General features: G+C 41.4%; 5 protein-coding genes across 8 annotated transcripts; 3 read left to right on the plus strand and 2 right to left on the minus strand.

Annotated features, from left to right (window-relative positions):
- Positions 1-1987: 1987 nt before the first annotated feature.
- Positions 1988-20256, minus strand: RRH (retinal pigment epithelium-derived rhodopsin homolog). The gene is made up of 7 exons (XM_004426582.3): positions 17008-20256; positions 11528-11718; positions 9506-9605; positions 8797-8950; positions 7714-7882; positions 4359-4537; positions 1988-3110 (listed from the first exon to the last, which is right to left on the minus strand). The coding sequence occupies exons 1-7, from the start codon at positions 17111-17113 to the stop codon at positions 2996-2998; spliced, it is 1014 nt and encodes a 337-aa protein (XP_004426639.1). The 5' UTR covers positions 17114-20256; the 3' UTR covers positions 1988-2995.
- Positions 20257-20405: 149 nt separating this feature from the next.
- GAR1 (GAR1 ribonucleoprotein) lies at positions 20406-30594 on the minus strand. Of its 2 annotated transcripts, none has more exons than XM_087437742.1 (7): positions 30333-30594; positions 29761-29977; positions 28136-28290; positions 27606-27665; positions 23310-23448; positions 21372-21437; positions 20406-20721 (listed from the first exon to the last, which is right to left on the minus strand). In XM_087437742.1, exons 2-7 carry the CDS (start codon positions 29963-29965, stop codon positions 20708-20710), a joined length of 639 nt encoding a protein of 212 aa, XP_087293868.1. In that variant the 5' UTR covers positions 29966-29977; positions 30333-30594; the 3' UTR covers positions 20406-20707. The 2 variants fall into 2 exon arrangements, with proteins under 2 accessions (XP_087293868.1, XP_004426640.1); XM_004426583.3 differs by having other exon boundaries at positions 29761-29981; positions 30333-30593.
- Positions 30595-46502: 15908 nt separating this feature from the next.
- Positions 46503-95453, plus strand: CFI (complement factor I). The gene is made up of 13 exons (XM_087437211.1): positions 46503-46562; positions 64321-64600; positions 66150-66303; positions 69175-69356; positions 70215-70325; positions 70467-70577; positions 81098-81121; positions 84442-84471; positions 86335-86438; positions 86630-86739; positions 89659-89936; positions 93737-93841; positions 95236-95453. Exons 1-13 carry the CDS (start codon positions 46506-46508, stop codon positions 95451-95453), a joined length of 1764 nt encoding a protein of 587 aa, XP_087293337.1. The 5' UTR covers positions 46503-46505.
- Positions 95454-104092: 8639 nt separating this feature from the next.
- PLA2G12A (phospholipase A2 group XIIA) lies at positions 104093-115979 on the plus strand. The gene is made up of 4 exons (XM_004426585.3): positions 104093-104411; positions 112240-112316; positions 113332-113497; positions 115444-115979. The coding sequence occupies exons 1-4, from the start codon at positions 104225-104227 to the stop codon at positions 115560-115562; spliced, it is 549 nt and encodes a 182-aa protein (XP_004426642.1). The 5' UTR covers positions 104093-104224; the 3' UTR covers positions 115563-115979.
- A 5592-nt stretch (positions 115980-121571) lies between these two features.
- Positions 121572-133410, plus strand: CASP6 (caspase 6). 3 transcript variants are annotated; one of them, XM_087437747.1, is made up of 7 exons: positions 121572-121590; positions 126822-126864; positions 127368-127514; positions 128215-128291; positions 129379-129554; positions 131986-132145; positions 132786-133410. In XM_087437747.1, the coding sequence occupies exons 2-7, from the start codon at positions 126836-126838 to the stop codon at positions 133022-133024; spliced, it is 828 nt and encodes a 275-aa protein (XP_087293873.1). In that variant the 5' UTR covers positions 121572-121590; positions 126822-126835; the 3' UTR covers positions 133025-133410. The 3 variants fall into 3 exon arrangements, with proteins under 3 accessions (XP_087293873.1, XP_087293872.1, XP_087293874.1); XM_087437746.1 differs by lacking the exon at positions 121572-121590 and adding an exon at positions 121933-122000; XM_087437748.1 differs by lacking the exon at positions 121572-121590 and adding an exon at positions 122196-122328.
- Positions 133411-136046: the final 2636 nt, after the last annotated feature.

Below are 136046 nucleotides of genomic sequence, written 5' to 3' on the forward strand. Positions count from 1 at the left end.
CCCAGAGTACTCTTGTGAAGAAGCACACGAGAAGAACATCTACCCTGCCCTGCTGGTCACTTCCTAGGGTGGGTGGTACCTGAGCTGCTCTATAGGATGCATGTCCCCGTAAGAGGGGGAAAATCAGGAAAGCGGCATTGCCAGCAGAGGGAAAAGCAGGAATAAAGGAATGGAATAAAGGAATGGAAGCAAGAAATAGCATGTTGTCCTCAGAGAACTATGAGCACTTCAGCACTGCTCAGGCAAAGGATCTGAGGCAGGAAGTTAAAAAAGAAGGGGAGGAGAAAAAGCTGGAGAAGTGGGCGAAGACGAGGTCACGACGGAAGGGCCGCAGATGCCCTGTTAAGGAGTTTGCACTCAGCCTCTCGGCGAGGAGAGCAATAAAGGTCGAGCCAGGGAGGGGCACATCAGATCACCATTTTCAATAGACTCCTCTGGCACCTGTGTGCAGGAAAGGGTTAGAAAGAGCAAGCAAGGAGGGAGGAGGCTGTGGTTAGAGTCCAGGTGAGCAGCCACAGGGCTGCAACTTGACTGCCACGCTGGGAAGAGTTCAGATAATGCGCCCTCAGGAAACATCTAGGTGGGGAAAATGCTAGCTTAGATGTAGGGGTGAAGAAGGGATTTAAGAACAACCCCAAGGTGATGGGTGGTGTCCCCAGGTGAGTTTGCAAGCACAGGAGGAGGAAGGAATGGGGGAGAGGTAGGTAGAGCTCTGACCACCAATTGACCAAAATAGTTTCTGAATTATTAATTTCATGGATGTTATGACCTACACAGAAGCAAGACATGCCAAATTGAGTATAGAAAAACTATTTAAAGATAAAACATCAGAAATTAGTACCTAAGAGGTTAGAGGGAGCTATGTAACCAAAGTCAGGTCTTCCTAGTCTTATCATATAAGCAAATTACTGTAATTAATTAATGTGATATTAAAATACAATTGCAATTTTAAAGTCCTTTACGCTTGAAGTAAAGTTGCCCCTTGCTTATTGCTGCAAATAAGTTCAAGGCTTTGCAAATTGGAACTCTGAATCAATTTTTGAGACAATGTTACACAGATCATCCCTGCCATTTCCTGGCTCTGCAACTTCGGGTGCACTCTCCCTGTGCTTTCTCTGTAAGTGGCTCAGCTACGAGGGACAGGATGAGCAAAGAGCCAGTGGCACAGGAGCATTCAGACCTCTCTGGAACACTAAACATTTTAATTTGGCCATGGAGAAAGACAAAAAGCTGAAAAGTCCCTTTGGGACCATGCTGAGGAGGGTCATGGAGTTCCAGCTGATGGATTTATCACTTGGCAAGTGATTGAAGGTTTTTGAGCTGAAGATTTTGGGGACCGGAACTTTTTTAAAAAAGATTATTCTAGCTACATATATAATTGATGTATTGATTGCAGTGGAGAAAGGCAGAGGATGAGGAGATAAATTAGGGGATTATTAGAGTAGTTTACCATTCCAAATACACAGAGAATTGAACGTATATAAGACTAATGCCCTGATTTTTCTTAATATGCAGCCAAAGGTGCTAAAGAGACAGTTTACAAAAAGAAAAAATAAAGATAAGAAAGTACAATACGCAAAGATACACAGCCTCACTAGCAGTTAAAGAAATGTGAAATAAAATGAATTTGTTACAGTAAATAGTTTATAGCTTTAAAAAATTAACTATACAGCACTATTAGCAGGAATATGATGGTAAAAGTGTAAGTGCCAATGACAGGGTAAATTAATTCAGTCTTTCCAGAGAGCAAGCTAGCAACAATAATACTGTTTTAATATTTTTATCCAGGAATTCTAGTCTGAAGAAACATTCAAATAGAATAGCCTGTCCCAAAGAAAAAAGGTATTTGTACTAAAATGTTCCCAGTGGTACATCTACGAAACTAAAAATTGTGAAGCAATTTAAATGTCTACTATTTAAACAATGGCATATTATCATGCTCTGCTTAATGGTCATTAAAAATGACAAATGTGAGTATACAAATTCATTCAACATTCAACAAATATTTATTTATTGAGTGCCTACTATGTGCCAGGCAACATGGGTCTACAAGCTAAGGATACATCAATGAAGAAACGTACAGCTAATCAACGGGCGTCAAGTTTCAGTTAAGCAAGATGAGTAAGTTCTAGGGATCTGCTGCACACATTGTACCTATAGGTACCAATACTGTACTGTACACTTAAAACTTTGTTAAGATGGTAGATCTCATGTTAAGTGTTCTTACCATAGTAAAATAAAATTCAGCCAAACAAAAAAGCTAGGGGAAAAAAAGAACAAACATACAAGAACCCCCACTTCAATTAAAGTTAATTGTAGTGACAAATATATGGAAATACATATACAAAAAAATAGTAATTAAAAATGCAAAATACATAGTAATATGAAGAGAGATTATATTGCTATATAAAATATATATGTGCACTGACTGACGTGATTTAGATGCAATAGTGTTTAATGTTCATTTGATTATTTTTGTTAAATAGTACAAGTTAATAGTTGCATTAAAATTTTAAAATTGTGAAATACTAAAAATGTCTTCCATTCTACCTGGGAATATACAACAACTCATTTCAGTAATTATTTGTTGAAGATTATTAACTATTATTATTATCATTAATTTATTCTATCATTAAAATGGCAGTACCTCCACTCTAACAGAGGACCCAGGCTAGTTACCAGGTCATGGATACCTCGTTACCGTGGATACAGTGTAACACATGCCATCAGAGGAAGAAGAGAAGGGGCCTTAGTGTCATGGGCCTGGATTCATCAAAGGAGATGAGCAGTAAGTTTACACATAAGGAAATAGACATTCACTACAGTGGGCCATGTACAAACCCAACTCTAAGCTGCATTTGAAGAATTTACAATCTAATAGGACAATAATCTATGTCTGTATTTGATCTAAATGGGCTCATATTTAAAACCAAATTAAACCATTGCAAAAAAAAAGGAAATAAAATGTTTTGATAATGTATGCTTTCCTCTTATTTCAGATTCTTCCAGAAGCCAATGGGTTTTGAGGTGCATCCATTGGTAAAGCACTCGTCACAGACATTGCTTGGTAAGCCTGACATTTGAACATGGCAAACATTGCCCTCCGAAACCTGTAATAAAAAAGGGAAAACCCAGCATTATCCTATAATGACTGGAACTTTTAAAGCACTTTCAAATATAGCTAAGATGCCACTACTGTCAACTGAATCTCCAAATAAATTTCTGCCTCCAACTTTAACATCTGTTGAGAACCTTTATAAATGTATAAAGTGTATGTTACAGTTAAAGACCAGTTTTGCACCCTTGATTATAAACACTGAAGACATTTAATAAAAATTGACAATTGTACGTTTAAAGTAACACTTCTAATGGCAATTGCAATGATTTATTTATTTGAACTAAGGATGTGTATTTCATGCATCTGTTCTTCTGAGCAAAGGCCAGTTGAGATTAAGAGGAACTTGAGAATGACTGACCTTTCCAAAAGAACTACCAATAGACTCTGAATTAAAAATATGTTCTTTATTCTTCTTATGTCGCCTGTTTGGTCTTGAAAGTTTTTATGCTTCCTCACATACCTGTAGCTAAAGCTGCTCTCCCAAACATGTACAGAAATACATAAGTTTAATAAAAGCAGCACTGGCATTCCAGGATCAGATTGCCTGACCTCCACTGAGATTTTTCTGGTCAAATATGTAAGCACAGCGGATCAGTTCATCCCATCTTTCAGCAGTTAACAGAAAATGAAATAATCTAAGCTTCACTGAGGAGGCAGAAGAAACATCCTTGCTGAGAGTTCCCACAAAGGGAGAGGGGGGTTTCTCTCTATTATCCTGAATGACTACCCACTCCTGAAGCCCTTTATACTTAGCACTGGATTTTTCTCTTGCATTTGAATAATACGTCTTCTTTCTAGTAAATATACAACTATGCTACCTACTTAGGGAGCCCAACATTGCCTTATCTTGTCTGTTTTCTGGTAACAGAACCACACTTTTCTTTGGAAAACCAATTCCATATGTTTTAGTTGGGGTAACCATGTGAACCAAGGTTTTCTTTTCTGCCAGAGAGCCATGGGAGATGAAACTTGCATTTGGGGGTGCTTAGCTAGTAGAACTTGGGTCTTGGGTTGCCTGTGATCATTTCACCACCATGTGGGAAGAGCCTGTCATAGAAATCGAGCCCTAGACATTTAAGATCCTAGATGCTTCTCCAGTTGCATGAGCCAAATAACTTTTACACTAATTTGAAGTGAGTTCCTGTCACTTCCCAAAAAGTCTTAGAACATTAGCCATTGTCTTTTTAACATTCTTTCTGTATCCACTTTTTAATTCAGAAGCATTTCAGACATTACTTACTTTTTATTTGCAACTACATAAATACAGGGATTGTAGAACGTAGAAGATTTTGCAAACAGTGGAGCTATGATGGCCATTGAGGGAGGAATCTTCTTTGGGTCACCGAAAGAGGCCCATAAGCACACAATAGAATAAGGGGACCACGCCACCAGAAACATAAATATCATTATCACAGACATCTGTAACAGAAATCAACATTCACCAAACCCGATATCTAAAATATTTAAATAGCTAATACATCTAAAATTGCATGAAAAATTATCTAGTTTGGAACTTGAATCAGTTTATGTGGTTGATGACATATGGAAAAACTGAACTTTCCCTTCATTGTACTTTGCTTATATGCCTGAAGTCATTCATGGTAACGAGAGCTCATGAGACGGATAGAATGTCACGCACATGTAAAGAATGCCTCCTTCCTTGCCGTGCGCAAGGGGAGAAGACAAAGCTGGCTTTGCTGAGAGGCAGACGAACCCGCTCCTAACCCGTTTCTAGTAATTGTGCTATGGACTGCTGGCACACGCTTTTTTTTCCCACTGTCATTATCTGCCAATCTAAAAAATAACTTTCTAAGTTTCTAAACTCAATCTGGAAAAAAATAAAATCCTATATGGAGCTCAATGAATTATAATACAGACAATCTGAGCTCAATATATAATGTGCACAGGGCAGGTGGTTTGGTAAAGAAGCTCTCCTCGCCTCTCGTTTAAATGACAAATTATAATTTTTACGTTGCTCCCTCCTGATTGTCCACTCAAATTATGGAAAAGAGGTTTAAGAAGACATAAACCCATAAGGACTGAGAATCACAGATTAGACAATAGCTCTGTAAAAATTAAAACTGAGTAACCGTTGGACAAGTGGCAAATTACTCATCAGACATGAGAATGATTTTAAAATAAATATAAATTTTTAAAAAGAGTCAGCCGTAAGGGAAAACCAGATACAGACTAATCCATTTCACAGAACTACAGAAAGTCCCTGGAATTGGAGGCAACAGCTAGCTCTGAATGTGGGGCTGCACGTGGAACTTAAAACAAGAGAACTTGTTGACATCAGCAACAGGAAGCAGGTAGACTTCGGAATCCCCTCTCCACTCAGCCAGGCAACTGCCCTTCCTCTCCTGGAAGAATCCCACAGGGTCAGCGTAAGAGAGGGTCAAGCGGAGGACTCAGGACGGGGGGACACTGGGCTCAACCGAGAGCTGGGTCCTGTACTCAAAAGAGGGTGCTGCACGCTATCCCCCTCCCCTGTGCTGAGCTGGGAGAATACAGGTCGACAGACTTGTACATCCACCCAGGAACGTGAAAGAACGTTCTCCTTGGAAACTGACCAGCCCAGAGGAAAATCCCCCCCAAAAGAAACATCCCAGAGAAAGAGCACGTCCTGAGCTTACAATCAGCTTGTTAGTGCATCACTGTGACATAGTCGGGGACAGTCACTGACCACCAGACATGGAGGACACGCTCACTGACAAGCAGGACCAGAATAGTGCAGGAAGTCAGGGGAAACAAAAGATACGTGATGAACAGAAGGAAAATGTAAATATATACATAATACCATCACAGAAATGAGAGAAGATATCCATCCATTAAACAAGAAGAGGCTGTTGAAAGGAGTATAGAGTATACAGCCACACTTTCATCTATAAAAAATGGTTGCTGTCCCCTCTATAAAAGTGAGAGCAGAATTTTTAAAATGCCACAGGCAGGCTGGAAGATCCAGTCAACCAGGACTGGGCGAGGTAAATGAAGTGAGTGGTGCGAGTGCACGGTCAGATCTTGTCCTCATTTAAAATTTTATATTTTGTTCAATATGGAATTTTTACATTAGATTTTTTTAAATACCGCATTAAATACCTCTCTCTTTTTTTTGATTACTAAGTTTTTTAGTGCCTGCTTAAATTGTACAACCAAGGTTTGAGCCTCACTCCCTTCCCCCAATCCCAGACCTGGACATGGTTGAGGAAAGCTCTCAGAAAGCAGAAACAAAGACAAACAAACAAAAAACAGAGACAATGTGGGAGAGAATATTTAAGCAAATTAGAAGATAAATCTAGGAGATTAAATATCCAAATAAAAGGAGTTCCAGGAAAAGAAAACAGAGAAAATAAAGAGAGAGGTGGGACTCACCAGAGAAATAATGCAAGGACTCTCCCAGAAGGGAAGACCTGGGTCTCCACGTGGAACTCACTCACCAAGTACCAGCACACGGGTAAAAAAAGACCCGCACCAAGGTACATCAGCATGACATGTCAGAAGACGGGAGACACAGAGAGGATCTACAAGCTTCCAGAGAGAACACACAGATCACTACAGAGGGTTGTCACCAGAATGCTGTCAGCCTTTGCAGTCGCAACACCAGAAGCCAGGAGACCACAGAGCAATGCCTGCAAAATTCTTTGAAAATCATTTCTCTATTTAGAATTTTATACCAGGCAGTCAAATATGATAGTAGAATTAAGACATTTCCAGGCACGCAAAATCTTTAAAAAATTACCTCCCTGTAACCTTCTCAGGAATCTACTTGAGAATGTGCTCCACCAAATGAGGGAGTAAACCAAGAAAAAGGAAGATGTGCAATCCAGAAAACAGGTGATCTCACCCAGGAGAGAGGCCAAAGGCATTCCCAGCTGGTGAGGAGGGAGGTCTGAGGAGGCCGGCTTTCCGGCCAGTGGTCTCAGAGAGCAGACGGAGCAAGAGGGCAAGGGTGCCGGGAGGATACTTCCAGGAAAAGGACAAAGTCAATCTAGTCTCTGGTGCATCTGAAAATCCCGAGAGGAGACGGATGCTTCTGGTGGAGTTTAGAGATGAGCTAGTGACAGGTACAGAGAACAGCAGGCAAAGGAAACTACAGCGAGTGAGAGAGAGGGAGCAGAGAGGGGGAGAGAGAGGGAAGGAGGAAGAGAAGGAAAGAGAAAATGAATAAATTATGAACTCCAAGGGGGAAAAGTTGTATAAACAAAGAGATACACATCATAGAACCCTACAGAGATCTGCAGTCAATAAAATTTAGATAATCACAACAGAGTAAAATTGACTCTTCATCTACCCAAATATTGTTAGCATTAAACTGACAAGATGAGGAGAGAGGAAGGTGGGTTGAGAGGAGTAGGAAAGGTTGGCAGGATAAGAGAAATAATCTCCATTGTCCGTAATAGGAAATCAAGACGTAATAGCAAACAAAAACATCCAAGCAGCAGATAAGCACATGGTTTAGAAATAATGGAAGCAAACACCAGAAGGAGGAGCCAGAGAGCAAGAACCGGGGTCAAGGAGAGGCAACTGCGGGGCCAAGGGACCAGGCATGCGTGAAAGCCCCATTACCCAAGCTTCTGAGGATTTCGATGTCGTACCTTTGTTACATCCACCTGATCTGACCAATCTCTGCTGAGGGACTGAGTGCAGTTACCAGCAGTGTGACGCTTCATGGACCGAGTGACGTGGGAATAGCAGTAAAACATCACCGTCAAGGGCACGATGAAGTTTATCACAACAACTGCCATCGTGTAAGAAACAAAAGATCTGAAAATAAGAAAGAGAATCTTGGCCACCCGTTTCATTCCTAAACAGAGGAAGGGAAACGGGATAATTGTTAGAAATAATACTGCACTGTCCAGCAGTCATTACATTATTAAATGGCTTGGGAAGTGTATTTGACTGTTAGTTCATTTAGAGTAGGGACTGGCAAACCATGGCCTCTGGACCAAATCCAGCCTGACGCCTATCTTTGTAAATAAAATTTTATTGGAACCACATTCACTTACTGCATGTTCATTTACATACCGTCATCTGTGGCTGCTTTCACAGGCAGAGTTGAATAGTTTCGACCAAGACAGTCTGGCCTGTAAAGCCTAAAATACTTACTTTTTGACCCTTTACAGAAAAAGTCTGAGATTTAGACATTTTTGTTTTTCTGAGTAATCCTTAATTTCCATTAACAAACTAAAGGATCCTCTTTTCCCTGGTAAATACAGAGGAGCATCACCACCTAGCCAGCAAATCCTTACAGGGACCATGCTCTTGCAGCGTATTCTCAGAAGACGCTTCATCACCACATCACCTTGCAGACATAGAGGGAGTCAGCCTGGGCTTTCTCAGGAACTGCGTGCTGTCTGGCAATGCTAACATTTCCTTTCCCCTCAGGTCCTACCTCTGAGGGGCAAACATCAGAAGGATGCTCTGTAGCCACCCTACTGCCAGAGGAGAGAAAGGAAGGGACAGGGGATGGGGGACTAGGGGAGTGGGTGGCCTTTACTTGCAGACCAGCCTAATTCACTTTTTTCAACTTCATCTCTGCTGGAATCATAGCATCACCACCAAGGGAGCCCTTTGCCACACTCTGTGTGAGAAACTTTCCATCTGAGCTTAAATTGGAAGCGGTGAGAGAATGCTGACATTAGAAGAGTTTGATTACAAAGTGTAGACGTGTCTCTTACGCATCATTTTTCCTCCAGTTTATGGTGCAGGTGGCCCCAGTGGGATCCGGGGCGTAACCAGCCCACCCTGTGATTGGCATTAAAGCCCAGAAGAGGCCATTGACCCAGGCCCCCAGGATCATGCTGGTGTAAGTGCTGGTGGTCATTCTCCTTCCTATTAACAAACATAGGAAATATTAGCTTCATTTGCCAATGATGGAATTCATATCTTCACTTTGTTTTAACTGATTATTCAAAGTTGTTATCAAGCAGATTCTCTACAGAGCACTCTGGTTGACTCAAAGCCTGTCTACATGAATTTACAGTCTGAAAACAAAAAAAAAAGGCATGTAAGCAAAGACCTGAATGATAAAAAGGATCAGCCAGAGGATAAGCAGGGAGAAGTACTTTCCAGGGCCAAGGAACCAGCATTTACAAAGACCCCACAGCGGGAAACGGCTTGGCCAGTACCCCAAATGAGAGGGCCCTCGCCAGAGCTGGAAAGGTAGCCAGGGGCCCAATCACACAGGGCCTTGGAGGCTGTGTTATGAAATTTGGATTTTATTCTAAGTATTACAGGAAATCATTGAAACTTTTGAGCAAGAATTGTCTGAGAAATAAGACTGACCATGACTGCAACCCATTGCATTCATATTTTAAAGTGAACCTGTGTTGAGTGGTCCTTAGGCAAGAAGCGGATCCACTGAGAAGGCAGAGAAGAGTGCCGTACCTGCGTCCGGATGGCAGATGGTCAAGTATCGATCCACGGCCACGACTGTGAGCAATCCAATGCTTGCCATCCCAAAAAAGATATTCAATCCAGCATAAATCTGAAATCAAAAGTGGGAAGAATCCCCCATTCTAAACATCCTCCCAAGAGACATTTACATTTTTATCCCATTGCTAGAATATATTTTTAGATACTTTGAATATTTTTTATTTTACTAATTTTAAAATACATCTTCCATTGTAAAATTGTAACTGGTTTAATAAAGGCATTTATGGAAAGTGTTTTGGGACTTCATTAATTAAAATAAACTTTAAAAAAATTTTTAACACTTAAAGTAAAACTTCTATACAACATACTCTATAATAAGCCATAAATTAGGTGCAATGCATACATATAACCAATAAAAGATTAGTATTCAGAAGACAGACAATTCAATAAGGGGAAAAGACAAACAGAAAATGGGCTATTCATATGAGAGGAAACCTGAATGCTTATGACATAAGAAAAGATGTAAACCATATTACGTATTCAAAAAAAGGCAAATTATAAGATACCATTTTACATCCATCAAAATGATAAACATTTAAAAGTATGACAATCCCAAGCACTGGGGACAATGTGGAGTAACAGAAGTTCTCATAATTGGCATAACCATTTTGGAGAGCAATTTGGCCACACGTGATAAAGTTGAAGACGAACACTCTCTACAACCCAACCATTCCTCTCCTTTGTAGGAGACACGTATAAGAACATTTACGGAAACCCTGTTTGTTACAGAACAACACTGGGAACAAATGCTCAATAACAGGAAAATGGGTAAGTATGCTGTGGTCTGTTCATAAAATGGAATATCACGTAGCAGTTAAAATGAACGACTTACAGCTACATCCATCAACATGGATAAATCTCAAAACCATAGTATCGAGTAATGAAAGGAAACTGCATAATGCAAGCAAAATGATCTTACTTATACAAAGTTTTGAACATTCAGGCAGTATCTAGTTTATGTACATATAAATATGTAGTAAGATAGAAAAACATTCAGGGGACAGAAGGGAATAAGACTGGGGATAGTATGCAATGGCCTTCAATAGTATCTGTAAAGTTTTATATCTTTAAAAACAACTTTAAGCACACATCGCAAAACATTAAGATTTGACAAAACTGGTTGGTGGATACATGGATATTCATTATTCTCTGCTACTATTTTATTTTCTATAATTTTATAGCTTAAAATAGTAAATTATTTAAAAATTAGGCTAAAATACATATTTGCCTACTATTCTAATGCAAATTAATACTAATTTATTTCCTTGTCAGTAAAAATAGATATATTTAATAGCAATTCTCATGGAGGACTTTCCATAGAAAAAAACCAACAACTTGGTAGCTTAACCATATTCCTTAGATATTATGATACAGTCATTAAATATTTCATTGTTTCAAACGCAAACAGTATATTTCTTTTTGAATTTGCAATATTCAATTTTTCACTTTTCTTCTCTAGTTGAATGCTAATTGTTTTGTTTGTTTTTTCCTTTGGGTTGAGGAAATTTTAAAAATATAAAGATGGCTAGTGATTTCATTTCTCTTATTAAAGAATTTATTTCCGGGGCCGGCCTGGTGGTGCAAGAGGTTAAGTGTGCGCGCTCTGCTGCGGCGGCCCGGGATTCGCCGGTTTGGATCCCAGGCGCGCACCGACGCACTGCTTGTAGAGCCATGCTGTGGCGGTATCCCATATAAAGAAGAGGAAGTATGGGCACGTATGTTAGCTCAAGGCCAATATTCCTCAGCAAAAAGAGGAGGATTGGTATCAGATGTTAGCTCAATGTTGATCTTCCTCACAAAAAAAAAAAAAAGAACCAATTTCCCAGTCACTCCTGGAGCGGTTTTCAATAAGTGCACTATATTTAGTATCTAAATTATCTTATTTGATTGAAACTCTTGGGATTTTTTTAGACATTTAAATTTACATCTCTTTAATCTGCTTTATTTTGCTTTCATTCCAAAGATCTGCAATACCTGACATCCTGCATATCCAAATTTCCAGCGTCCATACAGATCTGAAGCAGCAGACATAGGATAGCCAATGCTACTGACCCCTATGTCAGTAACAGCCAGGTTAATGATAATCGCATTTGTGGGTGTCCGAAGTTCCTTGTACTTAATGAAGATGCCCAGAACTATTATGTTGCTGAGAATACTTATTATACCTGAGAACATATACAAAAAAAGTCATATTTGGTTTCATTTGAATTTTTAAAAGTAGAATCAAAATTAAATATTTAAGCCCCTTCAAAAACATAGCAAATCCGTTTTAATTCATTTATTTGAAGAGCTCCAGTGTCCTTAAAACTAGTTTTAACATCTTGACAGCCCTTCTGTGGAAGAAATTAAAACACAACGAATCTGCCAGTTGCATAAACTAGCACTGAAGGCTGGTTTTAATGCCATCACTATTAATCACTTTGTCCCTGAAATTCCTCTCTTCCCTTTCATGATACCACCCCTGCTGATTTCTAGGATATAAGTATGCCCATACCATCTCTTTCGGCAGCTGAACTTCCTTCGCCTCCTTCCTGAGGTCTGAGGCTCTTCTTTAGTTTCCTTTCTCAAGCCCCAACTGTTATTCTGTCCTAACAGCACTTCTGTCACTATTTCCACCCCTGACCCATGCTCATGTCACATCCCTTTTCTCTCAACACATTGCTATTAAACATTTATTAAGCATCTATCAAGCATCTATCATGTGTAAGATCATATGACTGTTTCAATATGTCCAAATCTGAGTTCTTCATCCAACACACACACACCCCTATAGAAGAATGCACACTGCAAGGTCTAGCTACCCAGAGAGGAAGCCGAGCTGGCTTTCAGGTCCACTGAGAAGGCTTACAAGTGATATCACCCTAGTCAAGTTTCCGCAGTCTGGGATCTGACTCTCAGCCTTGCAGGTCCAGAAGCTCAATGTTGTTGGTGCCCCAGAATTGGCGGGACTCAGGTAGATTAAGGACTGAAATTCTTACTCAGAATACCAATAAATTAATTTGCAACGAGAAATATTACTGAGTGAACCAGATGTGCATATTCGCCTGATTAACACTCTCTACATGCTACAAAGGATGCACAAGTTTCCCATCAGCCAGATGAAGGCTATACTAAGTCCTCACGGGGTGGCGGGGGTGGGGTGGGGTGGTGGCGGCGTGTAGCAGTTGTTGGAGAGAGGGAAGGTTTCCAAGTACCAACACACAGAAGTATCAGCAAAGGAGGAAATTCTGTTATATCTTGGCACCTCGGTCAGAACTTCCGTTTAGCATCCTGTTACACTAATCTTCCAGATTCCTGTTCTTCCCCGCTCCATGCTGCTGGCAGAATAAGCTTATAACAACATAGAATTAACCACGGCTCTTCTCCTCCTCAAACCTTCCAATACTCCCCACTGTCTCTGGGATAAAAGTCCACGTGTCCCAACCCAATATTCCAGACTCTCTGCCTCAATCTGTTTTCACCCTCTCTCAGCAAATTTCCACACTTGTCAAACAAGCCCTCCATTCTAGTTATTTATCAAATACACCAGGCTTGTTGTAAATTTTGACTCATATTTCTCCCACTTAGAACACTTTACTCCTTTCATCTACCTATCCAAATACTACCCACCCTTCAAAGTTCTGTCCAAGTTCAATTCTGTCCCAAAGCCTTCCTCACACGATACTCTCTCCTCCAAATTCCCAAAGTACTTGCTTATATTATATTTAATCTTATGTGATGTATGTTATTTAACTCTCATGCATTCCTAGTCTTCCCATGCAGATTTCAGGCTCCTAATGATTTCTATGTTCGAGTATGTGACATATAGATTTATTTACTAAATGGACCACAAAACTCAAATTACTTAATTTCTATTATTCCTGCAAGCATAATTAAGGCACAATGATGGCAAATTTGATGGTTCTTAGGCTCTATTTTTAGCTTCTAGTATTGTAGCATGTGTACAAGAAATACTCCAAAAAACTTAATGAATTAAAGAATCTTTCTGGGCTAACTTAAAATTTGATGATTTAAAAAGTCAGATAAAAACACAGTGCAGGGGCAGGCCCAGTGGCGTGGTGGTCGGGTTCGCGTGCTCCGCTTCAGCAGTCCAGGGTTTGTGGGTTCGGTCCCGGGCGTGGACCAACACACCACTTATCAAGCCATGCTGTGGCAGCATCCCACACACAAAATAGAGGAAGATGGGCACAGATGTTAGCTCAGGGACACTCTTCCTCAGCAAAAAGAGGAGGACTGGCAATGGATCTCAGCTCAGAGCCAGTCTTCCTCAGAAAAAAAAAAATCACAGTGCGGTAAACTGCTGCCTACCAAGCGCGCAACCAGAATAAAGTAACTGTATGTTTGGGGAGGTCTTGGATATAACTGGGGGAATGAAGTAAACAACTCAGCCCTCCTCTTGGTCGGCAGCTGCCTCACGCATGCTGCTTTATTTCCCCAGCTGTAGGCGTTTTCTCGTGAGTACACAACAGATCATTTAATAGTTATATATAAGTTACTTCCCCCTTGGCTTCTGCGGCTTTCCTCCAATCTGTTGGGCAGATCCTTCTTAATCTACTTCCCAGTCTTTCTTTCTTCATCTACCTTATCAAATATGCGCATTGCCCAAGTTTCTGTCCTAGACCTCCTTTCTTTTCACATTCAACACGTACTCTAAGTGATTCCATACATATCCAAGGCTGTATGCTGGTACTTTCCAGGTCAGTCTCATAAAATTCAAACCCATGTGCCCAGCTTTTTACTGGACATCTCTCAAACTGAACCCAGAGACTTCTCCTCCTGCCCCAAACTATTTCTTCCCCTACCTTGGTGAACAGCTTCACCATCTATCCAGGAGCCAAAAAAAGAAACCTGCTTGTCATCTTTGGTGCTCCCTCTCCTTCTCCTCCAATCTCCATATCCAACCATCAATTCTAACTTCCAGCTCTTAAATGCTTCTGCTTTTCCTTTCCCACCCCCTCCTCAGGATCCTTCTTAATCCTTTTTGTGTGTGTGAGGAAGATCTGCCCTGAGCTAACAGCTGCCAATCCTCCTCTTTTTGCTGAGGAAGACTGGCCCTGGGCTAACACCCACGCCCATCTTCCTCCACTTTATACGGGACGCACCACAGCCTGGCTTGACAAGTGGTGCGTCGGTGCGTGCCCCGGATCTGAACCGCCGAACCCCAGGCCGCCGCAGCAGAGCGTGCGCACCTAACCGCGGCGCCACCGGGCCGGCCCCCTGGATCCTTCTTAATCTTGATCACACAGGGGCCTCCTACGTGGTCTCTTAGCTACCACTACAGCACATTTCCAAAATGCAAACTGGATCATGTCATTCAGTGACTCCCTATCACCTTGACAACTTATGTGGTTCTTCATTACCTGGTACGCAGTCATCCTCCTCAGCCTAGTATCTCTCACCCTTCGTTTTACAATTCACCCATAGTCAATTTATTTCAGATCTTTAATTCACCAAGCCCTCTGCCCTCCCAGCCTTAACTGGAGAAAGGGAGAGTGCTCAAATTGGTAAAAGTTTGTTAAGAGCTAAAATCTAAGAGAACTATGAATTTTAAAATGAAAAATCTAAATAGGCTAGTGGTAAAAGTAACAAATGTAGTAAACGCTTTGACTGAATTCTTTTCCTCACAGTTTTGGTTTTGATTTGGAAGTTTAAGTGGGTTTTGTTAAAGGGGGAATCTTAGGGCACCTAAAGAACAATAGACGTTTGAACAAAAGCATAAAGAGCTTAGCCATGCTGCCTTCAGGTATTCCTTGATAAAACCGACCCTGTGGTTTTATGTGAGGGCTCCAAAACCAAAATGCCTGAGTTCAGATCCCGCTGTAGCTACTAAGTAGATGTGTGTGTTCGACAAGTTACGTAAACTCCTCACCTGTATAAATGAGGAAAATAAAATTAATTCACTTAATTAACTTAAGGATGAATTCTTCTGTGTGTGTATTTAGAACATTGCCTGGTATACACCAAGTGTTCAAATAATAACATTAGCAGCTGCAGTAGCAATAATAAGATTACTATAATTATTACTGTTACAGGGATAAGAACCAGAGAGAACATTTTCTCAACAGGAAATTTTCTTCGCATGCTGTTTTTGTAACCAGATCAAAAAAAGATAGCTTTTCTTGGTCATCTGCAAAAAACTAACTAAACCAAAAGTTTGTGAATAAAGTATTTCCATGTAATTGTAATAAGGAGATTTTCTCTTTAAGTAGCATATTGTTTTCTCATTTGGTTGCAACAAAAAAACAATCAAAAAGATAACAGAACTTATCCAGTACTTATCATACAGAAAAGTTAGCAGGTCACTAAAATTTACAAAAATTAACTGAGGAATCACAATTTCTAGCGCAAAATACTATAACTGTGAATTATGGGGAAACTAAGCAACCATAAAGAATAAACTGGGTACAGGAGGATTTGTTATACTTTTCACTCTACTTTTGAATGTACTTGAAAATTTTCATAAGTCAATCCAAAAAATAATAAACCCAACATAATAAAGAGTTACTTCTAAAACTCATTACTGAGCATAAAGTTGGAAATGAAGTGACTGCTCAGTATAAAATTTACACCACAATTCAACCTACACATAGAAAAGATAATCAGAGAACTTCTATTGTCATTTCCCCCATCCCTTTTTTTGGGCCAACAACCCTTCATCTTGATCCAATATATGCATCAATGTGTGTGTATGTGGGGAAAAAGAAACAGACATTTGTCAAACACCTACTGTATGTGTCACTTAGGTGCATTTATGTGTCATTTAATTTTACTCTACACAACAATCGTGACAGGTAGCTTATTCTTACTCCAATCTTGCTCCCTTAAAGATATTAAAAGATGAAATGCAAAGCTCAACAGTTTCCCAACCAGCATTCCAGAATAAGCTGAATGTTCAAACTCTGTCTTCAATGACAATAAACTCTGCTCTCTCTTTTCAAGACTTTAATGTTCTTTCCAGGACCTTCCATCTTAACTAGATTCCACCATCAAAGACAAAACTACGAAAACTATGTATGAGAATAGTAAATGACATAAAAATACATTTTTGCCATGGTACACATTCTTCCCCAATTAAAACTTAATTTGACAATGTAATAACCATTGTATAGAAAACTGTTCTCAGCCCCACTTCACTGCTCTCATACTGTTTATCAAGATTCAAAAAAACTTGTGACATGAACTACCATTAACAATGCTTTCATTTATCCTTCCACCTACATTCTTATTTGATCTTTACAGCCAGGCAATAGAGCAAATATTATCATCCTTATTTACCACACGGGCACCCCAACTCAGAAAGGATAAGCGACTTGCCGAGGATGGCCAACAACAAGGAACTTGAAACATTATCTCTGAACCCATGCTTTTCCTACTGCCTTATGCTGAAAACCTCTGCCATTCCTCACCCATTCGAAAGCAAAATAACTGTTAATGGAGTAATTAAACATCCATACCTGCCATAATCAAGTAAGTTGCAACAATATTGTGTTCAGTCTGTGAAAACACCGAGCCATCTTCATTTTTAGAGTCTGAACTGTTGCCTAAATTATTCCTTAGCATTTTGGAGGGAAGATACTGAGGCAGCCTTCATAATGAGCCTTCAATAATTATGAAATGTTGTCAGAGGCACTTGAGGGAAAAATTTTCAGAACCAATCATTTCCACTTAAAGACCTCAAAGAAGGTCCTTTTCATAGAGGCCCTCCCTTAACAAATTTAATTGGGCTAAAGAGGAAAGGATTTTATTTCCCAGAACATGGGAAAAGCTTATTAGCAAAATAAAGAGAAATACCAAGCATCACAGAGTTTAGCCAATTTGGGCATCAGTCTTATATCTAAGGAGATTATCAAGTATACACACCCCATTTAAACAATAAACCAACTCAGAAAATCAGTGGAGGAGCTGACTTAACTGATTTTTGCTGGAAAACCATTCTGAAATTAAGAGCCAGCCTTAGTCCTCTAAACCATTCAGATTAAGGTCTCTGTTTTCTGTTGACCCTTTCAAGTTTTTCCATTTCAGTCCCTGTTTTCTATAACAATTTTAAAAGAGAGAAAGACGTAATCTCCCTCTGTCATTCCAAATCTCACTCCCCTAAAGGTAGTGTTTGGTGTATACCATTTCTGCTTTTCTTTGCTTATACAAACATATATCCATATAAGGGTTTGAGATTTCCCCCACTTTTTTTTCTTTTAAACAAAAACGGGGAGATATGTATACATAAAATCATTCTGTAACTTGTTTTCCCCTAAAGTCATATCATAAATTCCAGGTCAATAAACCTAAGCCAAACCTATTAATAGCTATAATTTATATTGCATAGCATGAATAAAGCTTGATCTACTTCACAACCCACCTCAGGTAATTTATCCTACACTTTGCTATGCACAAATAATTATCTGATAATAATAATCACAGCATATACCAGCAAAGTATCTGGATTCATGCATTCATCTTGTCAAGTACATGGCAATTCTAATATTCTGGACTATCTTGGTATAATTCCAAGTGGGTTACAATCTACCATGAACATTTATTGTTAGAATAAGATATCCCTACCACCTTTTCCCCATATTCTTTATGTCATGTAATATTATTGAAGTCTGATTCTTCTCCACAGTGAATTTCTTAAAATCAGTAACTTTAAAGAAATGCTAGCTGCACCAAAGTTAAGTGTAAGGATATAACAGAACCACTAGAGGGCTATATTTACCCACTTAATTTAATTCTATAAATCTTACCAGGGCACAGCAAGAAAAGACTCAAGATAATCCTTTACCTCAACTCTCTCAGCTACATATAAACAGAGGTTGAACCAGGTGGCTGCTGTGTCCCAGACCCTACAGCTACCAGTACTGAAATATTTTTAAACGTAAAGTCATACTCCAAAGAGTATCTATACTAAGAAAGTCAACCTCATCAGTATCCCAGCATCAAAATATTTTCCAATGACCCTAAAGCAACAAACATAATACCTAAGTGGAACTCTCCCTTTGAAAAATCTATGGGTCATTGGGTTTGAAATCTTTCTTTTTCTTTTTTTCTTTTGCATTCAGTATGCAGAATAAAACAAAAATTTTTTGTTTGCTTTAGTTCACAGTCCCTTGCTTTTCTGTAATGAATTTTACCTAGTTGTAGCATCCATTTAAATTTTCCAGAAATAATTATTTCTAAGAACTGAAGAAAAATAATCCCCAAGATGGCCTGCTATCTGCTGCAGATAACAGTTTTACAGATATGTGTGTGGTAGGTGCATTCAAAGTACTTTTTCATGCTTCCTCAATGAGTGATACAGAAAAGCTAATTGGGATGAGGCTTAGAATACCAAGAAATACAAGCATATCATATTTACATAGCTCACGATTCTCTAATTTCCTAAACTTCAAGTGGCCTAAAGTCAATTCTCGTTTCATAACTCTTCCTAAATTTTAGGAGTACCAGGAAATATTGCTTGTATTCCATTAAACTGTTTAATTGCTATGGTAACAAGCGCATTCTAACATGATGTAAGCAATCACGTTACTCAGTTAACAACTCAAAAGATTTAATATATGAATAATCATCAAAGTATCTTTTATAACGGAACTCAATGGTACTTACCACAGTACCAAATTCATTAATGCTAGGCTCCCTAACACGTGAACTTGATTCAAAACTAAATGCCCCAAATGAAACCCAGAAAGAACTACTACAAGGAAGAAAAGGGAAAAATAAGATATGGAAATAAAAGTTTAAAGATGGCCAATGACCAAAGATATAGCTAAGGTAGAAGGTGAAATCTCCAAGTGGTCTGTCTACCGTCCTACACACTACTTCCATCGTAGCCATTTTAGACTTTTTTTTTAAATGTTAAAAAATGTGTAGGAACGCTGCACTATTATTTGTCCTGGGGACAACGCCCTCAACCCTCTAGTACTCACTGTCTTTTACAAACCAAGAGTAAAAACCAAATAGCCTCCTTTCCCAAGTTGTAAAAGCACAACCGCTTCTTCTTGTGAAAAAGTAATTTTCAACATTATTTGTTCATCATACATATTTATGACCTAAGTATGTATTAATCCTGCTGCAATTCTATTAATCAAAAAAGTAAAACCCTAAATACTGACATAGGCAATACTATACACTACTCAAACAAGCATTCAAGAGTTAACCCAAGATTAGGTATAGCACGCTAGAAAATTTAAGAGAAGATACAGCAACATCACTCCTGAGCATAAACACACGTGAGGGTAAATGGTCCCATATTTCGGTATTCTATCTTGCTGTCATGTGGCTGCTGATACTATACTAGCAGTGGGGACCAACATCAATTTCATCTGTAACATCCTACCCAGGAATCTGAACATGTGGCAGGCAATCAAATATTTATTTATGGTGAATAACATCTTAAACCTTTAGAGTCCCTTAAAAAAAGTAAAATAACACTCAGTAAAACTTTCAATATTCCGTCTACACTAAATGAAAAACACAAAACATCCTTCAGAAACTTCTTGAACTTTAGTTACCACTAGAACAGAGCTGTTCCAACTTCAACAGATTCATAATCAATACTAAAATTTTCTAATCAAATATTAACTGCAATTAGAGAAACTGCTCTGATTTATGTACTAAGACAAAGGGAAATAAAGCAAATGGTACTGATGTTCTCCTATACAAAAGGCAAACATTTTGAAAGGGAGTGTAAATTTATAAATAATGTGAAAGTACTGCTCCGCCAGCCTATTTTTTTAAAGATCAGTTATATACGTAAACAAATCATTTTTTCTATCTAAAGTCCACTGGGTTTAAGCTTTCGTTGTTCCTTTTAGTTTCAAAAATAGCTCTGGTTTAATAAACACAGGTCTAAATAACCTAAAGGAATAAAACACTTTATTTTAAAAATTCAAATATGCTTCAAATAAAAACTGTCCATTTATTAAGCAACCAGAGTTCCAAGCATTGTACAAAACACTAAAACACCTGTTCATACTTTTAGAGCAAATCTGCCTACTCTGTTGCACTTATTTTTGCATGACGTTGACATTTCAGTTCCACGGTCATAAAATGACCTGTTCTTCACGAAGTGCTCCAGAAACAAGTTTCTGATCCACAGAAGAAGATCGTGCAGGTTAATGCAGAAGTCAGCTGCTGAAGTTTCTCTGTCAACTGTTACACTTAATGTCCTCTCCCTGATTAAGAGAAAATGAAAGTATTAAAGCTACAGAAAAATGCATTTTTTTTTTTTTTTTTTGTGTGTGTGAGGAGGACTAACCCTGAGCTAACATCTGATGCCAATCCTCCCCTTTTTTCTTGAGGAAGATGGGTCCTGAGCTAACAACCGTGGCCATCTTCCTCCACTTTATATGGGACGCCGCCACAGCATGGCTTAACAAGCAATACGTCGGTGCACGCCGGGGATCCGAACCTGCGAACCCCAGGCCACCGCAGCAGAGCACGCACACTTAACAGCTTGTGCCACCAGGTCGGCCCCGAAAAATGCATTTTTAATAGCACTCACTATTACACAAATCTCTGGTTTAGAATCAGCATTAGTTCTTGTAATGTTTAGCAAACCTACTTTACCAAATTAACTGTCATTCATATTATACCTTTTTTCAAATTAATAATACAACAAAATAAATTAGAAGTAGGTGAAAAATTCAAAGAGAAAAGCAAGGAAGAGTGATGTAAAATGAAGCTATAAATTAGGCTAAGCAAAGAACTCCATGGTGTTCTCTATTCTTGCCGGCAAACAGAAATAAACCCAAATAAAAATAAAAAGTGGTAGACAATACCAATTCTAGAACTTCAGTCATTTAAAGACTTTTTCCACACTCACCTCTGAAACCACCACCGCCCCTTCCTCCTCTGAAGCCTCCGCCTCCTCTTCCACCTCTGAAGCCACCTGAGAATAAAGGAAATGTTTACGAAATAACTGGAGCCTGCTGTATTCTGATAAGCCTACAATATCAGTACAATTCCCACAATTAAAGAGAATAATAAATATAGGTTCGCATATGTTATCTTGCAGAATTTTTTAAAAGATAAAAATAAAGAAACTGTAGTAGTTTCCCAATCGAGCAGCAGCCTCAAACTCTAGATTACAACTTTTTAAACAAGTATTCTGTTTTAACGAATTAGAAAAGCTTGTTACTTTAAGGTTCGATTAAGCCCTATTGTTAAATGTATGAGAACCTCAACTCTGCTTATGGTAAATAGTCTTTTGCTTAACCTATGACTTTTCATCCTAAGAACTAAAGGTAGCAGATATGGGTGGTTAAGCCCAGGGGATACTACAATAAATACAATGTTGAAGGTTAACTGAGCTGCACATGGACCATCACGGATGCTCGCATGTTAATGAGCCTTGAAATTTTAAATTTTTAAAGCATTTTTCTATTATCCAACACATATTTGGCTTCCTATTTCAGTCCCCACTTTTACTTATTTTGGGGGCTACCTTTGTAAGGAATGATAAATTATACAAGGAGAAATTAGGGCCGGCCCTGTGGCTTGGTGGTTAAGTGCGCGCGCTGCAATGCTGGCGGCCCGGGTTCGGATCCCGGGTGCGCATCGAGGCGCCACTTCTCCGTCCATCCTGAGGCCGAGTCCCACATGCCGCAACTAGAAGGATGTGCAGCTATGACATACAACTATCTGCTGGGGCTTTGGGGGGAAAAAATTAAAAAAAATAAAATAAATACAAGGAGAAATTATAAAAAGAGGAAACAAAAACATAATTTCAAAGTACTAGTATAATATATACAGGTTTTAACAAAATAAACTATAGAGTTGTGAATTTTTTTAATGTTATATATGAGACTGAATATAGAATGGGAATGAGGGGGTCTCCATTCATCAAATTCTCAAAACAGCACTCCCAAAAATACTAAAGGAAGAAATATGTTCAGATCTCTTAAGAGATTATCTCTTAGCTACCTAGACCCAAAAAAGTACACTTACAGAGTGAAATAATTAACTTGAGAGAGGCAAAGGTGAAAACAGCTCTCTCTCTTCTCTGCTCCAGCACAGAAGCAGTCCAACCCCAGTTTTCAGCTCCTCTTCCTCCCCTCTTCGGCTCTGCCCACCCTCCTGTCACTCATCCACCACCAGTCACAGATCTAAGCACAACCAGTGCTGCACCCCACCCCATCCCCAGCCCTGCTCGTCATCTAGCTGCCCAGAATGATGAATGATGAAAGCTTTGGGGAAACACATATATCAAAATACTGAAATCAAAGCATGAATTTATTGGTAACAGTCTTTGACATGAAAATAGAAAATACGGGTTTTACTTCTGGGCTGGAAATTGTTTTATTAGGGAAAATTAACTTTTGTAAGCCTCTATTTCCTCATCCATAAAATAAAGATACCACCTACCTTGTGAGGCTTTGCTGAATACTTAAGAATATACACGGATATTAAAAGAATCTATGACCAGCTCTCAGCACATAATCAATGACATTAACTAAGTGACATTAACTAAAAAACTAAAATTCAATAAGATAATCTTATCCTTTATAAAATGCCCAACAAAACATGAATAACCCAAAGAGATGAAATTCCTCACAATATACTTTATTAGATTTTTTCTTTTTAAATAAGTTATTGAAACTAAGCCTTATTACTATGGCAATCTGCCAAGATTTGAAAACTGCTTTACTAAAAAAAAAATAAACATAAGGGAGGTTTGGCTATATACAAAATTAAAGTGTACTACATGAATTGGCTGCAACTTCGAAATCTCATTAGAAATTTTCCCCCACAAATAACTTACCGCCTCTGCCACCTCTGCCACCTCCGCCTCTTCCTCCTCCGCGTCCTCCCCTGCCACCGCCTCTTGGCGGTCCCTTCTCACCTGGAGGTCGAGGCAAAAACCTCTGCAGTGGCAGCAGCTTATACGGATCTATATAAAACTGGAAATGTGATAGAAACAATCAGAGTGATGACCTGGGGGGTAGTACAGTATAATCATTAAGAACCTACACAGGGCCGGCCCCGTGGCTTAGGGGTTAAGCAGGAGCACTCCGCTACTGGTGGCCCGGGTTCGGATCCCGGGCATGCACCGACGCACCGCTTGTCCGGCCATGCTGAGGCCGCGTCCCACATACAGCAACTAGAAGGATGTGCAACTATGACACAACTATCTACTGGGGCTTTGGGGGAAAAAAAGGAGGAGGACTGGCAATAGATGTTAGCTCAGAGCCGGTGTTCCTCAACAAAAAGAGGAGGATTAGCACGGATGTTAGCTCAGGGCTGATCTTCCTCACAAAAAAAAAAAAAAAAAAAAAAAAAAAAAGAACCTACACAACTGCCTGGGTTCAAATCCCAATCCTACTACAGTAGTCCCCCCCTTATCCGTGGGGGATATGTTCCAAGACCCCCAGTGGATGCCTGAAACCACAGACAGTACCACCAAACCCTATATATAATATGTTTTTCTATACATACATCCCTATGATAAAGTTTAATTTATAAATTAGACACAGTAAGAGATCAAGAACAATAATATTAAAACAATTATAACAATATACTGTAATAAAAGTTACTGTAGAGCTTAAAAACATCAAAAGAAGCACTTTATGGCTTCTCTGGCGTATCCGAATTGCCAGCATCAATACTCTTGCGCTTTGGGGCCATTATTAAGTAAAATAAGGGTGACTTGAACATAAGCACCGCAACACTGATACCCGACAGTCAGTCTGATAACTCAGACAGCCGGCTACCAAGCGATTAATGGCTGGGTGGTGTCTACAGCATGGATCTGCTGGACAAAGGGAGGAGTCACATCCTAGATGGGACCTCGAGAGATATCACTAAGCTACTCAGAATGGTGTGCAATTTAAAACCATGAATTGTTTATTTCTGGTATTTTCCATTTAATATTTTCAGACACAATTGACCATAGGCAACTGAAACCACAGAAAGCAAAATGGCAGATAAGGGGGGACTACTGTACTTACTGTGTGTGTCACCTTGGGTAAGGACTTAATTTCTTTGTGCCTTAGTTTTCTGGTCTATAAAATTAAGATAATAAAGCACCTACCTCACAAAGTCCTTGTGAGAATCAAAAGAACAACGTACATAAAGCACTTAACCTTTGGCACACAAAAAGCATTACATGCATATAAACAAAACCCAAGACCCATTCAATCTCATTTCTCTTTAGAAATAGATAATGCCTTTCAAAAGTTAACTACATTTTCACTCAACAGAACTGCCATGAGAAAAACGAAACTATTAAAAATTTAGCAATGAAACTCAAAATAAAGCACTGACATACTAGCTATTTGAAGACTTTAATAAAGGATCAAGTCAATAACTATTTATGAACATACAAGGTAATGGGGGATATACAGAAACTAAATCCACTCTATATTTGGGGTTAAAGAGGGTATTTTTCACAATGAAGTATAATGGGGTATATTTCACAATTTTACACAAAACACGCATCAAAACTATGATGTATTGTTTACAAGATGTCTGAATCCCTCTTTAGATATCACCTTATCACTCTTCTTCCTTTTAGAGCCCATGCTCTCAAAAATATTGTCTAGCGCTGCACTGACCAACATGGCAGCCACTAGCCACATGTGGCTATTTAAATTAATTAACCATCAAAAATTCAACTCCTGGGGGCCGGCCCAGTCTTCCTCAGCAAAAAAAAGAGGAGAATTGGCAGATGTTAGCTCAGGGCTGATCTTCCTCACAAAAAAAAAAAAAAAAAAAATTCAACTCCTGGGGCTGGCCCAGTGGCGCGGCAGTTAAGTGTGCGTGCTCCCCTGTGGCGGCCCGGGGTTCACAGGTTCGGATCCTAGGCGCACACCGACACGCTGCTTGTCAGCCCATGCTGTGGTGGTGTCCCATATAAAGTAGAGGAAGATGGTCACAGATGTTAGCCCAGGGCCAGTCTTCCTCAGCAAAAAGAAGAGGATTAGCGACGGATGTTAGCTCAGGGCTAACCCTCCTCACAAAAAAAAATAAAAAAGTAAATTTAAAAATTCACTTCCTGATCACAGCAGCTACATTTCAGGTGCTCCACAGCTACACATGGCTAGTGGCTACTGTACTGGGCAGGAATTTCCATCATCACAGAAAATTCAATTGGACAGCACTGGTCTAGAGACTATTATAATAACCTAGGCTGGCCAAGGAGGGAGCAAGCAGTGGATCCAGAAATGGGGAGAGGTAGAATGAACACTAAACAGTAAACCCTCAAATAAATAATGCAGTGAGAAAAGGCAGGCATCCAGATCAAATTTAAGTAGTTTTACAGGCAAATTCTTTTTTCAGGTCACCAAATGAGAAGCCTGGCTCTCAGGCCCATCTGAAGCAGTGCAGTTTCCCAGTGGGTACTTGCCAGGGTTATAGCCTGCAGCCATATGCTAGCAATGAGGCATTGTCCCCAGCACATATCCTATTCCCATCTGGATTCTGGGCCCACCACCCCATGGGCTCCATGACCTGTGGACTCCATGTTGCTAAATCCAGTGAACGCTTGGCAGCAGCATTTTGCCACAGTTGAGCACTTCCTCTTGTCAACATTCTGTTCTCCTGACTTTTGTGATGCCTCTTTTATGAAATTCTCCTGGTGTGTCTCCTCCTTTACTAGCGGTTCCTACTCAGCCTGCACTAACAAACACATATATTTAGGAGGTGCCCCAAAGCTCTTTTCCTCTCATTCTTTTTTCCTGGACTGTATCATACACTGTGTGTACAATGACAACTTCCCAATTCTCTCTCTAGTCCAGACTCTTCCTTCGAGCTCCTATATGAATATCTCACAAGTGCTTCAAAAAAATTATGTCCAAAACTGAACTCAGTATTTTCCCCCTCATTCCCTTCTCCTCCAGTGTGGCCCATTTCAGTAAACGGTGACACCGTCCACAACCAGGTTGAAATCACACATCTGAAAGATGGTGATATTTTTTACTTCAACTTCAATAGCTAATCGATTACCAAGACCTATCAATTCTGGTTCCTAGCCCTCATAAATCCATCCACTTTTCGCCATTTCCACTGTCACTACCCTAGTCCAAAATATCCTCTCTTCCAGGACTGATGCAACGCCTCCAACCCGGCCCCTTCACATACAGCACTGACTCCCTTCCAGGGGTCTTTTATTTTTCCAGTGCTCTTTTTAAGTATAAATTTAACCCGTATTTGCCCTGATATTTAAAAGCAAAACTAAAACTAAAGTCTAAACTCTTTCCCATGACCTGAAGGCCTTAAGTAATTTAGCCCCAGCCTACTTCTCCAGTCTTAGTTCACAACTTTCTCTACTCATCCTAAATGTTCTATGTCCAAGCTGTACCTCTGCCTTTTTTGGATCCCTAAGGTGCCTGAGTTTCTCAGAGACTTGCACATACTCTTTTCTCTCTTGTAATGCACTTCCTCCTCCTCTCTGACTAGCGTGGTGGTTCCCAAGTGCTAGCCTAACGATATCAAAATCATCCAGCTTTCCTTTTTTAAAACTGAACCCTTGTCCCTACCTATCTAAAACCTACTGGGTCAAATTTCTAGGGGTGGGACCTAGAAATACAACTTCTTAAAAGCTCCCCCAGATAATTCTGATGTGCAACCAGGTTTGGGAATCACTCCTAGTCACCTTTCAGGACTCAGCTTCAAGCTCCCATCCTCAGAAAGCCAATACACTAAATGTGGTCCCAACAGTAACATTCTCATAGCAACCTTTCTTCTTCACAGCATATATCATGTTATTGAAATATCTGTAAAACCACTTAATATCTGACTTCAATGTAAGTTTTATAATTTAATGTTTTACCTAGAATGTTTGGTCACGCAAGCTTTTCAATAAGAGAGTTCTACATAAACTAAAAAACATACTCTAGCCGTCATAGAATTTGCTACTGTGAGCAAGGAATACTTTCTGAAAGCCTGCATTAAAGGACTTCTAAGGATCAGTAAGTTCAGCGTCTACAGCACAGAACATCTCAGTGTAGAGCACGCCTAGTGACACACTGGGGGGTCTCAAGCGCTCTACGTAGGACTGTCCTGAAGGGGCCACTCACTTATAAAACCGAGGATCCTAGGGATCATAAGCTTGACTCACCTTCTGCAGCTTTTTAAAGGAAGATGCCTTCATGTTTTCTGACAATTTAACTGAAAAATACTATTAATTTTATTAAGGAATAAGCAATTAAGATCAAAGAAGGTAACCTTCTGAATTCACACATAATTTTAAAAACAATGAGGTTAGAATACATGGAAATATTTAGGAAAATTAAGAAATGAGTTTCCAGGAGGAAATGAGTTTTGTTTTTGTTTCAAAACTTCCAATTCCACCACACCACTCAGTGGCATCGGCACATCCCAAGCAAAGTATCTCAATCCTGTAGCACTTATCCAAATGGCAATTATTTCTAAAACCTTCTAGAAAGGAAGTCACACTTATAGGGCCTATCTTTTCAATATATTTGACAATACATTCTCCTCTCTTGATTCTCCTTTATGGTCCAATCTTAGCAATACTCTGTCCAATTTAATGAAGCAGCAAGTCTGATTTAACCAATACTCAGCACCAGAAAAAGGAAATAGTAACCTTTCAATGAGATCACGAGGTCTTCCAATTAAAAAGGATACAAAATCTCTAAGTTGTCCAAATATTTCATCCACTTTTCCAATTTGTTCTTTGTTTTCTAAATAAACTGGAGCGTTGAAATAAGGCACCTTATTTTCATCTGTGGTACATTTACAAACTATGTCATCTTCACAGGGATGTAGGAACTCTCCTAATACTGAAACAGGACAAGAAAACGTTAAAATATAAAACGACTTCAAGTGATACTGACCAACCTCTTCTGGAAGCTCTCTTCTTGGCTACCTGGGATTTCACCCTATCTGTTCTCCTCTGAGGCAGAAAAGCCTTCCTGGGTTGGTAAACCAACTCCACAACATACTAGCTACGTGATCTAGGGTAAGGTTCTCATCTTTCTGCTTCAGTGTCTTCATCCTCAATATAGGGCTAATAACAGTACCGACATGTTAACATAGTATTGTGAGGATTAGGTGCTTAGAAAAGTGCCTCACACATTGAGATCACTCAACCTATAACAGTTATTTATTATAATAATATTATTTGATTAAATGCTTCAATCTACTGTCTCTTCTTCCTTCTCCCCAATCCCTAACTGTACATCAGTCTTTGTTGTTCTCCTGTCTTTTTTTCCTCTCCTTTTACGACTTCCCACAACCATCTCTTCACCAATTTTTGGTGAAGTCTGGAATCTCTTTCAGGGAAGTCTGGAATTTCAAAATAACTACTTTTGTTTTTAACTGACTGTCACCACAAACTGAATTACCACATGCCTTCAAAACCAACTCTCCATCCCTATCACCCAAGCTCAAAACCTGGAACCTTTTATTCCCAGTATTAGCCAAGTTCTACTGAGTCTGTTTGCACTGAAGTCTCTCTCCCATCTACCCCCTCCTTCTTCTTCTCACTTACACGATGCTCTCAATGCCACATGCATGGACTATTGTGATGGCTTGTGGGCTAGGACCTTTGACTCTAGCCATTGCCCTCTTCAAACCATCTTCCATCCTGGTCCAGCCTATTCCTTATAACAGACTCTGTTCATCCTTTTTCCCCTTTGATGTAGGCTGCTACTGTCAAATCTCTGTCTCAAGATTCCATCCCACCTCATTGATAACTACCCCCTAACTGCTCTAATTAGGTTTTTTTCTTGACTTCCCCTCTGTAGTTTGCCTTCCAAGCAAATTTTTTTCCCTCACTTCTCTTACTTATGAGTAGTAACTGAAAGCATGGGCTTTGGAGCCAGAAAACTTGGCTTTGTATCTCAAATATATCACTCACTGATCACTCATCACTAACTATAACCCTAGCAAAAAAATTTAATTCTGAACGACAGTTTTCTTACCTGTGAAATGGGGACAACAGGCATAATCACACATTACCTATTTAACATCTTCTTTTCAGCCCAAGCTCAAGTTCCACCTCCATGATGCATTCTAAGTGTCCCTGAGCTTTCCTGCTCCCCTTATATGCTACAGCAGGATTATAAGTCAGTTTACAGCATCTCCACAGACTTGCCTCCCCAACCACGCAGCACCCTGCGGAGGAGAGCTGCGGGATCGCTCTCAGCACCTGACTCCCGCCAAACTCACTAATAACAAACCCAGCGCATCCGCCCCCTACCCCACTCACCCCCCACCCCCGAGCAGGCTAAGCTTTGAAGCTGACGTACAAACCACATGTTCCGGAGGTCCCTGGTCTTGGCCTTTGTTAAAGCCTCCGCGGCCACCCCCTCGTCCGAATCCTCCTCTGCCGCCGCCGCCTCTGAAACTGCCGCCGCCTCCACCTCGGAAGTGGTTGTTGCTGCCGCCCCCGCGACTGAAGCCGCCGCCTCCACCTCGATTAAAGCCCCCACGACCTCCGCCTCGAAAAGACATGCTCGCTCGAGCCTACCTGGAGAGAACAACGGCGCGCCTTTCGGTCACTGTGGCCTCGGGGGACACCACCTACCTCCTTTGAGCCTCAGCCCGAACCCCGTATGAGGGGACAAGCATCATCATATCAGCCCTGCACGTCGCCCACGGCCAGGCCGCCAGTGAGGACCCGCAAGGGAGAGGCGTGTCACCTCCCCACAGCCCTGCGAGCGCCGCGACCACTAGGCAGCCTCGCCGCCCCTGGCTGGTCCCTCCTCCCCCAGCAGGCCGCGCGCTCTTCACGCCCAAGCCGCCGTCCCTCCGTCCCTCCCGCCCGCAGCGGGCTCCGCGCCCAGCATCTCCGGTCCCCCTGCTCCCCACGGCCACTCACCGGGGCCACGTGCGCCTCCGGCCCGGGTGCGCGCACCCACCGCCCGGTACTTCCGCCGCACGCGAGCCTCCTCAGCCACCGTACTGGCACAAGGTGGGCGGGGGGGAAATGACCAGGCACTCGAACAAGCGGTTTACAAATACAAGCCGGTCACCGGCGGAACCGGTGCCGCTGTCACCTTTCCAAAGCAGCCGTCAGCGGCGGAAGAGCAGCAAGAATATCTAACTTCAACCACTAGTTTACGACACTCACGTCGACTTGCCTCCCGACGAACAGAGGAAGTGACGTATAATGGCGGCGTCCTCTGCCTCGCGGCGTTGCAGGAAGTGCCGCGCGCTGTTGCCCTGGTGACGGCCGGCGTCGGGGGTCTACCCCCTCCCGGCGGCCCGGGGGTTTGCGCTGCGGGCTGGCGGGCATGCCTCCTGCTTCCCAGGTTGCGAGGGGGTGCCCGCGCTCCTTGGGTGGTCGCCCGCTCCCGCGGCTGTGCCGCCGTGGGTCTGGCCGCGTGGGAACGCAGTGGAGGGCTCCTCTGGCTCTGCCGAGTCTCTTGTTTCTGCCGGCTCCTTTGAGTACGCGCGGTTGTGGGCTGAACCGGGCCGTGCTTTTGTCCCGCGGTGTCACTAAAGAAAAAATGCGCGCGCGCGTGTGTATATGTATACTTTTAAAGAAACTATGTTATCTGATGGAAAGCCAAACCATATCTTTACCTTTTGTACCAGATAGTTCATGCATTTGTCGAGTAGGTTTCGAGCACCGACGGCGGCGCACCGTCTCCACGACAAGCTCCCTCCCCTTCTCTCTTTAAGCCCTTGCTGTCTGTTTCCAGCTCCCGCTAAAGCTTCTCTCCCAGAGAAAGCCAGCGACCACCTGTTTATTCAGTTCAGTTGGTCTCTTTTACACCCGAATTTCTGAGACCTTACGTTGATATTGGACAGGGTCGACCGCCTCTTCTTTGAAAGAGGGTGGGGAGTGGTACCTATTTCAGAGGGTTATTTTGATTCTGAAAGAACTTTGTAACCTTCTCTATGGAAACATTAGGAGTCACAGTATGTCCTCTACACTAAAGTATAAGCTTCTTGAGAAAGGATCTAACAGTCCTATCTATATATAAGAGGAATGTGATGAATGTATTTTTTGTTCAGATTTGATAAGTGTACATTAAATTCTGTACATCATATAGAGGTAGAATTATTCATAACTACTCTGCTCTATTTCGCTTTGTTCCTAAAAAATTTTCGTGTCGTTTAACATTTACGTTCAGTGTTTCTATCTCCATTTGGTATGCCACTATTATCTCCAACTCAGTGTGATGAAACTATTGAACTTTTATGGAACCTTCCAGATTACCTGGTGCCCCTTTGTTTTATGTATAAGGAACCAACGTTCAGAGAAGTGAAGTAACTTCCCCAGCTAGTTAGAGGGACAAACTAGAACCTTGGATTCTCACAGTCCTCGGTCATTTTCAGCTGCCCCCATCCTCTTCCCGAATTTTTCATCATCCCAATTCCCTGTTTGTCCTCATGGTAGCATCATAATCCTGGTGTCTGAATCTTTGAACTCAGACCTTGAGCACTCTCCCTCTTCTCTGTCATTGTTATCACCAGCCTTGGTTGCAGTCTCTTTTTTCCAAAGCTATCAATTTCTATTAATTCCTTCTAAGGTAGCTTTGCACTTTGCACTGCTGTTACAGGCCTCCTGGTGTCACTACCACACTTCCTTGTGTTATTCCTACCCCAAATCACCCAATATAATCTACAAGAATTCAAAAGTCCAGAAATAATAACAGTGAGCTACAACATCCTGTCACATTCTGAGCATCTTTGTTGCCTCAGAATAAATGCTTCCAGGCTTAACTTCTTCCTCCCATCTGTACTGCTCGTGGTGACCTACTGGCCGTACTAAAACAGTTTCCTCATACCATAGCCATCCTCAGGACTCCAGATAGCTCCCCATTTCCTTTAGCAACAAGTCTAAAGCAAAATCTCTCCATCAGTTAGACCTTCTTATTCCCCTCCTGTGCTGTACACAGTCCCTCTGCTCCATCATTGCCTTGCTTCCCTTGCTCTTGGAAAAGGTGCATTTCCCATCCACTAGACCAGCCTTTTTCTCTCTTTTTACCCTGGAGAAACCCTTGAAGTAATTTTCATGTCTCAGAAACCCCTGCATAAAAATTATATATATCCTGGTAGGTTAACATTATCAACAAGTTGTAGACATAATGATCCAATAGTAACTGTCAATGCTCTTTTTTTACTTGTAAAATATAACATAAACTACCATATTGATCATTTTTAAGTGTATAGTTCAGTGATTCACATTGCTGTGCAATTTAGTGCCCTTTTGAGTAGAGAAGGATATTTTTCTGTGAGTCTGCTTATTTTTTCCCAATTTATTAGCTTACTCCGTAATTTCCATCTCCTCACAAAGGATATGAACTCTGATGCAAATTAAGTGGGAGAGGAAACTTCTGTTTTTTCCTTTAGTAAAAGTTGCAAATTGATTTTAATGATTGTTCGTCTCTCTTATAGTCCTATATACGCATAAAAGTGTTATTTTTGAAACTAAAAAATAACAAAATTTAACTGAGAATGACATCTTTGCTTGTGTTTTGCTATGTATATGCTCAGTTCTGAGTTGATCTTGAGACTGGCATACACAGATTTCATTTTCAACTGAAATGAGATGATTTCTGTCTTTGTTCTTAATGCTTGTTAGGCAAGAAAAAGCTTGCTCACACGAGTAAAAAGTTGAAAAGTACAGCAAAATGTTGATTACTTTCCTGTGAATGGCAGGATGTTCTTTCACAGAAATCCATAACTTGTAAAGGGGAAGTCAGTAAATTTCATCTTATGTTTATAATCATCAACTCACAAAGTGCTTCCTCTTCTCTCCAGGTCAGGTGCTCAGGCTGAGGAGAAGGTTCAGAGAAAGATGCCCTCAGTCCGTCATACACCTGTGTTAAAGGGGAGGGAAACACGGTTCAGTTTTGTTCTGCAGTTCCCCCAATTGTTTGGTCTCAACTTGAGACTCGAGACTCCCTCACTCTCAAATGCAAGCAGCACCGGTGGAAACATTTCAAGATTCCTTTTTGCCATAGGGTTTTTCCAAAGATTCAGTTTCCACTTAAAACCAAGAATCTTGTCGCTTGAAATAAAAATAGTTTCTCCAGGCCCTTGAAGATACTTGTTCAACTAGTTTGTATGATGAAAAATGTCTGCTAAGTAGGCTAGTTTGTGCAGCCATTCTTGATCTTCAATGCATTTGGCAAAATCTAGCCTACTGTTTTCTTGAAGGTATTCCCACAGTTCACTTTTCAGCTCAAACATTCTGTTAAGAACCAAAATCTGTATTAGTTTCTCTTGCTGTGTGACAAATTACCCAACACTTAGTGGCTTAAAACAATAAACATTATCTTGCATACTCTCTGTGGGTCAGAAATTCAGGAGCAGCTTAGGTTGGTGGGTCTGGCTCAGGGTCTCTTGTGAGGCTGCAGTCAAGATGTTGACTGGGGCTGCAGGCATCTGAAGGCATGACTGGGGAGGGAGGATCACTTTCTGAGGTGGCTCACTCGCGTGCCTCGCAAGCCAATGCTCGCTCTCTGTTGCCAAGAAGACTCAGTTCCTTGCCATGTGGGCCTCTTTACAGAGTGCAGCATTCTCATGACATGGCAGCTGGCTTCCCGCAGAGCAAATGATCTCCTAAGCCATCAGATTTTATGCATGTGGCTGGAGATTTATGTGGTCTTTGTCCAGGTTTTTGCACAGTATTTAAAACATTCTTGAGTGAACTGGCCTTTAATAAGTTTGGCTATTTTTATAGCATCATCTAGAATTTTTTTCATTTCAGCTCCAAAAGTGTGTGACACGAGCACCTCTCTGGGAGGAAAGCAGTGTGTTGTCAGTGCATCAGGGTTTTCTTGTTTATGAAAGTGAACCCTCTCAGGGAGAAATGCTTTTAATCACTGATGAGGCACCATCAGTGCCAATGCCAACACGCTTCCTCCAAGTTGCGCCTTTGTTTCCAATGTGAAGGCAAAATAGTGAATGTATCTTGGCCTTTGCTTGTTTGGGGCAGCATTTTATAGCAGAAAAATTTTCTTGAATTTCACCACAACAGACGTATCTTACAAGTGCTGCCATATGACATTTGTTGTTGAAATCTGTTGATCCATCCATGAAGTTATTTTTTGGTTTATTACACAAAAATCTCTTCAGCGTCACGTGACATGTCATTAATTATAGCAATTTATTAAACTTTGACAGTGAAAACTTTTTAGTTTCTTATATTATGTCTTATCCTAGCATTTTAGTCTCTATAAATTTACATACTAGAATTGTGAGGTTCTTACAAACTATGGGTCCTTTTCCTTTTTTAGCAAAAATGTTCTGCTACTTAATAACTTGCCTTATGGACCTTTTTAATAAGGTGATAAACCAATTTTTTACTCTTGGATTCCAAAGACCATTTAAAATTATTTGCTTCTTTACTGTGATTTGTAGTTGTGCCTTATCACTTTTGCTGCAGCCATTGCTGCGTTTTTACGTTGTGATTCGTCATTACTAACTTTTATCAGAATTACCTAGGCCTGAAATTCTCTTCCATCTCCCACTTCATCTTCAAAAATCACCACACTGGACTCTAAGTCATGTTTGTAAAACACTGCTAATAAAGTGTAAAACAAGCAAGCTGAATAAGTAAATCACAAAAGAAAAATGAAATCTTTGTAATACAATTCACTTCTAACCTGTAAGCTCCATGTTTTGCAATATTTACAACATTACAAAGCAGCAGGGAGGCATCTGAGTCATAGTACTTAGAGTCTTTCCTAAGAATTCAAGTTTACCCCTTGGTTTTCTATCATCAGGAAAGCGTGTTTGCTCTCACCTGGCTCTGGGGAAAGGGAGGCTGGGGGAGGATAGGAGATGGGTCAAGAAGGAGAGGCTGATGCCATCAGTCTATCATCCCTCTCTCCTTACAATTCTGCACTCACCAGTTATCAACAGCCTCCCCCATCTTGCATCAGAAACTGAGAATGGACTCAATCAAAGGAGCACAGTCGTTTGGAGCACTGCCATCTAGGTGAACGACCTCCAGCACAATTATTAACAGGGCTGCTTAACTACTGTTCATCACTGCAATCACTGGCATTGCATGGAGAAGGAAATTCAAAACTTAAAATTTTTTTTCCAGTCTCTTCTAGAACCCCTAGCAACTACCTCTCATAGAACCCCTAATGACATCTGCAGAACCCCAACTGAGAAATCTGCACTAGACTGTAAGCTCCTGAAGAGGGGAACTACGTCTTATGTGTTTTGGTGTCCTAAGCACTTAGCACAGTGCCTGTAAAAACAAACTGATGCCCAGTAAGTATTTGTTGAACTGAACTAAGCTATTCTCTATACTTCGAACATCTGCCCGTCCATTAAGATTCTGCTTGTCAACAAATGACTATAGAATGATGGACAAAGATATTACAAAGAGATGTGGGAAAAAGAGAAAGGGTACAAGCACAGCCTAATCTGGGATCCGAGATCTAAGGAGGCATACATCCAGCTGTGTTACTAAAAGGCTAGGAAATCTAGTTAAAATACTTGCTAAGGAGATGTTGTGAATGACAGAGAAGAGCAAGGGCTGAAAAACTTTTTATTGGAACAAAATTTTAAAAGGACTTAGCCAAGTTGCCATTAAATTGGAAACATTAATATAAACTCGTGACTTTCTTTTTAAAAAATTTTTATTATTAAAATTTCAAACATAAACAAAAGTTGAGAGAGCAGTGCAATTAACCTCTATGTGCCAATAATCCAGCTTCAACAATTACCAGCTTTTGCAAATCTTGCTTCATCTGTCCCCTCATTATTTATATATTTATATATATTTGTTTTTTGCTAGAGTATTTTGTACTAAGCCCCAGATAGCATTTCATCCATAAATCTCCAGCAGAGGACTTTTTAAACATAAGCACAAAACCATTATTATACCTAACGAAAGTAATAATTCCTTAGTATCAGTTAATAATCGTCCATGTAGAATATTCCCAAATTATTTCAAAATGTCTTTGGGCTGGCCCTGTGGCTTAGCGGTTAAGTGCGCGTGCTCTGCTGCTGGCGGCCGGGGTTCGGATCCCAGGCGCGCACCAACGCATCACTTCTCCAGCCATGCTGAGGCAGCATCCCACATACAACAACTAGAAGGATGTGCAACTACGACATACAACTATCTACTGGGGCTTTGGGGAAAAAAAAAACGAGGAGGATTGGCAATAGATGTTAGCTCAGAGCAGATCTTCCTCAGCAAAAAGAGGAGGATTAGCATGGATGTTAGCTCAGGGCTGATCTTCCTCACAAAAAAATTAAAAAATGTCTTTTAATAGTTAATTTGATTAAGTGAGGATCCAAACTATGTCCATGAATTACATTTGATGGATGTGTCTCTGAAGTCTCTTTGATTCTTTGTCAGTTTCCTCTCCCTATTTTTTTTCATGGCATGTATTTGTTGAAGAAACTGAGACTTTTATCTAGTAGAATTTGCCATAGTCTTCGTGCTATAAACCATGTTTCTCTATCCTTTGTATTTCCTGTAAACTGCTGGTTAACTGGTAGTGAGATTTGCGGAAATGATTATGTTCAGGTTCTTCTTTTTTTTTTTGCAAAAATACTTCCTGTAGCATCATGTGAGGAAACACGTAACATCTGATTGTCTCTCTCCAGGCAGTGTTCAGATTGATCTGAGGGACCAGTGTATCAGCCTGATCCATCTATTAGAAAGTTCCCCACCAGTTCTTCACCTGACAGCTTTCACAGCTATTGATGATCATCACCTAGGTTCATTGGTTCATAAGGGGTTGGAAGAATGGTGATATGCTAATTTGGTCATTTCTTCAGCAATTATTAGCCAAAATAAAGAACTTTCCCTCATTATTTTTTAATATTTATTTTATTTCACTCCTTTGTTATTACTGTCCTTTTTAATGCTTAAATTGTTTCATCTTTGGCTTGTGAGAGCCCCTTCAAGTTAGGTCCCATGTCTTTTGATACCACTCACTGGCCCCTGATAGCGTCCTTGCTTTCTGGCACAAGATGTCTCTATCTGACTTATCTTACACGTTTCCTGCCCCGGCCCTTTCTCCAAGGAGCCCTTGTTTCCTTTAGTAGGAAATGGTATGTAAGGAACACAATCTGGGCACTAAGGAGTGGTCATTGCCTCTGGATTACCATGACTTCTAGGCTATATCAGTGGACAGAGACAGGAGGTACATATTTTTAGAAAGAAAAAAGAAATCATGGTTCATACTGATATTTCCAATTCAAAGTTAAGACCACAGAGTTTTTGCATCTTTGAATTTAAACTTGTGCCTCTTACCCTGAAATTATGACATTAACATAATTACTTATTTATTTCAGCCTATCTACATATGTGTGGGTGCGTAAAACAGTTGTCAAATAAGTATTAACGTTACTATTAACAGACTGCTGAATCCTACTGAAGATTTTGTTTGCATCAGTGTGCTGATACTTTATTTAGCACTTTTGCACCTATAATCATAATGAGGTTGGTCTTTACTTTTCTGTTTATTGTGCTTCGCCTACTGGTTGTGTGGATTCTGACTATAGAGCTCTGTGTGGCTGACTGTGTAGGAGAGGGGTGGGGTGGGATGTGAGGCCTCCCATAGCTTGTTTTTAAGTGCAGAGCTTCCCTGAACCCCATGAGGTTGTGTGAGCCTGGCATGCTTCCCTGCTTCTCCTGCCCCGGCTGCACTCAAGGGGTGCTAGATTAGAACACGTGCTGCAGAGAGCTTCTGTGGGCTTCATCCTGGAGCAGATGCTGAAGGAAGTGCCCCCGGATGGGGGACTGGCTCACCTGTTCCGCCCTTTAGTTAACTGGTGACCTGGCCCATTACTTCTCTCAGATTCCACAGTCTCTATTTATTTCATGGTCTCCCTTATTCTGGATACCTCGTCACCTGTATGAGTTTAAGGTTTCTTAAACTTCTTTAAGTTTTGCAGTTAATCTCTTCCTCTCTATTGTACATCTTCCAGTAATTCCTCACCAATTATATCCTGCTGATGGAATCCCTCTTCATTTTTCAATGGTGCAATGGAATTATTTCTATTTTTGAATTTATTTTCACTGAGATGGGAGGGAAGAGATATAAACTGTATAGATATAAACTGTATATTGTGAGCCGTCCATTACATTTTCTTTTTGTTAATTGCTGACAAATAGGAAAGTCATTTTCTTATTTTGATTTTGTATCCAGTTGCTTTAATAAACTTTGACATTAGGTCTAATAGTTTTTCAATTAATTTTATCTAAGTAGACAATCATTTCATCTGCAAATAATGGCAATTTTGTCTCTTCCACTCCAATATTTATCATTTTTCTCATGCTTATTACCTCCGATAATAACAACAATATTGAAATATAGCATCTTTGATTTTATTCCAGACTCTAATGGTTTGCCTCTAGTGTTTCACCATTGTATATGGTGTTTACTGTTGGTTTCTACCCTGTATCAGGTTAATGATATTTGTTCTTTTCCTAGATTGCTGACTTTTTAAAAATTAAGAATTGGTGTTCACTCATATCAAACACCTTTTCCATATCTTATGATATAGTTGTACAGATTCTCTTATTTAATCTATTATTTTAATTAAAGATTTTAATATACTGAATTATATCAATAGATATCCTAATGTTGAACATCTTTATATTTCTGGAATGGTCCCCACTTGGTCATGATATGTTATTCTTTTAATATGCAGTGGTTTATGGGTTGCTAGCATTTTATTTAGGATCATTACGTGTATATTAATAATTAAGATTAGTTTATAGATTTCTTTCGGAGGCTCAGCTTATCCAGTTTTGGATTAGTGTATCAGAGTATTGCTAATAAGTTGGAGAGCTTTCCTTTTTTTCTTGTGTTCTGGAAAAATTTAAATAACAGAGGAATGATTGTTTTTAAAAGAGTTGGTAAAACAGTGCCTTTGGGGGGTTAAAATCTTTAACTTTTCTATTTCTTCTTAGCTGTTAATTTATTTGAATTTTCTCTCTCTTCCTGAGTCAATTCTGATAATCTATTTTCCTTGAAATTTTTATCCACATCTTCAGATTATTTGATAAATTGTACATGATTTTATCACTGAACGTTCTAAGTGACAAGCCACCAAACTGACTCTGGCTAACTTTAGTAAAAGAAAATTCACTTGGAAGATAATAGGATGTTCACAGTTTTGACAGGAGGCTAAGACACTAGGCTTAAGAACTGAGGATACTCAAGAAGGCCAAAAGGAATCGCAGGAAGCTTATCTTATGGCCGAAACAGTCTGACCAGTGCGCTGCTGCTGCAATAAATAATTCCCAACTATTTCCTCTGTTCTGTTATCACTTAACTCAAGGCAAACACTAGAGAGAGACTCTTTGATCAGTCCCTGGGCTGTAGAAGGGAATGGAGAGAGGCTGGGTATGGATTTCTCAACTTCCGTTTTGGAAAGCAGGTGCCTGGAATTACTCTCCCACCAAAACAACCCATAATAAAAGAAAGGTAATTCCACAAAGAAAATTGGGAACCTCTTTTTATGAAGGATAATGGATGTTGGCAGCCCCCTAAAAATGTCTATTTCAATAGCTTTCCTCTAAAATTGTTTTACTTTTGGGCCAGCCCGGTGGCATAGCGGTTAAGTGCGCACGCTCTGCATCGGTGGCCTGGGGTTCGCAGGTTCGGATCCCAGGCGCGCACCGATGCACTGCTCATCAAGCCATGCTGTGGTGGCATCCCATATAAAGTAGAGGAAGATGGGCACGGATGTTAGCTCAGGGCCAATCTTCCTCAGCAAAAAGAGGAGGATTGGCATCGGATGTTAGCTCAGGGCTGATCTTCCTCACAAAAAATTAATTAATAAAATAAAATAAAATTGTTTTACTTGCTTTTTATTTCCCAAAATGACTCATTGTTTTATTGTCTACTACTTTTTTACTTTCTAGTTTATTTACTATTGCTTATGTCTTTATTATTTCCTTTTTATCACTTTTAATTCTTTTTGTTTTTTTAATAGTATCCTGAGTTTTACGCTTAGTTCATTATTTTCAGTGCTTTTTTGGTATAAAGTTTTTTATGTAATTTGGATATTTAGATGTCTTTTTTTGTTCTTATTTTCTTCTCTTCTTTTTGAGCTTAGAAATTCCACCCCTTACCTAAGGTTTAATATTTGTTCCAATCGAATATCTTTTAGAGATAAGAACCTTAATGCTAGTTTTAGCAGTGTTATAAAGTGTATCAGTAAGAATTTGGTCAGGAAAACTGAAACCACTATGAGTATTTTAAGCAGAAAAGAAGATCAGAAATAGTTCGCATTCACATCGGGTGAACAACAACATACATTTACAGTTTTTCCGTAGGTCTTATCTCCCATCTTCTGTCATAGTGAAGTCTGAAGAGATCTAGATCATCTGGACTTCCTATAACACATTACATTGTTCCGTTCCATTGATGGCAGTACCTTGATCAGAGCAGGTAAGCAAGAGGCAGCTAGCATGCTGAATGCCTTGATCAGATACATGTGCTGCAGAGGGCAGGACATAAGCCCTGGCATATCAGCAAAATTTTTAGGAAACCAGTGCTCAGGAACCTGCCAGGACATCTTCTCTGAAGTAGAAGACAAATTATTTCATCTTGCACTTACTTTGACAAAGAGGGAAGCGTAAAACCTAGTGAGCCATTTTGTGAATATTCTATTTTGGGAATATTTGCTTTTTGGGCAAATATTCCACACTGAGGAACACTGCTCTGGCTGCCAGAGCAGGAAAGAGTTCTGCAGTGATCCAGCAGACCCTATGGTGTTGGAGGTGTCAGCGGTGGGAAAAAACATTGCATAGTGTTCGAGGAAGGCCCAGTGGGAGAACTACAATACAGGACCCTGGGGGTCTGGAGCAAGGCCATGCCGCCTGCAGCAGAGAATTATACTCTTTTTGAGAAACAACTTGTGCACTACTGGACCCCGGTAAACGTGGAATAACTGAACATGGGATTCTGTGTCACCATGTGGCCAGAAATGCCCGTTATGAGCTGGGTCCCAACAGACCCAGGAAGCATAGGTTGAGCAGACCTAGCAAAAATGCATTGTAAGATGAAAGTGGTGTATCCAGAACAAAATACACATAGGACCTGCATGAGCAGGTAGCCCGGATTTCCCCTCCCCTCCAAATCCAAACTGTTGCGCCCCTCCCATCCCTCAGCTCACACCTGTAGCTCTATGGGAATCTGGTATGACCAGCTGAAGGAAGAGAGAAAAACTTGTGTTTGGTTCACAGATAAGTTGGCTCAGTGTGTAGGCACAAGCTGAAAATAGACAGCAGCTGCATTATAGCCACACTGAGGAGTGGTTTTAAAAGATAGTGGTAGGGAAAGTCTTCCCACTGGGCAGAACTTCAGGTGGTACGCCCTGCCATCCACTTTGTGTGGAAAAATAAGTGGCCCAAGGTTAGACTATATATGGAATCACAGGCAATAGTGATTGCCCGGCCATCTTTTTACCTAGAATGAAAAATGTTCAAAGATTAAGAACAAGAAGGTTTGAAGTAGAAAAATATGGATGTACATATAGAAGTGGGGATGAAGTGTAAAAATCTTTGTTTCACATGTTAACAGCCACCAGAGAAAAGACACACAATAACCATTAAAATGACACAGCCAATTGATATCAGCCAGTCTCAGTCCTCAGCCACCCCAGTGCCAGCACGATGGACACAATAATAAAGTGGCTGTGGCAGCAGAGACGGAGGCTACCCATGAAGCCAATGGCATGGGCCCCCCCCGCAAGGTTTACTTAGCTACTGCCATCGACAAATGTCCAGTCTGACAGCGACAGAGACCAGTGGTGAGCCCCCAAGATGGCACAATTCAAGGCGAACAGCTAGCCACTTGGTGGCAAATTGATACAGTTGGTCCTTTCAATCTAAAGAGGGCCAGTGGTACATTCTTACAGGAATAGACATATATTCCAGGTAAGGATGTGCCTTTCCTGCCTGCAGGACCTCAGCTGGATCCAGAGGATTACAGAGTATTTAATCCTTTAACAGTAGATCCCATATAACATCCTGCCAGACAAGGGGACCCACTTTACAGCAAAGAAGACGTGAAATTGGGCCTCTGACCATGTGATGCACAGGTCATATCATGTACTGCACCACTCAGAAGCTGGCAACCTTATGGAGCATTGGAGCAGTCTGCCGAATGCAGAGCTGAGGTGCTACTTATAGGCAACACTCTGTGAGGAGTGGGTGCTATCCTCCAAGAAGCAGTGTATGCACTGGATCAAAGACCTTCATGTTGCACTGTATCCCCAAGAGAGAGAATACGCAGGTCTTGCAGCCAAGGAATAGAAGCAGGAATGACCACACTTACCATCACTCCCAATGACCAACGAGGGCTTTGTGCTTCCTGTCCCCACAACTGCGGACTCTGCAGGGTTAGAGGTCTGGTTCCCCAGAGAAAGCACACTTTTGCCAGGGGGCACAACGAGAACCCCACAGAATTATAAGCTAAGCCTTCTTCCTAGTATGTGGGGCTCCTTGTGTCTAGGGACCAGCAGGGGAGAAGAGGGGTCATCATTTGACAAGGGTAACTGACCCTGATCATTCAGAGGAAGTAGGGCTGCTATCGTACAGTGAGGGAGGAATGTGAATGGAACCATAGGAGCCGCTTGGTGCCTCTGTGACAGTAAAGGGATAGAAACCAGCTGTGGTCTGAGAAAGGAATAGTAGCCAGGGGCTCAGACCACTCTTGGAGGAGGGTGTGGGTCATGCCATCAGGTAAGCCCCTGAGGCCAGCAGAGGTGGAGGCTCAGGGTGAAGGGGATCTAGAAGGGATAGGAAGGAGGCAGAGGATGAGTATCAACTGCAGCCCCAAGATCAACTGCAAGGGCACTCCCACTACCTCCCTCTTCTAAATGTTTCTCAGGAAGAGAGGTCCACTGCAATTTTGAAGGAGCCACTCTTGAAGCACATATGGAAAGTAGATCTAAAAGGTACAAATGGTAGACTCTGAAAGACAGGGAGATGAGTTTCCCAGATCCTCCTTCAAGGAAGGTCTTGCTGCCTATCTGTGAAGAGTGTGGTCAGCAGGCACTTCCTTCTGACAGCAACTTTGTCAGATCCTCCAGGGTCTGCCTTAGCTCCAGAGAACTACCTCACCCAAGGGCATGTCTTTCCTGGGCAATCCACACCAGGTGACTGAGAAAGGCAAGATTCAACAGTCCAGCCATTTTTTTTTTATTGTGGTAACATTGGTTTATAACATTGTATAAATTTCAGGTGTACATCATTATACTTCTATTTCTCCATAGATTACATCATGTTCACCACCCAAATACTAACTACAATCCATCATGACACACATGTGCCTAATCATCCCTTTCGCCCTCCTCCCTCCCTCCTTCCCCTCTGGTAACCACCAATCCAATCTCTGTCTCTATGTGTTTGTTTGTTATTGTTTTTATCTTCTACTTATGAGTGAGATGATATGGTATTTGACCTTCTCCCTCTGACTTATTTCACTTAGCATAATACCCTCAATATCCATCCATGGTGTCACAAATGGCTGGATTTCATCATTTCTTATGGCTGAGTAGTATTCCATTGTGTATATAGACCACATCTTCTTTATCCATTAGTCCCTTGATGGGCACTTAGGTTGCTTCCAAGTCTTGGCTATTGTGAATAATGCCGCAATGAACACAGGGGTGCATGTATCTTTACGCATTAGTGTTTTCGAGTTCTTAGGATAAATACCCAGCAGTGGAATAGCTGGATCGTATGGTAGTTCTATCCTTAATTTTTTGAGGAATCTCCATACTGTTTTCCATAGTGGCTGCACCAGTTTGCACTCCCACCAGCAGTGTATGAGAGTTCCCTTCTCTCCACATCCTCTCCAACACTTGTTGTTTCCTGTGTTGTTAATTATAGCCATTCTGATGGGCATCAGGTGATATCTCATTATAGTTTTGATTTGCATTTCCCTGATAGTTAATGATTTTGAACATCTTTTCATGTGCTTGTTGGCCATCTTCTTTGGAGAAATGTCTGTTCAGGTCTTTTGCCCATTTTTTTAACTGAGTTGTTAGTTTTTTGCTGTTGTTGAGACGTATGAGTTCTTTATATATTTTGAAGATTAACTCTTTATCACTCCTGGAGCATTTGGAACTGGTGATGAGAGGGAAGCACACTGCTGGGCCTCATAAGGCATCATTTATATAAGGTCACCTCTCCAAGATCAGGAGACATAGCTGACCTACCTAATAGACACAAGCACCTGGAAAGAGACAAAATGAGGAGACAAAGGAATACGTTCCAAGTAAGGGAACAGGACAAAACCACAGATAAGTAACTAAATGAAACAAAAATGAGCATTCTAGCCAACAGAGACTTCAAACAAAGAGTCATAAGGATGCTCACTGATCTTGGGAGAAGAATGGATGAACTCAGTGAGAACATCAACAAAGAAATGAAAGATATAAAAAAGAACCAATCAGAAACGAAGAATACAATGCTGGAAATGAAAAATTCACTAGAGGGATTTAAAAGCAGAGTAGAGGATACAGAAAAATGGATCTGCGAGCTGGATGAAAGACTAGAGGAAATCACCCAAGCTGAACAGATAAAAGAAAAAAGAGCTAAAAAGAGTGAGGACAGTCTAAGGGACCTCTGGGACAACATCAAGTGCACTGACATCCATGTTATAGGCGTCCCAGAAGGAGACGAGAGAGACAAAGGGGCAGAGAATCTATTTGGAGAAATAATAGCTGAAAACTTTCCTAACCTAAGGAAGGAAACAGACATCCAGGTACAGAAAGCACAGAGAGCACCAATCAAGATAAACCCAAAGAGGCCCACACCCAGACACATCATAATTAAAATGTCCAGAACTAAAGATAAAGAGAGAATCGTAAAAGCTGCAAGAGAAAGACAAGTTACATACAAAGGAAACCCCATAAGGCTATCAGCTGACTTCTCAGCAGAAACCTTACAGGCTAGAAGAGAGTTGCACCATATATTTAAAGTGCTAAAAGGAAAAAACCTACAGCCAAGAATATTCTACCTGCCAAGGTTATCATTCAGAATGGAAGGAGAGATAGAGTTTCCCAGACAAGCAAAAATTAAAGGAGTTTGTCACCAAGAAACCAGTCCTAAAAGAAATACTAAAGGGGCTTATTTAAGGGAGAAAGAGAAGACCACAAATAGGAAAAATTATCTATTTCCATGATAAGAGGGTAATGGATACAAACACACAAAAAAGAGGTTAGATATGATATCAAAAACATAAAATGTGGGAGGAGGGGAGTAAAACAGTAGAGCTTTCAGATAGAGGGCAAACTAAAGAGACCAGCCATTTCTGCCTGACCCTGTGACAGGCCACACTCACTCCAGAGCTCCCAAGAGCTGACCAAGACTTGGTCAAACCTGCATTGCAGTCCGATTTCTCTTTCTGCTCACTCTGGTTTCTGCTCCCTTCCTTTCACAGAAGTTGATTCCTAATAAGTATCTTGCACTCCGGAGCCTGTCTTGTGTCTGCTTTAGGAGAACCCAAACTGTGACAGCATTTCTGCAGTCGCAAATACAAATGAATCCCGCACTATAGTTGGTGCTGGGGCAAGAATACTTGTTTAAAAAAATTTTCTGTGCCCAGGGAATGTAATTTGATCCCAGCACAACCTGTGCATCGTGAAGGAACTGTTTGGTTGAGGATTTTTAATGTATTCAGCACAGCCTTCAATGTGATGTACTTTTCTTCTTACCATCTCCTAGTCTTCACCCTTAAGTAAAGTTTTATTTTACCAAAAAACATAAGAAATTTTCTTCCAGCGTAGTTTCTGCCTTCCCTAGAAAAGAATCGAGGCATTGTTCAGTAACAAGGTGGCGAAATCTGTCTCCTCTGCAGGAGACACAGTCCCCATTGGTTGTCTCCCTAAGCTATTTACTGGGGAGGTCTTTTTTTGGTTTCAGTTACGGTAAATCTCTGGATTTTAGCCAAATTCTCTACCAGTTCAAAAGTACAAAGCTCTTTAGGAAAGTTGCACTTTTTAAATATTTTTTCAGAGGTTAAAAATTAAATTTCAAAAGAATATCTGGGGTGGAGAAGAGTCCACAGTAGGGACAGAAGCCCTGAGTATCTCCAATATGAAGCTTGCTCATGTTCTTCTGTTACTTTTGTGCTTCTACTTAAGTTTTTGCAAGGTAAGTAATTCAATATTTATGCAAGCCATTTTAAGTAGATATTTTAAATATTATAAAAATATAGAAAAAATCTTAAAGACATTATTTTGACTTAAAGATCACATAGTCCAGTTACCAACAATGGCAGTATATAATCAGTAACAAAGATTTTATAATATCTTGACGAAAGAGCTTTAATAAACTGATATTTTTGTATATTCTTATCTGTGCATTGAACTTGAACTGATTGATAATTTTACTAATACAGATCTCTAATTTATAGTAATCATATTAAATCAAACATTTACCAAGCTCCTTCTATGTGCAAGGTACAGTGCTGGGCAAATGGCAAAAACGATCTCTCCCTTCAGCAGCCTTCTGCTACAGTTATAGAAAGATGATATAAATATGCCAATGAGGAAATAATAAGCAAGATTTAAATAACACTTGAAAACACAAGAGAAGGAACTGTTACGAGACCATATATATTTAATTGCCAAAAATGGCACAAATATTACGTGCCCAGGGACTTTAAAGAGAGGAATAATCCCTTCCTGCTAGGAGGTCAGAAAGAGTTTATAGTCCAAGTGGGATTTGAGCTAGACCTATAATTCTGGATTCCCTTGGCAAGTGGAGAGAAAAAGGAACTGACTTCCAGCCTTTCCAGCCTGGGAAAGCAGCAAATGCTATGGCAGAAAGATAGCAAAGCACAAGTCTCCTCCCAATGAATAAATCCATCCGAGCAGAGTGGAGACTTTGTAGGCAACTCAGGGAGTTAAAACTGAAACGACAGACTGCAGCCAGGTTGGAAGGTCGTCTCTGAAGGTTGGAAATGTTTAAGACATCTTAGATACTTATTGAGGATTGCCTACTTTGTGATCAAAGCATTTTGAAACGGGATTCCAAAAACTGTGTTGTTTTGATGCCAACTTACAGAAGGAAATATTTAAAGAAAACTACCTGAGGAACCAGAATCACATACTCTAAGTTTCTTGTAACTTCTAACATATATATGCAATGTTTATAACAGAGAACAAATGGAAATAAACTAAGTGCTCATTAATAAGAAACTGATTAAACTATTGCACATCCATAAATGAACCATCATGTAGCTATTAAAATGATGCATTCTATACCTATTGAAATAAAAAAGCCCTTACTAAATCTTATTTTTGTTAAAGAACAAAGATACACATAAATACACTCATATAAATACACACATATATGTGTTTATATAAACTGCAATTTAAAAGTTCTTGGAGGGTATATATCAAATAGATAGCAACTGGTATTTCTGGGTAATGGGATTACTGGTGATTTTTATTTTCTGTTTTATATATTTATGAATTTTCTGAATTTAGGAAGTCTCTGTTTTATTCATTCTTCGTTTTTCTTATTTAAATACCAAATAAATGTGTTAACTTTAAAATAAGAAAAAATAGTTTTTTGAAAAATAAGACATTTCAGCCACATTTTCAATTCCTGGAACAAAAACAGAGTAAAAAACAAAACTGAAAATAGTTTTCACTTACAGAAAGGAAAGAGCCTCTTTCTTTTACTGAACAATAATCCAACAATAAAGTTCCTCATTCCTTGAAGAAACAGTATTTAGAGAGGAGTTAATATCATATTTGTAAAAATTTCAGAACTTCTTAAAATATTGGTTTACAAAAGGAAATGGAATTTTGTGTGTGTGTGTGTGTGTGTGTGAGGAAGATTAGCCCTGAGCTAACACCTGTTGTCAATCCTCCTCTTTTTTGCTGAGGAAGACTGACCCTGGGCTAACATCTGTGCCCATTTTTCTCTACTTTATGTGGGACACCTGCCACAGCATGACTAGATGAGAGGTACATAGGTCCGCGCCTGGGATCCAAACCTGCGGACCCTGGGCTGTCGAAGCACAACGCACCAACTTAACCATGCCACCACTGGGCCGGATCAAGAAAATGGAATATTTTATCCCACCTCCAGAGAAATAAACATTTTTAAATGGAAGTTACCATAAAGGCAATATAAAAATGTTCAAAGAAGTATTAAAATGTATCTACATTTTCAAAATGAAATAAAATATGTACGATTGGGAGAAATTTTTGTTATTTTGAAAGCTGGGAGCAGGTTTCCTTCTGGGAATAAAAAGTCCCACTCCCTTTTTATACCAAAATATTTTGATGGGCTGATGTGCAGGTGGCTTATGTCAATGACAGGGTGGCCTGGCAGTGGGATAGACTTAAGTTGTTCTGATAGAGAAGTGAGAATTCTGGTTTGACAGCCTGCCCAGACAAAGAGGTAGGGGACTTAGAAGGAAGGGAGAGAAACCCAGAGAACAGAGAGAGCGGCTACTGTCTTGATAACCAAGGGATCTCAAAGAACGGGGAAGCCAGATGCTTCAGTTAGTATGTCGTCTACTGTGATAGTACTGCGCTGGGGCATGATCCCTGACTGAAACTTTGCATTTTCATTTTACCCTAAAAAGTTGTTATACACCGAGTTTCATATGGGTCCTATTTCTGAGAAAAAGAACTAGGGTGATGTTCAGCAGAGTGACAAGATGCTGGAAAGAGAATATGCACAGGAGGAACATGCAATGCAGAGAGTGATGTCAGCAAAAATGGCAGAGCAGGCAAACCCAAACTCTTGTCCCCCCACAAAGAAAACCAGAAAAATGAAGCAGACTGTCAGAACCAAATTTGTCAGAACGCTGGTTATCAGTCAAAGGCCTACAGCACTCAAGCGAATGCTGAATGAAGGAAAAGGCAACGTAAAAATGGTAGGAAAACTTTGTGGCATTTCTACCTGCCCTTTCCCCACCCTGTCCCCAGTTTAGTGGCAGCTTGAAAGATGGCAATCCATTTTCCCAGTGTGGAACTCTAGAAGGAGCAGAGCAGACTTTATTAAAAAAGAACTATGCTTGTCTGTTCTAACCTGCCTGGGGACTACTTGAGGGGCTGCCACAATGTGCCTTTCTTTGTTTCTCCTCGCTCAGGACTCAGAGTGGGAAGGCAGTGGGCATGCCTCAAAAACACTGTAAGGTAAACAAACAACCTGCAGCCACCTGGGACGAAAGAGTACAGTTGAGACACACAATAGAGTGCCAAAGCTTGGGACCAAAAGTTAGGGAGAGAGATTCTATGGGAAATCAGGGAATTCAAAAGCCCCTGTGTACACTGGGGAATTTAGAAAGCAACACACACGCCCAGGGCAGGACACATGCTCAGAAAAGACCTAAGAAGATCCTAAGCTTACACCTCTAGGTGATCTCTAGGCTCGGTGCAAACATGAAGTGAAGGCTAAGACAGAATTGTAAATGGCCTGGCTAAGCGCTGAAGGAGTGCCCGGCACAGAGACTATTTGCAAAGACTTGGAGAGGTTTTATGTTATTGTTGATTTGAGGGACTTCTTTTCTTTTCTTTTCCTTTCCTTTTCTTTCTTTCTTTCTTCCTCTTTTCTTTCTCCTCTCCCTCCCTTTCCCTTTCTCTTCCTCTCACTCTCTCTCTGGCTCCTTGTCTAAACACTAGCTGAATACAAGGTAAAGGGACAGAGACTTCAGAGACCACACAGGGCAAAAAACAAACTTTACAAAAACAGTTTAGAAAAGTTACTAAACAAACAAACAGCTACAGTCTACAGCAAGCAAATAAAGCAAGCCCTAAGGAAAATGAAGAATCTAATTTCAAGAGTTGCTACACTATAATATTCAAAATGTCCAGTCTTTGACAAAAAATTATGAAGCATGCAATGAAACAAGAAAATATGGCCCATCCACAGGAGAAATTAACAGAAATGGTCCCTGAGGAAGAATAGAATTTGGACTTAACTAGACAAAGACTTTAAATCAACTATCTTATGTTCAAAATCACTAACTATCAGGGAAATGCAAATCAAAACTACAATGAGATATCACCTCACGCCCGTCAGAATGGCTATAATTAACAAGACAGGAAACAACATGTGTTGGAGAGGATGTGGAGAGAAGGGAACTCTCATACACTGCTGGTGGGAGTGCAAACTGGTGTAGCCACTATGGAAAACAGTATGGAGATTCCTCGAAAAATCAAGGATAGAACTACCATATGATCCAGCTATTCCACTGTTGGGTATTTATCCAAAGAACTTGAAAATACCAATTTGTAAAGGTACATGCACCCCTGTGTTCATTGCAGCATTATTCACAATAGCCAAGACTTGGAAGCAACCTAAGTGCCCACCAAGGGACGAATGGATAAAGAAGATGTGGTCTATATACACAATGGAATACTATTCAGCCATAAGAAACGATGAAATCCAGCCATTTGTGACAACATGGATGGACATTGAGGGTATAATGCAAAGTGAAATAAGTCAGAGGGAGAAGGTCAAATACTGTATGATTTCCTTCATTAAGTAGTAGATAATAACAACAATAAACAAACACATAGGGACTGAGATTGGATTGGTGGTTACCAGAGGGGAAGGGGGGAAGGAGGAGGGTGAAAGGGATAATTCGGTACATGTGTGTGGTGATGGGTTGTAATTAGTATTTTGGTGGTGAACATGTTGTAATCTATGCAGAAATAGAAGTACAATGATGTACACCTGAAATTTTTACAATGTTATAAACCAACGTTACTGCAATAAACAAAAAATTAAAAATAAAATAAAATAAAATAAATCAACTATCTTAAGTATGTTCAAAGAGCTAAAGGAAATCAGGAGGATGATGTGTAAATAAATAGAGAATACAATAAAGCGATAGAAATTATAAAGGAATCAGACAGAAATTTTGGAGCTGAAAAGTGTAATAATGGAAATGAAAAACTCACTAGAGGGTTTTAATAGCAAATTTGAGCAGGCAGAAGAGTACGTGAACTTGAAGATGAGTCAATTAAATTATCCAGCCTGAGAAGCAGAAAGAAAAAAGAATGAAGAAAATTAACAGAGCCTAAGTGAGCTGTGGGAGACCATCAAGCATACCAATAAATATATAATGAAAATCTCAGAAGGAGACAAGAGAAAGCGTCAGAGAGAATATTTGAAGAAATAATAGCATAAACTTCCAAAATTTGATAAAAGATATGAATCTACAGATTCAGGATGCTTACTGGCCCTAAAAAGATAATGCAAAGAAATCCATACCAAGACACACTATAATGAAATTGTTAAAAGCCAAGGAACAGAACAGAAAATCTTGAAAGCAGCAAGAGAAAAACAACTCATCATGGACAAGGGATTCTCAATAAGATTAGCAGCATCTTTCTCATCAGAAACTATGGAAGCCAGAGGAAACATTTTTAAAGCACTGAAAGAAAAGAACTGTCAACCCAGAATTCTATATCTGGCAAAGCTATCCTTTAAAAAAGAAGGAGAAATTAAGACATTCTCAGATAAACAAAAGCTGATAGAGTTAGTTGCTAGTACACCTGTTCTACAAGAAATGCACTACAAGAAAGGGAGTCCTTCAGGCTGAACAAAAGGACACTAGACCGTAACCCAAAGCCATATGAAAAAATAAGGAACTCTAGTAAATGTAACTACATAGGTAAATACAAAAGCCAATGTTATTTTATTTTTGATTTGTAACTCCTCTTTTTATTTCCTACATGATTTAAGAGAGAAATGTATGAAAATAATTATAAATCTGTTAACAACACAGTGTATAAAGACGTAATGTGTGATAATAACATAAAAGAGGGGATGGAACTGTATAAGAGCAGAGTTTTTATATGCTCTTGAAGCTAGGTTGGTGTCAATTCAAATTAGATTGCTATAAATTTAAGATGCTATAAATTTAAGATAATCCCCCTTGTAACCACAAAATATCTAAAAAGTACACAAAAAGGAAATGAGAAGAGAATCAAAACAGTTCACTACAAAAAAAAAAATCAACTGAACATAAACGAAGGCAGTAATGGAGGAAATAAGGAACAAAAAGGTATAAGATACAGAAAACAAATATCAAAATGGCAGAAGTAAGGCCTTCCTTATCAGCAATTAATTTAATGTAAATGAATTAAATTCTCCAATAAATAGGCAAAGATTGGCACAACTGATTTAAAAAAAAATGTGATCTAACTATATGTTGTCTACAAGAAACTCACTTTAGATCCAAAGACACAAATAGGTTGAAAGTGAAAGGAAGGAAAACAATTTTCCATGTAAATAGTAACTGAAATAGAGCTGGAGTGGCCACATTAATATCAGGCAAAATTGACCTTCTTTGTCTCTTGTAACAAGAGACAATGAAGGACATTAGACATTGATAAAAGAGTCAGTTCATTAAAAATATATAATAATTTGGGCCGGCCCCACGGCTTAGTGGTTAAGTGCGCGCGCTCTGCTGTTGGCGGCCCGGATTCGGATCCCGGGCGCGCACCAATGCACTGCTTCTCCGGCCATGCTGAGGCCACATCCCACGTACAGCAACTAGAAGGATGTGCAACTATGACCTACAACTATCTACTGGGGCTTTGGGGAAAAAAAAAGGAGGAGGATTGGCAATACATATTAGCTTAGAGCCGGTCTTCCTCAGCAAAAAGAGGAGGATTAGCACGGATGTTAGCTCAGGGTATGTATAATAATTGTATACATATAGACAACAAACAATAGAGCCCAAAATATATGAAACAAACATTGACATAATTGAAGTGAGGAAGACACAATTCTAAAATAATAGTTGGAGACTTCAATACCCTACTTTCCATAATGGATAGAAAATCTAGACAGAAGATCAATAAGAAAATAGGGAACTTTGACAGCACTATAAGCCAACCTGATCTAACAACTAGACATATATAGAGCACTCTACCCAACAACGGTAGAATACACTTCTCAAGTGCACATGAAACCTTCTCTAGGATAGACCATATGTTAGGCCACAAAACATGTCTCAATAAATTAAAAAATATTGAAATCATGGGCCAGCACTAGTGGCCTAGTGGTTAAGTTTGGTGTGCTCCACTTTGGTGGCCTGGGTTTGGTTCCCGGCCACAGACCTACACCACTTGTCTATCAGTGGCCATGCTGTGGTGGCGATCCACATACAAAATAGAGGAAGATTGGCAACAGATGTTAGCTCAGGGCGAATCTTCCTCAGCAAAAAATATATATATATATATTGAAATCATATGAAGTAGCTTCTCTAATGACAATAGAATAAAGCTAGAAATCAGTAACAGAAGGAAAACTGTAAAATACACAAATATGTGGAAATTAAACAACATACTCTTAAACAACCAACGGTCAAAGAAGAAATCACAAGGGAAATTAGAAAATACTTAGAGACAAACAAAAATGAAAATACAATATACCCAAACATATAGGATGTGGCGAAAGCAGTGCTCAGAGAGAAATTTATAGCAGTAAATGCCTAGATTAAAAAAGAACAAAGATCTCAAATCAATAACCTACTTTTACAACTTGAAGACCTAGAAAAAGAAAAGCAAAATAAATCCAAAGCTAGGAGCAGGAGGGAAAAAATGAAGATTAGAATGGAGATAGAAAAAATAAAGAATAACAAGAGTTATTCTTAAACAATAAGAATAATTAAACCAAAGTGGGTTCTTTGAAAAGATCAACCAAATTGACAAATCTTAGCTAGCCTGACAAAGAAAAAAAGAGAATACAAATAAATAAAATCAGAAAGTGGAGACATTACTACTGACCTTACAGAAATCAAAAGAATGATAAGAGAATACTATGAACAATTACATGCCAACAAGTTAGATAACCTAGATGAAAGGACAAATTCCTAGAAACACACAATTACCAAAACTGATTTAAGACTAAATAGAAAATCTGAACAGACATATAACAAGAGATTGAATCAGTTTAAAAAAATAACTTCATTCAGAGAATTGTCCAAACCAGATGGCTTCACTGTTGAATTCTACCAAACATTTAAAGAATTAACCCCAATACTTCTCAAACTCTTCCAAACAAGTGAAAAGGAGGGAATACTTCCCAAGTTATTCTAAGAGGCCAGTATTACTCTGACACCAAAGTCAGACAAAGATACCACAAGAAAAGTTATAAAGTAGAGATAAAGGCTACTTTCCCTGCCCCCATGTCCCCCAAATCAAGAATTTCCAGAGATTTCCAGTATTCTTCATTCCTTTGTGTAGGTCCAGATTTCCATCTAGGATAATTTTCCTTCTGCTTGAAGGACTTTTTTTTTAAAAACATTTTTTGTAGTGCAGATATGGTGGTGATTAATTCTTTCAGATTTTGTATGTCTAAAAAGGTTGTTATTTTGCCTTAAATTTTGAATGATACTTTTGCTGGGTATAAAATTATAGGTTGACAGGATTTTTTCAAGAATTTTTAAACTGTTGCCCCACTATCTTCTCACCTGCATTATTGATGAGACCTCTGCTGTCACCCTTACCTTTGTTCCTTTTCATGTGTGTCTTTTTTCTTTGGCTGTTTTGAAGATTTTCTCTTTAGCACTGTCATTTGAGCAATTTGAGTACGATGTGCCTTGGTGGAGTTTCCTTCTTGTTTCTTCTGCTAGGGGTTCATTCAGTGTGTTTGGTCTGTGGATTTACAGTTTTCATCAAATTTGGAAAATTTCAGCCATTATTTCTTCAAATATATTTTTGGTTCCCATCTCACTCTCCTCTCCTGTGGGACTCCAATTACACGTATACAACACCACTTGAACTTGTCCTACAGCTCACTCAGACCCTGTTCTTTTTTTCAAATTCTGTTACTTCCACGTTTCATTCTGAATGGTTTCTATTGATAAATGTTTAGGTTTGCTAATCTTTTCTTCTGCTTGAAGACATTTTCCAGTCTGTGTGGTGAGAATAAGCACTATTCATGGCCCTGTTTGAGCATGGGCTCTTTTACCTTGAATTCTTTTGGGTGGTTCTTTCTCAGCCTCTGGTAGGTTATTCACACCCAGGGGCTGATAAATACACAGCTTACTACTCAAAGGGGGTCTTCTACAGAGCTCCAAAATTCTCTCTCTATGCCATTCACTTCTTCCCAGTTCTTTATTCTATGAAATATTGCTGCCTTGATCTCCCCAGACTCCCAGCTCTGTCTCCTTAACTCAGCGTGCCCCCTCTCTGCCCGCCATCTGAAAACTGTCTCAAGGTGATCAGATTGAACAATTGTAGGGTGATCCTCACTCATTTCTCAACTCTCAGGGATCACTACCCTTCATTGCCTGATGTCCAGTGTCCTGAAAATCACTGTTTTCTATATGTTGTCCATTTCTTGATTGTGTTAGGCTGAAGGGTATATCTGGTCCCTATTATTCCATCTTGACTGGAAACAGAAGGATTCTCATTTAATTTAATTTTAATTTAGCCACATTTGCTTAGTGGCTATTGTATTAGCACAGCTAACAATTTCTGAGATTTTTGAGTTTGAGTTTTTAAAATATAAATGTAAACTTCAAATGGGCGCTTTTTTTTAACTTATCCTTTAATAGACATTTTATTATAAATGGAAGTTAATTCAGTCAACTCTCAGTTCAGCCCTGATACAGGCAGTCTCATATATGTTATGCATTGGACTTGTTCAAACTCACTTCAGGTACAGTTCCTGTCATCAAACTCTGTGTTATTACATTTTCCTGAATTTAAATAGATTGAGAATAAACAATGTTATTACAATGATTGTAAGGAAGAAGAAACAAAAGTTGAGTTTTTCAGTTTTGTCATTCTAACGGCCATTTGGAATTTTTGTTTATATAATATAAAATAGTAAAACAGTGCAGACTGAAAGGTGTAATATTTTTGTTTGCTAAGGGCAAACAGTAGTTTGTACACGAAATAATTTACTGAATTTGAATAATATCTTTAAAAGGAAATTTATTCTTTTTCTATGTATTTAATTGTTGTTAAACTGTAATATTATTGTTCATTACTGCAACAGACCTATATACAGGCATAATTTTTGCCTTTTTCAGTAAATACATGAATGTAATTAAAAATATTTGTCTATTGCTTTTTTCTTATTTGTACTGTACTATGTATTTTACTTTTCTATTTTTTACAAGCATGATTTTATATGTATATGTAAATTTCAATAAAAGAAAATGTTTCCTGTTTACATATTTCTGCACAACGTATTATTCATTTCTTTCATCATTTTTACTGAAAAAATTTTGTTGTATGGGATAGTATTTGAAAATATCAGCTCTGTCTGACAAATATACTAGGTTTGCCATTTGTAAATAGACAAACAACTTTTTGCAGCTCACATTCCAGATAAAGTGGAGATTTCTTTAACATATAGAGTTCCTACAAAAAACTATAAAAAAATCCAGCATATATCAACAAAAGATATGGTTAGAATGAGTAGAAAGAAATAAAAATCTCTCCTAAAATTTAAGCGTATTGAAAGATGTTCAACCTCACTCATTGGGGAAAAAATGCAAATAAAACTGCTCTGAAAACGTTTTTACATATCAAATTGGCAAAGATAAAAAAGTTTAATAAGGTATATGTTCTGTGGTCAAGAGTATGGCAAGTAGACACTGTCATATCTGATGATGGGAATGCAAATTAAAACAACCTCTATAGAGAGAAATTAGGCAATATCTTTCCAAATTAAAGCTGCTCATTACTTTGATTTTGCAATTTCACTCCCAGTACTGACAAATATACTTAGCATATGTGGGAAATAATGTGTATTAATAAAAGATTCATTACAACATTGTTTATAATGATGAAACATTGGAACATGGAAAACATTGGAACCATACTGGTACATTGTAAACCATATAAATGCCCTTTGGGGGGCTAGTTATAGGGCCACAGGTTGCAAATTACACTAGTGTCGTGGGGCAGAGTTAGAGAGTAAAATCTGGGCTCACATATACAGTGATGATCTCTGGAAAGATTCACAAAGAACTGTTAAGTGGTTGACTCTGGGGTGGGGCCTGGGTAGACTGAATGGATAAGGGAAAGAAGGAAATATAATTTTTACTGGCACCTTTTTGAAACTGTTTGCAACGTTTCTATGTGTTTCTTATTTTTAAAGAATCAATTAAAAATGAAACAACAACAACAAACTTTCAGCCATCTTACATTCATTATAAAAAAAACAAAACCAAGAAACTGGTCCAACAATTTTCTTTTAATCTCTGAGGCAAAAATAATGGAATTGATCCCAAAACAATATTCCCAATTTTTTAAAGAGAACAGGGTACAAGAGCCCATCTCACCTGCACACACCATACAACAAGTTTCCTACCATTTCCAACAATAATGTAATGGAAAAGTGTGATATTTATTTAAAAAATCAAAACAAACAACAACAACAAAAATAACAAAAGTCCTTATTTTTTTACGTGAATTGGAAAAATTCATCACTAAGTATTAATAGAGAAACATTCTCTATTTTTTTATCTGAATGGCTGCTGGTTAAGGAGCTGGTTGTTGGGATGTCAGGGGCATTGCTTTATATTAGAAAAAGGTATGATACAAGATGGGAAGATGCAAGGAAAGGAAAAACTTAGAGAAAAAAATTGCTAGTGAAAATCACGACGAAAAGGAACTGAGGCCATGGGGGACCTGAAACTCTTCCAGAGAAACGGCTTCTGACGGTTGTTAACTTTCAGGATATGAGTTGTTTATTCACTTCCGAAAGAAAGACAAAATTTCATATTGTTTACTCTTTTTGAACCTTTCCATTTTTTTCTCAATGTTTTCCAGGGAAATCATGATTGTACCAGTTGGTTAATGCCATAATAATACAATCACCACAAAATCTCAGTGGCATACAACTTTATTTAGTGTACTAATCTGTAGGTTGGCTGGGGACCAGCTGGAGTGGTCCTTCTTGTCTGCCAGCCTGGCCATGTTCTTCTCATAGCTATGGCCGAGAAGCAAAGGGACAAACCCAGTTGTACAAGTACTTTCCAAGCACCTCTTATGTCACATCTGGTGACTTCCTGTTGACCAAAGCAAGTCACATGGCCAGGCCCAGAGTCTAGAGATAGGAAAATGCACACTGCCCCATGAGAGGCGCAGCAAAGGACTGGGACGAGGGGAGAGTGGAACAATTGGGGCCATATGCAATCTACCACAATCAGCATCATAGTAGAACTTGCATAGGATCTTAAATGTTTATTTGTGCTTTCCCATATATTTTTCATTTGATCCTCACAACAGCTTTTTGAGGATATTAATTTTATTTTCCACATTTTATAGAAGAGGAAACAGAATCAGAAAGGTAAAGTCAATTACCCAAGATCACACAGCCAGTCAGCAGTAGAGGAGGAACTTTCTACTTTTTTACAAAAAGCAGTAAAAGCGGAAAGTGGTGGACTTTTTCTCACTTTGGTCATAGTTGATCATTCTTTTTCCTCTATTCATAGGATAGACGTGAAAAACAAAAGAAGAGGGGGCCAAGGAAACAAGAGGTAAAGCTGAATTGCTACATATTGGGGTTGAAGAGGAGATTGTTTTGGTTCTTTGTTTTCTAATGACCAACCTTCACTCTAAAATGCTTCATTGTAGTCCTGCCTAGAATAAAAAGACAAAGTTCACGTAAAAATAATTGCTCTATCGGGGCCGGCCGGGTTGCGCAAGTGGTTAAGTGCGTGCACTCCACTTTGGTGGCCCGGGGTTCGCCTGTTTGGATCCCAGGCACACACCCTGCACGCCTGGCCATGTTCAAGCCTTGACCTTGTCAGGCCATGCTGTGGCAGCGTCCCATATAAAGTGGAGGAAGATGGGCACAGATGTTGGCTCAGGGCCACTCTTCCTCAAGAAAAAAAGGGGAGGATTGGCATCGGATGTTAGCTCAGGGCTAGTCCTCCTCACACACACAAAAAAAATTACTATATCATTAAAAATTGCTATAACATTAAATATTATTATTTATTAGCAGCATGCTAGGCTGCTTTGATTCTCCAGTATCTCTGCAGCACATGTTCCCGTGATCACCGTGATGGGGCAAGAGAATGTTGGGTCGTTGAGCACTGGCAATTAAATGCTTCTACCTGAAACAAATATATGTTACTTCAGCTCACATTTCATCAGCCAAAGCAAGTCACCACCATGGCCAGCCTCAAGAAGGAAGTGCAAGCTTCCCATTTGCCTGGAAGAAGAGTAAAATAAGATTTTAGTAAACAGTGTTAATGTTTACCACAAAGATAAACGTTAAAAAATACTTTTATCCACCACCCCACCTTATACCATTAACTACCCACATAATAGTAGTTATCATTTTAGTATCTGTCATTGTAGGAGGGAAGGAAGTGAAAAGGCCATATAATTTCAGTGATGATTTAGATAATTTTGCTTGTTATTAATCTTAATAGCATCTACATACAGTGGAAAGATAGGTGTACATGAATGTACGAGGCATAGTTTATATTCTATCTTCAGGCAAGACTGATGTAAAAATATATTTACAAATCCCTTTAATAACATCCTTAAAGATCATCAGCCCACTGCTCTAGACACTGAGGACCCATAGACAAATTGACTTACCCAGTCCTTTTAGAGTTAAAGCCCACTGTCACCACATTTTACACAGTGGATAAACAAACCTACTCTCACTGTACCCAGCCATTGCCCCACAATAATTTTCTCTCTCTCCTTCGATGATTGCCATTTTCGACAGCCACTGTGTTGGTGTTAGCTGTTATCATCGACCTGAAATTTAAAATGGTAATATCATCATAAAATTGGTTCCAACTTACAATAGGAAATTGTACAAATAGGAAACTGCTTGATTTCTAAGGCAATCTTCTCCATCATGCTCTGATTACCCCTGCTCTTATCCTCTCCTCGACTGTGTTTCAACAATTTTGCCCCCTCTCTCTTAAAGCTTCAATCTTTCCCATTCTGTTAAATTCCTGACTTGAGCCTAGAATTATGATAAAATCTCTTCTATCCCAACAACAACAATCTCTCTTTACCGTAAGTCCCTTCATGCTACTGTCCCATCCATTGTTTCCTCCTTCAAAGCCTAACACTTAATCTTTTCTCTACTGAAAGCATAATGACATTCTTTTTCATTTAATTATTTTTTATGAAATTATTTCATGCATATAGTTTACAAAGGCAAATAATACCATAAAGCTTAAAACCGTGGTGATATTTTAAATGTTTAACAATTGGTTGGGCATAGACACTGAGCAGTCAGATAAGATCAATTATCCTTGCTTAAAACGTCAAATACCCCATCACACCCCTCCTCACCCCTGATTCTCTCTGTCCAGAGACAACTACTTTCAAATCTTCGCTGTTTCTTCTGCTATTTTCATCAGATTCCTTAATAACGTGTTCATACAACCATTTCTTTTAATGAGTCCCCCGGTTATTTAGCCACTCCATCTTCTTCAGTGGTACTAAGTGCCTCAATTCCTCTGCTTTTCTGGGGTTCTGCAGAGTGAATTTGCTTTATTCTGATGGCTTGCCCTCGTTAGGCTTGGGTTTCGGTTCTCTCTGGTCTGCTAAATCCATCACCACCAGCCCACCTGCTGTCCAGCTTCCAACGTTTGATAACATCTCGAGTCTGTAGTCCTCTTCCTATTCTCTGTGGCCTTATTGGTTATGCCTTTTAAAGAAATCCTCTTGGGGCCGACTCGGCGGCACAAGCGGTTAAGTGAGCGCGCTCCGCTGCGGCAGCCCGGGGTTCGCCGGTTCGGATCCTAGGCGCGCAGCAACGCACCGCTTGTCGGGCCATGCTGTGGCAGGCGACCCATATAAAGTGGAGGAAGATGGGCATGGATGTTAGTTAGCTCAGGGCCGGTCTTCCTCAGCAAAAAGAGGAGGATTGGCAGATGTTAGCTCAGGGCCGATCTTCCTCACCAAGAAAAAAAAATCCTCTTACTCTCATTTTAATGGGGCTTGGAGAGGTAGCAGAGATGTTTTTAAAGCCTGTGTTCAGTCTCCCATGTCTAAGCAGAAGACCAATCAAAGCAGTCAGCCTGTACTTCTGCTGCCATTTCTTCACTTCCCATTCCAGCCTCAGCTCACCAAGGTCTGTTTCTGCCTCTGACATTACGCTAAAACTATTTCTTCAAAGGATCCCAATGACTGTTGTTCATCAAATCAGTGTCCTTACTCTGCTTCATCCTCTGAAGCCCTCTGCAGCACTAGACACCCGAACAACACCCCTCCGGCTGGGAAGAAAAGTTTCCTTTGCTTGTTCCACTTCTTCAGCTCCTTAAATGTAAATTCTCCTTGATGTTCTAGCTTTGTTGGACTTTTTTCACCATTTGTTCAATGAATACCTGGACCCCCAGGTATTCTTGTGATTCTTGCCACCGGGCCAGCCCCAAGAGGATTTTTTTAAAAGGCATAACCAATAAGGCCAAAGAGAATGGGAGCTGGGAGGAAGGAGAAGCTTTCACCTGAAATGAAAGCCCGAGTTTCAATGATCCCAGGACATTGTAATTGCTGTTATATGACTGCTCCTGGGACTGAAAGTCTTTTAATTTTTTCATTTTTGCTCTAATCTAAGAGTGACTGAAAAGTTATGACACTTGCCCAAGTTTCTATCTAAAGACCAAGGGAAAATGAGACCTCAGAAAGGATTTAAAGGGATACAGGTGGGAAAGAATCTAGTTGTTTTCTATTTGCACACAACTGGAGTGTTGCTCTTTCAATATAAGGGTGATGCATAAAAGGGTGATTATCCCTGCTGTCGGCGCACTCACAGCCTTGTCAGTGGAAGAAACAGGAGCTAGGTGATCGTGGAAATTTCAACTCTAATAAGTGCTACAAAGGAGGTACATGGAACCACAAAAAGTATGTAAGTGGTAGACTTCATTCTAGATCAGTGTGTCAAAAGCCAGTGTAGTGAGGGACCAATTTGTTAAATTTTCTTGTCTCTATGGCTATTTAATGAAGTTTACTGAAAAGTATATTGGATAGAATGACTTTCACAGCTTTTGCAAATTTTTGCATGGTTTTAATTGACGAGTTTTTATTTGTCTTCATAACAGCATTTAAAGATCACTTGCTTTGTTGCTGCCCTAGCTTGCTGTTACTGCGCTGGAGGGCGCTGCGAGAGAGGGGGCCCCTCATTGCTGGGGGCTGGGAGACTAGAGGACAGGACGCCCATCCTCCAGACAGGCGACCAGGGGACAGAGAGAGAGCGCTGACTTTCCGCAACTGACTTTTGACCCAACTGGCCTGTTCCCAGCCCTCGTCATATTTCCTCTGGATTCCTGCAGGTCTAATCGGCCTCCTGCTGTCTGATCTAATCTCCAGAAAGATCTTCCTCAAATGCAAATTTGCTTCCCTGCTTAAAGTCCCTCAGTGGCTCCCTCAGGACCTGCTCCCTTCTCCCCCACTACCTCTCATTCTGTTCTCCAGCCTTGAACACCTCCAGTTCTCTTTCTCAGTCCTGCCTGGAGTGCCTCCCCACCACCCCTCTGCCAGCTGACTCCTCAGTGCCCTCAGAACCCGGCCCAGGCATCAGCTCTTCCTGGAAATGTTCCCAAGCCTCCTAGTCAGGCAGGGCCCCAGACACTGTCTCATAGCATCCCCGGCCATGTCTGTCAGGGAGTGTCAGTCAGGCTGGCCTGTCTCCCCTCGGGTTGCTGTGCTCCTTAGGACAGGCACTTTCAGTCCTCTGTTCCTTACCTCAGGCCGTTCCCTGGAACAGAGTGGGGCTTACTAACTCGTTTATTGAATTAATTGATAAATGAGCTAATGATCTGTCTTCCAAGCTTCAGACCCACATTTCCCTTTCCTACAAAATACCTCCCAGGGTCACGTCCTTCAGGCAACTCAGACTCAACAGGTAGCAAACTAAATTCATAAAGCTCTTCCTTAACTTAATGTCTATTTTGGTTAATGGCTTTGTACACCCTTACAGTCACTCAGCCTCAAAACCTAGGACCCACCCTCAACCCCTCCGTGGATTAAATTGTCCAATCCTATGGCTTTTGCCTGCTCAAGTGTCTTTCAAACCATTCTCAGGCTCCATTCCTGCTGCCTCTTCCTCTCCAGTTTGCTGACCAGCGAGCACCCCATTTGAAGTACACACAACCATATATGCCCATTGGTTGGGACCGTTCACGATTCCCTAAATACCTTCTTCACCATCCCGCCTGGGTTTTACTAGCACTTGTCCCCCCTCACCTCGTTCAAATGCTACCACCTCCATGAGGCTTTTAAACTCACCCTGGAAAGACTTCCTCTCTCCCAGGCTGGTTCTCCGAGAGTAGTGTGATATCTGTGCTGCTGTCCTGTCACTTACCACAGTCTGCCTTGTACTCCAGCTATTATGCACGTTTCTGTCTTACCGCCTAGATATCAAGCCCTTAGAAGACAGAGCCCATGTCATGGTCATCTTAGCAGGATTTTGTGCATAGTAGGAGTTTAACAAATGGTTTTGCATTTGTTAACAGAATTAATCCATTTCATTCATCAATTCATTCCATGAGACTATATTTAGGACCAAATTTGTTACTCCTTAACATGACTGATGAGATTTATTTATTTCTTTAAAGGCAGAGTTTCATGTTGGCTTTAGGATAATAATAGCTCCCATTGATTTCGTGCCTACTACCTGCCAACCGTTACATGCATATTATTTCTGATCCTTGCAATAACCTTACAAAATAGAAAAGATTATCCCTATTTTACTGATGAGGAAACCACGTGTCACAAGGGTAAGTAGCTTGCCCAAGGCCATATAGCTGTAAGTGCCCACACTGGGACTAGAAGCTAGGTTTGCCTGATTCTAAAAACCACCAGACCCCAGCACCCTCATCCGTACTGCAGGGTAGGTGAGTCTGTTTTATTCTTTTCCTTCACTTATTCATCTTCAAAATGAAAGTTTTAGTTTGTTGCTAAATTAATGTTTGTTTTGTGTTTTATAGAATGCTCAGACATCAGACACATTTCAAGAGGATCTGGTGGAGAAAAAGTGCTTAACTGAAAAATACACACATCTCTCCTGTAATAAAGTCTTCTGCCCACCATGGCGGAGATGCATCCAAGGGGCCTGTAGTTGTAAACTCCCTTATCAGTGCCCAAAGAATGGTACCATGGTGTGTTCAACCAACGGGAAAAGCTACCCGACTTACTGTCAGCAAAAGAGTTTTGAATGTATTCGTCCAGAGGCAAAGTTTTTAAATAGTGGAACATGCACAGCTGAAGGTAGGGAAAGCCCAGTTTATCCTATGATATAAGAAGGAACTTGTCTATCATACTTTCTAGTAGAAAATACTTTTCCTATGAAATGTTATAATGACAACTTAAAATTCTTCTCTAGACCCTCAATAGTAATTGAGGTGATAACTAAAGAACTTAGGGGTCACCAGAATCTAGCCAGTCCTTGAGTCCAGAGCATGAGGCCCTGAGGCCAGTCCTCCCCCCTCAGTGCCCAGGCCACTCTCTGCTGCCTATCCCTTCCAAAGTATCCCCACTTTCACTTCCACTTGGCTAAAGGGATTATTCCCAGAGCCATTGAGTTGCTTCAGAAGCCAGTGAAAAAGTCTTTACGTGAGCTTGGTACTGATATGACACCCTCCCCTGGACCTCTGGCCCCAGTAATTTCTTCCAGTATCCATCCCACCAGCCCCTACCCCTCTCCCTAGTCCTGACTCCGTTGCAATGCCCTGGTCCAAGGGGAGCTCAGGGCACTGCTCACCTAGGACATACTCCAACCCAGCAAACTTGGCACGTCAGATCAGAGATCTTCTATACTCTGTCCAGGTGCCTAATGTAGCAAGGAGGCCGGGACTCTACCATGTGGATTCATGGAATGGTCAAGATTAGGGATCTCACTGTCAGTCAGATATAGTTGCAAGCCCCTCCAAGCCCCACCTCGGTTATCGACAAGCTGTGTGACCTCTCTGGGCCTGTTTCCACATCTGTAAAAGGTGGATAATAGTAGTTCCTAACTCGTAAGACAGTCGTAAGACTCTCATGAAAATTAAATAAAACGATGTATGTAAAGCTCTTCATACAGCGTTTGGTGCACGGAAAGTGCTCATGAAATTTCAGCGAGGACAGCAAACCCCAGGCTCATTGTCTTCTGATGTTAGTCATCACCAACACTTCATGAATTTACAGAGGAACACTTAGAACATTCTTTTTAAAGGTACCACGACACACACCAGCACCCTGTAGCCTAAATATTTTTGTGATGTTGAGTTAAGATGCTGAGGTATTGTGAGCAAGTACTGTGAACTACCTGAGCCCATCTCTATTACCTACTGGAGGGGGGAAAGCAATATGGAGATTATTTTGTCAGTGTCAGACTTTTGTTCTCTAGAGTATACGAGAATGCATAAACCTTTCCGACATTTTCATTATTTGTTTGGCTTACTTTCAAGAGCACGGACTTTGGAAGGAGATCAATACACCAGGTTCAGATTCCAGCTTCACCGTTTGAGCGAGTAACTTAACCTCATGTGTAAGGATGGAGGAAGTTAGGTTCTTCTTGTGTAAAAATGAGGATGAATATCAGCTTAATCTGCACAGGGTTAATGTGAGAATTTCATGATATTCTGTATAACCGGGTGGCACAGCCGCTGACGCATAATAAGCCCTCATAAAATAACTGCCTACCATAATTTGTTAAAACCTTCCTGGTGTTGAAAGTTAATTTGAAATTGTGTATTTTATTATTTTAAAGGCTTCTAATCAGGAGGAGAAAATGTGAATGCCTAAATATTGCTCATTCTTTCGGTTTTTAATTTAGGGCAATTTAGTGTTTCCTTGAAGTATGGAAATACAGATTCAGAGGGATTTGTTGAAGTAAAACTTGTGAACCAAGAGAAGAAAATGTTTGTATGTAAAGAGAACTGGAGCATGACACAGGCCAACGTGGCCTGCCTCGACCTTGGATTTCAACTGTGAGTGTTCCTTTCAGCAAGTTTTCCCAGGGTCAATTTTATTGTTCCAACTATTTGTTTTTTGATTGCCTAATCTTTCAGTGCCTCTATTTCCTCATATGTAACCTGAGAATATTAACTGCCTGCCTCATAGCCGCATTCTGAGGATTAGACGTGTTCATGTTTGACTGGCACTGAGAACACTGCTGAGCACGGAGCACCCGTACGCGCTGTTAAAGGATCTGGATACCAGTCCTTGGCTGATTTGGAGACTTGAAAAAACACTCACTACTGTCTGTCTCTACTCATCTGTAATGACGTCTACTTCTTCATACCTTATACTGTTTACTTATGCCTTCTCTCTTTTTTTCTTGATCAACCTTGTAGAGATTTGTCTATTTGATTAGTTTTTTAATTTTTATATTTATAAATTGTCTCGTTTCTTTATTTTCAACTTTATTAACTTTTGCTATTATCTTTGGCTGTCTCTCTTCCTTTTTCTATTGTATTTTTTCTAATTCCTTGAGTTAAATGCTTAGCTCACCAATTTTCAATTTTTATCGTTTTCTGCTCTAAGCATTTAATTAAGCAAATTTCCCTCTAGATAATGCTTCCTCTGCATGCCATCAGCCTCCATTAGCGGTATTTTATTTATTGTTCAGTTCGAAATAGTTCCTAATTTTCAATATAATTTCTTCTTCGACCCATATGTAATTTAGAAGTTTCTTTTTTTACTTTCCTAATGAATATATTAGTTTGTTTTTGGTTACATTTTTGTTATAGATTTCCTATTTAATCATATTGTGGTCAGAGCATGTCTCTCTATGAGACAATTGTTTAAATATTTGTTGAGACTTGCTTTGTGCTGAGTATATTTTAAATGTGTCATGTGCAGGGTTCTATATAATAGATATGTTATTCATTAGAATAAGTAAGCTTGTTAACTGCGTTGTTCAAATCTTTTCCCATTTATTTACTTACAAGCGTTCTGTGTCTTTATCTTTTACATGTGTCCCTTATAAACAGAACACATCTAGATTTTTTTTAAAAAATCCAGTATGACAATAACTTTCTGAGAAGTTTAGTCATTTACATTATTGTGATTATTTACATTGCTGAATTTATTTTTCCTATCTTATTTTGGGCTTATTATTTACCCTGATTTCTGTGCTCTTGTTTCTTCCTTTTCTAACTTCTATTACGTTAATAAAGTTATGGGTTTTTTTTAATCTTCCCCCTTTTCCTCCTCTACGTGGTGGAAATTATATACATTCTATTTCTATTCCTTTAGTGGTTATCTTTACATTTATACCATGAATCCTTGACTTAGGAAGTCCTCTCCCTTTTCAGGAATATACAAAGAATGTCATTACCCTACCAAGTTTCCAGTATTTAGTTCCACCTTATTTTTATACAACCCTGAAGTTAACTGCTATCATTCTAAATAAGCAGTTACTATTACTGTTGTTTGGTCAGTGCTTTCTCAGATCTACTTCAGATTTACCAACTTCTTAGTTTATTGTTGCTTCTTATGTCTCACTCCTTCATTCTGGATTCAATTTCTTCTTCCTAAAACACATCTGCTAGTAGTTCATTAGTGAGAGTCTCTCATCATTAAATTGAGCCACAGGGTATTTCTGATTTTTGATAGTTTGTGACCTACAACCTATGATTCAACCAAATGGTAAACTCTCTCAGCCTTTGATCTCTCAGACTTTTGTTCTTTTCATATTTTACATAAGCTCATGGACAGACTTCTCTGATTTCAGCCAGTGGGTATTTCCCTTACTGCCTTAAGAGCTCATTGAGGTCATTTATTAGATTTATCTAGTACTTCTAGATAGTTTTATGGTGAGAGATTGTTCAGCTGTCACATTGCCCCAAGTGGCTCTCATTTGTTCTCATATTTTGATGCTGTTTGGCACAGTTTCATTAGGGATCTGAAATAATTAAAAATACTGTTCTTGTTCTCTTTAATTGTTCTCTTTTTCCCTTTCATTCTAATTTGTCTGATATTTATATTGCCATTACTGCTTAATTTTTGTTTACATTTGCCTGATGCATCTTTGCTCAACTTTTTATTTTTAACTCATTTTTCTCCATGTACTTCTAAAGAGAAGCAGGGAGCAATTGAATGGGCTGGAGGGATAGTTCACCGTAACTCATTATCTCTAAGGTCTTGGGTCATAGAAGTAGTCTTATACCTGTACAAATTCTGAACTAATTGAGAAGTCCAAACAATGGCATATAGATGCCTAAATATCACCTCAATACCGTCATGGCTGAATTGAGGATGTAGCTTAGTATAAAAGCAAAATGGACCTGCCAGAATGAAACTAACTTAACCTCCCACATCCTAGGCAAAAACAAAGCCAGCCAGGTAAACCTCACAGCCCGGGGCAAGTGGAGGGGCCCCCAAAAGGAAAAGACGGAAGATCTGGGCTGCCCTTGCCTAATTTATATTTCCAAAATTCCCTGATCAAATTACTCCACTCCCTTTCCTGGAGAGAAGAGGAATTAAGAGATGGAAGAGAGGCCAAGAATGACACATCTCAGGTTAGAAGGAAACATCCAGAGTGTGGAAAAAGAAATATTCCTCCTTCACAAGAAACAGAGGAGAGGAAACCAATATTTGCTGAGTGTTTGCTGTGTTTCGAACTTTGGCTAGTCATTTTAAATTGATTGTTTTAGTTAATCTTTACAAAGCTTGGTGAGATGGTTATATTCCCTTTCAGGGGAAGTGATTGAGGCTCAGAGAATTTAAGCATCTTGCTCAATCTATCACTCATATGTAGAAAATGGGAGGAAATTAGTCCCTTACCTCCCAGACTGCAGTTATAAATGCCAAGGACTAATAATTCCACCCTAATGTCCCATTTCTTCTGTTTGCAGAGGAGCTCATGATACTCAAGGAACATTTCAATTTCCTGAAGATCTCCCCCCAGGTTCCTCTGAATGTCTGTCTGTGCGTTGTCAAGGATTAGAGACCAGTTTGGCTGAATGTACTATTAGTAAGAGAGAAACTACCAGCACCCAGGATTTAGCTGTTGTGGTGTGTTACACACAGAATGCAGGTTGGTAGAGTTCTTGCCTGATATGTTCCCTTGCTTCAGGGTTGTTTATTTTGCACCAAATCTGTAGTAAACAAACTAATGATGGATACCCAATTGCCAGTCACAGAGGCAAAATCATGTTTTGGGTTTTAGAGCCTAAATTGGTGCTTTTCCCCTATTGTACCTTTTCACCATTCGGATATTCCTTCTATCCAGGTTCCTATGTGGGAAGCAAACTTGTTTGACTCCCCTTTGCTTCCTTGAACATCTGGTTTGAAGTTAATATCGCAAACACATGTCAATCAGACATCAGAAGAAACCTCACATCACCTCTGAGAGGTCCAGCCTATACACGTCCCTTTAAAATGGTTAAGTGACCACATCCGTGCCTCAGTTTCCAGGCACTCACTGCCACTTTTCTTCTCCACCCGGACAGTGGAATATTTTAGCCATATATGTGGTGTTGAAGGCCAAAGCCTCTTTTGGTGCTAAAAAAAGTACCATCAAAATGTAAACGGCACTACCCGAGTAAGTCTTGGGGTGGGGTGGAGAGTAGTGTGCAGCCTGAAAGGGAGGCTGAACGCGTGTCTGCCGGTCGGCTGGGGATCCTGATTCCTGAGCCCTCCCCATCCCAGTGAGTATAGACCTCCACAACAGATGCTGGTTTTCAGAGACAGTGTTAGGGCCTCCACAAGCCAGCTTTGGCATTTCTTTTCCTTATTAACCACATACTTTATGGTGATGCTACCCATATATTTTATATCATTTTTTTATTTGATGCCTAACTTTATCTTAACGTCCCCATTATTCCAAAAATGTGATAAAGATGCCACCCACCCTCCATAAGTAAACTTCACAAAGATAATTCCTACTTTACAGTTTTGCCAGGTGACTCCTTTCAGTGTGTGAACGGGAAACACGTTCCTCAAAAGAGTGCCTGCGACGGTGTCAATGACTGTGGAGACCAGAGTGATGAGCTGTGCTGTAAAGGTAGGGAGACAGCAGCCCTTACATCCCCCAGAAGCAGTCTTCGGGCGAAAAGAGTAGGAAGGGTTTTACCGTTGAATTTGAGACTCCATCTCCTTCCATTTTGAGAGTGAAAACACCCCTCTTCTGCTTGTGTCTGCATAGGGTGCCGAGGCGAAAGTTTCCTGTGTAAATCGGGAGTTTGTATCCCAAAGCAGTACAAGTGCAATGGTGAGATGGACTGCATCACGGGAGAAGACGAGGTCGGCTGTGAAGGTAATTCAAAGTTTCATGGGCATTTTTTTTTGTTATTCGATTCGGGAATTCTGAAACTTTCTTTTTGGTTGATTGTGATGTTAAGTGACCACAGAAGCATGTAGCTGGAGCAGTACTCTTGAGTGGGCATTTGAAGAACTACAGAATGTTCTTCTCTCATATTTTCATTTATTAAATATTTATTTGTTATTTCAGTCTTTTTATTAGAAAACTTCCCACACAACAAAAATAGACAGACTATTAGAATGAACCCATATGTACCCATCTCCCAGCTTCAACAACTATCAATATTTTGCCAGTCGTGTTCAGCTTGTTTGTTTGTTTATTTTAAAGCAAATTTCAGATATCATGTCACTTCACCTAAATACATCTCTAATGATAAAAACACTTTATATATACAACCATCCTCTCATTAGTACACCTGAAAATAATAATAATTCCCTAACACTGTTTTATAATAGCCCATGTTCAAATTTTCCCAACTGTCTCAAAAATGTCTTTTTAGAATTAATGTGTTTGAATCAGGATCCAAAAATCTAACATTGTGTTTGGTTATTAAGTTTTTAAAGTCTCTTTTATTCTTTAGGAGTTATCCACCCATCCACCTCCTGTTTTTGTCATGCTATTGATTTTTTAGAGAAAGTAGTCATTTGCCTACAGGATGTTCCTTATTCTGGATTTATAGAGACTTGATTAGATGCAAAGTTCAATATTTTAAGCAAGAATTCTCAATGGGTGGTACTGTGTTCTTCCCATCACATATATGTCTTGCTGTCTGGTTATCCCACTTCTCACGGTGCTAAGATTGATCACTGGATCAGCTTACTCCCTGCTTTAAGAAGTGCCCCCACAGCCTTTCACCTTCATGGTTTTAGGCAGCCTTTGTGGTTGTTTCCTAGATCCACTTTGTGGGTAGAGACTGTAAAATGGTCATTTCTAACTCAGTATTCCTTCTGCATTTATTAACTGGAAATCTATAGAGAAATTTCCTTCATCAACTATTTCATTTCCATGAAATGCAGTTCATAGTAGAAAGGCAGAATAATGTTTAATTCTTTCCCTTTACGTACCAAGTTGCAGGGCAGTGAGTTGATGCCCTTTGCTTTCTGGCGCTAACTGGAAAACCTCCAATGGTGAAAAACATTTACTAGGTACCCACTTTGTGCCACGTAGACTGACTTCTTGCTCCCATCGATGCTTTCTGGAGGAAAAATCTCTCTAAGTTGTTATATTCATCCATTTACTCAATGAATGTGTATTAAGTTCTTACGATGTGTGCCAGGCCCTGCTCTAGGTGTTGGAGTGATGATAGTGAATAATATTTCAAAAATCCCTGCCCCTTCATAGATCCTACATTCTAGTATGGGAAGAGAGACGATAAACAAGAGAAATAAGTCAAATATCTAGTAAAATAATAAGTACTAAGAAGACAAATAAAGCAAGGAAAGAAGATATAAAATGTTTGGGGGTAAGTTCTAAAATTTTAGGTAAGGGGCCTGGGAAGCCTCGCTCAGGGAGGGTACTCTTAGGCAAAGAGTTGAAGGTGCTGATGGAGCTAGCCGTGCAGAATCTGCAGAGGAGTGTTCTAGGCGGCGGCCACAACCAGGGCGGTGTTCCTAAGGTGCGAACATTCCAGTATGTTTGAGGAACAAGCAGCAAGGAGGCCAGTGTGGCAGGCGTTACAGGCGGTGCTCGTGAGATCAAAGGAGAGGCAGGAGGAGAGGCTGGAGAGGCGCTTGGGATGGGGAGCTCAGGGCAGATCAAGTAACCCCGTTAGCGGCTGGAAGGGGGACTTCAGGCAGAGGAGCGGCATGCTCTAACTTACCTTTTAAATCCAGATTCCTCTGGCTGCTGGGCGGGGAATGGGCTGTCCCAGGGCCAGGGAAGAAGTGGGAGACCAGTCAGGAAGCTATTGCAGTAATCCAGGTGGGAGATGATAGTGACTAGGATGACTCGTTAGGAGTGGAAAGGATGAGAAGCAGTCAGATTCTGGAAATATTTTGAAGCTGGAGCCAAAAAAATTTGCTGATAGATTGGATGGGGGTGTGAGAACAAACGAGCAGTCAAGGATGACTCTAGGGGTTTTGGCCCGAGAGCTGAAAGGATGGAGCTGCTTTCAGCAAAGGTGGGGGAGGCTGCGAGAGGCATGGTTGTATTTACGTCCACCTCATTGATGGACGTCTCCAATGGTGTGCTCGTCAGTGCTTCCCAGCTGGCTCTGGAAAGGGAGGGGGCCCCCTGACTTGTAGCTTTTCTGTGGTGTGAATACTCCCACCATGGGTGATTTCAAGCCATTGACGTGGTGTCACAGAACACAAGCTGGGAAGTGACACAACGGCCTCTTGTGTGGTGGTAGAGTTTGTGTCAGGACACCACCGAGTTACTGTTAACTGTTTACCGTAGTTTTCTGTACTTGTCTTCCCTTCCCTTCCCAACGGTAAACACCTGGAAAACAGAATCTACCTCATTATTTTCATATTCCAAACATCCTAGGTAAAGTGCCTTACACATAAACATTAAATAAATGTTGAAGATATGTATGGATAAATGAATTGATATTAATTATATTTTGACATTTCTTGGTATGCCTAGTATTTGACTTTACTGAAATTTTGTTTAATTTCCCATTGATATCTGTTCTTAAACTAAAAAACACACTTTTTCAGATTTCAAGTCATATTTCTTTTAAAGGGTATAGAAGCAGTTGAGCAAAATACTTTTATGTTCATTAAATGTAGATAAATCCTTAGTAAAGAGAGGAAAGAGAGAAATTTCAAAAAGTTTTTCAGGGAGAAGCGGAGGACAGTAAACCGCAACTTTTGCCAGTGAGGCTTGACGGCTTTCATACCCCTGGTTTTATCGAGATGTAATTGACATCCAGCACTGTGTAAGTTTAAGGTGTGCGGCATAATGACCTGACACACATATTTTGTGAAATGATTACCACGATAAGTTTAATTAACATCCATCACCCCATATAATCACAAAAAGAAATTTTTTTTCTTCATGATGAGAACTTTTAGGATTTGCTCTCTAAGGAAGCCCCGGCTTTCCCATACAGCAGTGTTAGCTATCGTCACCATGCTGTACATCTCATCCCCAGGACCTATTTACCTTCTAACTGGAAGTTTGTACCTTTTGACTGCCTTCACCCGATTCCCCACCCCCAAACTCTGCCTCTAGTAACTACAAATCGGATCTCTTTTCTATGAGTTTGGTTTTGTAGATTCCACGTGTAAGTGAGATTATGCAGGACTTCCCTTTCTCTGAAGCACTACAGTTTAATTTCACTTCTTCAGTAGAATAATATTTTGGAGTTCCTTCTCCTCCTCCTCCTCTTCTTATGCCCTCCCTCCCTCCCCTCCTTCTCCTCCTGACTTCAACTATAAAGTTTAAGGTCAAAGATAATAATTTGTTAGTTTATCAAGAAAAAACTCCTACTCAAGGAAGAAACTACAATATAAATCTTACTTTTCTTAACGATTTCTTGAATCCATATCAAAAATACATTTACAACTGTCACTGTTACCTCAGTCAACCCTTTTTCAGCGTGAGCTCTGCCTTTCCTATTTCACTGATTGTTCTAATATTTCCCTCTCTAAGAAAGAGCCAGTGACAGTAGACATGTAAAATAAATATATTAATATATTCACTGGTCGCTCCTTTCAGTGGACAGATCAGAATCACTAAACCAAGGGAGGCTTGGTGTATATCTTGACTTCATTGAGCATTTATAAGCCCACCTTTTATTAATATAAGTTAAAAAGAGTTATACATTTTGCATAACTGTGTAGTAAGTGTGCTGTCGGGTGTGTGTTCAAATATATCTAAAATACAAATCTCTTTTTAAAACTCAAGTCAGTGATGTCCCTGCTGTGGTGAAATTGGTGTGTGTTTAAATGCAAGATGAAACGTTTGTTATGCAGTATTAAAAATCAAAGTATGATGGAATACTGAGGTTTCCTTTTATCGTTTTGTGTTAATTTAAGTTGTTATACTATTTCTGAAATATTAACGATTTTTGTATATTTTGTATTAGTGAAAAGTGTCTCTTTGCTATAGTGATATTTTGTTTTGTTTTCAGGAGCTGAACTATGGTAAATCTATTTTTATAATAGAAAATTTGTATTATAGAATTGAAAACAAGAATAAGTGTTATAGCTTTTATGATATATGTTTAAAATATTGATATATGGTATGCACTTTTCTCAAAAATTATCCTTTGCTGGGGTAAATTTTGGGGGATTTTTGTTTTCCGGGTTTTTACCTGCAGCTCAAGGTAAAAATGTTACTAAATTTTAGGATATTGCAGAATTGAAACAAAACAAAGGTACTGCTGTCTTCTTATATTTTAATGTAACTATTTTTTCCACAAATTATTATTACTTTTTTATTGAGGTTACATTGGTTTATAACATTATATAAATTTTGGGTGTACACCGTTATATTTCGACTTCTGTATAGACTGCATCGTGTTCACCACCAATAGTCTAGTTTCCAACCATCACCATATCAAGGTGCCCCTTTACCCCTTTCACCCTCCCCACACCCCTTTTCCCTCTGGTAATCACTCATCTGTTCTCCATATCTATGTGTTTGCTTGTTGTTTATCTTCCACATGTGAGTGAAATTATGTGGCATTCATCTTTCTCTGTCTGACTAATTTTGCTTAGCACACCCCCTTCCCCTCAGGTAACCACTAAATCACTAAACCAAGGGAGGCTTGGTGTATATCCTGACTTCATTTAGCATTTGTAAGCCCACCTTTTATTAATATAAGTTAAAAAGAGTTATACATTTTGCATAACTGTATAGTAAGTGTGCTGTCAGCTGTGTGTTCAAATATGTCTAAAATACAAAACTCTTTTTAAAACTCAAGTCAATGATTTCCTTGCTGTGGTGAAATTGGAGTGTGTTTAAACGCAAGATGAAACATTTGTTATGCAGTATTAAAAATCAAAGTATGGAGGAATACGCGGTTCCCTTTTATCTTTTTGTAAGTGTTAATTTAAATTGTTATACTATTTCTGAAATATTAACAATTTTTGTATATTTTGTATTAGTGAAAAGTATCTCTTTGCTACAGTGATTTTTTGTTTTGTTTTCAGGAGCTGAACATATGGAAATTCATGGTAAATCTATTTTTATAATAGAAAATTTATATTACAGAATTGAAAACAAGAATAAAGTGTTATAGTTTTTATGATATATGTTCAACATATTGATATATGGTATGCATTTTTCTCAAATAAAAACTATCCTTTGCTGTGGTAAATTTTGGGGGATTTTAGTTTTCAGGGTTTTTACGTGCAGCTCAAGGTAAAAATTTTACTAAATTTTAGGATATTGCAGAACTGAAACAAAACAAAGGTACTCCTGTCTTATATTTTAATGTAACTATTTTTTCCACAGATTATTATCACTTTTTTATTGAGGTCACATTGGTTTATAGCATTATATAAATTTCAGGTGTACATCATCATATTTCGACTTCTGTATAGACTGCATTGTGTTCACCAACCATCACCGTACCAATGTGCCCCTTTACCCCTTTCATCTTCTCCACACCCCCTTTCCTTCTGGTAACCACTCATCTGTTCTCCATATCTATGTGTTTGCTTGTTGTTTATCTTCCACATATGAGTGAAATTATGTGGCATTCATCTTTCTCTGTCTGATTAATTTTGCTTAGCATAATACCCTCAAGGTCCATCCATGTTGTCACAAATGGCACATCAATTTCTGGAATCCATATCAAAAATACATTTAGTCAACTGTCATTGTAACCTCAGTTTACCCTTCTTCAGCATGATCTCTGCCTTTCCTATTTCACTGATTGTTCTAATATTTCCCTCTCTAAGAAAGAGCCAGTGACAATAGACATGTAAAATAAATATATTAATATATTCACTGGTCGCTCCTTTCAGTAGACAGATCAGAATCACTAAACCAAGGGAGGTTTAGTGTATATCATGACTTCATTTATCATTTATAAGCCCACCTTTTATTAATATAAGTTAAAAAGAGTTATACATTTTGCATAACTGCATAGTAAGTGTGCTGTCAGCGGTGTGTTCAAATATATCTAAAAGACAAAACTCTTTTTAAAACTCAAGTCAATGATTTCCTTGCTGTGATGAAATTGGTGTGTGTTTAAACGCAAGATGAAACATTTGTTATGCAGTATTAAAAATCAAAGTATGACGGAATACTGCGGTTCCCTTTTATCTTTTTGTAAGTGTTAATTTAAATTGATATACTATTTCTGAAATATTAATTTTTGTATATTTTGTATTAGTGAAAAGTATCTCTTTGTTACAGTGATTTTTTGTTTTGTTTTCAGGAGCTGAACATATGGAAATTCATGGTAAATCTTTTTTTATAATAGAAAATTTATATTACAGAATTGAAAACAAGAATAAAGTGTTATAGCTTTTAGGATATATGTTCAACATATTGATATATGGTATGCATTTTTCTCAAATAAAAACTATCCTTTGCTGTGGTAAATTTTGGGGGATTTTAGTTTTCAGGGTTTTTACGTGCAGCTCAAGGTAAAAATTTTACTAAATTTTAGGATATTGCAGAACTGAAACAAAACAAAGGTACTCCTGTCTTATATTTTAATGTAACTATTTTTTTCACAAATTATTATCATTTTTTTATTGAGATCACATTGGTTTATAACATTATATAAATTTCGGGTGTACATCATTATATTTCGACTTCTGTATAGACTGCATCGTGTTCACCAACCATCACCATACCAATGTGCCCATTTACCCCTTTCATCTTCTCCACACCCCCTTTCCCTCTGGTAACCACTCATCTGTTCTCCATACCTCTGTGTTTGCTTGTTGTTTATCTTCCACATATGAGTGAAATTATGTGGCATTCATCTTTCTCTGTCTGATTAATTTTGCTTAGCATAATACCCTCAAGGTCCATCCATATTGTCACAAATGGCACAACAATTTCTGGAATCCATATCAAAAATACATTTAGTCAACTGTCATTGTAACCTCAGTTTACCCTTCTTCAGCTTGAGCTCTGCCTTTCCTATTTCACTGATTGTTCTAATATTTCTCTCTCTAAGAAAGAGCCAGTGACAATAGACATGTAAAATAAATATATTAATATATTCACTGGTCTCTCCTTTCAGTAGACAGATCAGAATCACTAAACCAAGGGAGGCTTAGTGTATATTTTGACTTCATTTATCATTTATAAGCCCACCTTTTATTAATATAAGTTAAAAAGAGTTATACATTTTGCACAACTGTATAGTAAGTGTGCTGTCGGGGGTGTGTTGAAATATATCTAAAAGACAAAACTCTTTTTAAAACTCAAGTCAATGATTTCCTTGCTGTGGTGAAATTGGTGTGTGTTTAAATGCGAGATGAAACGTTTGTTATGCAGTATTAAAAATCAAAGTATGATGGAATACTGCAGTTCCCTTTTGTCTTATTGTAAGTGTTAATTTGTTATACTATTTTTGAAATATTAATGATTTTTGTATATTTTGTATTAGTGAAAAGTATCTCTTTGCTACAGTGATTTTTTTTGTTTTGTTTTCAGGAGCTGAACATATTGAAATTCATGGTAAATCTTTTTTTATAATAGAAAATTTATATTACAGAATTGAAAACAAGAATAAAGTGTTATAGCTTTTATGATACATGTTTAACATATTGATATGTGGTATGCATTTTTCTCAAATAAAAACTATCCTTTGCTGTGGTAAATTTTGGGGGATTTTTGTTTTCAGGGTTTTTACGTGCAGCTCAAGGTAAAAATTTTACTAGATTTTAGGATATTGCAGAATTGAAACAAAACAAAGGTACTGCTCTCATCTTATATTTTAAAGTAACTATTTCTTCCACAAATTATTACTTTTTTATTGAGGTCAGATTGGTTTATAACATTATATAAATTTCGAGTGTACATCATTATATTTCGACTTCTTTTTTTTTTTTTAAAGATTTTATTTATTTATTTTTCCCCCAAAGCCCCAGTAGATAGTTGTGTGTCATAGCTGCACATCCTTCTAGTTGCTGTATGTGGGACGCGGTCTCAGCATGGCCGGAGAAGCAGCGCGTCGGTGCGAGCCCGGGATCCGAACCCGGGTCGCCAGCAGTGGAGCGCGCTCACTTAACCACCAAGCCACGGGGCTGGCCCTATTTCGACTTCTGTATAGACTGCATGGTGTTCACCACCAATAGTCTAGGTTCCAACCATCACCATACTAAGGTGCCCCTTTACCACTTTCACTCTCCCCCCACCCCCTTTCCCTCTGGTAACCCCTCATCTGTTCTCCATATCTATGTGTTTGCTTGTTGTTTATCTTCCACATATGAGTGAAATCATATGGTATTTGTCTTTCTCTGTCTGATTAATTTTGCTTAGCCTAATACCCTCAAGGTCCATCCATGTTGTCTCAAATGGCACATCAATTTTTGGAATCCATATCAAAAATACATTTAGTCTGGGGCTGGCCTGGTGGAGTAGTGGTTAAGTTGGCACACCTCACTTCAGTGGCCTGGGGTTCGCCGGTTTGGATCCCAGCATCAACCTGTGCACCGCTTATCGAGCCATGCTGTGGCAGGCGTCTCGCATATAAAGTAGAGGAAGATGGCCACGGATGTTAGCCCAGGGCCCATCTTCCTCACACATACACAAAAAATACATGTAGTTGACTGTCATTGTTACCTCAGTTTACCCTTCTTCAGTGTGAGCTGTGCCTTTCCTATTTCACTGATTGTTCTAATATTTCCCTCTCTAAGAAAGAGCCAGTGACAATAGACATGTAAAATAAATATATTAATATATTCACTGGTCTCTCCTTTCAGTGGACAGATCAGAATCACTAAACCAAGGCAGGCTTGGAGTATATCTTGATTTCATATATCATTTATAAGCCCACCTTTTATTAATATAAGTTAAAAAGAGTTATACATTTTGTATAACTGTATAGTAAGTGTGCTGTTGGGTGTGTGTTCAAATATATCTGAAATACAAATCTCTTTTTAAAACTCAACTTAAAATGATTTCCTTGCTGTGGTGAAATTGGTGTGTGTTTAAATGCAAGATGAAACATTTGTTATGCAGTATTAAAAATCAACATGAGATGGCATACTGCGGTTCCCTTTTATCTTTTTGTAAATGTTAGTTTGTTGTACTATTTCTGAAACATTAATGATTTTGTATATTTTATTCAAGTGAAAAGTATCTCTTTGCTACAGTGATTTTTTTGTTTTGTTTTCAGGAGCTGAACGTCCTGAAATTAATGGTAAATCTATTTTTATAATAGAAAATTTATATTACAGAATTGAAAACAAGAACAAGGTGTTATAGCTTTTATGATATATGTTCAGTATATTGATATATGGTATGCATCTTTCTCAAATAAAATTTATCCATTGCTTTGGTAAATTTGGGGGTTTTTTTGTTTTTTTCTTAGGGTTTTTACGTGTGGCTCAAGGTAAAAATTTTACTAAATTTTGGAATATTGCAGAATTGAGACAAAACAAAGGTACTGCTGTTTTCTTATATTTTAATGTAACCATTTTTTCCACATATTATTATTTTTTTTAATTGAGATCACATTGGTTTATAACACTATATAAATTTCAGGTGTACATCATTATATTTCAACTTCTGTCTAGACTGTGTCGTGTTCACCACCAATAGTCTAGTTTCCAACCATCACCATACGAGGGTGCCCCTTTACTCCTTTCAGCTTCCCCTCACCCCCTTCCCCTCTGGTAACCACTCATCTGTGCTCCTTATCTATGTGTTTGCTTGTTGTTTATCTTCCACATATGAGTGAAATCATATGGTATTTGTCTTTCTCTGTCTGACTTAGTTTGCTTATCATAATACCCTCAAGGTCCATCCATGTTGTCACAAATGGCACATCAATTTCTGGAATCCATACCAAAAATACATTTAGTCAACTGTCATTATACCCTCAGTTTACCCTTCTTCATTGTGAGCTCTGCCTTTCCTATTTCACTGATTGTTCTAATATTTCCCTCTCTAAGAAAGAGCCAGTGACGGTAGACATGTAAAATAAATATATTAATATATTCACTGGTCTCTCCTTTCAGTGGACAGATCAGAATCACTAAACCAAGGGAGGCTTGGAGTATATCTTGATTTCATTTATCATTTATAAGCCCACCTTTTATTTATATAAGTTAAAAAGAGTTATACATTTTGCATAACTGTATAGTAAGTGTGCTATTGGGTGTGTGTTGAAATATATCTAAAATATGAATCTCTTTTTAAAACTCAAGTCAATGATTTCCTTGCTGTGGTGAAATTGGTGTGTGTTTAAATGCAAGATGAAACATTTGTTATGCAGTATTAAAAATCAAAGTATGATGGAATACTGCGGTTCCCTTTTATCTTTTTGTAAGTGTTAAGTTGTTATACTATTTCTGAAATATTAATGATTTTTGTATATTTTATATTAGTAAAAAGTATCTCTTTGCTACAGTGACTTTTTTTGTTTTCAGGAGCTGAACTTCCTGAAATTAAAGGTAAATCTATTTTTAAAATAGAAAATTTATATTACGGAATTTAAAACAGGAATAAAGTGTTATAGCTTTTATGATATATGTTCAATATATTTATATATGGTATGCATTTTTCTCAAATAAAAATTATCCTTTGCTTTGGTAAGTTTTTGGGGCTTTTTGCTTTTTGTTTTGTTTTTTCTTTCCAGGCTCTTTGCGTGCAGCTCAAGGTAAAAATTTTATTAAATTTTGGGTTATGGCACAATTGAAACAAAACAAAGCTACTGCTTTCTTCTTATATTTTAATGTAACTATTTTTTCCACATATTTTTTTATTGAGGTCACAGTGGTTTATAACATTACATAAATTTCATGGGTACATCATTATATTTCAGCTTCTGTATAGACTTCATTGTGTTCACCACCAAAAGTCTAGTTTCCATCCATCACCATACAAATGTGCCCCTTTACCCCTTTTGCCCTCCCCTCACCCTACTCCCCTCTGGTAACCACCCATCTGTTATCTGTGTCTATGTGTTTGCTGCTGTTGTTGTTGTTTTGTAACTGTTAACTGAGGATGATAACGACCATGGGTTACCAATAACCCAGCTTTAACACTAGTTTAGGCTCAGAGGCCTTTTCCACAGTGGGGTAAACTCATTCTCACACACCCCACCCACAGCCTGCTAACCAAAAACCACCCAAAGTGGAGCATTCCCTGGGCACTTCACCTTTGCCAAATACCCTTCTCCTCTTCCTTTACTTTTTCCTCAAAACCAAGGCAGCTCCTGAAGAAACTGCCAATAAAGGAAAGATAATACTCTCTCTGATAGGTATCTCTTATTCACTTTTGTAAGCCAGGTGTCCCCAAATCCTCCAGCTGTTTAGGGCCACCCTTTTCTTTATTATTCATACAAAATGCCTACCAGAAGTTCATGGTCCTCCTCAGGATTTCTTAGACTCCTGGGGGACTTTTATATGCTCAAGATCAGCCCTGTTCTCAATGCCTAATCTCAGTTCTCTCCTTGTATTCCCTCCCTCTTGTCATTTTGCCCTTAAGGCTGCTGTTGTTTTTTTCCATCTTTCTTCCTTTTCGCCTTCCTTTCCTCTTTCCTTTCCTTCCTGGTTTCTTGGACCTCAGGGGCAAAGAGATGAGTTAATGAATCTCCTCAGCTCACTGCACAGGATCATCATTGGTCCAGACAAGGCCCCTCTCGTTTTATTTTTTATTTTTATTTTTTTCTTCACCCTGAGCTGACATTCGTTGCCAATCTCCCTCTTTTTTCCCTTGAGGAAGATTTGCCCTGAGCTAACATCTGTGCCAATCTTCCTCTGTTTTGTATGTGGGTTGCTACCAAGGCATGGCCAACAACGAGTGGTGTAGGTCCACACCTGGGATCCAAACCCACCAACCTGGGCCAGCAAAGTGGAGTGTGCCGAACTTAACCACTACACCACAGGCCGCCCCCTCTCTCTTGTTTTATTTATTCTTCACCCCTGTACCTTACCTCCATTTCCCATAGGCCACCATTTTAATGTGATTTGATGTGTATATGCATTCTTATCCAATGTGTATTGTTATCTTGTGAGCATACATTTTTAATTCACATTGTATTGTGTCGTAAATCTCATATTTCCTTTTTTCTTTTCACAAAGCATTACTTTTTAAAGATCTGTCCATGTTGCTATGTGTCCATCTAATCCGTTGCTCCTAACTGCTACATAAAATCCTCTGTGGTGTTCTTCTTTCATAGTTTAATCTCTGCTTCCTCAGTAATGGACTGTCAGCCCGCAATCACACTGCCATGAGCATCCTCTCTTTAAGGATGTGTGGGAGGATTTCTCTGAGACATCTCACCAGGCAAGGAATAGTTGGCTCTTGGGGAACGCATCTACTTAATTTGACTGACTAGTGCCTGCATGTTCTTCAGCAGAGCCGTTGTGGTCCTCATCTGTGCCAACGACGCTGGAGGGTTCCTCACCCCACTAACATTTAGTATTATCCAGCCTTCTGATTTTGCTGGTCTCATACTGTCAAGTGATATAGCATAGTTTACTAATTTGAATTTTTGAAATAACCAATGATCTTGAGTTTCTCTTCATATGCATACCAGCTTTTTGAGTTCCCTCTTCTTTTTTTTTCCTCTATCCTTTAGCCAGTTCACATCTTCTGCCTCAGTTCATATTGAGTTGCAGGCTTCTTTCTTGTTGATTTGCATTCCAGATATTAATACATTTTCAGTTTTAGACATTGCAAATACTGTCTTCCATTCTGTCACCTGTCTATTAACTTTGTCCATAGTGAGCTTTGTTGAATATAAATCTTTAATCTTTACATGATCAAAGTCATTGATTGTTTTTCTTATGGTTTGTGCTTTTGGAGCTCGTGCTGCTCTTCTGATCTCCAGTACACCTCAGCTACACTGGACTTTCCCCATCTTCCTTTGTGGAGTATTTAATATGAATGTTTGAGTCTTCTCTTTGATTCATGAAGGTGCTTTTGTGAAAGCTCTAAGCAGAGCCTCTCTCTGCCCCAGAAAATTACCTCGGCGTGTGGCATAACAGATACATGTATATCGCTCCCAAAAGTACTTGGGAAATCCAGGGATGAGATGTAAGATTGCAACCTCATCCAAGACACAGCAACACATCAGTGGGACTCCACCTTCAAATCCCCGGGTCAAAGCAGTCATGATCCTGTCCATGACTGAACTGTTCTAGGGCAGCAAAGTGAAGATGGAATCATCCCATATAACTTCACGCAAAAGTCTAAGGGAGAAAGGAAGAAGAATCTTTTTTTGTTTTTGTTTGCTTTTGACTTCTGCATCCTCGATGCCTGATACTAACCATGCCTAATCCTGAAACCAATGAAATATCTTTGTTTGCATGATCCCTGTAAGAGGTGCCATATTATGTACAAAATGAGAGGATCCTTTTTAATGTCAGCTCAGGGCTCTTTTCGTCAGTGTTGGTGTGACTGCTCCCTACCTCACGGAAAGACCTTGTGAGTGCAGAGCTGAAAGAGCAGCTTTCCTTCTCTGACCTGGGCATTTTGCCTTCTCTAAATGCAGAAAACTGCAGCCCCATGAGTCTCACCATTCACTTGTACCAACAGACACTTCTAGTTTGTGCTGCAAAGTTTCCAACAGCTCATCTTGAGCCTTCACAACTACCTAGCTATAGAAAGGCAATAAGACGATGTGCTTTGGGGATTTTGTACTATCCTTTTTAAAGGGAGAACAAGTTTTAAGACAGAAAATTATTATCAAAGTTTAAATGATTTTAATGATTTAATTTTTACTATAAATACATCTTTAAACATCGGAACTTTTGTTTTATTATAGAAGAAGTTTTGACTGCTGATATGGATGCAGGTAGGTCAACATTGTTCATTTTTCCTAGTGGTTCACTGGTTTAAGTTTGCCTTTTCACGTCGCGTGTGTGTACATGTAAGGTAATATAACTGACTCAAGCAACAATTACCTTAGATATCAATTTAAATACTCTTTTCTCTTCCTTATCACTTTTAAGAAAAACAAGCATAAACGCTCCTCGAGAACTGCTTTTAAAAATGAGTTAATGCATATGGCTAATTTTGAAGTGAAAACAATACTCTAGTCCCACACAAAATTTTTCTATTTGTTATGAGATTTGTCAGGTCAGTTTTGTCAAAAACAACCAGATTTTAAGCATGACTCAGAACATACATTTTGAAATAGAAAAATAATAGATTTTAACTGAATTAACCTGTTCTTTTGCAATGTTTTAAACCATAATAACAGAAGGTCTGTGAAGATCTGTACCCAGGCCAGTTGTGCACTAAGAGCCAAATTTAATTAAAGTATTAAGTTCCTGGGCAGACAGTAGTTGATAAGAGCTTTTGGGTCAGAATGACTTGAGTTAAATCCTGACTCAGTTATTTATTAACTGTGTAACCTTAGGTGAGTAACTTAAGCTCAAATACAAATTGGGAATAAAATAGCTCCCTATTTTAGGGGGATTTTCAACTGAAGCTCATGTAAGACTGCCTTCCAACTGCCAGGCCCCAAAAATTAATTAACAATTTTTTTTTAATCAGGCAACTAGTGAAAGATTTAGATCTCAAAGCTATAGATATCAGTCAGAGGGATTTTCAGCAAAGGCCCTTTATTTTCTACTCAAGATAACATTAATTTTCAGATACTACCCCCACTACTGGTTCCAAGGTCCTCAATAGAGGAAGTCTCTCTTCTTTCAAAGGTCCAAGCAGAAATTTAAAACTTCCCATCACACCCTTCTCCCCACCCAGTTCTTAGGGTGGGTGGGACCCAAAATATCTTCTATCCACATTTGTTCACAACTTCTCTCCCCTGAGGACCTACCTCCTTCGTATATGCTCAAAGTAATTGACAGTGATATTAATTTTCCTTTCACATTTGGGGCTAAGAAGCAAGTTTGCAAAAATTTTCATGACATGGTAAAATATAGAAAGAGCATAAGGAGAGCATCTTTACTTTACTTTCTTCCTTTGTCATGAATTTTCTTGCAAATTCAAGCCTTGCTCTACCACATTCTCCCAGTTACAAATGTGCCAGGTCTGAATGCTCACGGAGAAAGGAAACATCATCACATGTCAAGTGGCTACAGACACACCCCACTCCCAGCCTGATCCTGGCGTGACCAGGGGTCCCTGGCACATTACCTCTCAGGGTTACTATGATGATTGAATGAGATAAACTATACACAAAGTACTTAGCATGGGGCCTGACACATAGAAAGTAGTCAATATTAACATCATTAATGTTAATATTAATATTATTGAAGAGTTCCATACAAACAGCCTCTGGAAAGTAAAAACCAGGAAAGTGAGAAGTTCGAGTTCCCCACGTGACCCCCATTCTGAGCTGTCACCGCCATGCTGAACTGTCATCCCCTTGCTGAGCTGTCCCGATAGTAATGCCTGGGCATGTGGCATGTGGCATCTGCCAGAGGTCGGTGAATGCTTAACCCCTCGGCCAGCCTCTTTCTGCCACTAGTCCACCTTTAGGCAGAACTTCAGAGAATCAAGCCAATTTTAATAATAAGCCAGCGTTTGTAAACAAGGTGAATAGTACAGTTTAGCGTCCAAAATACCTTACTACTGAATCTGATCTGTCTCGTATTAGCTGTGACTCTGTTCGGGGGCAGAGATAAGAAGTGTCTGCCCACAAGATAACGGGTTCGAAGTCATAACGATACAATCTCTTCCTTTCTTGAAGAAAGAAAATGGATAAAGTCATTTTCCCCTAAACTATCCTGTGGAGTTAAACACAGCTCGCCCATTCGAAGGAAACGAGTCGTAGGAGGAAAGCCGGCACACGCGGTAACCCCGCACGAAGAGTCATGACGTCACTTCCCGGGAGCAGCCCAAGTTTGAACAAAACGGGGGGGGGGCGAGGGGAGGGGCCATGTAATCATAAGAGACGGGGAGTCTTGCAATGGAGATATCTTAGAACCGTCTGTTTGTATCGCTGTCTGGTAGAGCGGCAGTGACCACACAAGTGTCTTTTACAGGGAGACCTCCCGTGGCAGGTGGCAATTAAGGATGTCAGTGACACCTCCCTCAGCTGTGGAGGAGTTTATATCGGTGGCTGTTGGATTCTGACTGCTGCACATTGTGTCAGGTGAAAAAACGTCTCCAACAGATTTTGGATTTCCTGAAACAATGAAAGTGGGTAATTAAGATTGTGGCAAAGGATAAGTAAAAAAGTATCTGAGCAAGTCATGGCAAGTTCTACTCTAACTGCTAAATACCTCGGATATTCGTGGTTGGGACCCTAGAGGCCACTCGCCCAGAACCTGCTGTGTTCTCTGCAGATCAAATTGTTGATCCAGCTGGCAAGGGCGCATCAAACTTGTAGGGACCAAGTGACTTCACTTGGCTCCTTTGCATAATGAGAAAGCAAGTAGGTACTAGCTACATTTTAGAGCTAGGACCACACCGTTGGGGAGAGTTTATATCTGAACAGTTTATAAAGAGATACTACTAACCCGGCATTTTTTCTGGTCTCACCTCAACAAAGATGTTGTTTAAAGAGCCAAATGCATTCAAAGGCTCCAAATGCACAAATCATTTTGTCCCACCCAGGACCCTTAAATGTATTTGATATGTATTTCGGGCAATAAAGGAACTGTTCAAAGCTCCAGGCTAATCATCTCACATACGGCTCCAGCACTGGCTGCTCGTCCTGTGATTCCGGATAAACCACTTACGTGATCCATGACACCTAGCTGTGGCCTGGGCCCCTGTGCTGCACCATCCAGAGGGCACCACTCACATGGCATTTGGCTGTCTGGAAGTTCCTCGGGCTGCAGCAGGTCCTAGTTGATGGACCATGAATCCCTGAGGGATTAGCCTGCTGAGTTGTTGGAGGAGACTTGCCTGATGAAGACCAAGTCATGTTACTTCCTCCTTTGACAGGGTTTTGAGATTCTCAGGTCAGAGAAGTGGGGTAGGCGTAGTGCGTCTGGATTCAGCATTGGCATGTGACAAGATGTCTCTCAGTTACCTGCAGATGGGAAATACAATTTTGATTCAGGGCCAATAAGAGTTATAAGTGGCTGTATTAGTTTGCTGGGGTTCCCATAACAGAATACCACAGAGTGCAGGGCTTAAATAACAGAAATTTATTTTCTCACAGTTCTGGAGGCTAGAAGTTCAAGATCAAGGTGCTGGTAGGGTTGGTTTATCCTTGGCTTCAGACAGCTGTCCTTTTGCTGTGTCCTCACAGGGCCCTTTCTCTGCATACGAGCATCCCTGATGTGTCTTCCTCATCTTGTAAGGAGACCAATCATATTGGATTAGGGCTCTACTCTTATGACCTCATTTAACCTTAATTACCTCTTTAAAGGCCCCATCTCCAATACAGTCACATTGGGGGTTAGGACTTCAACATATGAATTTTAGGGGAACACAGTTCAATTCATAACAGTGGCTGGAGGGCAATACTCAAAAGGTGTTGATAATGAATCAAGGTCAGCTTGGAGGAGGACAGAGTTCAGGATTCTAGCCTCAGTTCTGGCCTTTAGAATGAATGAAACATCATTTATCGAGCACCTCTTACAGACCAGATACTGTGCCCAGCACATTCACATATGTTATTTTGTTTTCATAGTCTCAACAGTCCTAAGAGGTAAATGTTATTCTTCCCATTTTGTAGATAAGCAGACTGAGACTGAAGTTACATGACTTGGCTAAAGCTACACTACTAGTAAGTGGCAGAGCCAGGATAAAATCAAGTTCAACACATTTGACAGTAACTTAGATGAAGGCCTGCTTAGCAAGTCTGCAGATTACCCAAAGTTGAGAGGGAGAGGAAACATGTGGAATGATTAAATATGTTACCCTGTTTCCCTAGTTCATGCTACTCTTCGGACAGATCTCAGCTCAATCTTCACTTCCTCACAGAACCTTCTCTGACTCCTCTAAGTCAAAGCCCTCTTGATAAGCTCTTGGAACCCCATGTGCTGTTCATCCCTCTCACTTTTCACAGTAGAATACATATCTTAATTTGTGTAATTATCCATTTAATGCTGCATCTTTCCCTGGACCCTGAGCACCATGAAAGCAGGAGCTATTTCTGATTTTGCTCATTTCTGCATCCCAGTGGCCAGCACTGTGCCTAGAAGTAGCAGGTGCACACTACGTATTTTTGGGGTAAATTGAATGGATAAACAGGGCTAACCTTTAAACGATATTCGGGACCTCTGATCCTAAAAACAATCAAAATTAATGTGAAGCACAGCGTTTTTGGAACACTAAGTAAAATAAAAGCATCCTGACACCTTGTTAGCTCCTAGGACATCACTGTTTAACTGTAGGGTGATTACCTGAGAAAATGATGGTAGATGCCCGATTTGCTGGAAACTAGGAGGTGAAAATTGGTATGAAAGTGGAGTGACGCATAAGAAATGGCAATATTTAGCTCATTGACCATTTCAGTTGGATTTTAAAATAGCTACTATGTTCCAGGTACATCTATCCACAGATGAATAAGACCCCATCTTTGACTTAAGTAGCACAGTCTAATAGGAAGAAGGTCTTGGGAGCAAATAAATACAACGCGATGTTAGGACGAAGTCAGTCTGAAAGGTCAGGATGATGACCGCTGTGGTCTTCGCCCCAAGAACCTCTGGGGTTAGCAGAGTCAGGAGAGCCTGTGCTCTGACTTCCCACTTCTTCAACCACATTTCTGGCTGGATGCTGTCTGGTCTCTGTTTAAACACCTTACGTGATGGTGCTTTCACTCCAGAGGCAGCCAACTCGTTCTACTTCTGGGCATCTCTGGTTGTCAGCAAGTTCTGTGTGTCCCTGATATTGAGCAGTTAGATGGATTTTTCCTCTCTTCATTTACCCATTGACTTTAATTCTGCCCTGAGTAAGGTTAATTGCACTGCTTCATGACAGCAAGGATAAAAAAAATCTGGGAAAATGAAAAAGATTCTTTAAAAGGGAGAATATAAAGATGAAGCATCAGAAGTCCATGTTTATAGTTGGGCATTTTCCTCAATATATTTTATTTCCCTTTTCCTTTCTGTTACAGAGTCAGTAGAGTTCACCGTTACCAAATATGGACATCGTTAGTAGACTGGTTAAATCCTAACTCTGGAGTACTCGTTCAGTGGGCAAATAGAGTTATTATCCATGAGAACTACAACGGATCCACCTACCAAAATGACATAGCCTTGATTGAACTGAAAAAACGCTCAAACCAAAAAGAATGTGTGCTGCCTAATTCCATCCCTGCCTGTGTGCCCTGGTCTCCGTATCTGTTCCGACCTAATGATACATGCATCGTTTCTGGCTTTGGTCGAGAAAAAGGTATATGTTTTACACTTTGTTCATCAGAATCCAAGGGTTGAAAGTGAATGGAAATAGAAACGCATAGGAGCTAATCAAGTGCTCAGAGAGAAACCCAGCATCAAATCCAGAAAAGTGAACATCTAGCCAGGGCCGGCTCCGTGGGCATGGGACCAAAGGGCCCTGTGCTTGGTTTACTGCTCTGCTGTCACTGTCATGAAATTCTTAATAATTTTTGCAGGGGCCCCACCTCACATTTTCATTTTTCACTGGGCTCCACAAATTATGTAGCTGATCCTGATCCAGAGTTTCAAAGGACACCTATACTCTGTGATCCTGAATTGTACATTGAGAGGGAACCACTCACCAAGAAAAAAACAGAGTGACATGGGGACCTAGAGCATGCACTGTGTGGATTTGTTGGAGAGATATGGATGGAAGATAAAGGTTTCAAAGGGATAGTCACAGGATATGCTGAGTCAGCGATGCCACAACTCTCTGCTCTCTCCTTCCCCTCCTCCATTCTCCATGCCCCACCCCACAACCCACAAAGAGAAAGAGAACAGAAAGAATTCATTCCTTGAGCTTCTACGAAGACTTGAGGTGGACATTCACATGAATGAGAGACATGGACACTTAGGGACAAATTATTAGAAAGACCTGCTAAATTAGAGGAAATAAATTAGCCATTGCGTTTCCCTTCCTCTTGAAGAGTTAGCCTTGAGATTTAGCTTCCTTTTGACCTCTTAAACTCTCTTTGTAAATAACTTCACTGCATCAGTCTTATAAACTCATATTCCAACACATTCTGTATAATTGCCACATTGAAAAGTATAAAATATATATATAAATTAACCTGGATTTGTGGTAGGTCTGAATAACTAAAACTTACAAAATACTAAATTTTATTAGTAATTAATTCATCCAGAAGGCATTATGTCCTTAAATTTGTTCTGTTTTTTCTTAAAAATTGTATTATGTACATTTACAAGTTTCACAAAAGTAGAGATAAAAATATAATAAACCTACTTATTCATCACCCAGTTTCCACAGTTATCAACATTCTACCGATCTTGTTTTATCTCCCTGAATCAATTATTATCTCTATAGGATAATTAGGAATGTTTATTTGTAAGGGGGTTAATTACAAAGATGTGGGTGGGAGGCTGGGGAACCACAAGGGCTATACAGGAATCCAGGATTAAAAGTACCAGAACTGAGACCTTTCCTAGATCTGAAGGCATAAGGGGAAGGAGATATTACCAGAAGGAGAAAGAACCTCAGCTAGAGCAGGCTGCCTTGGGAGAAGCGATGACCTTGGGTTGAAGGTTATAGCCAGCCCCAATCTCGCCTCCTCCCTGCTCCCCTCCTCCCTCCTGCTGGGGTCCTCTGCTGCAAGCCAGAGGCTAAGGGATTCCTGTTGAGGCAGTCCCTCCAGGTCAGGCTCCTAGGGCAGGGGGCAGGGCACTGAAGGGTGGAGGATGGATCTGAAGGACACTCAGGGGCTGTTCTACATATTCCCCCCAACACACACTTATTTTTTCCTGCAGTATATTAAATCAAATCCCAGTTATCCTGTAATTTCACCCATGAATACTCCAGTATATATCTTAACCAGGTAAAGACTTAAAGAAACAAAAACACCACACCATCCATACGCAATAAAATGCAAGTGATTCGCAATGTCATCTATCAACCAGCCCATGTTTAATATTCCTCAATTGTTTACAAAATACTTTTACAATCAGATTATTTCCATTGCGATCCAAAGGCCACGAACTGCACTTGGTGACTATTTTTCTTAAATCTCTTTTAATCTAGAACCTACCCCTTCCTTTTATTTAAAATGTATTTATTAAAGAAACTGGGTCATTCTTACTTTAGAATTTCCACGTCTTGAATTTGGCAGATTGTATCCTTGATGTGGCATTCAACATGTTCTTCTGTTTCATGCATTTTCTTTTTTTTTTTTAATATATCTTTTTTTTTTATTTTTAGTTCATTTCTTTTTTTTTTTTTTGAGGAAGATCAGCCCTGAGCTAACATCTGCCAATCCTCCTCTTTTTTTTTTTTTTTTGTTGAGGAAGACTGGCCCTGAGCTAACATCCGTGTCCATCTTCCTCCACTTTATATGGGACGCCGCCACAGCATGGCCTGACAAGCGGTGCGTCGGTATGCACCCAGGATCCGAACCGGCGAACCCAGGGCCGCCGCAGCGGAGCTCGCGCACTTAACCACTGGCGCCACCGGGCCGGCCCCTCCATGCATTTTCTATGAGCTGGTAGACATGTTCTGCTGCATTGGTTTATTTATTAATCAGATATGGCTTAACACATTTATGGAGCCCTTCCTGTAACTGGAAGATAGTAATGCTAAAGTGCTAGGATTTCACTGCTGGAAAATATGGACCCAGTCAATGAACAAGGGCTGCAGAGACTGAAAGGCTGAAAGACAAAGGACAGTTCTCAAGGCACTTTCAGTACCGAGGAGCCATCAGACACGAATGCCACCATCAGACAGCAGAATGTGACAAGTGTCTCAAGAAGGATACAAAACAAGAGTTCAAGGGAGGGAGCAATCTCCTGAGTCATTCAAAATTGCTCAAGCGGTAGGGAGCTCCCAGTTTTTAAAGGCTTCTCCCGAGTTAGGGGAAATAATAAATTACTAATTTTTAAAAAGCTGTTATCCTGAAGAAGGTAGCCATCTTGAGACGAATTTGAATTAGGACTTGAAAGGGAATAAAAGAAATTCTTTCCTGATTTGCCATATACTTTGGTGGATTTTTATCTCCCTCTGCCTCCCAGAAGACAAGAACATTAGTTCTACAGGTAACCACCATGTGCTCACCACAGTGCTGGGTCGTGTAGGGGGTCCTCTCCGGATAAGCCAGAGGTCTCTGTCCCCTGGTAGTTTACAGATTGATTGAGGAGGTAATCATTTGGCAAAAGATTTTTAGTGTAAATTGAATTACTGAGTTCATGGATTAATTAATTACATAAATATGATTAAGCAACTACTTCGTGCCAGCATGCAGCTGGGTGTGGTGCCACAGAGAAGGAGTCAGGCTAGCCCCTGCCCTTCCAGAGCAGAAACACTGCTGCACACTGGGAAAGAGGATGGAGACGCGCAGAGTCACTCCTGATACCCGAGACACCTCGCCCTATATTCTTGGGATTTTCCCACCTTCCCTGGACTGTCCATCGGCAACAGGACCTGGCCCCTCTCTGTCCTTGAACGAAAACTGTTCAAGTCCCCAGCCTCTGACTTCAATGGAAAGGAAATCCTAAATCCTCTTTCAGTCACTTTCAAGTCACTCAGGAGATGGAGTTCCTCACAGGCGCAGAAACACACACACACACTCATAACTTCGTACGTATCTTCTTCATTTTACCTTCTTATATTAAAAAGTTGTTTTAACTCTAACAAGCACTTCCATGGAAATAAAGGACTGTAGGAGGATAGGAGCTCTTTCTGTGAGAAGCCCCTGAGCACTGATTCCTACTCACCCCTGCACTGGGCTCAGCAATAGGAAGGGAAGGCCTTTGTCGCATCTGTCTCAGGGTACCCCGCTCTTTAGTAAATGAGTATGACTTCAGACCTGTGTGCAATTATGCCCCTTGACTGCATTTAGAAAAACAGTTATAGAAACTGAGGATATGAGCAGTGTATGATTAATATGCTAATGAATTATCCCCAAAGGTTTATATATGTGTTAAAGAATATATATATTTTTATATATTCCTAAGTTATGAGAGTAAGTATTTATTTAGAGTCCTCATTTGTGACTTCTGAATGTCTATTTGTTTTCTCACTTTGTTTAGGTCTTAAGAAAGTCTTCTTACTTAAGTGGGGTGAGGTTCATCTAATCGGCGACTGCTCTAAGTACTACGCAGATCGCTACTTTGAGAAAGAAATGGAATGTGCAGGTGAGCACCAAGTGGTTTCTCTGAGAGAGATATATACACATATATCCCCTCCCCTCTATAAACGTCTCTCCTCCTCCCCACCCGATCAGCCCCCTGCTCTGGGTCCTGGACCTTTCATTTGGCCTCTGGCTGTTGCAGTATCAACTCTTTCAATCCTTGCCCCTTCGCTCAAGTTCCCTCTAATGCTAAGAGGAAAATCTTCCTGAAGCTGTTATACAGCAGGATAGCAAGGTGATGAAGAGCACAGACTGTGGAGCCAGGCTGCCTGGACTTATAGCCCAGTTTTGCCAATTACTACTCCTGTGACCTGGAGCAAGTTTCCTCATCTGCAAAATTGGGGTCTTAGTAGATGAGGAAACAGATGCAGAGCAGTTACACAATGTGCCCAGAGTCTTACAGACAAGTGGTATATCCAGCATCAAAACCCAAACGTCTTCTAAATAAAACGCCAAAGGATCTCATTTCAAATGCATCCAGTTGGAAGTAGATTCTCCATCTTCGGAAACCCCATTGCACTTCCATGCTGCGTGCCACTGTCTTTGTCACGTCACAGAGGTGCTAGGGCCCGACCTAACCCAACCACAGCAGCTCCTACTTTGGGTGATGACCCAAAGGCAGGGTACCAGCCAGGGCAGTACAATCAGGATGCTTTATTGAAGCCACTTATAAATAGTGTATTACAGAAAAAGACATCCTATAACTTCTTGGATACAGTGATTTAAAAATCTTAGAAAGTCATCAGAGTAAGAAGAACGTAAATAGACCATTCCCTGTGGCCTCTCATCTTAAAATGGAGCTCAGGATTACAGAGCACAAAACAGGGGAAGGGCACAAAATCTCCCAGGAGGCAATATCACAGTATGGGACATGCTCTGAGGTCTGGCTGCCTGAGCTCAAGTCCAGGCTCTGCCACTTATTCGCTGTATGACCTTGAACAAGTTAATCAGCCTCTCTGTGCCTTATTTGTCTCATCTTCAAACAGGGATAGTGATGATACTTACCTCATAGTTTATGGTGAGGACTGAAACAATGACTGACTAGTAGATATCAAGCACTCAATAAACACTAAGTATTGCTGTTATCTTCCCTCTTGGCATCTGATGCTACTTTCAGGTTGCGGTGTCACCACAGTGTATACTTGCGTGAAGTAGAGAAGGTAAGGGGAGCACTTGCTAATCTGGGGAATGAGTAGAAGACAAAATGTTTCCCAACCTGCCTCTCTACCGCTCTGCGGGCCAGCAGGGCCTGTGAGGGCGAGCTCGCAGTGTTTCCTGCCGGGAGAGTGTGAGGAAGCTGAAGTCCTCCCGCGCTGGTGGAAGGAGCAGGAAGCTGGTATGGCGGCCGTGACAAACGGAAGTAAATGTGTGACTTTCTTTTTCCTTTGTCTTTCTCAGGTACAAGTGATGGTTCCATTGATGCCTGTAAAGGGGACTCTGGAGGCCCCTTAGTCTGTCAGGATGCCAACAATGTGACTTATGTTTGGGGTGTTGTGAGTTGGGGTGAAAACTGTGGAAGACCAGGCACTCCAGGCGTTTACACCAAAGTGGCCAATTATTTTGACTGGATTAGCTACCATGTGGGAAGGTCTCTTATTTCTCTGCACAATGTATAAAACTGTGATCTCTCTCTTCTTTCTGCTCTTTTTTTCTCAGGAGTTCTGTTGAAGTTGAAATGATACTGCATAATTAGTACTTCTCTAGGGGAAAAAAATAAAGCAAATCTTACTGGATATCTTTAAAGGTCTCTACAAAGTTTATGCCATGTTGGAATTTTGCTGCATAATTCTCAAATAAATATTTTAGTCAAGCATACATATTTTATTCATTAGAAAATGTAATTAACTGATCACCTCATATAGGAGTGATGTATTGACTATACTAAAGGTTTAGCTAGTTGAATGACATTGGATTCACAGAAGCTTGTGTTCAAACCCCAAGTCGACCACCTACTAATTGCTTGGCCCTGGGCAATTTATTGTCTTCTTTGTGTCTCATTTTCCATCTTTAAAATGGAAGCTGGAACTTTGGAAAAATGAAATTACAAACTTAAGTAAAATGTTTGGCATCGTACCTGTCACAGGGAAATAACTCACCTCATAGCTCTTGTCTTATTACTCTGCTTCTTTAAGTATTAAAAGTTTTTGAAAAATTTCTCTCTCTCTTCTCATTTCTCAAGTTCTCCTTGACCCTCTCTCTAAACCTCTCCACAGATGCTGCAGCACAACCATTGCCCTCCATGGTGTGAAACCTCACAGTCACTTCCCCCGTTCTCATCTCCCCCTGCCCCCAGCAACAGCAGACACAGTCCACCCTGTGGGGCATCACACTCACTGCCTGGCCCTCTGCCTCCCTGGGTGCTGGTCTCAGCCTCTTCCTTCTGGTCACTTCTCTAACTTGGCACTTTCCCCTGGTGATCTCATCTAGATTCAGCTTTAAATCCCACCCACAGTCCAATGACTCAAAAATCCATATCTCCAGGCCTGCCCTTTCCTAGAACTCCAGACTAGTCTATCTCACTGAGCACTTTAACATCTCCCTCTGGATATCTAAGAGCATTTCAAAAGAACTATGGCCAACCCCAAACTCTTGATTGCCCCTTCTTAAACCTGCTTCTCCCACCATAGTAAATGGCACCACCATCCACTCAGGGTTCCCCATGGACCCAGTGTACAGCAGGCACCCAATCTCTCTATCACATGACCCTGCCATAATCTCAGCACAGCACTCGTCATCACCCAACACATTCTGTTCCCATTTGTTTGTCTACCTCTTGCCCCACGCTGCTCACCCACCCACCATGTCCTCCCCCACTCCAATGGGAGACACATGAAAAGAGAGACTTTGTCTGTCTTCCTTCTGGCTGCAGCCCTAGCATTTGGTTCATAGAAGGAGCTCAGTGCATACACATTAGCTGCTTCTATTATATTTTTAAAGCAGAGCTATCATCACCTTGATGGCAGAGGTATATTTTTCACATAAATATTACCTTCAATACCTGGGGTCCAGTTCTGGATAGAGTCCAATTGTTTTAATGATAGAAATGCCCATTTCTGCTTATATTTCAAAATCAGTTGCTGCCTAGATTTTTTTTTCCTTTTTAAAAATTTTGGAAAAACATGCCAAATATTTGGCAAAATAGCAAAAAATTCACCATTTTAACCATCTTAAAGTATAGAGTTCAGTGGCACTAAGTACTTTCACATTGTTGTGCAACCATCACCACCATCCATCTCTAGAAACATTTCCCAAACTGAAACTCTGTCCCCACTAAACAATAACTCCTCCTCCCCTTCCCTTGCTGACCAGATTTTTAATTCCTTTTGTCATTGACTGCAGGGGAGTATTTGGTTATCTGTTGCTGCGTAAGGAAGAACCCCAGAATAGTGATTTAAATAATAATTGTTTATTATTTTGCTCATGCATCTGGGGATTGGCTGGGCTCAGCAGGGCAGTTCTTCCATCCTCTCATGAAGTTGCCCTTAGACAGGGCCGGGGCAAGAGCCATCTCAAAGCCTTCTTCACTCGCATGTCTGCAGCCTGGGCTGGGAGGACTCAAACAGCTGGGCTTTTCGCCATCTCTCTCTATGTGGTCTCTCCACATGGGCTCTCCCCATGGCAATCTGGGGCACCAGGCTTCTTACATAGCTGCTGACAAGTGTCCCAAAAGAACCTGCAGAACCTGTGCAGCCTTTTTTAACCAGCCTTGGAAGTCATTTAGCCTCACTTACGTCACAGAGACCTGATCAAGTTTAAGGGGAGCAAATATAATCCATCTCTTGATGGGAGGGGTGTCAAAGAATCTGTGGCATATTTTAAAACCACCACCTTGTCCTGATGCAGCAGACCTGGAAAGATATCTGTGCATAATATGAAAAGAGAAAAGGACTAAGGGCTGCAAGCATACGAGGCGCCCTCAGCTGAGCTAGGAAGGAATGGCATCAAGGCCCCTCAAAGGACCAAGAAGTCTGCATGGTGACCTGGGACCTGGAGGCTTCACCGCAGAGTGGACCAGGGTTGGGGCCCAAAGAGTGAAGAGCCAGCTTCTCCATAGCAACTCCATGTGGCAGAGACCGGGAACAGCAGGAGAGGGATGATCTGACTCCAGGATTCTCCCAGTTTGGACCTCTGTGTGAAGGCTCCTCGTGGCAGACAACAGGAGCCAACCTCACTGGTTTAATGAAAAAAATAGATTTATTCAAAGATATTATGCAGTTCACAGAATTTCCAGGAAAGCCAAAGAGTTGGAGCCTACGTACCTGGGAATAACGCTCCAAGACGGCAGTAGGACTGCTCCATCAGAGACGCCCCTGCCACTAGCTCCATCAGAGACGCCCCTGCCACTAGCTCCATCAGAGACGCCCCTGCCACTAGCTCCATCAGAGAAGCCCCTGCCACTAGCTCCATCAGAGACGCCCCTGCCACTAGCTCCACCAGAGACGCCCCTGCCACTAGCTCCACCAGAGACGCCCTGCCACTAGCTCCACCAGAGACGCCCTGCCACTAGCTCCATCAGAGACGCCCCTGCCACTAGCTCCATCAGAGACGCCCCTGCCACTAGCTCCATCAGAGACGCCCCTGCCACTAGCTCCACCAGAGACGCCCCTGCCACTAGCTCCATCAGAGACGCCCTGCCACTAGCTCCATCAGAGACGCCCCTGCCACTAGCTCCATCAGAGATGCCCTGCCACTAGCTCCACCAGAGACGCCCCTGCCACTAGCTCCACCAGAGACGCCCCTGCCACTAGCTCCACCAGAGACGCCCCTGCCACTAGCTCCACCAGAGACGCCCCTGCCACTAGCTCCACCAGAGACGCCCCTGCCACTAGCTCCACCAGAGACGCCCCTGCCACTAGCTCCATCAGAGACGCCCCTGCCACTAGCTCCGGTCCCAGGCTCCACGCACAGTTTGTACTGCAGAGGCTGGGCGCCAGACATTACTGCTAGACCCTGTGCCACTGCTGCTTCTGAGAGTTAGCAGGGTCTTCCCTGGAGGTGGTCAGTGAACAGAGCTCACTAGATGTGGAGTTCTGCCACCATCTGCTATTTAACCCTGGCCGCAGAGCTCACCATCTTACAAGGGAGACAGGAAAATAAATTACACAGCTGCACTTTGCCACGTACAATGGTGTGGAAAACTCAAGGGAGACCCACAAATCAGCCTGAAGTGTCAAAAAAGGCTTTCCCGGAGGCGAGCTTAATCTGAACTATGGAAGAACTATCCAGGCAGATGCAAATGCAAAGGCCCTGTGGTTTCAGGAGCCAATCACACAAGGGGACAGAGAGCCATTCAGTGTGACTGGAGCCCAGGGTGCAGCTGAGGAGCAGGAGACCGAGAAAAGGCCAGACCAAGAGGGCTTCACGCCAAAGCGTTGGCACACTAAAGGACTTTGGGAAGTTCACGCTAGAGGCACTGAGGAAGATATACTGGAGGGGGTGAGATGGGGTAGGGGAGACAGTTAAGAGACTACTGGAGTAATCCAAATGATGAGAGGAGAAACTAAAGCGGGGCACCTTTAAAGAGGATGGCATTCATTCTAGGTATGTTAGGGAGTGAAACAGATGGCAGCTGGGGACAGAACAGGTGACAGGGTGCTAGGGAGAGGGACATGAGAGTAGGGTAATTCCCAGGTTTTCTCCTGGATGATGAGGTGACTGGTGTTGCACTGACCGCAGAAACGAGGGCAAGAGAGGAGGAGAAGCAGGTTTAGTTAGGGCTGTTTAGAAGCTGTGATGTCTGGGGGGGCCCAGGGAAGATGTATAGTATACAGCAGGAAATACAAAGCTGAAAACCAACCAGAGGTTTGGAAGTAGCCAGAAACCCTGTCTAGAGAAACCACAGCCTGATGAATTTATCCTGATTATCTAAAACCCTGCAATCTCACCTATCCATCTTTCCATCTTCTCCAGGGCTTCCTCTCTGTGTGCCAAACAATCTTACATTCTACCCACGAGGTCACTTGAAAATCGTTCTCCCTGATTGCTATGGTCTGAATGTTCCCATCCCCCCAAATTCGTATATTAAAATCCTAATGCCCAAGGTGATGGTATTAGGAAGTGGGGTCCTTGGGAGGTGCTTGGGTCATGAGGGTGAAGCCCCCATGAGTGGGATTAGTGCCCTTATAAAAGAGACCAGGAGAACCCTCACCTCTTCCACCTTGAAAGGACACAGGGAGAAGTCAGCTGTCTGTAACCTGGAAGAGGGCCTCTACCAGAACCCAACCACACTGGCACCCTGATCTTGGACTTCCAGCCTCCAGAACTGTCAGAAATAAATGTCTGTTGTCTATAAGCCACCCAGGCTGTGGTATTTTGTTATAGTAGCCAGAACGGACTAAGGCACTGATCAAATTTACCTGGTGGTAGGCCTTCCCAAGAGGAGAGCCGTTATCTTCAACATATCCCAGAACCAGCCCATGCTCGCAGATCTGAGGCAAGCATCTCTTGTCCTTCACTTTGCTCCCAGCTCGAAAGCTATTCATGCCACTGATTCTTTTTTTGGCAGAGGTGGGTGCCTACCACTTATTTCCCCTTAATTCGAGCCCCTTTTTAGAAACTAAGCTTCCAGCCTTAGCACTGGGTAAAGATGGATCTTTATGGCTGGAACTGTTTCATCACGTGGCATTTGTTTTCATCACAATAACACTGCTGAGGCCATTTAATGAAACATTGGAAAAGACTAGAAACTGCCCTTGATCATTTGTGTTTTGTTGATTTTGTTATTTCAAATAACACAAAGGATTGCGTAACATTCTAGTTTCCAAGCATTCTGAGTTAATATGTTACATTAAACCCAATAAACTTAGCATTCTTACCTCTAATTTCCATGATATCCACGTACAGTGAAGGGACCATTAGGGGTTTCTAGAAGGGGTATCTTGACTGACTATGCTTATAATTGAACTGGGAAGCTCTGTCTAGAAAATACAGCCTAGTGTCAGCCACCTGGAAAATCCCATTTCAAGGCACAATCAGCACAAGAATCAGCACAGATACAGCATATTTTCGTAATTTTGTTTTGATAATACTGACTATAATTGCTTTTCCCAGTTCCTCTTCCTTTTTTTCTTCCTCTGACTACAATTATGTTTTGGTCCCAGTAATCCATTGAAACTTCTCTTGTGAAGTTCACCAGTCACCCCCTGTTATTAGATCTAGCGATCAATATCCAGTCCTCACCTTCCTCCACATCAGCCACATTGATGGTTCTGTCTTAGACACATTGGAACATATGCGCTCTCCTGCTGCACATGGCTGCTCCTTCTCAGTCTTCTTTGCCAATTCTTAGTTCCCTGACCTCCTGAGACTTAGGCCTTGTTCTGCTTCTCTTCACACACTCACTTTTTAGAGGATCTCATCGAATCCCATGGCTTTCAAAGCCATTTCTATGCTGACAACTTCCAAATTTATTTCTAGCCCTTCTCCCACCTCAGAACTGCAGACTCAGAATAAGCTTCTCAAACATAGTATATCCGAAATTCATTTCCTAAATTTTCCCTCAAACCTGCTCCTTCCACAATGCTCCCCATTTCAGTTAGTGAGAACTCTGTATCCTTCCCATTGCTTAGGGAATCAACGTGGTCCTTTATTCCTCTCTTTCCCTCACACACCATCTTCAAGTCACCAGCAAATCCTGTTGGTTCTACCAGCTAGCTATACCTAGAAGGTGACAACTTTCCACAACTTCACTGCTCCCTCCCTGGGCCAAGCCATAATAATGTCTTACCGGGTTTATGATGTCCTAACTGGCCTCCTGGCTTCAGCTCCTGCCCACTCACTGTCAAATTATATATAAACAAAGTAGCCATTTGCCAGCAGGAAAGACCTGGAAAACAGCTGGGGGTTTGTGACCAATAGTGTCTGTCACCAAAATAACCAATTTTGCTAATTAGATGAAAGTGTCCTGTAAAGAAGGCTCTTTTCAAACATTTTATGCTAACTATTAGGAAGAAAAGATGGAAGTGGGTCATCCAGAAGAAGTTAAATGAGATGGTCAATCAGGGATGGCTTCATGGGCACACATCCTGTGCAGATGCACAAGGACTCAAACTCAGAAGCCTTCCACACCTGTTCTAAGGTTCTCCTGTCATTCTTTGAAATTCTTAATAATTTTTGAACAAGGGGCCCTGCATTTTTATTTTGTACTGAGTCCTGCAAATTATGTAGCTGGTCCTGTGGTCAACACCAAAACCTGTATCTGACAGCAGGAATTAAAAGTTAAAAGACAATCTTGGAATTACTGCAGCAGAACAACAAATACCTAATGATTGAATATGAAGAGAATGTGAAAATACAACTTAGAACCTTGTTTTGTGGAAGGATGGTGGTGATTCCCATGGGGAACACAGTGGAAAGGGAGATCTGTTTGAGAGAAAAAGAAAACAGCTCTATCAGCCAGAGGAACTGGCCTCTGAGAATTTAATCCCTAAAGAGAAATGAGGCGGAGAAGACTGAATCTGAGTCCTCAGAGCTGAGGCTGTGGTTAAGGTGCAAGAAATTAGGTGAGATCACCAAGGAGTCAGTGGAGAGGTTTTAGGGCTTCCTTAACTGAGGGCTGGAACCAGGTTACCTTACTACATTCTGTCTTTTCTTTTCAAATATGTATTCCTGGATCAAGGAGTATCTCTGGAAAGAACCAAACCTGGTTTAAGGGCTAGGGTGCTGGTGCTAGGCGGGCCTTCAGAGGTAATCTAGTCCAACATCCACCCTTTAGAGATAAGGAAACCAATGCCCCAGAAAGCTGAGAAAATGATTCTATGTTCCTTTTTCCAAGCGTGCTGAGATGCGCTGTCCAAAAACTAAGAAAAAATAATCTTTGGCATCTCGTGACAGCACAAAGAGGCCTGGTTTAACCAAGTACTGTCGCATGACACCTGGGCTCCTGCGCTGGGAAAGAAAGATAATACCCCCCGGCACATCCCTCCCCCTCCTCCACTGTGGTGCCAGTGGATCACAGCCCCAGGGGGCCTGTCTGAGGGTCTGAGGGCGGACTAAAGCCCTGCCGGCCCTCCACTAACCCGGCCTGGGGGTGGGCTACATCCGTCTGCCAGGAGGGACACCTTTTTGGACTGCATCCCTGTAAAGCGGTGTTCTGAAGGTGCGAGGTCGAGTACGGAAGTGCCTGGCACAGAGGAAGCTCTCAATAAACAGGGATGTAAGTCTTACGAACTCTGCACTGCACACTTCCCATAAACGCACGCAGCTTGTTAACAAACACAAAATGCCGAACTAGAATTTATTGGTAATTCTTATAGAAAGGCACCTATTCCCAACACTTGCAATATTGCGATAATGCTTGGAAACTGCCCGGACACTAAGATAACCAGATACCAACGGCTTGGTAAAAATGACTGCAATTGTTGTCTCAGGATCCAGACAGCGCTGGGAAAAAATGCAGAGAAACGTCACTGGAGCTACCACGTTACAAAATACCTTGAGTAGGAAAACAGTGATTTCCTTAAGATTTTTTTTTTCACTGCATTCAAATGTAGAGTACGGCTTCTTCCTCACCAGGGAAGAAAAAGTGGTTTTTACTGTCAAAACACTCTCTTCTTCCAGAAAGTCTAAACGAGGCACCACCACAGCCTTGGGCGACATCCCCCGGCTTCCCCTTCCCCAACCGCGGGCAGGTGGACCGGCGAGGACCCGGGGACGCAGCGCCCGGCCCTGCGAGGTGAGGCCCGGCCTCGGCCCGCGACTCCAGCGGAACCACGTTTTCAAACCCTGAACCCCCTGAACCCCTCGCGGCGCTCTCCGCAGGGGCCTAGGGGAGCGCGTTTCTCCCATGTCGTCCACACCCAGGAAAGCCGGTCTGACCCTCTGGGGGCTGGGCTGAATCCCGACAGGTCAGATTAGCTCACGGAGGTCTCCACCTGGCTGCACGGTCCGACTGCGCGGGAGCTTTTAAAAAATACCGATGCACCGCCACCGGCCCTGGGGATGACACTGGGGCACGGGAACTTGGTTAGCACTACCCCTCGGGTAGTCAGCACCCTCGGGCAGCGCTACCAGGGGCCAGGGTTGCGGCCCCCACATGGGCAGGGAGGACGCGCCCCGCCCCCGAGCCCGCCCCGCCCCCGAGCCCGCCCCGCCCCCGAGCCCGCCCCGCCCCCGAGCCCGCCCCGCCCCCGAGCCCCGCCCGCCCCGAGCCCGCCCGCCCCGAGCCCCGCCCCGCCCCGAGCCCCGCGCCCCGCGCAGGCGCACAGGGCGCCGCGGGCCCGGGAGAGCGCGTGCGCGCGCGGGAGTCCTGCGCGCCCGAGGGCAGGCGCCGTGGGCGTGGAGCCGGCCGCCCAGCCCCGGCCCTGGCCCGCGCCGTCGCCTAGAGAGGAGCCTCGGGCGCCTCGCGCGGCTGCGGGACCCGTGGCCGGCGCGACCCGGCGCGGCGCAGATGGCCCTGCTCCTCCTGCTCCTCCTGACGGCCGCCGTCGGGGGCCAGGAGGAGGCCCAGACCACCGACTGGAGGGCCACCCTCAAGACCATCCGGAACGGCGTCCACAAGATCGACACCTACCTGAACGCCGCGCTGGACCTGCTGGGGGGCGAGGACGGGCTGTGCCAGTACAAGTGCCGCGACGGTGAGGGGCCCCGGGCCCTGCGGGGCCCGCGCGTCGGGGCGGGGGGCGGAGGTCCTGGGGCGGGGGGCGGAGGTCCTGGGGGGCGGAGGGCGTGGGGGGGAGCCCGTGTGGGGGAGGGCGTGGGGGGCCGTTCTTGTGACTGAGCGGCCTGTGGTAGGTTCGCACCACTGTTAGAATGTGGGAGGTCGCCCCGGGGGTGCTCTCCGCTGTTCCCGTAGCTTCCGAATTATTTATTAATGTTTTTTGCAAATGCACGAAGTTGCCTAAGAACTTAGTGCCGTACGCGTCCTGGGAATGGAGCGAACAGACTGATTTTAGCTCTGTATCTTAGCGCCTTGAAATTAGCTGGACGTGCAAAACATACCCAGAGTTTTGAAGTCATGACGTTTTAACTTTCTCAAGAGTTGGTTTTAAATTCTTTTTCTGCAAAGCTACAGAAAAGAAATTTTGACCTTTGTACAGGCTTTTGGTGTGCTCTTTTGTTTGAGAAAGAGTTGTGATAACTCTTCTAGAAAATCAGTGCATCGTGACTTGACAGGAATTTTTTTTCCTCGGATATCACTGACGCTTCCACCTCGTTGTTGGTTAATATTAATATACCTGTTTTGATTTACTTTTTCATATTTCTTAACTTTAATTCTGTGTGAACCTGAGAACTTGCTTGGTGGCATTGTTGGTAACAATAAACTCGGTATTTCAGGCAGAGAGCTTTCTTTTGAAGCACTTGACTTTTTTGAATGCTTCAATATTGTAATAGCTCATATAAAGTACTTGGATTTCTCTTTGGAAATTCAAATGCTGGGATATTACTTGAGAGATCATGTTTCCAGTAAGAGTAGAGGAGGTCTGGGCTGGTTAATTTCATGCGTGGCAGCTCAAAATAGTAGGGAACTCAGAGACTTGAATGGTACAATCAGATAGTATGCAGGTGAATTTAAAAGGAGCCTAGTCATGTATAACTGTGATGCCAATTACTGCCTGTAATTCTCAAAATAATTCTGGTTTTATGTTAAGGGAGGTAAAGAATGAGCTGTGTCTTGTATGCTGTGAAGTGCTAAATGTTTCATTTCTTCCTAAATTTATGCCTAAATGTTACCACTAGTATGCAGTCAGGAAGAAGGTTTTCGTCCTTGTAATTTGGAGATTAAATGGTTGCCTTTCCTGAGGCAGATGTCATGGTTTTACTTAGTCATCCCCATTCATTATACAAATATTTGAGTGCCTCTTATGTGTCAGGTGTTCTGCTAATTGGAGATTCAGCAGTGAATTCCAAAAATCCTGTGCGTGGAGCTTACATTCTGGTGAGGGGAGAGAGTCGATAAATTAATGAACAAGTAAAATAAGCCAAATGTGCAGGATATGCAGGTCTGAAGTATGCCAGTGCCTCGAGAATAAGAAAGCAGAGAAGACAGCAGCAGCAGCGCTGAGAGGCAGTTTGCTCTTTTAAATAGGTTGTTCAGGGAAGGCCTCACTGATAAGATAATACTGGAGAAGAAATCTGAAAGTGGTGAAGGCGACACTGTGATCATCTGGGGAAAGAATATTCCAGGCAAGGGGAAGGGCAGGTGTACAGGTCCTGAGGAGAAAGGCCTGTCAAGGATGACTCGGAAGGTTCTGGCCTGAGCCGAAGGAAGGGTGTAGTAGGCATTTACTGAGATAGGAAAGACCTGGAGGGACAGTCTTCCCAAATTTATTGTGAGTGAAGGGTTCTAGAGTTCATTTATACTTAAAATATCTCTGAAGTTGAATGGACACTATTCATATTAAAAAGATTATTTTAATCTTTCCTTTTACTTAATCCTTTTTATCCTCCACAAGCCTCACTAAATTTACCGTTTAGGGTTCAGAGTGTCAAATGACAGAAACAGTACAATTTAGTAACAAGTTTGATGTCCTTTACTTAAGGGGCTACAACCCATGGATTGGGGGAGGGCAGTGCCTCACAAGCAGTGGATTTTGGGCAAGAGCGAGTTTATAGAGCATTAGAGGAGGCAACACGGAGATGGCAGGATTCTCCCGGAGACGGAGGTTCCTGGTAAGGCCGGCAGGTCCTGTTCTAGGGTGAGGGGAGCTCGCTGAAGCTGAGCTGGAGGATTGGGGTTGGTGTCTGTTAGGTTTCCTGGCTAGTGAGGCATTTCCCATAAGTGTGGGCTGGCTTGGGTTTAGATCTGAGACATGGGCCGGGCCACTGGGGTAGCCTCCATTCTGTGGGTCCTGATACACAGATTTCGTTTATCAAGAGCAAGGTCTCCAGCATAAAAAACAAAAATGAACTTGAGAATTTAGGAAATGGTGTGCTTCAGTGGAAATCCTTTTGTGTCTTAGTAAATACAGTCTGCTCGTTGGACTCTGGTCCCAAGTCACCATGTTAATGCCAACATAATGAAAATTGTTCTTTAATTGCTGTTACTTGAGAAGTCTCCTTGGAACACTGTTTCAGCCTTTTCTGTATTTTGGAATGCAAGTGAGCAAGTGAACCATAGAGAAACAGACAAATCCCAAAGCTGGAGGAGCGTGGTGATTAAGGGGTGTTTTATAGTTGCCATAAAGAGGTCAGGGAGCTTTAAAAAAAGGACGTAATGGTAGAGAGGGTGGTCGGGTTAAAGGGCACAGACTTGTTGCATTCAGTTATCATTGCTTTGTCGAAAGGACTGGAACTATGGAGACATGCTCCCTTCTGGCCATCCTCCCTACGGTGGGAACAAGTGCAGGTCCTAGCACTTTGCAAAAAACTAACACGAGTAGAAATGCTAAATTTTTTTAATGTTCAGCAGCTTATAACACCATCTATAGCAACATTTAAAATAATACATTTGTAATTTTGGTATCTGTATCAACTTAATCTTTAATAAACAACTTTGTATATAATGTGTCTTGTTCAGAAATAATTATTTCAATTTAAAGGTGAATTTAGAACTTCTAAACACTTAAAAATATTTCAGGGAACTAGTTCCTTCCCAGTTTTCTGCTGTGGATAAAGAATAATTTCAGCAGGGAATGTTTCCCATTTTCTTCGTCCTGTAATTTCTTGGGTGCCTGCTATGTGCCAGGCATCTTCTGGGTAAGCAAGAGAAAGTTCCTGTCCTTGTAGAAACTGACTAATCATGTTAATTTGGTCGATAAAAGTTAGAAAGAAGAATAAAACCAACCAAGGGTGTATAGAATGGATATGGAAGGGACGGGGCACTGCTTTAGATCAAGTGAGCAAGGAAGGCCTCTCTGAGGAAGTGACATTAGCAGCTTCCTTCAAAAGAAACAAAAGCTGAACATGTGCCCCTTTTGCTACTTACACTGGGGAACCGGTTTTGCCAGCATTTATTTCATGGTGTTATGCAGTATTTCACCTACAGCAGATCTGGGCTCTTTATTACTCCATGTTATCGACGTCTCTCCATAGGGCAGTTTGAAGCATAGACCACCCTTCCATCCTCATGCCTCCATTTTCATTTTTGCCAGCTGATTCTCTGTACTCTCGCTCTTCCTCTTCATTCTCCTATAGTGGGCATGTTTTGTTTTGTTTTTTCCCCTAACTTCATTGCTTATTTGCTTTTGATCATTCTCCCATTGAAAGGTAATTTTCTTTTATAGAATGAGAAAAAATATATATGTATTAATACATATACACACATATGTATCACTATCATTACACACATAAAAATGTCAAGTGTTTTTATAGGCTCAAAATTGAAGAAAAGTCCATGGATTTATATAAAATACAAAGAGAAGGAAAATAGAAGTGCTACTGTTGTGTGAATATACAACATGGAGGGAAATATCTTTCTGGTAAATAGAATAGATGCTTGAGAAGAAGAGATGAGACTCCCACATGCCTTTAGAACTCTAGGCCCATCTCAGTTGTCTGAGGGTGATAATCTGTGGAAGAGGGAGAGGTGCCAGAAATCTAGACACTGGCAGAGGGGAATGTACAGGGTATCCAGAAAGTTGGAAACAGGATAAACAGTACGTTGGTTACATTTTCAAGTAATATGCCCAATACCTGTAGCTTCAACCTCCAGACACCTTTTTAGGTGATATACTTCTAAATTTAAAGCAGTAAGTCTAGTTGTTAACCTGAAAAATATGTATAGCAGATGCACTATTTTTCCTGACTCCAGACTTTTTGAACACTCTTTGGCATATTTATTGTACTTTTTTCAGATTAAAAATTCGACCCATTGCTTAATGTCTATTGCTAGATAAGTTTCTAAACATTTTAAACCCTTGATTGTTAAAACCTGTGACTGGAGAGCGCTTGTTGATGAAGCTTCAAGGAGCTAGAATGGCTTCTTCGAGAATATAATGCCGATCCAGCCTCCCTCCCTTTCAGAGAAGAAGTTTCTAGTGTGGTGGGACAAAGAAAACCATTGATCAAATGCATAGTTCCTCATGATACTCGCATGACAAATGTGGGCTGGATAAAAGTTGACTTAGGTGAAGTCACAGCTGGTTGAGTGGTCTCCCTAGAGAGTCGGGTTAATGACCTCATGGCTGCTTGTAGAGAAGGCTCATCTATAGCGGGGTGTTGCAGACCTCTCTCCTGGTTGACATCTGTGGCTCAAGTTCGTGAATATCTGGGAGCAAGTCACACTGGGTGAATAGCTCTAGAGATTGAACAATCCTGAATGATGTACTAAAACTAACAGGATAGAATTTTACAATCTAGTATTTAGGTTCAAAAACTAAATTTCAGAAGTGCTGAGCCTCTAGCAGTAGATATTAAACAGTTTATTCTAGAAAGAACTGATTTTTTTCCCTGCCATCTGATGTATCTGAACAGTGAGACAGCTGAAACATGTGCTAACTATCTTAGGCTGTATTAATACAAGTACTTTATCCAGTTCAACATAGGCCCACCATATCTACTGGTGTTCAGTTTGGGGTGCCGCATTTTAAAGAGATGTGACAAACTAGAGGTGATAAGGCTTCAGAGACTGATGAATGCTCACCAAGCTCAAGAGAGACTGAAGGGTAAATGGCAGGACCAGGTTATCTATTTATAATGAGAATTATAACTGCCGTCGGGATTAGCCTTCCAGGTCTTCCGCTTGCTCATTCATTCATTCATTCATCAACAAATATTTACTGAGAGCCTAACCATATTCCAGGCACTGTTCTAGGCATTGGGGGTACAAACAGATAAAAATTCCTGCCCTCGAGGAGTTTATGCTTTAGTATGGGGAGACAGATACATGAAATACGTAAGTTAGTGGTAAGGTATGTTAAACCGTCGTATATGCTACAAATAGTATGGTCAGAGAAGGCCTTGCTGCGAAGGTGGAGGAGTAACTGTGATATGAGGAGGAAGGGCATCCACATAGAGGAACAGCAGACCTGGAGTGTCTGTGGAACAGCAGAGAGGTCAGATGTGATGGGATGGAGTGAGGAAGAAAGGAAGTGAAGAGAGAGACTAGTAAGGAGACGAGGTCAGAGAAGTCATGTGTGGGGGGTGCAGATTATTTAGGGTATAGGCATGGAAAGGATTTTGTCTTTTCCTCTGAATAAGATGGAAGAAGCCATGGAGGGGTTTTGGCAGAGGGAAGACTTGACCTGACATATATCTTACTGGGATCACTCAGGTTCAGTGTTGAGATTGGACGGTAGCTGGAGGTGGAGTGGGCTGGAAACCAGAGTAGGGAGGCCAGTTAGGAGGTTACGGCAGTAATCTGTGTGGCTTGGAGCAGGATGGTAGCAGTGGACGTGGTGAGAAGTGGTTAGGCTCTGCGTATTTGGAAGGTAGAGTCAACAGCACAAGCTGTTGAATTGGATGTGGGCCATAAGAAAATGAGAGAGTCAAAGATGGCTGAGACTTTCCTGAGCACCGGGAAGGGTGGAGCTGCTCTTACCCGAGAAGAAGGAACTGTGGATGGAGCAGGTTTGGGGGTGACTGTCAGGAGGTACATCTTAAGTTTGAGGTGCCCATTAGACATCCAGATGGTTAGTATATCCTCCTTCTGAAGGCCCTTTTAAGTGGAAAGCCAGATCATAAACAGTTTTCCTAAGAATGAAGAATGAAAAGCGGGAATTGAAGGATCACAGCGACTCATCTCTGATAGCCTGAGGCATCCACCTTCCTCTCCCAGGGCCCTGAAGCAGCCCCCCTTGGACAGTGCTGGGGAAACAAGACCAACTTCTGTCGTTGGCCTCCTTTTCTGGATCCACCATAGCTGTTCCCTTTGTACACGTTGTTCTTCAGAAGGGGTGGAGCAGCCTGTAGCTTTCTGTCTTTGTGGGGTTGTACTCTCTTGAAGCTTGGCTCTCTCACCTTGGTTGCATCTTAGTAACTCCCTCAAACCATTTTTAGATCATTACTTGAAGTGGGTTACTTATTTTAATGGCTGGTTACTGGAAGGGTTGCTTTGTCCCCCCCCCCCCCACTTTCCTTTTGGAGAGTAGACTTATCTTTATTTAAGTCTCCTAGTAATAAATGTTAGTTGAGTGAAAATTGGTGGAATACTTTGTGTCTCTTCTAAGTATCTAACTATAGGGTGGTATTTAGAATAACTAGGGATATTTTCCTTTTAGAAGTAAAGATAAATGGTAGCCCCAAATGTTTGAAAGGATTATCACGTAAAATAGGGAGTTGGCTTCTTTTGTGTTCACCAGGGGGCAGAGGATTGCTTGCAAGTAGAATTTACAAGAAAACAGAAGAAAGAACTTAACAGTTTGTGCCATTCCACAACGGAATAGGCTGTTTCTTGATACTGTAGGAGGATTGTGGGAAACATTCAAAGAGAAAGTAGGTGACCATTCAGTACGTTGCAGTGATTTCTGTATTACTTGAGGAGAGAGATTTCTGAAGTAGCTTCCAGCATTTGAGATTGCTATGATGTCATCTTTCTCTTTGATACTGAACCATCGGTGCTATTAGGGAGAGTATAACTGGAGTAATATAGTTCACCAAGCTATCTTTATTCCTGACTTTTTTCCTTAGCTGGCAAAAAAGTATATTTGTGAAATGGTTGGCCGGAGTCCAGACTAGAATGTGTGGTCCTGTCATGCCTTATCATGGTACTAAGGTAATTAGATGATCATCGGATGACCTTGTCTTGTTTAGCTTTAGGCTCTAGCTGAGGACGCTGATTAGTTAATGGTTATTGAGGTTTGTGTGCAGTGGAGCACTGGCTCAAGGTTGGGAAGATACAGTTCTTGCCCTATAGGGTTTAACCTGAAAACAATAGTGTTAGAATGTACAGGAGAACAAGACGGATTTATCTTCCATACATATGGACCCAATCTGGCATGTAACCTCTGATATCTCCAGAAGTCCAGAATAAGCTTTTGTATGTTTTGTATGGTATAGGCTTACAAATATGATTACATTTTATGAACCACCATACATTTTATGAACCTCCTCCATATATGTGTGTATGTATACATTCATACATTATTACACTGTAGGAGAAATAAAAATAATTATGTAGACAGGTTAGCATTCTTTTTTTTTTTTTTTTTTTTTTTTTTAAGATTTTATTTATTCAGTTTTTTCCCCCCAAAGCCCCAGTAGATAGCTGTATGTCATAGGTTCACATCCTTCTAGTTGCTGTACGTGGGACTCGGCCTCACGTTGGATGGAGAAGTGGTGCCTCGGGGCGCTCCCGGGATCCGAACCCGGGCCGCCAGCATCAGAGCGCGCACACTTAACCGCTAAGCCACGGAGCCGGCCCCAGGTTAGCATTCTTAATGCTCATCAGAATAAAGACATATTCATTGATGTCAGCATCCAAATATTAAATATTTCCAAGGCTGGTCTAGCACATTGTTGATTTTTTTGCATATATATTTTCTATCATGTTTGAAAATTAATTATGATACCATTTGTATTTTATAGGATCTAAGCCTGTTCCACGTTATGGTTATAAACCCTCCCCACCGAATGGATGTGGCTCTCCGCTGTTTGGTGTTCATGTAAATATTATTTTTTATTTGATAAGTTTTATGATTGGTAGGCTATGTAATACTCTTGACAATGCGAGACTATCGGTATGTTTTCAGGTTCACGAATAATTTTGCTTGTTGTAGCAGTGACCAGGTTTATTATATTCTTTTATAGCTAAAACATATTTAATAAGTCCTAACAAAACTAAATGGAATAAAAGTTTTATTTTTTAATCTTGTAGATCTTAATTTTAAATGATACTTCCTAATGTCACAAACATGGTTTTAAAGTTTGGAGTAAAGAAGTAATACTACTTAGATGAGAAGTATAGATAAAGCATAATATTTTCTGTATTAAAACCAGGCTAGGTGGGATAGCTGTGTGTTTGTTGTAGGGGAGGCTGGATCTGAGCCAAGTATTACGGAAAAACGTTTATGATAGCGATTCCTAGACACAAGAGTTTTGTGTATGAAGTTATTTAAAAATAGTTAAAGATAAGTTATAGATTGGAAGGAACAGTATCTCTGGAGAATGGATGAACACTTAAAGATTAAATCACAAAAACAAAAAACAAAATTTGAGTTGTAGGAGCTTAAAAGTTTTCTTTTGCATTTCATATAAAGTACATTTTATTGGGGGAGGAGGTACAAAATACTTTGGAATATCCAAAAATCATGCTTGCTTAACCTCTGGAGAAATCTTTTAATGCTCATAGCCTTACCTTTCTGTTTTTAAAACTATGTTTTGTGTTTTGGACAATTAGAAGTTGTGCCTGTTACTAGCAGATAACTGAATATTCTAACATTGCGAAATAGGAGCTTTGAGGCATGGCTGAGAGGGAGACCGTGGAGTAACGTGGGTGGGGTGCGGATGAGAGTAATGGAGAGATGGAGAATAAGGAAAACATTTGTAGGCAGAAACTGATTTTGGAAATTATCTATACAGCGGTCATTGTCATTGATTTCTAGGTCTATTTGAATGCAGTTCTTCAGCAGGAGAGTTTGGAAATTCAGCAACAGTAATTTATCCAAATGCCTCTTTCAGCTTAACATCGGCATCCCTTCCCTGACGAAGTGCTGCAACCAGCACGACAGGTGCTACGAGACCTGTGGCAAAAGCAAGAACGACTGTGATGAGGAGTTCCAGTATTGCCTCTCCAAGATCTGCCGGGACGTGCAGAGGACACTGGGGCTAGCTCAGCACGTGCAGGGTGAGGGGACTGGCGGGGCAGGGCTGAGTGCTATCTGTCAAGCCTTATGGGGTGCTGTATGTCTTAGTACAGGATTTACCAGTAGAAATCTTTCGCTATGTATTACTTTACCTATTGTGACACGGCCCTTTCAGTTTTCTGAGGAGTCGATGATTTTGTAATCTAAAGTGGTTTATACTCACAGAAGCAAAAAGTGTTAGAAAACCTTGGGAGGAGGGTGTGTGAGGCAGAGAATTCATCCAGATCTCCTGCTTTGAAGTATATCTCTAATTATCCAGAGGTTGAAAGTTTGAAACCCTGGATCCAGTGAATTGAAGAGTATAGCACATTGGATTTGCAGTAGAAAGTTCTAGAAGATTTGAGTCTTAACTCTGTCTCTTCACATGTATCTGTGTGAGGAGGGTCCCCCAAGGTTCGGTGATTTGCTAGGAGGACTCATGTGGTGATATAAAGGGATACATGATGACAATGGAGTGTCCTTGTTTATAAAGTGAGAACGGTAATACCCATCTCAGAGTTGTCCCGAGGGTAAGATGAAATAGTTCTGGAAATACAAGTCACAGTGCAAATACGTGTGGTTACAAGATTTCTTTGTCAAGTCAAAGAACGTACCATACCCTGAAATCAGAAGAGGAAGGGCAATGAGAAGGGACAGGAAAGGAAACTAACATTTTTAGGCACTTCCCATAAGGTACTGTGCTAGATACTTGAGACATGTTTTCATCGAAGTTCACAAAAACCCAAAGAAGTAGGTGGCATTATACCCATTTTTCAAGGAAGGAAACTGAGATTCAGAAAGAAGTAACTTGCCCCAAGTTACATGCTTCTGACTCTAAAACTTTTGTTCTGTCTACTACAGTATTCCCCAAATAGTCTCCTATTATAGGTCTGATTCTGAAATCCTAGTAATGTCAAGGAAGAAATCTCTGCTCCAGGAGAAGCTGAACTCACAACCTCTAAATCCACTTGCATGCTTCCCGCTAAAGTAAACTAGTTGTACAGCTGAAGCATCAGTGGATGTACTTCTGTCTTCTGATCTAAGGACATACTAATGTGGCTAAATGATGAAACCAGTCTCCTTTCAGTCTCCTATGTAATAATCACAACCTTATCCTTCTGTGGTTGGTTGTGTTCCTTAACGCACACAGTCTTTTGGAGAACTTTGAAAATGTGAAGATTTTGTGATGAAGTTTCTTCCTTAACATGAATATTTGAAACTGGAAGTATTTGGACAACTAAAAGCTACTCTATCCTCTGTCTCTGTAAGTGTGATGTATTGAGATTGTCTCACCTGGATGTTCCAGGTTTCTTAGAATAAGAAAAGTAAGTCGATTAATTTTTTATAATAAAGTCTTAAAAAAACTTTAAAAACCTCACCAGAGGAAAAACACCTTTGATTCCTTTGTCTCCCCTCCCAAGCCAAATCTGGGTATTGATCAAAGAAAGAGGCTGGGGTCCATTTACTTTAAGCATCTTAAATGTATGATCAGTTCTTAGAAGCCATTGGCCATAATTAAATGTTTTGAGGTTTCTGTTTTTAACCTTCATTTCTTCTGCACCTAAAAATCTTTCCTTGAAGTGAAAACTTAAGAGTATTATCAGGCATCTCTATTGGTGATATTTTTCAGATGAAGAGAAAATTAACAGTGATGAACTGATCAGTGCTATTGAGAGAGGGACTCTGTCTAGCACAAAAAATTGGGTTGAACAGTTGCACGCAAACAAGAAGTAGATAGATGGTAAAGAGGCTGAAACTGAAACTTTGTATATATGCAGTACTGGTTTCCGGAGAGTTTGGGAGGACTTGGGAGGACTTGCAAAACCTAGCATACGTGTAAGTGCCCACTGAGGCTGTGCTGGAGGCTGTGCTGTCTCGTGTAATACAGGTGAAGAGAGAGCCATGGTTTGCAGTTGCCCAACAGTAACGGCCCTTTCTTACTCTGCAGCGTGTGAGACAACAGTGGAGCTCCTGTTTGACAGTGTGATACATTTAGGCTGTAAGCCGTACCTGGACAGCCAACGCGCCGCGTGTACATGTCGCTACCAAGAAAAAACTGATCTTTAAAGAAGATGCTGACAGGTGGTGACAGCATGAGCAGCAGACGAGGATGGAAGAACATAACCTTTGACAAAGAACTAAGGTTTTTACAGCATGAAGCTGCCTTATTTTTGTGAAAGGATTATTTTAAGACCTTGTTTTGACATTCAAACTAAAGAAAAAAAGTGGGGAAGGTTATCTTCCTGGACATCGCTCCCTAGTGTGCCCAATTGTCTTGACCAGTCTCAGAAAGAGGTACATGTTAAGGGGAGAATTTTTGAAAGAAAAAGTTGTAACTCAATTTTCACAACCACATTTACCAAAAAAATGAGATGAAATGTAAAATTCATCAAAAAGTATGTTCAGCATTATTTTATTTGGAAATATGGGGAGATCTTCACTTAGAAGTATATTTGTTTACTATAAATTTTAAGTATACGTTTATGCCTGGAAGGATCTGACTTTATTTTTTTTCTGTTTTAATTAACACATAATGTGCTGTTTTTCTGTAGCCCATTGAGCATATGAATGTCACACTTCTTTAATGACAGGACCAGTTAGGAGGACAAGGTTTCCATGTCTGTTTCTCTTGTAAAATTGGAACCCTCAGCTGGTGACCTCTTAGGGAGCAAAACCAGGATATCTAGGTATTACATAAATACCTGTACAAAATTTGGAAGCACAACCACTCCCATTTTAAGTTTTTATAGGCAGAACTGGGAAGAAGGAAAATATGTTCTGGAGAAAGGGCCATATTCCTAACTTGGAACATCTGTCATTGCTGAGAACCCAGTAGCTCCCCAACTGAGATGGTGGGAGCTGTTCTGCTAAGAGACACGTCCTCGGTTAGACAAGGCGAGTGTAACCCTCATGGTTAAGTGACCAAACTCTCCTCCAATTTAATGTTTGGAACCCTTAATTGATGTTTTTCAGACTTTTAAAAAGGTACAGTTTTATAAGCCATTATCAATATTTAATCTTCTTCCACGTTTACTATTGAAATACCTGACTTATAATAAATTAAAGAAATTAATAAACTAAAGGTGTAACAATAAATTCATGGATTTTCTTGGCAGCATTGACTTTCTCAAGAAGACAAGCTCAAAATGTCTTTGTAAAATATTTAATTCATGGTCATAAATTATATACAAAAAATCAGTAGAAGCTGTTTTTATATGTTAACATGTTTGTTTTTTTAACCTGTTACCTCGGAATCATGTTAGATTTGCAGAGGGCCCGCCCGGTGGCGCAGGTGGTTAAGTGCACACGCTCCGCTGCGGCGGCCCAGGGTTCGCCAGTCCCGATCCCGGGCGCGCACCGACGCACTGCTTGGCAAGCCATGCTGTGGTGGCGTCCCATATAAAGTGGAGGAAGACGGGCACAGATGTTAGCCCGGGGCCAGTCGTCCTCAGCAAAAAAAAGAGGATTGGCAGATGTTAGCACAGGGCTGATCTCCTCACAAAAAATAAATAAATAAATAAAAGGTTAAGCATTAAAAAAAAAAAAAAAGATTTGCAGAAAAGTTGCAAAGATAATATAGACTTACCCCTAGTGTTAATGTTTTACCTAACCGTGAAGCGTTTGTTAAGAAACCCACACTGGTGATTACTATTAACTAAACTCTAGACTTGACTTGGATTGCACTGGTTTTCCACCCACATCGTTTTTCTCTTCCAGGACCCAGTCTAGGAAACCACATTGCATCTAGTTATCATGTCTAATTAGCCTCTGGTCTGTGACAGTTCCTCAGTCTTCCCTTGTTTTTCATAACTGACAGTTTTGAGGAGTACTGGTCAGGTGTTTTGTAGACTGTCACTCAATTTGGGTTTGTCTGATGTTTTCCTCATGCTTGGACTGGGGTTGTGGATTTTTAGGAAGAAGATCACAGAGGTGCAGGGTTCTTCTCACCAAATCATATCAGTAGTTGCGTGCTGTGAGCTGGATGTGTGTTAACTCTGGACACGGGGTAAGGTAGCACCAGTTGGGTTTCTCCACTGTAGAGTTACTATGTTTCCCTCTCCATATTCCTGTTCTTTGGAAGCCAGTCACCAAGTCCAGTCCGTGGGAGGTGGGCACAATTATGTTCTACCTCCTGGAAGAGGGAGTATCTTTATGTAGTACTTAGAATTCTGTAAGAAAGATTTGTCTCCCCCCCCCCATTTATTTATTCAGTTATTTATGTCAGTATGGACTCATGTATATTTCTTTTATACTTTAGGTAATATTTATTTTGTTGCTCAATTGTTCCAGCTTGGCTGTTGGGAGTTATGTCAGGTTGGCTCCTGTGTCTGACATGCCCCATCTTTTGAGTTTTGAGCGCTGCCATGCTTTTCTAACAAGAAAGTAGGAAAGTTCCACCAGGCTCATCTTATATAGCCCCAGCCCTAGAATCAGCCTCTTCTCCAGGGAGCCCTGGTTCCTTTCATTGCAGAATGGCTTCTAATGGAACTTAGACACCGAGATCTGGGCACTGGATGTGCTCCTTGCTACTGGGGAGTCACTGCTTCTAGACCCTCCCAGCAGACAGAGCTAGGAAATATTTATGTATATTAACCCATGGACATGTACATACCTATAATTATTTCTGTATGTGTATATGTATTAAGCTGAACACAAGTTCGCACTTGACTCCTGTACCCCAGGGCATATATTTAGATTTTAAGGATGGCATTTTCCCTATCCACAGAATAAAATCATTAAAAAACAAAAAAACACCCAAAACTAGCTTTTAGCTGCTCTTTACAAGAAATATATTGATATTTTAAAGTAATAAAACTATGTTGCCTTCAAATAATGCCTGTCTCTCTATTTTTTTTTTTATTGCAGTAACATTGGTTTATAACATTGCAAAAATTTCAGGTGTACATCATTGTACTTCTATTTCTGCATGGACTACATCATGTTCACCACCAAAATACTAATTACAACCCATCACCACACACATGTACCGAATTATCCCTTTCACCCTCCACCCTCCCCCCTTCCCCTCTGGTAACCACCAATCCAATCTCTGTCCCTATGTGTTTGTTTATTGTTGTTATTATCTACTACTTAATGAAGGAAATCATACGGTATTTGGCCTTCTCCCTCTGACTTATTTCACTTTGCATTATACCCTCAATGTCCATCCATGTTGTCACAAATGGCTGGATTTCGTCGTTTCTTATGGCTGAGTAGTATTCCATTGTGTATATATACCACAGCTTCTTTATCCATTCGTCCCTTGATGGGCACTTAGGTTGCTTCCAAGTCTTGAATGCCTGTCTCTCTAAAATTTTTTGACACACTTCTTCCAGGGACAGATATGGCTGTATTCATTTCATATATGGAGAAACTGAGGCACAGAGAAGCTGTAATGAAGACAATTGAAATATGAGGGCAAAAGCAAATTAAACACATCTTCAGGAGCCGGCTTTCCTTCAGTGAACCCCTAGACTGGTCTAGACTGGTAATACTGATTAAAAAGTTGTTTTGTTTGTTTATAGCTAATTCTCCCTAAAATGAAAGGGTAGTATTTCTATCAGTATTGATAGAAATACAAGATTATCAGGTCAGATTGGTCCTTATTTTATCCTGGTACAAAACAAGAATAACATCTACGAAGTGAAGACAATAGAGTCTCTACAAAAACAGTTCTGTTTAGTGGACTGACTTCAGTAACTTTGGGGAGTAGAATGAAACCTATTAGGTGAGATCCTTCCACATATACTACTTTGCATTGTTCTAAATTCACAGATATTACATGCAGTATATTCATTCAAGTCTTCTGTAGTGACTGGCTATAATAACTGAAGTAGCCCCTGTAGCTTGCTGTTTTTCCTCATTGCTTAACCTTACAAAATCAGCCATCTGTCCAAATCATAAGTAAAAGAGCAAGAATGAATTGGTGCAACCAGTGTATGAAAAATAACTAAATAAGAGTTATTAATAAAAGTAACTAAAACAGGATCAGTAGTGTCATCTTTGCATAAAAGTCATGTGATGTTATGCTTTTTTGCCTCAGGCTGATTAGGTTTCCAAAACATCGAAAAAGTCTCCTTGCTGACAACTTCACATTTTTTTGTTGGCCTTCAAGTTTTCTTAAGTGTAGGAATTTATATAAGAGAAAACAGGTTAATTGGGGCAAACACTGAACAAAAATGACCAAAATTTAAGTTTTAGAATCATCTGTGAATTTAATTTTATTCCACATATTTCATTCCTAAGGTAGGTGACAGTTGGCCAAAACCTTTAGTTTCAGTAAATTCCGTATAAGTGACTATTCGTGTATAGGAAGAATCAACCCATCCTGTCAGTTAACTTTCAGTCTTGAGTATATCTTTATTAGTAATATGGATTTGCTTTTGGGCTCTTTGAGAAGGAAGAGAGAGCTTGGTAGGATTCTACTGTGAGTGGTTGTCAAACATGAGTATGCAGCAGAATCACTGGAGGGCTTGTTAAAACACGCTGTTCCACCACCCCCCCTCCCCCCGTTTCTCATTTGATAGGTTTGATTCTGTAGGTCCCAAGACTGCATTTCCAGTAAGTCCCCAGGTGATGTTGATACTGCTGGTTCAGAGACCACAGCTTGAGAACTGGTCTAGGTAATTTTCAGTAGCTAAAAATAACATGTACTGAAAGTTTACCGTGGGCTGGGTACTGTTTCAGCAGTCCAGCAGTTAGTCTCAAAAACTGTTAAGTTTGGTCCCCATTCTACAGAGAAGAACGTGAAGCCGGGAGAGGTCACACTGCATTACTTGTCCAGTGCCTCACTGCTCATAAGACGGTGGAGCCTGAGTTAGAACTCGGCAGGCTGTTTCCCAATCCCAGGCTCTTTCCTGTTTTAAGGATAGCTTAAAACGCACTCCTGGGGGGACAGCTATTGCTCTAAACAGTTAAAATTATACATTTATAATTCTGAAATAAGTATCCGGAAATGGTTTGTATTTATATGTCTTAAAATAGACAAAATATATAACCACATACGCTATGAAAGTAATACAATATTCTGAGATAACAAGACGCTTGAGGAAAAAATAAATTCCTTCCATCTGCTCCTTTCAGATAAGTGGAACATCAGCCAACTGGGTTCTGCTCCTAGAGAGGCAGGGCTTTCAGGACTCAAGCAGAGGGGACCCTGAAAATTAGGCAAAAGAACAGGAAGCTCTGGTGGTCAGATAACTCACTACAGCTGGATAAAGTCCAGAGAGCAAAGGCTGAAACCCTGATGCTCACCCAGTGGGTAAATATTTAGTGAGCGCCTCCTGCGTGCTGAGCAATGGGCTCTGCAACGGGGAAACCAACAAGGCCAGTCCTGCTTTTAGGGAGCTCAGACTGTGGTAAAAACAATTATATATTGAGCTCTTCACAAGGTGGGCTGCTCTGAGTACAGCCATTTAGCTCCACGGTCACCACCACATGAGGGAGATACTGCTGTTCCCTGTCTTAACTGCAGAGTAAGTTACTAAGAAGTGAACAGAAAACGGGGTGGGTAAAATCCTCTCCTTTGGTTTCATATTCTATTTAACGACCAAGCAAGACTTCTCCGAACCACAAGCACATGTTGGAAAAGTTATCGTTAGACTTTTGTCTCCCAAATAATAGGGTAATATTTATAGAAGACGGGTCCCTTATAGTTAATCCTAAGTATCCCTTATACTTATTTTAATGTATTAGAAAGGGTGCCTTAACACATTTTTTCATCCAGTCATCCAATCTTTTCATCCAAAGAGTTGTTCATTGAAGCAAATTTACGCAATGGCCAACCACGCAAGGAGGAGCTCGATTAAATCCAGCGCTGAGCGCCCCGTCCACCCGATTAGCCCGGTTTGGACAGCATTTATGGGCGAGGACAACATGCTCTGGCTCAAGAAAAGCCATCATCTGTAGACCCCAACATCCGGGCGCCGAATTTCTGCATGATTCTGTCCTCGAATTCGCTCTCCCTGTGAAGCCCAGACCGGAAATCCTGGAGTTGCTTCTAGTTGCTTTGGCCCGAATCCCTGTGTAAACAAAGAGCGTTCAGAATCAATGATCACAAGTCCCATAAAGTGACTCGCTGGGGAGCGGTCTACAGGTGGGACAGAGGGCGCACCACGCCCCGACCTCTGACGGAGTGGGAGGGCCGGCAGTGGGGCGGGCACGGGGCCTGCCTCGGCGCCCCGCGGATCGGGCCCTGCGCGGGGTGCCTCCCCGGCCGCCGTTCGTCCCCGGGATGGCAACCGGCTTTCCCGGGGGCCGGGCTCGTCTCTGCAGCGCCGGGCGGCCGAGCCCGCGTCCCCGCGCCCTCCCCCGGCTCGGGAGCGGCGACGGCGCCTTCACCCGGCGGAGGCCCCGGCGGGGGCGCGGCCACCCCGAGCCCCGAGGGCGGCGGGCGGCGGGCGGGGGCGGAGGAAGGGGCGGGGGCTGCGGACCGGCGGCAGGAAGCGGCGGCCGGCGGGCAGAGGGGCTCGGCGGGGCCGGAGGAGCTGGGGGGCCGCCCTGCAGGTAGGGGTGCCGGGGGCGCCGGGCGGGCTCCTGGGCGCGGGGACTTCGCGGCGCCGGGAAGGAGCTGGGGTCTTGGAGGGGAGCCCTCGGGTCCGTGGCGGCAGCTTGGCTTTTTGGTCCGAAAAGCCCCTCGGGGACCTCGGCGCCGCCTCCTTGTGGTGCGGGCGGCGACGGTCGCAGGGCGTGCCCGGCCGCCTTTGTCCCCGGGCGGCGATCTCTGCCCGGCGTCGGGCCGTGGAGACCTACAGGCTGGCGCTCCTGGCGCCCCCCGCCCGGTCGCCTGGAAAGTTGGCTTTGGGACGTTGGATCTTGTTTTGTTTTCTCACTTGTAAGTAAAAAGTGAACACAAGTGGTTGCATGCGGTCGTCACCGGAGCGCGGCCCGCCCGCGGGGCGCCCAGACGTAGCCCGGAGCCAGGAGTCAGGCCTGGCGGGGACCCGCAGCCACTTGTGGGTGCGAGTTAAAACCACAGCAGCTTGTCTCTGCACAGTGAACTGCTGCACGCGTGCTGTGGAACACTCTTCCCTATCGCTAATTGTATTACTGGTGCGGTTTAGAAACTTCGAGACTGGCTGTAGTAAAAGAGAAACAAAAAGGTTGAAGCGCGCGCAGCCGGTGCAGAGTGCCTTTACTTCAGAGCTTTTTATTCTTTGCGGCACAGAACGAGCCTCGCCCCCGAGGCACGTTGTAGCGGTGACCCTGCTCGCTGAGAGCGGTGAGGGTGGGAAGCGGGCAAGGGTCACTAGTGACGCCCCTCCGCGCGCGCGCTTCTCATCGCTTCCTGTCCTTTTTCTACCTGCTCCTTCCTTGTTTTCTCCACCCGCCCCTTTTCCAGTGTTTTCTAGGCCTGACATGGGTTACTCCATACAGGGTTATTAAACAGATTGGGGGAGGGAGTATGGGTAGATTTTCGTAGCCGCTGCATGAATGAAGACGCCGACCATAGATCCTGAAGGAGGTTGGGAAGAGGAGCACTTAGTTTGGAAAGGTGGCTGCTCTCTGGTGGGAGGAGGTTTAGCATGGTGACGAGTGCAGAGACCGTGGACCTCACAGGTGGACCTGGCTTTCTCTGCCACCGCCACCGCGCGGACCTTGGACAAGCCTGGCCCACTTTCTCTGTCCCTGCCTCATGGGGCTGTGGAGCTGAGGGAGGTGAAGTTTCCATAGTGCCAGGGCATCAACAGATGGTCGCTGGTAGGATTACCTGGAGGGATTATCACATTAAGGTGAGGAGAAACAAGGAGCGGTTGTTTTTATAAGAATTAAACTGGTGTGAGGAGCAAAGAGGTGGTGGTGGCATTGTGGTGGAAAGGAAGATTGCTTAAATCAGAAGCAATGAGGTGAGAAGAGGGCAAGAGTCGGGTCTAATGACCACTCATTTTTGATAAATAGATTGCAGATGAACAGGAATTGATAAATCTGTTGTATAGGGTGTCTCCTCCATTAAAATTTATTTTCCCCTTGCCAGCAAAGCCATAACCCTTTTAGCTAGTTTATTTGTATTCATGCAGTATAATGATACTGGTTAAAGGGCACCCTTCCTGAAAGCTTGTCTGCTTGGTCCATACAGCTTGGAGTGACTGTGACAGTCATGATGTATTATTTTCTCTGGAACCTGGGTAAAACTTATTCACTCTGGAAAGTATTGGAATTGAGGTTCTAATATCTATCTCCAGGGCTTTCTGTTCTGATTCAACAAATGGCTAGAACGGAATGGCAGCTGGACCTGGTCGTTCACTGGTATTGCAGGATGCAGCATGTACGTTTATGTTAGAGTCAAGGTTAGAGCCAGCAAGGATCAGAACTAAAGTTTTCAGAGCCCAGTTTCTTTCTACATCCATAGTATAAACAAAACAACAAAAAACTTTAAAAAAATCCCTCACTGAGATACCATATCTGTTAACTGAAACTGAATGTGATTTTTTTTTTTTTTTGAGGAAGCTTGGCCCTGAGCTAACATCTATTGCCAATCTTCCTCCTTTTTTCCTTTTTCCTCCCCAAAGCCCCCATAGATAGTTGTATGTCATAGTTGCACATCCTTCTAGTTGCTCTCTGTGGGATGCTGCCTCAGCATGGCTTGATGAGCGGTGCGTAGGTCTGCGCCCAGGATCCAAACTGGCAAACCCCAGGCCGCTGAAGCAGAGCGTGAGAACTTAACCACTATGCCACCGGGCTGGACCCTGAACGTCATTTTAACAGATTATCTTGAGCTACTTAAAACTAGCTATCATTCCTAAATCTATAGGTCTTGACTAAGCTGAGGGCAATATTTGAGACAACCCAAATGCACATCTTAAATTACATCTAGCCAGGAAGAACTGGAAGTTCCTTCCTTAGACTATGAAAAACAAACTGCAAAGACCCAATGGAGTGTACGTCTCCAATGCTTTCACCCTCAAGGACTTGAGTTAGTTTGGTTACCAGCCGTTAGACCAAGCTTCTGCCGGGTGGCCCTCACGCTGCCTCAGGCTTACAAGCCAATATGGTGCAAACGCTGGAGGAGGCGAACTGCTGGGTCTGCGAACTACTTCATGCACTACGGAAGAGACTCGGCGCTTTCCAACCTCAGCGGGTTTTTGGGGGTGAAGGAGGTGATTGGCCTTGAGACATGGATTTAATGTGTTTGGTTTGAGTTATTCTATTCCTTTATAATATAATTGGTTTAAAGACAGGAGGTGGGGTTATTAGAGGCAGTAGATCCTGGAACACATTTGAAAGTGGAAGGAGAGAAATCCCTCTACTGCCTCAGCAGAGCAGTGTGTAGAGTAGGAAGTTCCCCTGTAGAGCAGTGATTGCAGTAGGAAGTTCCCCTGCAGAGCGGTGTGTGGAGTGGGAAGTTTCCCTGCAGAGTGGTGTGTGGAGTAGGAAGTTCCCCTGTAGAGCGGTGTGTGGAGTAGGAAGTATATCAGTAGAGCAGTGTGTGGAGTAGGAAGTGCCCCTGTAGAGCGGTGTGGGGAGTAGGAAGTATATCAGTAGAGCGGTGTGTGGAGTAGGAAGTTCCATGCAGAGCAGTGTGTGGAGTAGGAAGTATATCAGTAGAGCGGTGTGTGGAGTAGGAAGTTCCGTGCAGAGCAGTGTGTGGAGTGGGAAGTATATCAGTAGAGCAGTGTGTGGAGTAGGAAGTGCCCCTGTAGAGCGGTGTGTGGAGTAGGAAGTATATCAGTAGAGCGGTGTGTGGAGTAGGAAGTTCCGTGCAGAGCAGTGTGTGGAGTGGGAAGTATATCAGTAGAGCGGTGTGTGGAGTAGGAAGTTCCGTGCAGAGCAGTGTGTGGAGTGGGAAGTATATCAGTAGAGCAGTGTGTGGAGTAGGAAGTGCCCCTGTAGAGCGGTGTGTGGAGTAGGAAGTATATCAGTAGAGCGGTGTGTGGAGTAGGAAGTTCCGTGCAGAGCAGTGTGTGGAGTGGGATGGAAACCTTGGGAGGATGAGGAGGAAGCATTAAAGAGGTTGATTTTGCCTCCTAAACTTCAGTGTGAGTAAAAGTCGCCCTGTTCAGAATGCTGCTTGTCACCTCTGCCAGGCTTCTGATTCCTCAGTCTGGGTTAGGATCCAGGCATCTGCATTTCATCACCCAGGCCAGGAATTGATGTGAAAGTTTGGTAAGAACTGGTTGAAGGCCTGTTGGAAGGGGACGCCTCTGTGGGGCTTGGTTGGGTGTGAGTGCTGGGTGAACTCCAGGAGGAAAGGCTGAAGGGGACTGGTAAGGGCACTTGAGCCTAATTCCCCGCCCGACCCTCACTCCCAGGGTGGGTTTTCGTCAGGAGGAGGCAGGAGGTTCGAACAGTTGGATGTCAGGGAGAGACTCTAGGAGAGAGGGGAACAGGACCCTCTTGGCTAGGAGATGATGGGTAGGTGTCTTCCCCCTTCAAAGACCAGCTGAGAGGGGCATCTTGCTATCCTGTTAAGATCTGTTTATTCATTACTTTCTCTCTCCCCTCTAATCTGTTATCAGGTAAAAACGGATTCATGGGTATATGGGCCTTTAACTTAGAAGATGCTAGACTTGTGCTGTCCAGTACAGAAGCCACTGGCCACATGTGGCTATCTAAATTGAAATTACATAAAATTAAAAATTGAGTTCCTCAGTTGGACTAGCCACATCTCAAGTGCCCCGCAGCCACGTGTGTCCAGTGGCTACCATATGGGACAGCAGGCGTGGAATAGTCGCATCGTCACAGGAAGTTCTGTAGCACAGCACCATTTAGGGAGTAGAGAGGGATTCCGTGAAAGTTGTCCCAAGGCTGGGGAAGCCCGGTCCCGGGTGGGGAGCAGAGGGTCCCCATCGTAGGGTGATGAATGCTGATGTGTCCTTCAGGAGATCTGAAATCTAAGCCCTTGCCCTGCCCCGTCCTGGCCTCCCCCAGACTTCTCCCTCCTCCTGGGCGTAGAGTAATCCAGTACTAACCACACACTGTTTCAGTTCTATATGACTGAAGTCCTTCTGTTTCAGAGAATATTTGTAAAAACATTTTCTGCAAAACAAAGCAATGTCCTGTTTCCTTTGGGCTCCATGATCACAGAACTGTGTTACTCTGAGCATATTTTGCAGTGAACGCATTTGTGTAGTATTTTCTCCATTTCTCTGTATAATACTCTTTGCTGTTTTGCAGTAAGAGCTGGGGGTAAGAAAGAATTGAGTTGTTAATTGGGAAGCAGTTTCCCTTCCTTTTCCCTTTTTCTTCTTTGCACATACTTTGACTTTTAAACTAAGCAAAACAGAAGGGCCTCAGAGTGTGGGAGTCAGAGGCAGAGGGGACTTCCTGCTGTGTTACTTCCATAAGTCAAAAAGTAAGTTAACAAAAATCAACTTTTTTTTTTAATAGGTGAGGAAGAAAACATGACAGAAACAGATGCCTTCTATAAGAGGTAAGACTGTGCTCTTTTCTGTTAAAGCTCTCTCCTTTCAGTGGTCCTGATCAGCCTAGAGAAATCAAAGCAAGAAGGGGGCCTGGGAGCTGCGGAGTGGAGCTGAGGGCGTCAGGCTTAGCATCTGTGGAGGGACTTGTAGATAGGCAGGCTGGTGGCTGCCCTGGTGGCACAAGAGTGATGTTCAGAATATCTGAGAATCGGTACGGCGTGGGCCCCAGGGCTGGGGCGTGGGCCAGGCCAGTGTCCATGGTTGCTGGATCCTGGGGCCGGGGGGGAGACCCATGCCCCGGAATTGGGGGGTGGTGCTCCAGACACCGCTGTTTACCAGTTGGTACAGGGATATTTCGGGACTTTGCCCGGGCACGCCAGCGGCACGTCAGCCTGGCAGAGGAGGAGGAAGGAGCAGATCTCCATCTACCTTACACATAGCGGCCTTGGGCTTGCAGGAGCTCATTACTTAATGTGACTTAAAGGGATGTTTTTAAACTTTTCATTAACAGAGAAATGTTTGACCCGGCAGAAAAGTACAAAATGGACCACAAAAGGAGAGGAATTGCTCTCATCTTCAATCATGAGAGATTCTTCTGGCACTTAATGCTGCCAGACAGGCGCGGCACCAACGCAGACAGAGACAATCTCACGCGCAGGTAGTAGTTTTATCTACGTGTCGTGATGATGAGATATGTAAGCGGTAACAGAATTACTTATCAAAACTTGTCCGCGCTGATGAAATAACAGAGCAAGAGTGTTCGAGGATGGGCCTCGTTGGGTCCAGCCTCCCTTAAGAATTGCCTGAGTTTTCTTCCTAACCCTGTTCTATTAAATGTTAACAGGCTTTGCATTGTTACAAATAGATTTGCATAGTAGACAGCAATATTCTATCTTGAATCAGTTATCATTTTGAATAAATTCTTTCCTACTCTGAGTGATCAAGAAAACCATCATTGGGGGCCAGCCCGGTGGCGCAAGCGGTTAGGTGCACGCGATCGGCTGCGGCGGCCCGGGGTTTGCCGGTTCGGATCCCGGGCGCACACTGACGCACTGCTTGGCAAGCCATGCTGTGGCGGCGTCCCATGTAAAGTGGAGGAAGATGGGCACGGATGTTAGCCCAGGGCCAGTCGTCCTCAGCAAAAGAAGAGGAGGATTGGCATGGATGTTAGCTCAGGGCTGATCTCCTCACAAAAAAAAGGAAAAAAAGAAAACCATCATTGTCATATTTTTTTCTTTCTCCTTAAAGAAAAGTCAATTTATATGACATAAAAATGTGTATAGATTCCTCAAATAAGTAGGAGCATGTGACAACTTTGAAAAGCTTATAAGCTAATATTCAGTTTAATTTATCACCAGGTTTTCAGATCTAGGATTTGAAGTGAAATGTTTTAACGATCTTAAAGCAGAAGAACTGCTGGTGAAAATTCACGAGGGTGGGTAGTTTTCATGTTCGTCTTCCTTTGACAGGGTTGAGCACTTTATCTCATCTGGAAAGACAGGTCCAAATAATTAACTGTTGAAAAAAAGTCTTCTCAGTTAATTTCGCGTGGGTCATAAGTTTCAGTCGTGCTTCTCTGCTTATATGTTACCCACCAGATTTAAGAGACCCTTGCAAAGTATTAGGCCTCCGAAGTTTATATTTAGCATATCATTAGTTACAGTCTATTACTCTAGAAATCAATGAAACGACCTTTTCATTTGGCAGTAAAAGTCTAAAATGCAAATACTACAGATGCTGGGCAGTAATTTTTAATGGACTCCTTCCATACCCCAGTTTTTTACTGGCTTCAGAATACTGTGGATTTACATACGTTCTCCATTTCTACATCGCTGTGCAGTCAGTATTCTAACAACTTACGTTCATCATTGTCATCGCTGCATGCCATGGATTTGCAAGCCGTTTGCCAGTGGACTATTATAATAGTTACATAATCATTCCAGCTTTCCTCAGAGCTCTTCTTTAATCCAGGAATCATTTTGACAGCTGTTTACCAGGTTTCCGCCCTGCTCACAAGCTGTAGGGGACATCAGTCTCACATCTTAGCGCTCTTCAGGAGCTCTAAGTGCTGTGGACATACCGTGAAGGTGCTGCATTCATTGTTAAGTACCACTTTCTGGGTCTTTCCGCTCTGCTCCGAGAAGCGCTCTGATGATTCAAAGAAACTTTTATTGCCAAATGACTTAGATCTTGAAGGAGGTTCCCCCTAATAATCCTTTTATGTTTTCCCTGTCATTATTCTGTTTTACAAAAGTGAATGAAATCTGTTCAAACTCTATTACTTTGAATTTTAATAATTTGGACTTTTAAAAATCAGATAAAATATGGTATATTGTTTGATTAAAGACTAAAATAAGTTGTGTATCATGACAGATATTTTACATTTGTTATAAGAATAACACATTTCCCCCTCCCCTAGTCATATGTATGTAAGTATTCTGGTATGAGTAAATTGAATAATTATAAGTAGATAATAAGCATCTTATTTTCATTTGTATATGAACTTTTGGGGGCCTTTATAGTGTCAACTTCCAGCCACATAGATGCTGACTGCTTTTTGTGTGTCTTCCTGAGTCATGGCGAAGGAAATCACATTTACGCATATGACGCCAAAATTGCGATTCAGACATTGACTGGCTTGTTCAAAGGAGACAGGTGTCAGAGCCTGGTTGGAAAACCCAAGATCTTCATCATTCAGGTAAGACCAACTATGCTGTTATCTTCATTACAGAGTCCATAGTTCTGTAGGTGTGCTTATAAAGAACTAAAGCCAATTTCAAAAGTAACTTTCTCCAGTAATTGGAAAGGTCCTTTTTGAATCCTAGTCGATCAGAGTTGCAATTTGAGCTATTAGTAGTAATTCTTTATTAACATAAAGAATAAATAATAAAGAGTCTCAGTACCTTTATTACTTGGATTGATATTTGAAATGACTCAAAATAAACAACGTGCTGCTCCCTGGCCCAGGCCGGTGTCAGGGCAGAGCCAGCAGAGGAGGTATCTGCTGGTCGTGGAGTGTGATGCAGGTGGCCTGCTCAGACCCAGTTTGGTTCTTCGGGAGCTGGGGAGCACGCGGGGCCGTGGGAGGGCTGTAGGCATGCAGAGTGCTGGTCCTAGCGTGCTGCAGCCTTTCACACTTTCCCTTAAAGCAAGACGCTGTGTCCTCCCTGCCAAATTGGTAGTAGGAATAAAAATAGTTTTTGGCCTGAATAGCGTCATTTGGCACATCAATAGGGATTTTGAACAAAAAAGAGAACCGATTGCTGATGTGTCAGTGCTGCAGTTCTGTATTTCCACAAAGGGCAGGGAAGACACGAATGCGTTTCACATCTTGCCACAAAGCCTTGAGGGGAGGGAGCGGGGGGATCTGTAAGAAAAGAAGTTAAGGACGATTCCCTGGCTTCTTGTGTGGACAACGGCACTGGGGTGCCTGTGGGACAAGTGGTTGGAGATAACAGCATGAGAACCTACGGCAGGCAGCCTGAGCTGGAGAAGTACACTGGGGAGTATGCAGGAGATGGATGGAAATGGAAGCCATGGGAGTGGATGAGTTTACAGCCATGTCAAGTGCAGCCTGGAAAATGAGTGTACAGCAGGACTGAGGGACACCAGGGAGCAGGGAGCAGAGGAAGGATGCTGAGGAGGGTGGGCCAGAGGAGGAGAAAAAACAGGAAAATGATGACACGATTGCTTCGTGAGAAAGGGAGTGGCCAGCCTGTCACAGACGGTGAATTGGAAATGTCTGATGAGTGGCTGTGGGAGGACAGCCACAAAGGTGGAATAGGTTTTGCCCCTTACTTTATTTCTCCATGCCTCAATTCCTCGTCTGTGAGACGGGGCCACAGCACAGCTCGTGGGGATGACATGCCCCAGCCTGACAAATGGAAACCCTGAGGACAGCGCTAGCACATGGCAGCCCTCGGTAAAGGCGGGCTTTTATTCTCCTTGTGAGTGATGGCATCAGGTCCCCAGGTTCTATGTTATACTTAGGGAGACAGTGGAAAATAAGGTCTGAATGTAAGCCTGATAGTGCTAAGTGAGATTAAGGTCTCGCTGTGAAAATAGGATATTAGGGATCATCTATTTAACTGATAACTTTGAAATCACTCGGGACGTTTTGTTCCTTTTAGAGCTTAGAATTAACCATTTACTTATAATACTACAACAGAGTCTTGTTCGCTCACTGTATTAAGTTCGCAAGGGCTGCCAGAACAAAGTGCACAGGCCAGGGGCTTAACTAACAGACATGTATTTCCTCACAGTTCTGGAGGCTGGAAGCCCGAGGTCAGGGTGTCGGTCAGCAGGGTTGGTTTCTTCTGAGGCCTCTCTCCTCGGCCGGGAGGTGGCTGTCTTGTCCCTGTGGCTTCGAGTGGTCTTTCGTCTGTGCACATCGTGTCCTAATTGTAAGGACACCAGGCATAGTGGGTTAGGATCCACCCAGATGGCCTCACTTCACCCTAATTACCTCTTGAAAGCCCCTATCTCCAAATACAGTCACCTCCTGAGTTATTAGGGGTTAGGACTTCCACATATAAATTTAGGGGGCACAGCGTTCAGCCCATAATAGTCATTTCAGAGTAGAATTAATATCATCCTTTGTGAGAGTGAGAATTAGTGGGTAAGAATGTGAGACCCTTCTGTGAAGTGGGAGTGTGGGGAAGGAGGCGCATGGACACATGTCCCTCAGTGGGGCAGGGTCCCAGGCCAGTGGCTGGCCCACCTGGGATGCATGACCTGATGAGGTAGAAACACCCAGGCAAGTCCCATGGCTTTTAAAAGAAAGGCTGACTCTTGGTGTTATGGGGTGGTGAATCCATTGGAAATTTTAGAACCACAGCAGCTTTCTCCCCTACAGTGTACCTTTCAATCCATATAATTTGGTGTATAGTTGGGGATGTCATTTTTTTTTTAACATGAACTAAAAGGAAACATAAGTAGAGAAGAAACTTTGGCAACTTTAGTCTGCTCTAAACCTGAATGCATTGTTTTGAAGTGCCTGTAATGTGGTCTCTACTGATGTCGATACACACGACACACGTATGGCATAAACTATACCATCACTGTAAACGTGAAGCACTGGGAGGAGGAGTAGGTCAGTAAAGGAGGTGGTTTTCCTCCTCGTCTCACAGGCCTGTCGGGGAGACCAGCACGATGTGCCCGTCACTCCTTTGGACGTGGTGGACCATGGGACAGACAGGCTAGATGCCAACGTGACCCAGGTGGACTCGGCCTCTGTTTACACGCTGCCAGCCGGAGCTGACTTCCTCATGTGTTACTCTGTTGCAGAAGGTGGGTGGATGTTTATAACTGGCTTTCTTGGCTACATTCCTGTAAGTTTCCCCTTGGCTTGGTTTGGGTCAGGTCTTTCTATTGGGACATAGTGCCCTAGTCCTTAAGCTCGGAGGGTTAGAATGGATTTCTTTGATCGCATAGCACAGAGGGATATATGAAAATATAAAATACCTTATAGAAAAATCATTCCTGAGAACTATTAAGTAAAGCTACAAGTCTAATTATATTGAATATTAGCAGCCTGCTATCAGTTACTGATGGTGAGAGTGTCATTGTGGTAACATTCATGGAAAGTTCCATTGAAAAATATTTTGATGACAGTTGTTCTTTGCTCTTGCAATAAACAGTTATATGTTTTTCTTCTTTCTCATCTTGTGTCTCTTAAAATCATTGCCTGGCTGCTCCTAGCTTAGGAATTTTTAGGAAATGGAGGAAAGTACATAGAATGAATCCCTTTTCCCAAATGAGAATAGTCAACAGAGAAAATTTAAAAACTGAATCATGGCTACATCTTAGTCTTCTCCAAGGATTTTTGGGAACTTATTCTTCTGTAACAGTGAATCATAAAGGTGTTTTTCAGCCACAGTAACGGAAAGCCGGAAAGCTTCAGTGTTCTTCTCCCTCCTGTATTTTTCAGGTTATTATTCCCACCGGGAGACTGTCCAAGGCTCGTGGTACATTCAGGATCTGTGTGAGATGCTGGGAAGGTTCGGCTCCTCCTTAGAGTTCACGGAACTCCTCACACTGGTCAACAGGAAGGTCTCTCAGCGCCGAGTGGACTTCTGCAAGGACCCGAGCGCCATTGGAAAGAAGCAAGTTCCCTGCTTTGCCTCGATGCTAACGAAAAAGCTGCATTTCCTCCCAAAATCGAAGTGAGAGGAGCTCTTTTGTTTTATGTATCCGTCTTCAAAATAGATTTCCCTTTTTACATAAGTATCAACAGGCTGAAGCTTATGGTACAGCAATTTAAGATGTTTTTAGGTTTGATGAGAACTTTTTTAAAAAATAGTTCATATTGGACGAGGTGAAAGGGTTTGATCTGTGTAGAAATGAAATCCTCAGGGAATTACTATAAACACAAATCGGCAAGCATTTGCAATACTTAATTTTTGTAGTAAATTGCAGGGTTACTCAAACTATCTGGCCAATAACTTGTGTTTTACAAGAGTTTATCATGTCTTTAAAGGGTTTGGAAACCCAAGAATTAGTTGTTTCCCCTTCATATTTGGAATTCATGTTTTATTAAATTTTTCTAATTCACATTCTTATTCATGTGTGTAGTTTATAGTAGGCTTGTTTCACTTGGTCATATAGATTCATCTACATATGAATGATCACTTTTTGTATAGGACTTTTAACTCTTTAAAAAAAAATCAGCCTTCAGGAACTATTATATGGCATTCTGAGGAAGAACTATAAGACGGTTAATTCTTGTCAGTACAGGCTAAGCCCTTGCAAACCCTGATTCTGTCAGTGTCTTCCCTGTTAGGTGACTCTCTGTTGTCCAGCGTCGTCAGTCCCACTCAGAACATCACGTTAATGGAATAATCGATATTACTTTTAAGGTTCAATGCTTACTAGTACGATATACTAAATGTGAGCACTATTTTGTTAATAACCTGCCTAGAGGATGAAGATGGGAAATGTCTGGGCTTTGATAACTGAGGCTTGGGAGTTGCTAGTTCAAAAGCAACCGTTTCCATATGTCATTTCAGCTTCAGTGCACTATATGCTCTGGTTAGGGAGACACTGACAGCTTTTTTGTGGTCCTGATGGGGTCCACTGTCACCATCTTACCTTCCCTTTAACCCCCTACCTCAGGCATTGCCCTCTCCATGGCTCTACTCTCAAGAGCTAATGACTACCAAAATCACCCCTCGGTGAACACCTCATGAACACTGGGCCGGCCTCTAGGCAAAGATTACACAGTTCGGGGTACCTAAGAGAAATTAGCTGATGTTATTAAAAAGCTCTAAAAACAAAAAAAAACATTTCTTTCCTTGAATGTGATTAGTCAAAGGGTTTAATTTGAATAAAATCCTCTTGTTAGGATGCAATAACATTGGCACCTACACATCTGGGCACCAAAATGCCATCAAGTCTGAGCTGTGGAAGCAATAGGGACACAACTGAATTTTGTTTATAACAGTTGTCTTGGAATAAGACAATCCTTTTGTAATAAAAGTTAACGTAATCTGTTTGGATTCCTTTAATTTTGGTTCCAGTCTGTTTGGACTTACTTACAACTTGGAACTTGAGTAGAAAGATCATTTGCTGTTTGTTTTTAAATTATTGATCTATAAAGTTTTAACGTAAATGACATGTCCCATTTAGAGAAACCACAGTTTAAATATTAAAAGGGTTGGAGCATCCTGCCTCTTATCACTGAGCTGTTGTCCCCTCAGTACTCAGGGATCTGTTCCACCCGCCATCAAGTAAGCACAGTGTGACCTACACGCAGCTCCTCTGAAGAATATTAAACTCTGTTTTACTTTGTCAAATCAAAGGAAGCTATCTTCACTAAGAATGAATTCATTTTTCACAACTAATTTTCTTTTTTTGTGTGTGTGAAGATGATCAGCCCTGAGCTAACATCCATGCCAATCCTCCTCTCTTTGCTGAGGAAGATCGGCCCTGAGCTAACATCTATTGCCAAGCCTCCTCCTTTTTTTTCCCTTTTTCTCCCCAAAGCCCCAGTAGATAGTTGTTTGTTGTAGTTGCACCTCCTTCTAGTTGCTGTATGTGGGACACGGCCTCAGCATGGCCCCACAAGCAGTGCATCAGTGCACGCCTGGGATGCGAACCCGGGCCGCCAGTAGCAGAGCGCGCACACTTAACCGCCAAGCCACGGGGCCAGCCCCCGCATGACTAATTTTCTGAAGCCCTAAAAACACAGAAGTATTCTTTGATAATTGTCTTTCATATTCTCTTCGGGGGTCGGGAAAATGTTTCCGTAAGAGCCAGGGGGTAAATGTGTTAGGCTTCGCAGGCCACACCGTCTGTTTTTGCAGCTAGTTGACTTGGCTGCTGTAGTGCGAAAACAGCCACAGTCATACGTAAATGAGCATAGTTGTGTCCCAATAAAACTTGACTTACAAAAACAGGCATAGGTATTAGTTTGCTGACTCCTGCTCTAGTCTACCCCAACTGCCCAGATTTTCCTTTAGACTGCAGGAATTCAGAAGCCATCCTTTCTACTTTCCTAGTCGAGAATCTTTCCCCAGCGCTACACCTGAAAATGCCACAGGCCTGTTTCTTGTCTTTCTTGGGGACCTGGTATGGGCCAGGCATTATTCTTGGCCCTTGGGACGGACGCATCAGTGAACAACACAAAACACCCTGCTCTCCTAGAGCTTACCTTCAGGAGTGACATCTGTAGAGTGTCTTCTCTAGGTTAGGCGTGTTCAAAGTATTTCATCTCACTTTACTCTCAGTAAGGTCACGGTACTACTTTATAACTATTTTCATGAGCAGAGGTCAGGTTAATTGCCTAGTCTCTCCACCAAGTAAGCCCATGCATTTTCTATCCCACTCTGGATTTCCTCTGCTGTTTTCCATATTAAATCTAGAATCCTGCTTCCATTGTCTGACCCCAGCATCCCAGGTCAACCTTGAGTCAATAAACCTACTTCTCTTCACTGTATATCCTCCACTCTAGTTACAGAAACATCCCACCAATACACAGCCAAGACCTGCTCCGGGACTTCTCCCGCCCCATGTTACATCTTCCCTGCCTGAGAGGCCCTCCCTCTCCAAATTCCACCCAAGAGGCAAGGCCTACCTTTCCCAACTGGTTCCTCTTACATTCATGGCCTTGTCTCTTCCTGGGAATAGAGCTTCTCAGAGGCAGAACCATGTACTAAGGGCTTCTCATAATACTTACCCTGGTGATATTCAT

The sequence above is a fragment of the Ceratotherium simum genome, chromosome 12 (assembly GCF_057802395.1).
Source record: "Ceratotherium simum simum isolate JZ-2026a chromosome 12, ASM5780239v1, whole genome shotgun sequence".
Lineage (NCBI taxonomy): Eukaryota > Metazoa > Chordata > Mammalia > Perissodactyla > Rhinocerotidae > Ceratotherium > Ceratotherium simum.

What these genes read in the sequence shown, in the direction of transcription:
- CFI (XM_087437211.1), top strand. Translation starts at nt 46,506, where the DNA reads ATGAAGCTTGCTCATGTTCTTCTGTTACTTTTGTGCTTCTACTTAAGT. An exon ending in AGACGAGGTCGGCTGTGAAG is followed by an intron (nt 70,578 to 81,097) that starts GTAATTCAAAGT and finishes TTTTGTTTTCAG; the next exon opens with GAGCTGAACTTCCTGAAATT. An exon ending in GACTGCTGATATGGATGCAG is followed by an intron (nt 84,472 to 86,334) that starts GTAGGTCAACAT and finishes CCTTTCTTGAAG; the next exon opens with AAAGAAAATGGATAAAGTCA.
- CASP6 (XM_087437747.1), top strand. Translation starts at nt 126,836, where the DNA reads ATGACAGAAACAGATGCCTTCTATAAGAG. An exon ending in CCAAGATCTTCATCATTCAG is followed by an intron (nt 129,555 to 131,985) that starts GTAAGACCAACT and finishes CTCGTCTCACAG; the next exon opens with GCCTGTCGGGGAGACCAGCA. An exon ending in GTGTTACTCTGTTGCAGAAG is followed by an intron (nt 132,146 to 132,785) that starts GTGGGTGGATGT and finishes TGTATTTTTCAG; the next exon opens with GTTATTATTCCCACCGGGAG.
- PLA2G12A (XM_004426585.3), top strand. Translation starts at nt 104,225, where the DNA reads ATGGCCCTGCTCCTCCTGCTCCTCCTGACGGCCGCCGTCGGGGGCCAG. An exon ending in CCAGTACAAGTGCCGCGACG is followed by an intron (nt 104,412 to 112,239) that starts GTGAGGGGCCCC and finishes TGTATTTTATAG; the next exon opens with GATCTAAGCCTGTTCCACGT. An exon ending in CTCCGCTGTTTGGTGTTCAT is followed by an intron (nt 112,317 to 113,331) that starts GTAAATATTATT and finishes TGCCTCTTTCAG; the next exon opens with CTTAACATCGGCATCCCTTC.
- RRH (XM_004426582.3), bottom strand. Translation starts at nt 17,113, where the DNA reads ATGCTAAGGAATAATTTAGGCAACAGTTCAGACTCTAAAAATGAAGAT. An exon ending in AACTTACTTGATTATGGCAG is followed by an intron (nt 11,719 to 17,007) that starts GTATGGATGTTT and finishes ATATGTTCTCAG; the next exon opens with GTATAATAAGTATTCTCAGC. An exon ending in AACTGGAGGAAAAATGATGC is followed by an intron (nt 7,883 to 8,796) that starts GTAAGAGACACG and finishes TCTTATTTTCAG; the next exon opens with ATCTTTTGTTTCTTACACGA.
- GAR1 (XM_087437742.1), bottom strand. Translation starts at nt 29,965, where the DNA reads ATGTCTTTTCGAGGCGGAGGTCGTGGGGGCTTTAATCGAGGTGGAGGC. An exon ending in TTGGACAACTTAGAGATTTT is followed by an intron (nt 27,666 to 28,135) that starts GTATCCTTTTTA and finishes TAAAATTAATAG; the next exon opens with TATTTTTCAGTTAAATTGTC. An exon ending in CCTTTAAAAAGCTGCAGAAG is followed by an intron (nt 23,449 to 27,605) that starts GTGAGTCAAGCT and finishes TCACATTTCCAG; the next exon opens with TTTTATATAGATCCGTATAA.